This window comes from Lycorma delicatula, chromosome 6 (genome assembly GCF_047948215.1).
Source record: "Lycorma delicatula isolate Av1 chromosome 6, ASM4794821v1, whole genome shotgun sequence".
In the NCBI taxonomy this organism is placed as follows: domain Eukaryota; kingdom Metazoa; phylum Arthropoda; class Insecta; order Hemiptera; family Fulgoridae; genus Lycorma; species Lycorma delicatula.
In genome coordinates, this window is record NC_134460.1 from 99247672 (window position 1) to 99391850 (window position 144179).

The following is a 144179-nucleotide window of genomic DNA, read 5'->3' on the forward strand; positions in this document are numbered from 1 at the left end:
AACCTTTAGATATCGGTGTAAACAAATATTTAAAGATAATTTTCGAAAATATGATTATCAGTGATAGTGTAATAATGATTGTCAGTTTAACATCTATCAGTAAAACAAACAGGGGATCGGCAGTAAGTTCAATAAAAAATAATTTTTAAAATGCTATTTATAATATACGGAAAATAGTTCAGAAGATAATACCCACCGGGTTGGTCTAGTGGTGAACGCGTCTTCCCAAATTGGCTGATTTGGAAGTTCCAGCATTCAAGTCCTAATAAAGTCAGTTATTTTTACACGGATTTGAATACTAGATCGTGGATACCGGTGTTCTTTGGTGGTAGGATTTCAATTAACCACACATCTCAGGAATGGTCGAACTGAGACTGTACAAGACTACACTTCATTTACACTCATACATATCATTCTCATGCATCCTCTTAATAATTATCTGAAAGGTAATTAACAGGAAAAAGAAAGGAAAAGTTCGGAAGATAATATCTTTGGAGTGATAATGATGGAATAAAACCAAATCGACATATGACCTCGGTTGCAATTTAATTCGGCAACCGAGAGTGAAAGTGAAAGTCAATGAGAAAATGATCTAATAAAAATTATTAAAATAAGTGATGGAAAAATCATTAATGTTTTGATTTCTTTTTCAACAAATACATTTACAAAAATAAACAGGTATAAATAAACTGTTTAAATTGAAATAATTATCTTTTCGCTACATTTATGGTCTTTTCTATATTTACCATTTTGTAGATAAAAATATCGTTTGGCCAAAAAGTACAGATGCGTCTTATATACGATGTAATACTATATCTAACAGCTTGTTATGTTCACAAGTACCTCTTCCATTTTTTATTAAAAAAATTCAAATTCTGTTACAAGATTTAATGAAATAAGATGTCAAAGTTGGTTCGTCAAAGAAAAATGATATAAGATGGATACGTAGATTAAAACATGGAATAGATTTTCTACTTGAGATCTAAACTAATCCGAAACAACACTTTGCTTGTTTTACTATATGAAAATTTCTACTGTATTCGATTTATACAAGTTCAACTAATGTCTACGTAATGTTTCATATGAAACATTAATTATACTGTTTTGTTTTGAAGCACATTATTAACAAGACGCTAGGCTTATTAAATATTTATTGGCCCTACGTATATTCCCATATAAAATATAATGTCACCTCTCTAGAGCTTCCACAAAAAGCCAGAACGAGATTTTAAGATACAAAAAATGGACTGTTAAATCATTATAAGTATGAATCGTGTAGACCTATATTTAGAAAATTAAATATGTTAAGGTTGACATCCATTGTTTTTATTTATGAATGTGCAATCTTTCTTAAAATAATAATAACCTATTCCTAAAAAATAACAATACCTACTTTTATCACCAATTAAACGAAATTGTTTTTTTTACAACTCAAAACAAAATTTCGGCTTATAAGAATCGGAATTCCATTGCCATTTTTAATAGATTTCTGAACCATTTGAAAATTCTTTCCACAAATTTATTTAAAGTATAATGAAAAGAATTTATTTTTCGAAAACAATATTACTCTATCAATGAATTTCTAAATAATGCTAATTTACAAAATCAAAAAATCTTGTTCAGTTCCGCGCAAGAAGACCGACTTTTCATTTCCGACATCCTCACTATTTCGCAGTGAGAAACGCGCTGATTTTCAGAGTAAAACGCACACTATATATGTTAACCATTAGACCATTATACAAGCATCAACTTTAAACTCATTCATTACTGTCACTCACTGCATAAGCGCGTATGAAAAATAATACATAACCTCAAATTTATTTCGATCTTAAATTGATCATAACTGAAGAACGACTACTCAACCAGTCTCCATGGTGATGATGCACGGGGACTCTGGATCCTCCGAGCTTCATGGCACCTCCCGGGGTTGTGCAATGCTTAATTGCGGATCCGTCCTTGAGAGAAGAGTTGGTGATAGGAGGTTTAGTCGGTCAGTTTTAATAACTATCAGTTTTAATAACATCTTGCGGAACCTGTTAGCGCGTCCGACACTTCGCCCGTAAATAGGGTTTCTCCGAATCACCAAAATAAAAAAAAAAAAAACAATCTCCATTAAATTTGAACATTCAAAACTTTAGATACACTACTACGGCATATTTAAATTTCGATTAAATTGAACTAGTAATTTTATAGATTATCGTGCTACAAATTTTATGTACTGGCATAAAATTTAAATTTAAATTTAGCATCCGCGTTTCGGCTTTGCTCGTACTATATGGTTATTTGCATTTATAATCGCGTCAATCTTTTTTATTTAATGTTTTTAAGAGAAGTAACCGGAGGTTGATACGGTCAATCGCGTCGCACATAAAGTAACAGTGGCAGTGGCTGAGTCAGTTGAGCTGTCGCGCCGTACCCCGTCGCACCCCATAAGATATTGAAATTCAGAAAAACCCGAAAGTGGTTATTAGATATTTATTTGTAGAGTATTTGCAAAATCTACTGAATACGAGTTTAAAAGAGGAGGACGATAAAAGAACTTGAATTATTGATTATTCTCGGATCTAAGGGTTGTTTCTTGCTAAAAGTTTAGCAGGTAAAAACGTAAGTTTTATATGCGGTAATTCTGAGTTAGATTTATGACATGTTACGTTATCCAAAAGCATAATGATCCTTCTGTATTTATGTTTCATTTTTTCGATGAATATATTTAGCCGATCTTGGAAAATTACGATCATCATCCGTGATTTTTTATTTGTGTACCTGTGCACATCTATTGTTTACATGTCTGTGTTTGAAAAATACAGGTGACTGTTTTTCGCCGACAGCGTTCACGCAAAACATTACTGTTATACGTTCTATACTTAGCTACCCAGCAATGAACCTTTAACGGGTAAAGTTTTATCAGGTGTGGCACGAAAAAAGAGACCGGTATCATCCGGTTTAAAAACGTTGTGTAAATCGTAATTTTTGATCGATTATGTCTGCTATTCTTAAAATCCAGTCATTAAAATCAGTTTCACATACCTAGGCACTTTCTCCACTCACCGCACGAAAAGCAATATTGTTTCGAGTACAAAATTCGAAATTTAAAAATTTTGCAAATAACAAAGCTTTTTATTTATCACCAGCCCGCTGATCGGTAATCCTCTACTGTATGCTTTATTAAACCGTGCAAAAGTAAGCTCATTACTTTACTCAAATATTTGTGAACACTATTTTTGAGTTCTTTTTTGTTTTTTTTTTAATTTCTTAAATCTGAGTTTTTCCTAATTTGTATTTACTGGCTGAATACCGTTGGAAAAGGCATTTTTCACTGTCCTTTATCACATTAATTTGCGCCTCCAACGTTAAAACAGACTGTTTAAAACTCTTTTGTGAGATTTTAAAATGGTTAAGTGTATTGTAACAAAATTCTTCGCGATAACACAGGGCAGCATCAGAATTTTACAAGTCGACCGAATACATACACTGAACTTAAAAATTGTTCAATAACAAACAGGATATAATAAAAAAAAAAAAATGATTACAGTGTAATTTTATCGACTGGAAAGGCATTTGTAGACAAGTTTCAATAAAGAGAAGCGAAGGAATGCATGTAACATTTTGTATACGTTATTCTCGACTTATCGCAGTAGGCGACAGTATGTCGCCTTAATTCCATAAATTTCGTGTATGTTTACGATAATTGCTACTGTGTAGTACGAATGTACATAATAATTCATTCTATGGCGGATATTAAAATTTCAAGAACGTGGTCGCTTTGTATGGAATCCTAACCCAAAGTATGTGGTCGCGGTCGGATTGGAAAGGTCGTTTTCGGGAAGATAAAATATTAACATGTATACAAAATTCCATCGTTCCTAATTTTTTTTGTTGTTTAAGGGGGATGCTCATGTTCGGGAGGTTGGAGAGGTTTCATTCTATCTCTCTCTCTCACTCTCTCTCTCTCTCTCTGTGTGCGCGCGCGCGTGTGTGTGTATAGAGAAAGCGAGAAATTTCATTCACCATTTTAGGAGAATGAAATTTTCGTACTCATATCTCAGAACGTAAAGAAAATTCATATTCAAGGCCCCCACCCCCACTCATATCAAGCGTCCGGAAGTAATACCGTATCTTTCTTTGAAAAGTCGGTATTAACCTGATTTATCTGCATGCAGTTCATGATTACATAAATATGTGCTAAAATAATTTTCAATAGCACCTTCTGAATTAGCAGTTATTTTGTAGAAATTTTTTATATTTAATTTATTTACCTTATCATATGTTTATTTTTAAATAATTAATGTGAATTTTAATCAATTCTACTCTTTATATTAATATTTTTTTTTATATTTATAATTATCTCTGAATGTCGTAATTTATATAACGTAATACCACGTACCGATCAAATGATGTCTCCGAAATGAATCTTAGAAAAAATTAAACAAAGAAAAAATCAATTTCTTAAAATAGTGTCTTTGTTTATACTTTTTTCACTTCCGTAATTATTACTCCTGCGCTAAAAATAAAGAAAATATTCTACTCAACTAGGCGCTTATGTCACAGCTGTTAATAATTTAATAATTTCCAACTGTAGAAGATTAAAATAAGTAGCCAATCAGGTTCAGATTTTGAATTCGAGTTAGAATAATCTGTTTAATACCCATACCATCATTATTAGCACTCTGAAATCATCATGTACAGTCATCTATTTACCACTATCATAGCTTAATTGTACAATTTGTTTTAAAACACCTTAAAAAAACTCTAAGCTTGTCTTTATTAATAAATATTTATTGTGCTTATATATTTCCTACCGTAGTGCACTGTCATCTCTCTTGAGACTCCCTAAAAAAATTTAGTTTCAAATACGGGCTATCAGATCATTATTTGGGGCCCATAAAATAGTGTTGACCGTTATTTAGAAAATTAAATATATTAACTTATGTTCGTGTTTATATTTATGAATAAGCAATCTTTGCTTAAAAGATTGGTAACTTAAACTTAAAAATATCCACCTTACTGAATAAGATACACAGGAAATGATACTTTTTTCAGACCGACCATTACTAAGGTTAATTTATGCAGAAGGTTAGTAAATAAAACTATTTAATGTTTGAGTCTGGCTTTAGTTGGAATCACTGTTCCAACTCTCTCGCCGATATTTACTGTAAGTATCGTCATCGCATATTTAAGTAAGGAGAAAAAGCATCAGCAGAAAAATATATCAGTGTGAGAATCTTTATAGCAGTTATGTTTAAGATTACGATATACAAGTATTTAAAAGGTAAAATATATATTAATTTACGTAATAAAAAGAAAAAAAATCCAAGTGAAATAATAAGCATTTATGGAGGTATATAAAAACAGTTTTGTGCTATTTTTTGTACGTTTATACCACGTATGATAAAGTTTACGCATCGTATTTATATTTAATACAAATCAGCGAATTTGGCTTCAAAGAATCTTATAATTATGATTTAAAAACAGGTGAAGATAATCATATGAAAAAGTATCACCATGATATTTTAACAGTTAGTTCAACTTTTGGCTAGATTCCTTTTTTTAAATTAAAACAGTTCAAGAAACACAATATACTTAAAGATAACATATGTAAAATTTAAAAATAGATATGCAAATTAATGTAAATCTTTAAATTTAAGCAATACAAATGCAGAATAAGAATTTAGTATAATGATAAAATAGTTACTGATGAAAATTTAAATTATTAATGGAGATATTTAAACACGAATAACTTGCTTCACCAGTAGGAGATATCCTTTTTTGCAAAATCTTATAATATTTTTTGATGGATAGCCCAATAAATTTATTATAATTTTAAAAGTTAAGTAGAAACCTGAAATTCCAAAACATCAGAACAACCCTAACTCGTTTATAATTTAAAAAATGCATTAAATATATTTAAATTTTGGTTCAATTAATCACAAGATTCCTTGTCCAGTCATTGTATACCTTATATAAAATACCCGCTTTTACAAAGTATCATTTTATTAAAAAGGAAAAAAATTATCGCTCGCTGTTCTCTTAATATTTATAAGTGAAGTTCATGAGAAAAATATGTAAATATTTCCATAAATGTTCTCAATATTTCCTGTAAAACTTAATGCCGAAATTTTCAGGAACATTTAGATGTAGTTCAAATATGAAAGAATCCTAGGATCCTTTTTCTAAACAGGATTCATTTCTTAAAAGAAAGTTTTACTAAAAATTCCACTAAAAATCAATTTAATGTTATTTTTTACGAAAAAAATCGTAATATCCAACACAACTTAAAAAAAATTTTTGGTGCAACATAAATACAAATAATACGAGTTCATGACTTCATTTTTTATTGTTTTATCTATCCATAGGATATAGTTGACATTTTTTTATAGGCAAGAGAGTTTAAAAAAAAATAAATTGATACTTTTATCCCTTTCACCTTAAACTAATTTCACTGAGTAAGCGACACATTTTAATGTTAAAAATTAACTTAAAATTTTAAAAATATTTCTGGTTTATCCGGCAAAGATTTTATAAATATATCTTAAAATTCATACATACATAACAAGCAAGTTGGTATTTAATTTATTGTAGAACACTTCTAAAAAATTTGTTCCTTTTCAGTTTTTTATTCTTTCGTTAAAATACTGAATATTTCAAACTGGTAATGGTTATTTTCAATACGTTCAGGAGGTAAAAAATATACCTTGTAATTTAAAAAATATATATAATGTAGAAAATGTAGTGTAATTTTAAATAAAATATTCCTTTAAAATAGAAATAAGCCCTAAATTTACAAAATATGTTTTCCAATGCTAAAAAATGAAATAGTAAACTGAAATTTTCAGAAGTACTAAGTAAAATTTTCAAAAGTTGTCTTTTTAAAGGTAGATTATGTCTCTTAGAGATAAGTTTTAATAATAGAAGGCTATGTAGAAAAAATCAGTTATAATTAGGAAGCGGAGTTTTAAGGGACAAAAACAGAAAAGGATTTATTTTTTATGTCTAAAAAATAAATATATTTTAAAAAGAAAATATTTCGTGTTAATTCGGTGAGTATTTTGCAAATAAGTTTGTGTTTGAAAGTAAATAAATATTGTTCACTCATTAGATAAGAACTCGTCAGTTTTTGGAAATTCTTTGATATTTTAGTGTATAATAATCACAATTTCTAAGTTCTCTGTAAAATATTTTTAATGATACATCTGAAATAAAGCTTTATATTATGAAAAAGACTGATCAACATCAGAACTTATCATAAATTGAAGTGTATACAATTAAAATTGTTGTATCAGTTACATTTACTCGTATGTATTCGATGAATAAAAACAAAAAATAGGGGTTTTCTACACTCGTCATTCTCGATTATGACGTTCAAATTTTTTTAAGTATTAAAAATAATATGCTCACTAAAAAATACATTTTTCGATTCAATCGAAAAATGTATTTAAAAAGCAGTACTACCATATAAAATAGTAATCTATATGCAGTAGTATGCATATAATAAAAGCAGTAGTATTGATTTTTTTATGCAGCAGTATCTATTGATTAAAAAAAATTATTTAACAGTAATAAATTTCTGTGAATTTAATTTCAGATATCTTTTTAAGAAAAACAAAGACATACCCGTATATTAGATGTACACAATCCACCGTGCTACCAGAAACACAAAAATTAAACAATGCCTCAATCTTTAGTGTACAGAAAAAGAATTCCGTACATACGTAAGACGTGAATGATTTTCTTTCTCACGTTACATTTACCTATACACTTGTGTACCACGAGCACCATTTTCTTCGGAATGGCAGGTTGCAAAAATAGTCTCCGCGTCGTACATGGATTTTAAGATTTCACATTGATGATGATGTAATCTATTAGAATTATGTACATTGGTCAATCCATACAGAATTGTAATGCAAATTTTGTTTGGACTATGAGCCTAAATCCGATGAAATCAAATGATTTACATAAAACAAAAACAACTTGGCTAAAAGTAATTACCGGTGTTAGAAAATTAAACTTTAATCTATTACTGAGTGGCGCCAGATTTATCGGAAGTAGTTTTTTTATTTATTTTTTTATTGTTTATTTATGACTGGCGAAGAAAAGAAAACGAATATCTTGTAGCCAATAAAAATAAGCGGGAATTTTGAAGGAAAAACTCGAAATATCCAGAATTAGAGGAAACCTCTGCTACATATTTATGGAATGTACGTCGGTTTGGATATGCGGTTTATACAGAAATATATCGATGAAAGCTCTAGAATTCGCCAATTAAAATATTGGTAGAGATGAATTTAAGGCTAATCTTAACCGGGTTCGATGATTTCTTTACCGACATTGATTTTCTATTCGAAGAAGGATGAAAATAGCGTAGCGGCTACGAGAATAGAGGTATAAACTGGTACCAGAACCTCGTATAAACTGCATACGAAGAAAACAGTGGCATATGAAGAAAAACTGGTGGTTTCAAAGATATTTATATAGCTGGTATAGCCAAACGGTTTAAGGTGCGTCATCAGTCTCAAAGATATGTCATAAATTTACGAAAAAGGAAAAAATTATTCCTTAGATCAAATTAAGAATGCGAACCAGACACCGGCGACTTTTGAAATTTCATCAACAACAATTGAAAGTGTAGGTGCAAAAAGTGTTCGGATGCAAACTGCCGGTTACAGTAAACAACCTTGCTCGTTAATGCTGATAATACTTTTGGACAGGAAAAGAATTCCTCCGTATATATTCTTTAAAGAAAACAACTACCGAAAGGTGAAAAATTTCCACTCGTTATTGTTTTAAGAGGACAAAAGAAGAATGGATGAATGATAAATTATTACTAAACTAGAATTAAATTTGTCTGGGAGCGTCAACCAGGCGCTTTATTACGAAAACTTTCCATACTTGTAATGGAAAGTTGTAAAGGGTCATGCGACTGATGAAATAAAGACCGATTGCTGGAAAGAGTGACCAGGTTATTATTCCTGGCGGAATGACATCTACTCTTCAACTTCTAAATATTTACGTAAACCGACTATTTATGACAAAACTCCGTAAATAATTCATAAACTGGATAACCAACACGACACATAAGACTAATCTGACTAAAATTGAAAGCGCCTTTGATACAGATTTATAACTAAATTATTGCGGCTTGATCAGAAATACCGGATGTTTTGATTAAAAAATCGTTCAAGAAATGTTGTATTCTGAACGCCGGTGGAAATAAGGTCGATTATTTGTGAAGTGTTTACGAAGATAACTGCAATTCTATGTATGACGGAAACTCGAGCATTGATGATAGTAATTAAGGTAAATACCTACTCTAATTTCCATGATTTTAATTAAATATTTACACCGGAGATAGCCTGGCCTGGTGATTTCGAGGGTAGGAGTCGCTTCCTTACCAAAAATGCCTCTTTGAGGAATTAGAGGTTAGGGCAAACTATTATCCTTGGGGTGAGAAATTTCCCCAAAAGGCGGAGAATCCAAAGGAGGTGGCCAGTGGCCACTGGGATGCAGAAGGCCACGGAAAATCTCTGGATTAAAGATCCAACGAATATTGCCAGAAAAATCATGGTGATGACGTTCAATATTACCGTCAACATGATGCCCAACGTTCGCTGAGCGGATAAAGCACAAGAAGTAGAATCTGATTTATTGGCATTATGCAAATAACATATATGTTATACGCCAAATCTTCTATGATGATTTTGTTAATAATTTATAAAAAAATAACAATATTATTTTTTACTTTTTCCAATTTTTTAAACCTGGATGTACGTCATATGTGGGTACGCGATTTACATGGATATATACGGTACATTAAAAGTAAACTACCTGTTACTGGATTTGAACCTAAATGATACACTATCACAGAAAAGCTGCACATAATTATATCTGATCGGTTTTGCTGTTTATCACTCCCATAACTAATCAGTCTATAAGATAAGTTATTATTATCAAAATATTAAAAATGGTATTTAGGAAGATAAATTATAATGAATTAATGATACGATAAGGGTCAGTTTTTATATGCTAATAATTTAAACGGAATAATTTATCTCATTGGCTACTACTGAATAAAAATGCCGGCATTCAGTATATGTATGTAAGAAAAATCTTTAGACCGCTGAATACGATTAAATCAAGGTATTACATAAAAAAAGTAAGAAATGAAAATTCGATGCCATCTTTAACTACTTGATCACTTTGTCGGTATTTTAGATTATAGTGAAAAAAAAAGATTTGCCAGAGGGTCAACCGGTGTTCTATTATAAAAATATTCGTTATAAAACTATTGTAAAAGTTATTAAATTAATTCAATTAGATAATTATATACCTACTGGTTATAATATTATATGCCGATTTAAAGTTGATCATTGTTAGTTAACCTTAGGTACATCTGTAACTTTTTTTTTCTCTCTTCACTTTTGATTTTATGTATATATTTTTTCTATAGCGTAAACGATTATGATATATTCTTATATCTTGAAGCAGTGAAACAAAAGAAGCAACTCCCTTTCATCTGAAAAACAAAAAAACAAAAAAAAAATTATAAATATAATCTAAACGTAATATTTTATTTATATATTCAAATTTTATTATATAATACTTTATATAATAACTACTTAAAAAGTAAAAGTAATATCTTTTAATAACAAAAACTGCATTAATTTGACATGATAATATAAATATAAAAACTTTATAAAAATATAAAATTAAGTAATAAATAATTTTAATTTTAACTAATTTTATGAAATAGATTGTAAAGGAAATTATTCTGTTATATACATATATGTCTGTTATGAATACAAATAACTTAATACATACAATTCGATAACTTTTAATAAAAAAATAATAGTAATTACTAAATTTTAAACGTAATATTAGGAATTACAAATTTATATAATATTAATAAAAATATTAGGGAAATAAGAATTAAAAGTTAAATATTAAAATTATACAGATATATATTAACATAATTTATTTAGAAAGATAAAGATGAAGCCGATGGGCTGGCTATACATTTTCGAATTCTACAAGTCGAAATGAACAAAAAATATCCTACAATAAATATCGACTTCCTCTTCGTTTTCCTTCTGACCGCCATTTTGTGTTTATTAATGGAAAATTAATATCTCAAGATAGGATTGAGGAATCAATAACATTTGGTACAGTTAACCACATATTCGACAAATTAGTTAATCTATTAGGATTATTTAATTAATATTATATAAAATATAATTATCAAAGAAACATTTAATTTAATTATATATAAATAAATAAGTAACCCACCGGGTTTGTATCTAATGGTAAGCTCGTCATCGTATGTTGATGATTTCAAAAATTGAGAGATCTCATGTTGAAATCCTAATAAACGTACTTGATTTTATTAGGATTTGAATATTAAAAGCTGGATGGATACTGCTGTTATTTAATGGTTGGGTTTCAATTAACCACACATCTCAGGAATGTCGGCCCTAATTTATTCAAGACAACACATTTACCGGTACAGTTACATTAAACTGATAAGTCGCTAATGACTTAAATTGTTAATGCGACTATAAATAAAAATATTAAAAAAAAAAATAAAATTAATAACTTGTAAGATTTTTTAGATCGTTAAATCATTTATTAAAACACAAAGTGAAATCAATATTATCCTTTATCTTAGCTAAAAGTATTGAATATCATGAAATGAAAAAACGTTTGTAATTTGATTTGGTAAAAGTAAAAATTGGTTACTTTTACTTTTCTGTCATCATAGTTGTATAGCTATACTGGAGAAGGAAAGTATGGTAATCAGTCACAAAATGGAATTATAAGATATTTTCATTTCTCGACATTTCATGACCCAGGGACTCCAAAAAACAACAAAAAAATTGCGAGGGGTATTGTTCGTACGTAAGTATGTATGTACGTGGTTGGCGTGTTAACGTGTAAAGGTTAATAACTTTTGACTGGATAAATCGATCGATTTTGATGAACTTTGACATGGAGACTTGGATTTATGGGCAATTTGTCTGTAAAGGTTTCGTGAGTTGTGGCGTGCTCCTGTAATTCAGCTACTTGAAAGTCAGATATTGTGGACGGCTTGTGACACGAGATTCTTGTGTAACGTGAACTTTAGTACGACTGATTTTCCGCGTTGTGGGCGGTCATACACGTATTTACTGAGGCCAAGTGATGTTTCGGAGAATTCCCGAGATCTCTGGAACATAACTAATCTAGCCGGTCCAGCGGCTCCCTTGGGTGGGAGACAAAGATCACTTAGAAACCCATTCACGTGACCTCGATCTGTAAAAGTTAGAACTCAGTATCTCCAAGCGGTGGGGTAGAAAATTTCTTTCGGGTCAATTTTTTCTTTCTTTTCTTTTTCCTGTTTAGCCTCAGGTAATTACCGTTCAGATATTACTTCAGAGGATGATATGTAAGAGTGTAAATGAAGTGTAGTCTTGTAGAGTCTCAGTTCGACCATTCCTTAGATGTGTGGTTAATTGAAACCCAACCAACAAAAATCACCAGTATCCACGATCTAGTTTTCATCAAATCCGTATAAAAATAACTGACTTTATTAGGACTTGACAAATCAGCTAATTTGGGAAGACGCGTTCACCACTAGACCAACCCGATGGGTAGGTTCAATTTTTTTATAAATTTTGCAAACTGAACCCCACTTTATATTAAGCTCAGTACATGCGTACGTGCTTAACTTAACTTTTTTTTTTAATTGCCTCCGAATTCTCCCCTTCCCCAAATATAAAAAAAATCTTTCTATTTATTGCATATTTTTTAAGCGATTTTTTTCATGTCTTCCTAGGCACAGTTAGAGTTCAAACGATCCAAAAATAACTTTGGCGGTAATGCTTAGGGTAGTAGAGTAGATCAAAGTTTAAAAATATCGACTTTCTAATATCTTTTTTTTATTTATTTAAACGTTTAATAATATATTACAATACTTTACATTTACATTACTTCACTTTTTTTTTTACATGAAATGAATTTTCTTACGTATGAAAAACGCCATCTGACTGATAATTTCATCCCGAAATTCTTCTGGATGAAATACAAAAAACGGATGAATGGCAAGAAATAATTTGATAGGAGAAATAAGGAAATATAAAATGAAAACATTAGCATTAAGAAAAGCAAACAATTTGATAGAACTGTACTTATGTGTTGGAGAGATGAGGCTAACTGACAACTGATAAAATTAAAAGTAATACAGATAATATGGACTGGACAAAATTATCAGTGACTTACGCCATTTGGTTTAAAGGGAAAACAGGATGAAAATTTTTCAGTATATTTTATTTATTTATTTTAGTTTATTTTGTACTCTTGTACGTTCAGTGCAGTTTCAAGTTAGTCTGATCGTAAAGCCAACAATTTTCTGCAATTTTTTTTCTAAGAAGTAAATACAACAGATGTCAAATATATCTTTTAATAAGAATTGTTATAATTATGTGTGTGTGTGTGTGTGTTTTAATTTAGTTAACCTTATTCTTTTTATAAGGTCAAAAAATTCACTGGTGGTCCAAAACTAATAGAACAATATGAAAGAAAAAATAAGGTTAAAATAAATTAAATAGATAAAAATAGAGGCTAGATAGACTAAAAGAAGAACAAAGATCGAATGAGTTAGGGCGAGTAATTGAGAGTGTAAAGGGGACAGAGAGAGAGAAAGAAAGAAAAAAAAACAGAAAGGATTAGTATTTAATATAGTAGCAATTTTAAAACTTACAAAACCGTCCATTAACAATAATAAGTTAGACATCAAAAATGCTTTTAACTTTCTTAATTACTAGTTCAAGTGATAAAGAAATAGTTAATTGTTCTTCAGTAACTTTTAGTATCTTAATTGACCTGATGAGAAAACTGGCTACTCTCTAGTTTATTCGGTTTGTATTAGGTTAAATTAGAAAAATTAGTACCGATCTACTCCATATTTCTTAAGAAATATTTTCACTCTATTTATTAATTAATTTTTGATTAATTAACCGAAATCTTATATTTTAAATTGTAAAATATTACCTTTCAAAATTATTACTTATTAATTATAATTTATTTTAACTATAAATTAAGAAATAGGACGAGTCATTAAATTGCTAAACATCTACCTACAAAAACCTTTTAAAAAAATGGTGTAAATAGTAATTTAAAAATTAAGCGATATAACTTAATTAGTAAACTGATCAACACTACAACGATAAGATCAATTTTTCTGAGTTTGTCAGTTCTTAACATAAATTATGGTTTAGACTGAGGCTCTGCAAAAATCAGATTATTACAGGAACCTGATTTTAAGTTCTAATAAAAAATTAGTTATATGCTAAGCAAAAATTAAATTACATACTCGTATACTGATCACGTAAAAAAAAATCGTTTCTTTAATTTTTCATTATAGAGGTCACGAATTTAATACAAATTTGAAAGAAAATTAAACAATTGGTTGTATTAAAACCAGAATAATGTTTCGAAATTAAAATTTCAAAATCTGAGAAATTATGTTGTTTAATAAGAAGCTTATTCGAGAACATTCTATTATAACATTCAGATATATGCTGAGGGTTTATATATTTTTTAACGCTCAGTATATTTGCAGTAATGGCGATTTAAAAAAAAAAATAATTAAACATTTAAATGAAAAATCCGATGAATTTATATTTTGTTAATATTAAATTTGTTAACATAGCTTTTCAACTATTATGAGCAAAAGCTCATTTTTTATCAATAAAATTTCTAATTCTTTCGATTAATTTGAATCAGAATTATCGGTAACATATTTATTCAGTAACAGTGGTAAATAAAAGTATGAAAATATAAAAATTTGTTAACAAAAAGTCTCGATAAAATAAGACCAGTTTGACGTTGTAATCGTTCGAACTTTGAATAATTGTGTATACTGTCTTCTTAAATGAAATAATTATTCCGACTATGTAGGAGTATTTTGGATACATTCGCACCAAACTCTAAGATCAAAGAATGTTTTAATTGAATACAAAATCGAATATTATCCATTCAACTATAGTCGAAGATTTTTCTTGAATTCTTGCTCCTGCACGACTCACGATTATTAACGTTTATTAATTCAAATAATTACACCCTGCTAACTTGAATCTTAAACGATTACATAATATAACGTTCCTTGTATACTACTTGCGATCTTCGAAAGTTTAATAGGAAAATTATTAGTTTAATTTGAATGGAAAGGTTGTACGCGATATTTGAAGGACAACTCCCTAAGATCACGTCGTATAAAAAGGAATAACATGAAAAATCTGGGAATACCGAATTTTCATCATTTTTCATGAATTTTAACAGCCAAATTTCAACATAAATTCTTAAATAAACTCTTAATTATCGTGTGTTATAATGAACACCGTTTATATCTTTACCGATAAGTTTGAAAACTTAATAAATTGCTTCGTAATAATAATAATAATAAGAAACCTAAAATATTCTTATTTATTTCCCGAAACTTTATGTTTCTCATTGCATTTTTATTACATTATAGAAATTATTCATTAAAGACCTCAAGAGAAACATAAAAAATCTTGTTTCACTACTTTTTAATCTAACAAGACTTTACACCTGATTTGAACGCGCAGATAAAATTTAAAATTCTTCCCTTTTAACTGTAACATAATTAATAATCTTTTCTTATTGTTTTTTCCCAATTTTTGAATACTTTGAACAGTAATTTCATTAGTAAGTTCTTTAGTAATTTTCCAAGTAATAATTACTTCACTTAAAACCTTATAAAATAATAATTTCACTTTGAAAAAAATACGAATTAAAAAATATGAATTAATACCAAGTGTGAATAGAAAGTTGGGATAATCTGACTTGGAAGTTTCAGTGAAATTATTTTAAGATGATAAACTTGTACTTTCGATTAGGTTTACCTAAAATGACAGCAGTTCATCTATTTTTCTCTTAATTTAAAATTATTATTAGAAATAGTTGTTTTAGTAGGTAGAGATACATCATTTAAATATTATTTCTTTGTCAATTACTGTTATTTCATTAATCTATGTAATTAATGTTTATTTTTTTTTTTTTTAAATTACAAATGGTATTTACGTGTTTTACAATATGTAACTGATGATGTTCGGTAAACAATCGACTATTTTAGATTTTATGTAAAGATTTTTGTAAACCGTTTTCGAACATTCCTTTTATACAGTGTATGTGTAATAACTAAACATAACCATTCTTAAAATCAGGAAAAAACTGTGAAGAGCAAAGTACCGGGTGATTCTAAAAGTACTTTACAACTTTAAAAGTTAACTTATGTTAGCTTTTAATAATTATTCTTAAAGCTAATCTTAGTTAGCTAATTTATGTAGCTTACTTAAAGATTCAGTTAGGTCTCATTTCATAGAAAAAAAATCAAGTTTGTCACCTAGCATTCACTTTGATTCGATATGACTTCCATTTGTGATGCGACATACATCCCACCTGAAGTCGATTTCATTCCACATTGCAGGCAACAAATTGGGCGTTACCTCTGAAGCTGCGACATTAATTCGAAATCTTAGCTCTGCAAGATCAGCAGGCAAAGGTAGTACCTGATCTTTAATGAAACCCCACAATAAAAAAGCTAGCGGGGTTAAATCTGGGAATCGATGTGGTCATGCACTTGGACCTTCATGACCAATCCACCGACCTGCGAATCGAATTTCAAGAAAATCACGAACTTCTAGGCAGTAGTGAGATGGTGCCCCATCTTGCTGATAGTAATGGCGTCCATTTTGGTCATCATCATCTAACTAAAAAAAATTAGAAAATTTTGAAGCATGTCAAAATAAACGATACCATTTACGGTTGCCTCCTAGAAGAAGAATGGACCGTTCTGGCTGGAAGAAGAATAACCTATTTCAAAGAAGGTTTGGTGCCAAGAGTAAATTGTATGCCTACTAGGAGACTCCCTACCGTTCTCTATGAAAATTACGTTAAATTGAAGTTGCTGACTGAAAATCGTGAAACCAAAACACACAGCGAGGACGTTCCGCATCAGTAAATTTATTCATTTTTAAAACACTATTTACCGCGCTGGTGGTTGAATTCTGTACTAATGAATTAGGAGTCAAAACTTGATGTGTTTTGCTGTGAATTGAGACCTCAAACGCATCTGTAAGTTATTTAAATAAATTTTTAAAGTTGTGAAGTCCTTTTTGAATCACCCGGTACTATTATAATCATTAATAACATAACCAAAGCTAAGTACTGTAAAATAAGGCAAAGCACGGTCGAAAATAAAACAATCAAACGAAAATAACTTTCCCGGACAACCTTGGAGATGTAAGTGATGAACACGGTGAACGTTTCCACCAAGACACTTCGGTGATGGAAAGCCGCTATAAAGGGAAATGGAATACTAACATGCTAGCCGATTACTACTGAATATTAATTCGAAATGTACCTCAGGCTATTTATTAAAGAAAAGCATCAGCGAAATCATTCTAAACAGGTATGGCCATGCAAAATTATAAATTTTACGGATTTTAACTATATTTTCCTTTAATTTTTTTTTTGAAGTGTAATTTAGTTAAAACTAAGGGTGATAGAAAATTGTATTTACAGATCTGTAATCTACGCAAAAAAGCAATTCAAGAAATGGTATCACACTTATAGAAAATTTAACATTTTTTTTTTGTCTATCAGTGTAATCTGCGTAACTTTTAACTAATAGTTAAGTGCACGATCAAGTAATTCATAGTCAGGTTTAAAAAATACCCGTATTGTCTTTCAGTATTTCTGGTGTAGATACTGTTGGTATTGAGGATGATGATGAGATCATTGATGTATTTTGTTACTCTCTATGGGAAGAGTTTAGGCGACTTCTTTATATTTTTGTTGGTTTGTAATTAGAACTGTGTGGATTGTACGATGTCCATTAACTATGTTAGATGGTATTGTCAATATGGCATAATTTAATATTAATATTTTTCTACGGTACTCAAGTGATATAAAAGATTTTCTTTGCATAATATGCTTTCGATTGGGTTACTACGCAACGCTCCAGTCGCCAGTCTTGCTGCTTGGTTTTGTTTGTATTTATTTTCTTTTTCATTCGATTATTTATAATGTAATATTAAAATTATTAATTTATTCTTCAAGTGTAACTGTTAGGAAATTTAACCATTCTCTGCATAAAATTCTTTAGAAGTATTACACATAATATATAATAAACTGGATTTAATTTACTGTAAGGAATGTCAGATAATGAAAATCAAAATAATAATGTGCGGAGTTTATAAATAAAACTTATATAAAATTACACTTTATTTTTCTCATGAAGGTTTTTTTTTTAAATTATATTTACATTGAATGTTAACTCATTTTTATTTGAATATTCTTTGTACAATAAAATAAAGCTGAATGTTATGTAAAAAATGATAATTTTAAATATTTTATATTGTAATAAGAAGTAAATTTCAATTAAGAAGTAATTTAAATTTTTTCTAGCGTCGTAAAATCAGAAAGCATTTTATTATATAACTCTCAATTTATCTCAGTACTGTTTACGCACACGTGTGTTGCTTGTCATATAAATAAATCACTTATTAAAATGTTTGTTTCAGAATGTGATTATGTGTGTGAGCGCGCGCGTCTACGGGGTGAATGCATTTACAAGCTTACCTAATAAGGTTTTTTTTAGGTTTTACTTTAACAGACAATTAAAATAGTTCAGTTTTCATTTTACAAACGTTTGTATATTCCTTACGAGCACACAGATACACATAGTTGTGTCTGTGTGCGCGTGCGCGAATTATTAGAAAACTGAGCACGGCGACACTTCAGAGAGCAAAATTTCTACGAATTGTAATTTTATCTTTCTTATTTTTTGCTTGATGATATCGTCACATAAACTTGATGCTTGTGCGCGAGATATGAAAATGGAATTTTGTAGCGTATGAAAAATGGCATCTGATCAGAATTCGAACCGAGACCTCAGAATGAAAGGCCGAGACACAATCACTCCGCCACGGAGATCGGCATTATTTTAACTTTTAACTCCTGTATTGATAAACTTCAGGTTTGGATAACAAGCCAAATTGATTAAGTCCGTTAAGTCGATAGATTTTTACTCTTTTCTCCTTTCTCAAGAAACGAAAAAAAGGCAAAATTTCATTTTCTAACTTTTAAGATATTCATAGCACTTTCTAAACAATAATTTAAAGATATTCCTGAGGGTTAAAGAGATAATATATCAAACAAATTCCCATTATTTAAATAATCGAACTTATTTCTATTTTTACTAGTTAAAAATAAATCAATATCAAACAGCTAAAACATTAATTTATCATTTACAATAAATTATCTTCTTCTTGCTTGTAACTAGCAGAAGTTACTATGTCCATACATCTTTTCTTGTTTTAAATGTTTAAATTTTAAAAAAAAGATAGAAGATTTTGTATTGTGTTTTGAATTGATAAATTATGGGTGTATTAAAATTGTATTTATCCATGTCGCAAACTCTAGCGTAGTCAAGATTTTTTGGTCAAAATAAATGTGTATTATGGTTGGTGGAAGCTTGCGGGTGAATTATTGACGAGCTTAAATCTTATTTATCTTTGTCGTAAACTATAATGCTGTCAAGATAATTCTATTGTAGTTGGTGGGAGTTTGCTGCATTCTGAATATGTGTAAGCCTTATAAATGATATATTGTGGTTTGTTGGGGTATGGTGTTATCACTATACCGTGCTTAAGATTTATCTCAATGAATACCGCGATCGGCCTGTTGCATTTCGTTGTCAATATTTGATGCATTCGTATTCACAAGAATTATTTATTCTTGTGAATGGTAACAATTTAAGACATTCTGATGGGTTGGAATTAAGTGCATTATAATTGGTCAGAATTTTTCAGTGATTAATGTAAATAATGTCTTTTAATTGGGCTAATGTTTTCATTTTCGTGATTGGTAAAGATGTAGTATTCTGATTGGCTGGAAATCTTTGTAATCGGATGTGTCGGAATCAATCAGTGTTGGGTTATTTGGAAGAGTTCCGCGTTGGAGGCGTTGAATGAATCTTTAAAAAAATAGGAGTAGAGTCTGTGATACGCTAAAATGAATTACGTATTCTCATTGGTTAACGTTTAACAGTAACAGTTTGAGAGGATTTGAATCATTTATCGTCCTTGAATCATATTTCACTGTATTTACCCACATTAATTGACTGTTATAAAGGAACAAAAATTTTTTTTGCAATTAGATTTCTGTGGTACTGAAAGTAATGATTTGCTGTATCTTAATTTTTTATTTATTCATAAATATTTATAATACATGGTCAAGTATATAAATTTTTGTGATTTTCTGTACATATAATTTACGTTGACGGTTGTACATTTGTATAGGTCTGAAAAATAAAATAGGATACATTAAGAAAAGGCCAATTAATTGAACATTTAACAAAGAATTTTTTTAGGCAATGAAATAATACGTAATAAGAACAATCTTTTCAAAATGATACCGCCTTATATTAAGCAGAAATTTTAAACTGCAGAAAAAACGCTTGAAGTAAAATAGTTTTTCTAGGGTTTCATAAGCCAGTTGAAACAGTACTTTGTTTTAAATTACTTTTAACAAATCATTTTTTTATGGTTATCAATATCACAAACAATTTGATACTGCGCATTTTTCCATCAAAAAACAGAATATTAATGTAATCTATAATTTTTAAATAAAATTTTTCTAAGTAATCTACTTTTATTAAAGTTATCCATTTGTATTAATTAAAAATGTCATATATTTAATCTGTTTTCATATTAATAAAATCCAGTCCTGAATGTTCGTGATATATATGTATTTAAATTCTGTACTTCCAAATTTTCCCATAAAAATCAAGATCTGAACTCAATATTTCTTTTAATAAACCTTCTGTGTATTTTAATGCAAGTAGTTGTTAAATTATCAGAAACTATGCCTCAATTAGTCGGCTGTAAAGCTCATACTGAAAGTGAATGTTATTTTACTGTATCATTTCTCGAGCAGTAATTCTTTGAGCCGCTAAATAAATCAAGAATCGATAAGAGACAAAAAATTAATTGTACGTGTCCCTTAAGAAGTTACTGTTTAACATAAAGTCTGATTTAATTCAGTATTTATTTTATTTAAATTGGTTTTCTATACTTCAGTTATTAGAAGCTAAACGGTCATTTTATTATACTACGTTTTCATACGTAAGCATGTAACTAGATATTTCGTAGCGAGAGATATCTGTACACTGAAATGTTTAGAAGATTACTTATGTAAATAACTGTTGCTTTATTTGCAATTATGCGTTGCTTCTGAACATAACTAATTGAAAATGCCTTTTGGTTTAAACGTTTTGTTTACTACAATTAGTGTCGGTCATCTTGATTTATTCGTTGTAATATTTATACGAGGTAACGCAAGAACGACATATCTGCAAGAAATCATTACGGATGAGTTTATTTAGACAATAATTTAAAAGGGTCATATTAATATCTACAATTTGTTACTTGAAATACTTAGCCATACGCTGGCTCCTATTGATGAAAAACGCATATTAATCAATGACTATAGCTCACAGTGGATTTTTAAAAAATCGCCAAAAAAAGAAACAAAATAAAACAGTCGTAATCTAAGATATTAACCCGTTCTTCTCCCTTATTATAAAACTGTTGAAACTTAGTTTTATACCTGTATAAAGAATATACTTGTATAATTTAAATTTTGCAATTTTTTTTTTAAAGATATTACGTAAATTAATCATATGTTTCTTCTAACATGTCTTTTTTCAATGTATGGTTTTTAAAGAAAAAAAAATTTTTAAGAAAACATTTTGTTATTTAATACCTTTCAAAGTACGTTAATCAGCGACATATTGTAACAGAAATTTAACTACTGTTTAATTTTGTATTCATATTTAAAATAATGACTCGTTTTTAGGTAGATTTCATAAGAAAGCTACCTATTATAATGATTCGACTTCCGGAAAATTTCGACATATCTTCGCGTTTCACATCCCCAGATCCCAAAACCACCGTCAGTTCAAAAGTTTATACATATATATTTAACTTTCTTGTGGACACGATAACTGCCGTAATTTTGCGCCAATCACTTCCAAATTGATAACGACCCAAAATCTCGACCGAGTTCGTTAATGAACATAATCGGACCATGGGGGTGGAAACGGGAGGGCTTTTTCGAAAAAATAAAATATCGCTATAACTTTCTTATTAAGTAATATATCAAATTCGTTTAAAGTTACTACTATTCTTTGGATAAGGGCCTAAAACTTATCTAAGTAAAGTTTTTTGATATTACCAATCACTGGCACAGGGGGAAAATGGGGTTTCGAAGACAAAAAAAACTACACCTACCTTAATAGGCACAATATCGAATCGGTTTAAAGTGGTTGTTAGTCTTCTAAACACTATCTAAAACTCTTGTCTGTAACAATTTTTAATATTACCAACACTTACGGCAAGGAATGAACAAAATATTGCTGGAATTGTAAGATGGGGCTTGTCGTATGCTAAATATGTGAAGCATTTTTCACATGCAACCATTGTCGTATTCAGTAAATTTGAAGTTTTTTTTTTAACTTAAAGGTGGAAATATTTTTTATCCCCTATTTAGCACCGGTGAAATCTATCTCCAAGTAATGTTTTACTTTCATTGACTTACATTCTTAAGACTTTAAGAATCAGAGTTGTAAGACTTTCAAGTCTTTAATTGTGAAAAATTAATACTTGGAAAAAGTAAAAAAATTCAAAATATTATAAAATTTTATAATAATATTATTATTAAAAGTTACAATAAACTAAAATAAGGTATTAAAAAATTCGAAAAATATATTTTTAAAGTTTGATCGGTTCTCCTACCCTTAATACGGCCCCATAATGTATATTTTTTCTTGGGCCACTTGAACTGCTTAGGAAGATAAAAAAGTATGTAATAAATAAAAAGATAACTTTTTCATTTTTAGGTGATGGGGGAGAACTTGGCGTCAAATTCTTCTTTTTTTCTTTTTAAATGGTAAGGTGCGTGTACTAAATTAATAGAAAGTGGTGTTATGTTTGCAAACTTTTGAGAAAATTACCCCCAAAGAAATTATCTATCCAACTCGAAAATATTGAACAAATTGCTCCTGAAAAAAAGCTGAAAAAAAAATTGCTCCGTATACACCAGTCTCGGTATCAAATTTTAATCAAAATCGGTTTAGCCAATCAAACGTTATTAAGCTTCAAACATGTCAACTCATGAACATACGTACTACGGATATTTCCCCCACGGTTATTTTTTTTTGGGGGGTCCCTAGATCATAAAACATCGAGAAATGCAAAAAGCCCATATCAAATTTTTTTACTAAATACCATACTTTCCTTCTTACCACATAGTGCTATGATACCAGCTCTATGATAACATAGAGCTTCTTGTATCTAGAGCTATGATACCAGGAAAATAAAAGGAAAGTGAAAGACGTAAATATAAAATTAATTATGCATTATTAATCCTACTACTGTTAATGCTGTTAAATTATTGGAATTTCTGCATTAATTAGTGTGCTATAAAATTTAAATTAGTAGTACAAACAAAAAAGAAGTGAAAGACATGTATAGATTTTGTTATTTTAATAAGGAAAATTACAACGAAGTTCAATTATTTTCGTCCAATGCATGGTAGTTTGAATTAATAGATCATTAAAATAAAAATACATGTAACACATGTACTTATTTCATTTTCAAAAGTTGATAAAATGATCTGAATCCCAAAGTTCAAGGGATATCTTTAAATTTTTTTTAAAAAATAGGTTCTTTGTAGGCTTTTCTTTTAGATACTACTAAAATTTCAGAGAATTTTAAGTTTTCAATTCGTAAATGCTGCAAATTTTATAGAACTTATTTAAGGGCCTTGGATTTTTTTTCTTTTTGTGTATGCGCGCTCGCACACATTAATATTTTACACTTAGATTATTCGTACGCGCACGAATTTTTTACGTTACTGAATTTATCCATTTGTTCTTCCTAAGTAAATTGGAGGTAGAATATCTAAGTACCACTTAGTACATATTGACAAAATGGATAATGCAAATCATATTATCACGTAACAAAAAAATTGGCTTACCAAAAATTTTTTAGAATATAATAACATAAACAGTATTTTGAAAAGTGCAATAGATGATAAACCTATTGAAATGGCTAACCTCATAGCATTTATTGGTAAAGAATATTCCTCTAAGTTTTCTAATTACAATACAAAAATCAAAATCAATAAAAGCAATTTTAAATATATCTAATTACCTCAAGGTTAGTTATATTTTGAACTAGTAATAAATCTAGGTAAATGCAACTTTTGTATTCTCTAAACTAATGAAAGATAATGCTTGCAAAACATGAAAGCTGGAGTTATATAGATTAACCTTGACTCAAATATGTGTAATAACAAAATAAATTCTTAGCGTTTCATAATTACGATAGAAAAAACTGCGTGGAGAATTTGAAAAACGTAGTTTTTTTAATCTAAGTTTATTCTGTTTCCTAACTGAAAAAAGTTTTGCAATCGGTTACATTTTTATTTTTTAAAATAAAACAATTTGAATTGTAACTGAAAATAATAAAGGGCTTTGAAAATTGGATAGTTGACTCGTTAATAGTCCAGGTGTTTAGCAGCCAAATGGACAATAAATTAGAAAAGAAGAAAACACTAAAAAAGGTTTTTACCCAAACATTTTTTTTTACTTCTAATATTAGAGAAATAAAACAGTAGATAGCAACTTAAATTATTCATTAAATAATGAGGAACAATGATAAAAATGTAAATAAATAAATTATACACTTCTTAATAAATATTAATAAAGCAAAAAAAAAAAATAAAAATACAAATTGTATGAAACGAGTACAGAAATGCTCTTTGTAATTCTTACAATGCTCCTTACCTGTCCTAGTATATCTGAGAGTAATTTTTATGTTATGTTATGTCACTGTACGTCACTGGAGGGGTATTGAAATACAGAAAGTTTTTATTATAGTATCTAACATACCTAAATTATTTTATGTAATTAGCTGTAATATGAAGAAAAACCTCATTTTCCCTCCATATTCTTTTCTCTATATTTAGAACAGTAAGTGATCCATATATAAGGAAACATAGAAACTGAATAATTGATTACGTGAAATTCTGTACAACCACAGTTTTAAGAAAAATTATAATTTTTATATAATATATGAGATTTAAAAAAAAATTAATATACCTTCATTGTGTTCAAACATTAATTCAGCAGGATTTACGGTTGAAGGACTATGTAGTCCTTCAATAGCAAAAGAAAAATTAGTCCTTAAATAGCAATAAAACAAAAGCAATCTAATTCACAAAAATTTCACATAATTATCAAGAAGAATAATAAATGATAATAATAATTATCAGATAATAATTAAAACCTAAGAAACAATATTCCACATAAGATTAGGATTTCGAGGAGGTCCACCGAGGAACGATGCTATCGGTTCTGGAGCACAGAAAACCGGATAGGGTCCTGCAGCGGGCCCGACAAAAGGGGACGTTGTTTTAATTCTGGAGCAGAAGGGCACATCTGGAAGGACTGCCAAACGGAGGCTAAATGTTCGCTAAGCAACACTCGCGGGCATTCACTTGGGGCTCGGGGCTGCAGGGCTAGCAGCAAGATGTGAGTCACGTCACCTTGCTTGTGGAGTGCCTAAGGTTGGGACAGCAACGTCCAGAAAGGGTGCCCCGCTTAGGTGTTCCACTCTCGTTGATTGATCGGGGACTCCCTTATGTCTTTAACGTGGAGGGGAGCAGAGTAAGATCGTAGTCCCGGTGTGGGATCCCTTTGGGGTTCCCCATTTGAGGCGTGTCGTCAAGACCGGAGTCCCGGTAGGGAATCCCTTAGAGTTCCCTTATTAAAGGCATGGCGTATAACTAAATGACCAGGTCCCAGCTACCTGGGGAGAAATTTAGTTCCCGACGAGGTAGTTAAGCTAAGGCACCCCCTAGAACTGAGTAAATGCTTAATTACGAATCCAGCTCGAGGTGGAGGGGTAATAAACCAATAATGTACTTAAAAAAAAGTAATCCACTATAATGAGGATAAACCCGGCGGGTTTATTAAAATCGTCATCGCAAAATCAGCCGATTTTCAAAGTAGAATTCTCTAAGGTTAGAATCCTTGTAAAAGCAGTTGCTTTTATATGATTTGGAATGCTAGGCTGTAGATACCATTGTTTTTTGGTGGTTGGGTTTCAGTTAACCACAGGTCTCACGATTGGTTGACCTGAGTCTGTTCAAGACTACATGTTTACCGGTACATTTATACTTACACTGCATTACGTCTGCAGCTACGTCAAGTCTAAGCCGATAATTGTAATTGCATATGCCTACACACATATACCCAGACCCGACAGTAGCGGGAAAACTGGTTGGAGAAATCAGCAAGATTAAGATAATGAGAAAAACATAAGTAATTAATAAAATTAAAACCTGAAATTGAGTGTTAATTTGCATGGTACTTATTGGAAAAGGAGGGTAAGGAAAACGGAAAAAACGACTAAGGATCGAGAATAGGTGAACTTCCTGATCCCTGAAACGGAAATAAGGATTGATATTTCCATTTTATGAACTGCATCAATTATACTACTCACATCGAATAACATCGAATAAACTTTTGAAAATTTAAATTATTGTTAAATTAACATAAATCTCTAGCTTTTTGTCTTGACTGACGATGATTAACGATTATCAAACGAAACGATAATTCATATGTTAACTCAAACGTTAATATTTTCTTTTAGGCATAAAATTTTACCTATATAAAGTTATATTAATTAGTCTTTTTAGAATGAAATAATATAATATAGTATAATATAATATAATAAAAACCAAGTTTCAACATATTTTTAAACTGGTGATTTAATTTAATACTTTTTAACACTAAATTTTTTTCTTATTAATTTAAACTAGCTGATCCCACTTAATCTATTATAGTGGGCTATTCCCACATAATCAGGGGGCTCCGCCCCCTTGATTTCAGCTGTGTTCATTATCTTCACGGTTGCAAAAATTACACTAATAAATAACAATTTAAGCTAATTACAATAATAATAAAGTAATAAAATAGTAATATTTTACAGATAAGGTTATATGATTAGTATATAGATTTCAATTCTGAATTCCTTTTCTTTTACCATGGTAACAGAAATATAATGAAATAAAAGGATACATTTTTTCTTTAACCCCCATTTGGAATATCGTGATTTTTTTAAATGGAGATAATGACCAAGTTTCTAAGGTATAAATCAACAGGGCTTACTCTAGTTAACTTTTTTTTATACGTATAGATATCTATATAATTGAACTGAAGATAATGTACTTAAAGATGAACAAATAATAGTAATGATATTGTTTTAATACCATTCTTAATATTCTGGCAGGCTAAATTTAGTAGTAGAACTAAAAATTACATGATTTAGATTAATATACAGAATATAGAAGCGTAGAACTTATATGTAGCAGATATAGAATTTCACCCTTGTTTTATAACTAATATTTCAAACACCTGTCAGAATTAAAAAAAATAATAAAAAAATAAATAAGGTAGGCTAAACGAGAATGGCGAAATAACTTTTTTATAATGTTTTCACACGTATAGGCGGTATAATAAAAAAAAAAAAAAAAACATCAAAAAACTAGGTTGTTCGTTGTTTTACAAAAATGGTAAAGCTTTCTAGATGCTGAAAGTATCAGTTTTATAATAATAGTGTAAACATTTAAAAATAACTATAATAACATAAAATAGATGTCTGCAGACGTTATGAATCTATTCTCCATCTTTTGAAGCCATTCCTTTCATTTTGTTCTTCTCTCTCCCACTTATTATTCTTATGTTCCCGAATAACCTAAATATCCCTCAAGGATAACACTCTGCACCTTCCCTCGACCATCTGCAACTTAATGTCCATTAAATTTTACAACAGATATCTAATTTTCATATCGTATTGAAAAATGTATAATAACTTAATCAAATCTAATAGGTTTACACTTGAGGCTATTTTGCAAACGTTAGACCTTTACGATCTGTTATCTGTTGTACTTAGAGCCGAGAAAATTACACGTAAATAAATGATAGGCTATTCAACATAAGTAAAATGTTGAAGGTTATTAAAAAGTGAAATGATATTTATAAAATATATTTATTAAAATTAACACATCCCATGCTGAAAGGCAAAAAAAAAAAATGAAGGAGAAAAAATTAATTGTCAACTCATTCGCTTTACAAAAATTAATCATCCGTTAAAATTAATCACCCGTAAAATTAATTACCCGTTGAATCCATATATATATAAATCACCGGTATATATATATATATATATATATATATATACCGGTGATTCAAAAAGAACTTCACAACTTTAAAAGCAAATAAACATGTATTGATAACTTACAGATTTGTCACGTTTACAGATAATTTTGACGTTTCAGATAATTTACACGTTTGTCACCCAACAATCAGCTTGGTTAGATATGGCTTCCATTTGTAATGCGACATACATCCAACCTGAAGTCGATTATCCCAGACTGAAGCCAGAAAGTCGGGCATTACCTCTGCAACTTTGGCGTTAATTCAAAGTCTTAGCTTAACAAGATGAGTAGACAAAGGTGGTACTTAAACCTGATCTTTAATGAAACCCAATAAGAAAAAATCTGCGGAGTCAAATCTAGGAAGCGAGGTAGCCATGGAATTGGACCTTTATGACCAATCCACCGACCTGGGAATCGAGTATCAAGAAAATCTCGGACTGTGAGGTGGTGTCCTGTCTTGCTGACAGTAATGGCGTCCATCTTGGTCATTTTCGTCTAACTGAGGAATTAGAAAATTTTGAAGCGTGTCCAGATAAATGGTACCATTTACGGTTGCCTCCTAGAAAAAGAACGGTCGTACAATCTTTGTTTGCTTAGGGAACAAAAAACATTTACCTTAGGGCTATCTCGAATCTGGTGGAAAGTTTCATGAGGGTTTTTGCTACTACATGTTCAGCAGTTGAGCAGTTCAGCAGTGGGTGTTCACTTTGCCATCGATATGATATGTTGACTCGTCACTAAAAATTACTATCTAAAAATGTATTGTTGCCCTCAATTCTATCCATTATTTCTTACAAAACTGTAGCCGATTGACTTTGACGTCATATGTAATGTGTTTTGGCTTTTATGGCTTCAAGTGCAATCGTTTGCCGGCCTCCGTGGCGCGAGTGGTAGCGTCTCGGCCTTTCATCCGGAGGTCCCGGGTTCGAATCTCGGTCAGGAATGGCATTTTCACACACGCTACAAATCTTTCATCTCATTCTCTGAAGCATACCTAACGGTGGACCCGGAGGTTGAACAAAAAAAAGAAAAAACAAAGTGCAATCGTTTAACTGTAATACGCGCCAAACAGTCATTTGTAGAATACCAGTCTCACGTGACGCACATCGACTGGTGGTTTTTTTTTTACGTTACTTTGGTATTTTGGTGGTATTCTTTAAGTTACTGTGGTAGTATCGAGTTGATTTCTTCGAAATACGTGCAAAGTTGTCTCTGAGATGTTTCACAGCAAATTCAGAGACGCGTGGGTGGTTGTATGTTTAACAGAACAACCTGTCTCAACGAAAATTTGGTGCCAAGAGTAATTTGTATGCCTACAAGAGGCTCCCTACCGTACTCTCTACAAAAATTACGTAAAAGTCACGAAATTCGTGAAACCAAAACATAGTGCCAGCACGTTCTTTACCAATATATATATATATATATATATATATATATATATATATATATATATATATATATATATATATATATATATATATATATATATATCCATTTTAAAACACTAGTGATAGAGTTGGTGGCCAAATTCGGTACTAATGAACTGGGTAAGTCAAAACTGGATGTAGTTTGCTATCAAATGAGACCTCAACCGAATCTGTAAGTTAACTAAATACATTTTTATAAGCTTTTAAAGTGATGCCCTTCTTGAATCACTCGGTACATTAAATGAAATTAGAAGACACGGTTTAACTATATACCTCAACCGTAGGTTGGGCTTTTTGTAAAACCATCGCATAGGAAATAGAGTCCAGGATAAATCCATAGTTAGAATTTATTCCGTAAGCGCCTGGAAAATACATAAGAAACTACAGTAGAAGGTATTTTTTTTTTTGTTTCAGTCACTTGACTGGTTTGATGCATCTCTCCAAGATTCCCTATCTAGTGCTAATCGTTTCATTTCGGTATACCCTCTACATCCTACATCCCTAACAATTTGTTTTACATACCCCAAACGTGGCCTGCCTACACAATTTTTTCCTTCTACCTGTCCTTCCAATATTAAAGCGACTATTCCAGAATGCCTTAGTATGTGGCCTATAAGTCTGTCTCTTCTTTTAACTATATTTTTCCAAATGGTTCTTTCTTTATCTATTTGCCGCAATACCTCTTCATTTTTTACTTTATCCACCCATCTGATTTTTAACATTCTTCTATAGCACGACATTTAAATAGCTTCTAATCCTTTCTTCTCTCAGGTACTCCGATCGTCCAAGTTTCACTTCCATATAAAGCTACACTCCAAACATATACTTCCAAAAATCTTTTCCTGAAGTTTAAATTAATTTTTGATGTAAACAAATTATATTTCTGACCGAAGGCTCGATTCGCCTGTGCTATTCGACATTTTATATCGCTCCTGCTTCGTCCAGGCTTTAGTAATTCTACTTCCCAAATAACAAAATTCTTCTACCTCCATAATCTTTTCCCTCCTATTTTCACCTCTCAGTGGTCCATTTTTGTTATTTCTACTACATTTCATTACTTTTGTTTTGTTCTTATTTATTTTCATGCGATAGTTTTTGCGTAGGACTTCATCTATGCCGTTCATTGTTTCTTCTAAATCCTTTTTACTCTCGGCTAGAATTACTATATCATCAGCAAATCTTAGCATCTTTATCTTTTCACCTTGTACTGTTACTCCGAATCTAAATTGTTCTTTAACATCATTAACTGCTAGTTCCATGTAAAGATTAAAAAGTAACGGAGATAGGGAACATCCTTGTCGGATTCCCTTTCTTATCACGGCTTCTTTCTTATATTCAAAATATCCTGTACATGTTAGCAATTGTTCTTCTATCTCTGTATTTGAACCCTAATTTTTTTAAAGTGCTGAACATTTTATTCCAGTCTACGTTATCGAATGCCTTTTCTAGGTCTATAAACGCCAAGTATGTTGGTTTGTTTTTCTTTAATCTTCCTTCTACTATTAATCTGAGGCCTAAAATTGCTTCCCTTGTCCCTATACTTTTCCTGAAACCAAATTGGTCTTCTCCTAACACTTCTTCCACTCTCCTCTCAATTCTTCTGTATAGAATTCTAGTTAAGATTTTTGATGCATGACTAGTTAAACTAATTGCTCTGTATTCTTCACATTTATCTGCTCCTGCTTTCTTTGATATCATGACTATAACACTTTTTTTGAAGTCTGACGGAACTTCCCCTTTTTAATAAATATTACACATCAGTAATACACATAAGTAATTACACATAAGTATTACACATCAGTTTTCGGACTTTGAAAAAAGATGGGATATATCATTTACCATTTTCATACAAAAAATAATGAGTAACTCACATAAACAAATGTTAGTGAGGGGCATTAATCACCTCACAACACTAATCTGTTAAACATAATCTAATATACCTACACATAAGCGTAATTTACTATAATTAATTCTTCTTCTCATTTTTAGATTATCCTATTATCAACTTAAATATACTTGTCTCAAACTTATTATCATAACGTTACTAAACTTTCTATGATTTAATCCATTTGATAAAATATGTTTTATATAGAATATAAATTTTTTAATATTTTTTTAACAGAAAATATATTTCCAATTTCCTATAAAAAGTTTTGGTAGAAGTTTAATTAACGAATTTAAGATAATTGGTAGCGAATAATAATTTAAAAATTCGGTACTTCCTTTAAGAATCCTTCTTATAAAATACATCAGATATAAATAAAATTAAAAAAAAGATAAGTTACTGTAGTAGTTACGATCAAGAAAAAATTATTTTTAAAAACATTATATGAAACATATTTCATAAATTATAAAAAAAATTCCTTTGTTAAATATTTACCAATTTATCGCTTGAGGGAGCAGTTTTTCATTATAGTATTTTGTCACGAGAAATAAACAGACTTAGACAACACAACTTATCTTGAATCTTAATAGTAATTTGCAACTGTTCATCATATTTTTCACGTATAAGGATTATTAATTTTTTTTCTCTTTTAATATCTGCGGCATTTTATGTATAAGACAAAGGTAACTGTTGGAGGCTAGTTATATTATTTATAAACAACAGTTACTGTCATCTCAACTGTTATTATATACCATATACTTAGATTTATCACTTCAGTTATACAACAAATAATATCTGCCTTACCTATATCTATTTTTTAAAATTATTTTACACCTGCCTGGTATGTCAATCTAATATCCAACTAACCTACCTTAATCATGATTGTAAATCTTCATTTAATATATTTCATGTCCCAGAGAATTAACATGAATTATTCTAATACTTTTTTTTTAGAATTTATAATCGCTACTTTGATTTTATTTTTCTTTATTAATATTTCTAACATAAATTTTGTTTAGTTCAAACTTATATTAATGCGATAAGTTTATCTGCCTTCATGTTAAACAATTATTTATAACCGTGTTTAGTTGTAAATTACTTTTTAAAAAAAAGCTTCTTGATTTAATTTTCAATAAATTATAGTTTAAGTTGATGTAAATAAAACAAACAGAGTGATAAAATATTGCCTACTATTAAATAATAAATAAATACGAAAAAGACTTACAATCCTGGTAAATTATTTATTTATATCACCATAATTTTGATAAATGAAGCTATTTATTTTATTTTTTTTGGATGGGTTTAACAGTTGTATAACTGGTTTGATGATATATTATTTTGTCTCACATAATTATTATTATTTTAAGTATTTGTCCTATATTACACATTCAGTTATATATTTTGTTTATCCTCCCCCCCGCAAAAAAAAACAAGTAAAACAAAGATTAGAGTATATAAAAATATATAATGAGAATTTAGAATATAATAAATGTGATAATATTAAAATATTAGAATAAAAGTAAAGGAGTATAGCATTAAACCAGTCAAATGACAAATGATTAGCCCCCCAACCAAAATAAACTAATTATTGTAACAACAAAATTCTTTTCATATTAAATGAAATAAAAAATTAAAGAAAACCATAAATATATCGATTTATTAATCGTTAAAGAAAATTTTGATTAAATATTATTACGAACGCTGTAAGATATTGCAGAACCCACGTTCAAATCTACGTAAAACTAGTTGTTGGTGTTGTAACATGCTAATGACTGTTAGCAACAACATCAAGTTATAGTGTTGGGTTTGATATTTTTTGGCAAAGAGGTTATATTTTTTCATCTTTCATTTCATCCACTGATCTTTCTTTTTAAAATACATCATTTTCCGAATTCGTAGTGAAGAAAGAAAAAAAATTAAATTTGAATTGCAGTAACAATAATATCTATCTACATTCATTACTGAGGTGGAAAAAAAAATCAAATAATATACTGCTGAGAAAATTCGTACTGAAACTACAATACTGGAGATGGAATAATTTTATAATTTAATTACCAAGGTCAAGTTAATTGATGTAGAAAACAATTTCGAAATACTTTAATTTATAGTAACGATCAACTGTAATAAATCACTTACTGCTACCACTACGTATAAATCTAATATCTATTGTACCAATAAAAAATTGACTACCGAGCATAATTTACTGTTGGCTATTTAAAAACTACGATGTTTTTAGTCCGCCCACTACTTTACCCATTAAATGCAGATAGGTAGTAGTTGACTCATTGTCATTTGCCAACTCATACAAATAATACGGTCATTATTTACCATGTTCACTTAACTGAGTAAAACATTAATATATTCTACTATTGCATGTAATTTTATTTTAGCAACTCATCTTTTGCCAAAATACTTCAAATTATAAACTGTATTAAAATAATAGAGGTTTACAAATACTATTACTTATTTATATTTAAATATACTATCTTCGGTTCAAAATTATGTCGTTAAATAAATAAATATTTTATTCTAATCAGTAAATACTAATAATATATTATTATTTTTATTATACTTCAGGAATGGGCAGGTATGCTATTCCACTAATAAAAAATCTGATGTGGACAATACATGACTTCCTTGTACGTCTATTAAATTAAATTTACACATTTTTTAAAATGAAAAATACATAAAATTTTATTTCATAAAAAACTTCTGATTTTTTTTTGTTATTATTGAATTATTATTCATAATCAATTTTTTTTACAATGACAGGTTAATAATTATTAACAAATCAATAAATTTAAATTTAAAAAAAAAAAAGTTAAAAAAGAGTTGAAGTCTGATTCTAACCGACACGTGTTTTCCCTAAGATCCAAATATTTCATTAATTAAAAGTTTATTTGGCTATAACTCTGGAACCAATGAAAATAAGTACTACTTATGATATATCGTTGGAAAGTTCTCAATAAGGGCTTATTACTGCAGTTAAGAAAGAGTTCAAAATCCATTTTTTTTAGATTTTTTTACTTTTCTGGACACTTTCGATTGCAATCAATGGGGGAAGTGCACAACTAGATGTTACAATAGTCCTAAATCCAAAATTTCAAAATCCTACGACTAATCGTTTTTTTAATTATGCGAGATACATACATACATATGTACGTACAGACTTCACGCCGAAACTAGTCAAAATGGATTCAGGGATAGTCAAAATGGATATTTCCGTTGAAATCTGGAAACTGAAATTTTTCGTGATCACAATACTTTCTTTACTTTGTATAAGGAAGTAAAAAAATAACTGTACCAACATTACCATGAATGTAGATTAAAGAAAACAGCGGTAAAATGCTTGAGCAACATCATAAAATAAAAGGTTAATTATAAAATAATAAAATAGATATCGTTAAAGACAATATCAATCATTAAAAACTTAAATTCATAATACACCATTAAAGTAAACATGTGAAAATATTAAATTTATAAAATACTAGCCGCGTACCCGACTTTACCCGGGTTGTCCCTCATTACTGTGTTTTATATTCAACATCAAATATAATGAGTGAAAGCGAATCAACCGGTTCAAATTTTCGAATTTTATTTTTTTGAATTTTAATCATTTCCATAGTAGACTTTATTTCATTGCTATATCTCAGTAAACTTAATCGCAAAATTTAAGGTTGGTTAGAGGCTACATTGAGTGAATGAAAAGAAGGAAGGGTAGTTTTTTAACATGAAATGTAGATAACACTTTTCCTCTAATTTGGAGCTGCTAGTGTAAAAAATTTCATCACGATCGGAATAAAAGTGTAAATCTGTATAAAAGAAAAAACTCACTAACATTCTTCTTTACATACTCGTATATAAATATACAGATTTAAATTATTTTTTTTCTTAATTTACTTTTATCTTTCATACCTATTTTATATGCCTACTTTACTATATAAATGGTTAATTGTTTGGGATTATTTCCTTTTACTATAGCTGACAGTCGCTGTAATTAATCTTTCACGCTCTCTCTCTCTCTCTCTCTCTCTCTATATATATATATATATATATATATATATAACTACAAGAGAATATATATTTATATATATACATGTATATAGAAGAAAATTACGGAAAAAATCACAATTCAGATTGCCTTAATGAAAATATAACTAATCTACATATCATTATAGCAACTGTTAGCTATAAAAACGGAAAAAATACGAAAGAATTAACCATTTATATAGTAAAGTAGGCGTACAAAAATAAAAGGTGTGAAAAAAGAAAAAGTAAGTTAAAAAGATTTTAAAAATATGTGTGATTTAAAGAATAGAAAGTATAGAACAAAGATATAAACTTTATAATTATATAAAAAAAGCTCTGTGTTAAAAATGACTGTATATTAAGAGAAAATAACTTAACTGAATGAAAGTAAAACTTAAGAGGAGATTTTAATCAGATCTGAAAAACTTATCAGTGATTTTAATTTACGATTACTGTGAAGAAATGTATTTAAAAGAGAAAATTTTAGAGACAAAAAATAAAACACCCTCCAAATGTCTTTTTTTTCTTTCAGGAAAACAAGAGATGGAATTATATATCCTTTTTAAGCAAGATATTAGACTAGCGGTTATGAATATTAGCCTGAAAAGATAAATTTTAGAACCGACTCGAAATATAGCATTTTAAACAGTCCTTCAAACGAGAAATATATGTTTAGTATAAGTAATAGGTTTATTAGATGCTTTAAATAATTCATTTGATTCTACGATAAAATTTTTGAAATATTTTAGATGATGTTTAATAGGAAAAGATTCACATGAAAAAAAAATCAAAACAGTAGCATTAGATTCTTCATGCATATTGCCATCAGGCAGTATATCAATTCGTAGAAATATGTAAATGGACAAGAGACCAGATGGCATGACCAGATGTCTGTTCTTGTTAATTTGCATTATATAGTTTAGCAATGGAATGTGAATTGGTTAAAACGTAGATTTAAATATTATATAAAGGGTAAGATTTCTATATCTATTTAGACTTTGATCCTCATTGTACGTAAAGTATCCATTCAAAGACATACTACCAAATAACAGGAGCCGTAGAAAGAGATAGAATCAGAAAGAGCGAACGAGTGAGTGAGAGAGACCAGTGTTCCAGTACCAGTTGAAAGACAAGCGAAAGGTGGCGGCTAATTGTATTGTGGCGCTGAACTCAACTGTGCGGCAGAACTCTCAGGTGTGGCATCTATCGTGGGAACTCACCTGCCGTCATGCCAACGCGTAACCAGTCCTCTATTGCTCTCTCTTCTCGATCTCACTCGCTCCTTCTATCTCTTTTCATCTGTCCTTAGTCCTAAACTTTTTTATGTATAAACAATACATTCCTTCCGTACCTCAAATTCTGGATCTTTCCACCCAAACAAAACAGAATATAAATCCCCTATGACCTTTCTTCAAAAAGAAAAAAATAAATAAACAAGACTTCTTTACTAGCGTTTTCAGATTTTTATGTTTTGTCTAACATAAATTTATAACTACTTTTATCAGTTTTTAAACATTTAGGTAGTATTCAAATCGACAACAATATTTATAAGCCTAATTTGTAGAAATCGATTTTACTATGATCTAATTCTTTTGAAATGCCATAAATGTCTTAATATAATAAAAGAATTTTAATCATTCGCACAATTATAGAAATTCCGTGGGTTGCACTGGAAATGAAACGCCGCATCGTTCCGAGAGAAATAAAAAATTATATTTTCACAAAAAATTTGTTTTAATTTAAAGTCTGGCCTACGTTTTATTTAAATATTAAGTATTTATTTTTGAAAGATATTATTACTTCCTTAAAATGATGTGTGGCGAAAAATCCTGTTGTTGTCTAAACATATTTAAGCGGCGACAAATAAGCGTCTAAACAAACGGCGACAAATAAGTCGCTAAATATATGATATGGAAAAAATTAAACAATTAACATGAAAAAGATAAGTTTTGCTTCTTACCAATATAAACACTAAAATAAATGTGTATTTTTCATAACATAGTAAGTAGCCAGCCGCCTATGGTTGTGCACCATATTCTTGCGGCCTGCTATAATGCAAAATCAAACGTTCCAATACTGGAAAATTACTTTTACTTATACGAGTGTTATACTTATCTGAGTATATTCCCGAGAAATGACCAATTATGATTCTATTAAAAAACTGGTTAGCTCGTAATAACAAAGTCATATTATATATGTTATTGTGGTTCGGTATACACTTCTGCCGTATATAAAGTATTGAAATTTTAACACTAAACTTAAAATCAACGAAAATATAATTTGAGATTTCTTTTTTTGTTATGCATTGGTTCAATCATGAAACAATATTTAATTACAGATTTATAGTTTCGTTTTTTCATCAATTTATAAATAAACTGGATCGGTGTTATCGAAAATACATTAGATATTTATAATTACTTAAAAGGTGCACGCTTATTATAATAGAAGGTTAAACAATACTGCTGATCATTGTTCAAAATTATAAAGATTAGAATCAGCTTGTCTTATCTATTAGAAAATAAAGTACCTTGTTAACAGCATATTTAATTGATTAATAATATATATCGTAAAAAATCAATAATATACATCAACAAGAATTCATTATAATTCGGGAGGCAATAAAATATACGTTTAATTATATTAATAAGAAAGATAGGAGAGAATCTAATTTTTCCTATATTTCTACAAATATTCAGATTTCTTTTTTATAAAATTTCACTAGGAAATTAAAGGATTTCTCTCGTAAATGCAAAATCGAATTCGATTAAAAGTCGAAAAAGTATTACAAAATTAAGACATAAAAGTAATGGACAAAAACAGATGAAGTTGGATATGATTCAAAGTAAACCTTCTTTCTTTTTCCTGTTTAGCCTCCGATAACTACCGTTTAGATAATTCTTCAAAGGATGAATGAGGATGAAAAGGATGATGAGGATGAGTGTAAATGAAGTGTAGTCTTGTACATTCTCAGTTCGACCATTCCTGAGATGTGTGGTTAATTGAAACCCAACCACCAAAGAACACCGGTATCCACAAAGTAAACCAAGAATTATTATCCTGTTGTCATTAATTTCTGCAGGCTGTAGTGTCTCCATATTTCATCCATACATTATATAAAAGCTACATACATATAAACGTTTAACATTTGTTATAATGGGGTTGAAGAATTGTAGTAGAATTGAAACAAAAAGAAATTTTACGTTTGTTTTATAAATCAAATATCATTGCTGGATATCAATCATTTTTTTTCTTGTTATAAAAGAGCGGGCACATTTTCTCATGAAACACCGGTGGAAATGGATAGCATATGAAAAGATGCCATGCCTGACCAGGGTTCGAACCCAGAACCTTCGCACGAAATGCCGAGACGCTACCTACTCAGCCACGGAGGTCGATTTTATTCTTCATTCTTATTATTTAGTTCTTCATTTTAAGTCGGCTTTCATCATTGTTATTTGGCTTAAAAAATGAACATACTAATTTTTTAAATTTAAAAAATAACCAATTTTGATTAAAACAACTTTTACTAAAATAATGGTGGATAACCAAAAAAAAAAAAAAAATGTTGATCCAAAAATATTATTATTAGGCAGTTAATAAGATTTTAGAATCGTTTGTTGTGTATTTTACATACAATTCCAGTTAAGTTAAAACGTGATCAAATTTTTCTTTTTTTTTTTTTTTAGTTTTTATTCATTTATTTTTAGTAAAATTTGAGTAATGAAACTAAATTGCTTAGGTTAACAGAAAATTTAACTAGAAAGTGAAATAACGACTCTTTGGTTTAATATCAATATGTTAAAGCGAGTTATTAAGCTTCAAATTTATCGAAAAAGATAATACATAGTAAACGTACAGATGGAATGTGTAAAAAAATAATCATATAATATAATCATTTTTCTTGGAAATATACATTAATTATACATAGAGTTAAGCGCGAATAAAATGCACGCTCTTACCAGATAGCACATAATAATTCGGATAATATCTTCGTCCTCCACATTGCGCGATACCTGATCGATAGTAATTGATATGATCAAGAATAAATTACTTTATTCCTACGTGTTTTATTCGACGGTTTCACTGATCTTTAATGATAAATATAAACACGTTTCTTTTGATTGTTTTTTTGATAAAAAATGTTATCAGAAGTTAAGCAATAACTTATTTCCTCTTACTATTTCTTTATATTTGTAACAAGAAACAGAAATAGATATTCTGATTTATTATAAAGAACATTTATGTATTATGTCTAATGATTGTTTTAAACATCTTGCCAGTAATGACAAAAAAAAGTTGGCAAAAAGAATGTTGAATTTCCATCACTTACTTAAGAATTTTATCTTAATTACGCGAAAATCTATTATAAAGAAAAAAGCTTAATCTATAATTTTACAAATTAAATTATATTTCACTTTAAAAACTATCTTTTCCCTCAGAATTAAAAATATTAACTAGAAAATAAAGTCAAAGGAGGGTGAAACTATCTACATTGGTATTTTCAGTATGATGAAAACTCCAAGAAGATCTTTTTCGCGCGACTTAAATTCCTCTAATTTTAATGAAGCCGGAAAATGTTTAGTAAAATCTGTTCAGCCATTCAAATACTATCGCAGGATAAATAAAATATTGAAATAATGTGACGAATTACTAATCTCTTCATGCTAGGATGAGCTAAAGAAAAATTAATTTTAAAATTATACAAAAAAAAAACTTAAGTAGAAAAATTATAATAAATTAGGAAATTTATTAGTTTTTTTCAATAAAAAAAAAACAAAGCCAATTACTACAATGTTGTTATAACACAATGAGAATACAGATGAGACAAAATATATATTACTAAAAGAAAAACCATCCTCCCAAAGGGTTTTTGTTAACAAATAATTATAAAAAATGTTTCTAAATCTATTATTTATTTCTGTTTTGATTAAAAATCCCTATTCTATATAATAGAATAAAAGTAAACAATCCATTTTTTAAATTTGACAATGTAAAAAAACCCTTTAATGCATATTTTTTGGTTCTGATAATTTTCATATCAAAGGAAACTGCAAATATTTATATAGTTTTCGTAATATAAAAACTAATATGTATCAAACCTAAAACAAAAAATATTATTTTATTTTTTATTATAAAGAATACGAATTATTATTTATTATTATTATTTTTTTTTTAAATTTAATAACCTTATAGTTTTGATGATACAAAATTTTTATTATTTTTTTTCGCAAAATTTGTAATATGTGATTGATCGGTTAAACCATAATTTCTATTGTAGGAACGGATATACAGATACAATAAAATTGAACAGCATATTTCAAGTTCTAAAATAACATTATTGATAATGAAATGATAAATTTATAACATTAAATGCTTTAATCTACCATTTTCCGATAGCTAGGGTGGCCAACACAAAAACTACAGAGAACATCCAAATATAGTAATCCTTTGATGCTATTAATACAGTATAGATATCCTTTAAGCTTTAAAATATATTTTTATTAATAACAGACTTTTCGAAGAAAAGTTGCAAGATGGGAGGGATATGAAAATTAATTTTCTTTAAGTTTTGAAGTATGAGAAGTACGAAAATATCATTTGCTTAAAATCGGATTTCCTTATACATACACATGCGCGCGCGCGCGCGCGCACACACACACACACACACACACACACAGAGAGAGAGAGACAGATTTATGTATAAAATTCTGTGGTTCGAAAATCTCCAAAACTAATAGAATAGTTTCATTGAAATTTACATATGATGTAGAATTGTATCTGAAGTTGTGCATGTAAAGATTTGAAGAAGACTGGTTGAGTCATTCTTGATTTATCCTCAATTTAAGGTCGAAAAAAGTTAAGTTCGAAGCGCGGTTCGTTAAGATGCTGCAAATTGGAACGTTGACGTTTTATCTGCGGTATCCATTATTAGAAATATTAAACCAAATTAAAAAATAAAAAATAAAATATTAAAACCAAATTAAATTAACGAAGTCGGTCTTCTTGCACAATTCTGAACAAGAGTTTTTTCTATTATTATTATTGGATATTAATTTTATTACAGCATATAAACTTTATAAATTGTTTAGGAATATCTTCAGATAATAATTAACAGCCAGTTTAACGAAATAGTCATCTTTGAGTGTGTGTGCCCGAGGTCAAAACAGATAAATAAAACTGACGTTGAAGTAGGGATGACATCACCTAAGAAATTACATATTATTCTAAAATTACGGAGTAGTGTTACGTTCTGTTCCTTGTCAGAAGTAAAAGTATACACTGACGAACAATGAATTTTTTTTATGAATAATCTGTAATTTGAAACTTATGTACCTTCAACGTATTCTTTTAACTTGTAATTAATTATTAATGAACTCAAATTAAGATTCAGACGATAAAAATGAAATATATAGGACTACAGAACGACAGATCAGAATATTTTTATTAATAGATTTTTAGGGACGACCATGAAGAATATATAAAAATCTTAAGATAAAAAAACGACACTTCTGTTTGGAACGGACCAAAAATCATAAACATATTTAAAAAAAAAATAGTTTTGGTTGACCAAACGTTATTATGTTATCCATTAATACAATTCGTATATGCACACCAATTAGAATAGCATCGAAAGTCAGATTTTCATGAAATTGTGGTCTTTATACCAAACAATTCAGAAATTTATGTTCTTTCCCAGAAAAACACTATCGTAACTCATATTTATCATACGAAATATTATTGAAATTGAATAATATGTATATTTTGTTTTGCAATTGTAACACTTAAACTGAATTTTTCTTAAAGCAGTCATTTTAGATTTACGACACTGTTTTACTGGGTGGGCGATATATTTTGTTATTGTTATCCAACAACATAGAATTAGCAATTGTTTGACCAATATCAATTTTTACTTCCTCGTACAAAGTACAAGGTAGTATTGCAATCCTGAAAAATTTTGGTTTTCAGATTTCAATAGAAATATCCATTTTTACTATTTTCGGCGTCTGTCTGTACGTACGTACGTACGTACGTATGTATCTCGAATAACTCAAAAACGATTAGCTAGCCGTAGGATGTTGAAATTTTTGATTTAGGACTGTTATAACACTTGTGCACCTCCCCTTTTGTCTGCAATCGATTGAACCAAAAGTGTCCAAAAAAGCCCAAAATAAAAAAAAATTGGATTTTGGACTTTTTCTTAACTGCAGTAATAAACCCTCATTGAAAGCTTTTCAGCGGTATATCAAAATGGTACTTGTTTTCATTGGTTCCAGAGTTTAACCCAATAAAATTTTAATTAATGAAATACTTGGATCATACAAGGCACATCGGCAAGAATCCGACTACATTTCCTTTTATTTCTAAGTTTTTTTTTTTTAATTTAAATATATTGATTTATTATTAATTATTAACCTCTGTATGAAAAAAATTACAATAAATAATAATTCAGTAATAATAAAAAAATATGAAAAAATGTAATAAAAAAATATATATTTAATTTAATAAGGAAGTCATGTGATGTTCACATCAATTTTTTTTGTCGTGATTTGAATACGAAAAAATGCTGTACTAAAAAGAAGCTTCTCAAATAATATTTTTTTTAATGTTTGCAAATATTGAGAACAATTTTATATTGAAAAGTTTTTTTATTTTTGGATAATTTAAAAAATCTAAGAATAAATATAAAAAAATAATATAAATCATAAAATAATGAATTGCTAAAATTAAATCAGAAATAGTAGCTGTTATTGTGAAATATTGCTTTAAAATATTTTGAGATAATATTATCCTGAAATACTAGCTTTTGAATTCGATTTATGCAGATTTGATTGGAAAACTGATTTTTTTTTTATAATAAAAATTCAAGTCGTTTCAATCAAATGCACGGCATACACACAATATATTTAAATTTTCAACGTAAACACAGATTGTAATTTAATAATTATTTTGCGAAGAAATAAATAAAAATTTTTATAAAAATGAAGGAGTTTGCTTACTCTTATTAGCCTATTTGAAGGGGTTAATAAACAAAAAACAAAAAAAAAGAAAATGTTACTAATAAAACCGTTGCTCGTAGTTGACACTGCAACACAATTATGTTGTTGAATGTTACAAAAAAACGCATTAAAAAAATCATCCCACAACTGACAAGAAGGCATTTATTTTTACAAACCCTATTCATCCTATTTATCCCAACAGGAAAAGGAGCGGAAGAAACCAATCCTTATTGAAGAAACATGTGTTTTATACAACAAACACATTGGGTGTGTTTAAAGTTCTTGTCTTTTCTCTCAATTCCGTTTCTTTATCTTTCTTGTCTTTTGCTTTAATTTTTCTGACGTGATTTACGATTTATAGCCATAACTACAGATTGTAATTTATGACAATGATTGTAGAGAAACAAGTCTGTGTTAAAAATATGTTTTCCAAATGTTTGTTTTGTATTATTATGTGTAACGAATTAAAAGATATATTATTTACAACTTAAAAACAAATAGATATTTTTTCATCAAAAGTACCGAAAACATTTTGGAAAATAAACATATGTTTCATTCAAAATATGCTTCAGCTGGTAGTAAATCATTATACTAATACTTAATTCTGATTTACGTTTAAAATAAATTTGTTATTTTCTCTACTTTTCTATGTTAAATCATACGAAAATTAAAAAAAAATGTGTACAAAAAAAATTCATTCCATCTTACATGAAGTAAAAATGATATATTTTTTTATAACTGTTTTTACTTCTTTGTACGAAGTATAGGAAGTACTGTGATCGTGAAAAATTTCGGTGTTCAGATTTGAACGGAACTATCCATTTTGACCATCCCTGAATCCATTTTGACTAGTTTCGGCGTGTCGTCTGTACGTATTTATCTCGCATAAATCAAAAATTTATGTTTTTCTCTATTAATTATTTTATTTTAATTTTTTTGTTGACATTTTAATCATAAAATATTAAAGAGACTTATTTACAGACTTTAAAAATATGCCAATATCTATAAAAGGATGTTAGTGTTAATGTACAACACAAATTTTAAACCTCAATGACGGCCAATGATTTATGAAAATCAGATAAACCTACACAATTTATGTAAGATTCCTGTTTAGGATTAATATACATCATCCATGCTACCTACGTTAGACATAATAACTGTTTACAGAATAAGACGTTAATAAGAGTTTAAATTAACATTTCACTCGATAAATGAATATTTTAATTTTTTACTAGTTAATGATTGATGTAGAATACATTAGACATAGAAAGACTGATTTAATTGGCTACCAGTTTAAGATGCATTATCTTTTTTCCTTCCTTGTAAAGGAAGTATTTTGATCGCGAAAAATTTTGGTTGTCAGATTTTAACGTAAATATCCAATTTGATCATCCCTGAAACCACTTTGATTAGTTTCGGCGGAACGTCTGTACGTACGTACGTATGTATCTCGCATAATTAAAAAAAAAAAAAAAAACATTAGAAGTAGGATGTTGAAATTTTGGATTTAAAACTGTTTTAACATTTATTTGTGCAACTCCCCTTTTGATTGCAATCAACTGAACCAAAAGTGTCCAAAAACGATCCAAAATCATCCAAAAACGCCCAAAATCCAATTTTTTGGGGGGATTTTGGACTTTTCCTTAACTGCAGTAATAAGCCTTTATTGAGAACTTCTCAACGATATATCATAAGTGGTTCTTATTTTCATTGGTACCAGAGTTATAGCTAAATGAAATTTTAATTAATGAAATATTTGGTTCTTACAAGGGTTCAGAGTTCATCTCCTTTTTTTAATTTAAATATATTGATTTATTAATAATTATTAACCTCTGGTTGTAAAAAAATTACGATAAATAACATTTCAGTAAGAAAACAATAAAAAAATTGTAATAGCAATCGGAAGTTATTAATAAAATAAAATGTTATGTACTTTTCAATTTAAAAAAATTTGTGTTTAATTTAATAGGCATATCAGGAAATCATGTGGTGTTGACATCATTTTTTTTCAAAAAAGCAAATGAATCTTTAGCTAAAAAAAAAACTAAAGAATAATTGTAAAAAAATTATTATGATGTAATAATTCCCTTTTGTTACTAGGCATAATTTCCTTTTATTTAATACCTACTGTGTATTTTTTGTTATTTAAAACAGGCCAGGTGTGTAGCATTTTTTAAGTAGTAATACAAGGTCAATTTTTGTAACATTTAGGAATATAAGATATTGAAGGCTAGTTGTACGTAGTGTAATGTACGTAGAAAAATACTACATAAAAATCTGAGGTAAACTATTCCTAACAAGCATTGAGGTCATTAGACCGTGTTATGAAAGGGGAAAAAAGAGACAGTGCGAAAAAGAAGGAGAGGTTGATCGGGAGAGACTGCACCTGCATTTATGACCTCAAGATTCAAGGAGCTTCCGTACAGATTTCTAACAAACATACTTTAAACCAACCAAACGAAACGGAAATACGGATACACCAATGAATTATAATTTTCCCACCCACAATTAATTTACCTTTTAGTACACCTGTTACACAAAAAGATGTAATCAAAAATGTAAATTGCTGTGTAATTTATTAAAATACTATTAATGGATTTTTATAAAACAATAGAAGTATAACTTTTATAATAAACTTACGAGCAGTTAAAAAATATTTGTAATTTTCAAAAGTTTCATTTAAAAGGATTTTCACTATTTTACTACCTTAAATTAAAGATTATTCATTTACTATGAAGTTCCCATCAATTTAAAATATATTAAAAATCTGTAGAAAAAATGTATAGTTATGCAACTTTAAGAAATAAAAAAGAAAAAGTGAAAATTCTTAATAGTCATTAACAAGAAATTTACTCAAAATATAGAACGAGGTAGCCATTTCGATAAAAAAATCATCTACAAAAGATACAGACGAAATAATATATAAAATAAAATTAGAAAAAATATGTATACATTTTTTCCCTAATCTGTACGTTTCAATCTGTTCAACAAGTGAACATCCCCCCCCCCCCCCGACCCACCGGAAAATAGTGATGAGGATGATATGTATCACATGTAACTGAGTGTGCAAACTCAGGTCGACCATTCTTTAGAAGTGCGGTTAATTGTACCCCAACTTCCAAAGTATGCCCTATTTGTATTCAAATCCGTATAAAAGCAACCAGGATTCGAACTTCAGAACCTTCAACTTCGAAAATCAGCTGTTAAATAAATGATTTGTGATGGTGAGTAAACTATTAGACCAGCCCGGGGGCTAAAAATATATATAAACGCAAAAAATTATAATGAAACAATAAATATTAATTAATAAATGAACAATACTTAGGAAACACCTCAAAACCAATATTTCAAACAGAATTTATATAAAAAGAATTAAACGATTAACTATTGACTCTAAAATAACTATTGTTTTAAGCAATTTCGAAAGTGTAAAGGTAGTTTAAGAAAAAAAAAATTAAACTAATGAAACCTCCAATTCAGATTGTCCCTTTGTAGTATTCAAAAGAGTGTTTTTTTCTTATGACAGGTTTTACGTTAATTTTTTTTATTAACTATTTTTGAACGTTTTCCTGTTTTCCAATATAATTCAATAAACATACATTATAACTCTTTATGTTTTTAAGAAAATAAAAATTTCATTTTTTGGTTATTTTTAATTACTATAATACTTAACTAATTCCTTACTTCTTATCTTCTTACTTTGTTTGGCAGATGGGATTAAAAAATAGAATGTTTAATTTCCCAAAATGTAATGTAAATCAAAAACACATCCTGAGTGAAATTATTTAAGGTAATAAAGCCAAGCGTATTTTTATTATAATTTATTCATTATTGTAGAAAAATATCGTTCTGATTAAGATATGAACCTAGAACTTTGATACAAAATCATTAAAATTTATTAATGATTCGCCACTAAAATGATATCTAAATTAGCCTGTTATATACAACAATCAGTAGGTTGTTAGCGTCATGAAATGAAACTAAATAAAAATTTAAGCCTAGCTTAGTCGAAAAAATATGCCTCGCTTAATAGGAAACCTGTAAAACGAAGCAAAATCTATCGTAAGATAAAGGTAATGTTTGAACAATATACAATGAAAAGTTTACTTTGCTAGTACAGATATTAACAGTAATGCTAAGATTATAACTATCAGAGAAAAGGGGATATTGACTGTTAAATGTTGTATATAAAGTGTCTCATGTAACATAAATTTAATGAAAAAAATTAATTTCAAATTGAACTTCTTCATTTATCTACTTAAAAAAGAACATGATTAGAAATAGGCTGGAATTTTTTCAATATTCCCAACGAAATAAAGATTTTTTGAATTCGAAATCTTGGAATTTGAAATTTAAAAAAAATGTTTGAATCTTTAAATTCTTGGAAATTGTATGTTTTGGAATTATACTGTATTAGACGGAGTGAGAAGGCCTTTCTTCTTCCTTTCTTTCTTTCTTTTTCCTGTTTAGTCTCCGGTAACTACCGCTCAGATAATACTTCAGTGGATGAGTGAGCATGATATGTATGAGTGTAAAGAAGTGTAGTCTTGTACATTCTCAGTTCGACCATTCCTGAGATGTGTGGTTAATTGAAACCCAACCACCAAAGAACACCGGTATCCACGATCTAGTATTCAAGTCCGTGTAGGAGTGAGGAGGCCTGAATCTATCAAACAGCACCTCGGCTTCAGGTTGAGCTTTTTATAGTAACATCGAATAGAGACATATTTAGTTCTATATTTAGAAATATAACGATGCACTAACTCAAAGAGACTCCCACATCCTAATAACAGATCCGGTTAGAACCAAGGAACTAAGGAAACGCCACCGGAGAGAAAAGGTAAGGTAAAAGAATGGATAGCAATAAAGGAACGATCCACCCACTCAGATGCTGGAAAAAAGAAAGCACATCTGCTCATAGTAGTTCCTGAGGTTCCTCTAAGATAACTGCTACCCATCATCCCACCAAAGGTTCCTCAGGAAGTTTTGGCAATTCCACTCAAGATTGATGAATCTCATCTGATCGATGATTTTGCGTAGACAAATTGAAATACATCCTGCAACAAATTAGTTTTTCACCATATAATAAAAAGCCATCTAAAGAAAATCTAGGGGTTTCTTAAGAGTAAAGCCTCCGCAGAATTTTTATGTGGAGTACGGAAGTGTTCAACTAGGCTGTTTTATATAACCCACCGGGTTGGTCTAGTGGTGAACGCGTCTTCCCAAATCAGCTGATTTGGAAGCCGAGAGTTCCAGCGTTCAAGTCCTAGTAAAGGCAGTTATTTTTACATGGATTTGAATGCTAGATCGTGGATACCGGTGTTCTTTGGTGGTTGGGTTTCAATTAACCACACATCTCAGGATTGGTCGAACTGAAAATGTACAAGACTACACTTCATTTACACTCATACATATCATCCTCTGAAGTATTATCTAAATGGTAGTTACCGGAGGCTAAACAGGAAAAAGAAAGGCTGTTTTATATAAACCGTTCATCTATATATATATATATATATATATGGAAAAAAACTCAGCTACAAAAATTTTTTGATATATTTACAAGTAATAATATATATTTTTCCTTTCATTAAAAAGTTTATTTTTTTAAGTTAAATTTTTCTGGCCTGTGTTCAATTTTTTATTCAGTAAATTATGTTACAAGTTTAGATGCAGGCCCACGTGCCTGTGAACTCACGCGCACACACACACACACACACACACAAGCGTATATATATATATATATATATATATTTATCAGTCGACCAAAGAGGCATTTGACTGAACAGTCTCAAGAATGCTTAGAATTATTTGAATGCGTTTCCGTTGAGTTTCTTTGAGATCTACTGTTGTAGCATTGAGTTTCATATACTAGGCATTACTCGCTAGAGACCAAACAACAGTTCTAACAATAACAGAGCAGATAAAAGTACGCAAAGAAAGTAAAAACGATTCCATTTGCAGTAAAAGTCGTGGCTATGATTATTTTTGGGGATTATTGAGGTACGATGCTAATTGAATACCTCAAAAAAGGGAGGAACATCACCAAGGAGTAATCAACTGAAGGGTGTTATTCAGGCTAAATGTCCAAACCGGACAAAAAGAAAGTACTCTTTACAATTATAATGAGCCTGCACATACATCTCGGGTTGTAAAATTACATGATCTATGCTTCGACGTTTTTCAAAATGCAACATATTTGCCGGACGTAATCGCTGGGAGAGAATACTTCCTCTTCCAAGCCTGAAGAAATGGCTCGCTGGACGAAAATTCAATTGAAATGGTGAGGTCAAAGTTTAGACAACCCCTCATTTTGCAGAAATAATTCAACATTTTTGTTGAAAAAATGCATTATAAGGCATTCGTTTAAATGTATCGAATTGGAAGGTAACTATGTAGGAAAAAATTATATTTAAAATATATATACATATATGGATTTGTGTCTTCTAATTTACTGTTGATCTTTTTCTACTTCAAACAAGGAATATACACCTTCACGTAAAGTTTTATCAGCACCTTTTAATGTTCAGTCTTTTATGTTTTACTTCTTTTAACAGGTTTGTATATATTTAACAGAATTTTTAATCCAGTGAATAATTTAAACAAAAAAATAAAATACATAACAATTAAAATTTTTGTACTAATACAATTCAAAAACATTCAAAAGAAAAAAAAATTATTTATTTGGTAGTTTGTGTAGTAATGATGCAAAACTGAAATGAATGAAAATAAAAATAGAAATGATAAAGTTTTCAGAGAAGAGAACCATACTTAGAATATAAAAAAAATTCTTGAGTACGTTACATATTACAGAAATAATTTTATAAAGCAGTGTGAAAAGAAAAAGATAAAAAGAAGTTTGGATTAATAAAAATAATCAAATTAAAAAATTTGTTATAAAGAAATGAAGAAAAATACTGGATGCAGAAAACTAAAATCATCTTCGTTCACTCGTCAGAAGACAAAATCAAAGGAGTAGAAGTACGAAAAAAGTGTTTCATGTTTAAACCAAATTTTCCTAATAAAATTGTTGTCTGTGATAGAATTCATTGAGCTTTATACTAAATAAATTGTAATTTCGTACGCTCTTTTCAACGTCTTCCGGATACGTTTATTACGTTAATCAATTAGCTTAAAACATTAAAAAAAAAGAAAAAAGAACTACAAACTAAAAATATTGTTCTTCATGTTTTTACTAATTAACCACTCACAAATAAAAGTTATAAAATTGAAAAAAAAAACAATGATAAATTAAATATAATTTACACAAAGTGGTTTATTTGAGGTTATCGCTACGTATTAATAGAAATAACGATGTGGTTACAACAGCAATACGCTAATAAGAAATGTAAGTCCACTCAACTAAGTCGAAACGAAAGTAGTAAGTTGTTGTAATTGATATTCATGGTATAGGCTGTATTACAACAAGACATTGCAACTTTTACTTATTTACTAAAAAAAATATCACTTTTCAAAGTTATATTGTCACACGTTATTTGTAATTTTTTAATACTAATAATTTTTTCATTTACGTTTTACTATATATTTAAGCTATAGTTTTTCCGAGACCGTCTTCTTGTTACTGAAAAATATCTTACTTATCAAAGTACATTATATAATACTTAACTTACGTTTGTTTTCAATAGACTTATTTTTTTAATGGTTTTCCCTTCTAACATCTTTATATGCTATTGCTGAAAAAAAATATGGGGATAGGATATATTTACTCGACAGTCATTAATTAATGTTGTCCAGCATCTCAGGATAAAGTGCTTTCAATATAGCTAATACAGAGCGGTTACTTTTAACATTGGCTTAACCTTCCACAATACAATCGAGAGTTTTATTTTGCCTATAATTTTAATTTTACTATTTCAATCTTGTTAGAGAACAATTTATTTAATTCAATGTAAATTGAGGTCTACTTCTCATAAAATTATTGTTTAGAAAATCCCATAGATTTGAGACAGAAAATATTAAAATGAAACAGAGAAAGAAAGATAATTTCCGTTTGATATATATATATATTTCAGTCTAATTGATAAATCACTCCTCATAGTGTTTTCTAACGAAAAATTTTTCAATTTTTTCAATTTCTAACGAATAATTCAATTTATATTCTTGGTAAAACTGATTTTATTTTCATATGATATCTTAGATGTCCAATTGGTTACACTGGAAGTTTTGAATATTTGATAAGTCTATTAATATAATTCTATAATCAATTACTTCATAAAAACTGAGATTGATTATGCTTAATTTGATCAAATTTGCACCATACTGCCGCAACTGTTAAGACAACTATTTCTTGTGTACTCATTAAATACTGAATCATCTATAAAGGCTTTTAGCCTGCCTGGTCACCGGATTTGAGATTACCGCATTACTTTCTATAGCGATCAATTAATGAAAGGATGTTGCAACTGAGCAAACAGGTTCGAAATAATTCTCAGTTACGAAGCATTCCAAAAGTGTAACGAAATTAAATGAATTGTATCCAGGATTGTAAATCCATACAAGGATCGACAAGAATGTACAGGATTAGAACCATTTTTTATAAATCTGATTTAGTTTCAAATCTGAAATAAATATAGTTAACCTTTATAAGTCTATTGATCTAAGAGCCAATATACAGTGAACTTTTCGAACGTTCTGTATATAAGTAAATATATTTATATATATATACGTGCTTCTTATCCTACTATGATTCCTGCCTTACATAGTCTTGTTTTTTAACTTATTTGAACATTTTCTAATGTTTTACTGTATAATTAACCATTCTATTTGGAAAAATATATATTTATTTATTTTGTAACATAATTTGCCATATATTTATTCTATACTACTGTTATATCGGCCAGGAAAAACTTGTTCAGCTGGATTGATTGATCGTAAAGTAAAAAAGATTGAATGAATATCCATATACAAAGATATACACAGGTCAGTGGCTTGTAAGATTACTGGAATAGGACAATCGAAAGAAGGCAAATAGGGAGAAGGGTAAGTTAACATCCCTTTCGGATATTAAGAAGTGGTATTAGGAGGAGAAGAGAGGGGATTTTATTTCGCAATCAGAATTAAGAGGGTTCTCACGGCCACCACGTATCACAACGAGGAAAGAGCACCTGCTTGCTTCTCTTGTTCTCTCATCCGACCACCCTACTAGTTGGTTGCTAGTTGGCTAGCTAGCTACCGACGAGTTGTATGTTCTTTGATACTCCCTCTTTAAACTTTTTTCTCATGCATGCAACCAGTGTTCTCTCTATAGATTAAAAGTGAGATATAATGATGGTCTTAAATTAAAAATAATTAACAACTGGAAATAGTTTTTATTTGTATTGATAAATTATATGTAAAAGAATACATTTGAGAGCTTGAAAGGTAACAACCAAATACGGTAATACACGTTCATTATTATTATTACTTTTTTTTAATTTCCTGACGTCGTAACACATAACTTAATTGACAGTTTTTTTAAAAAAAGTTAGACAGATCAATCATTAAATTTTCTTACCCTATTTATTAGTTTTATAAATAAATTTTAAAAGTGTCAAAAAATTATTGCGGATGTCATCTGTGCTATAATTATATTTATTTACTTTCTTCTGACGAGACTACACAATATGACAGTGCTTATTCTGTGTCTGTATAAAATAATACACTTAATACGATGGATTAATTAATTAATTAAATATTTTAATTGGTATTGAAATAATAAATAAATCAATTAAACTTAACAAAAAACAAGATTTTCATTAAAAATAAGAATTCAACCGGAAATAGATAAGTAAAGTAAAAAAATTTCATTTTGGGATCGTTTTTGAAGTAATTGAATCATCGTACTTTTTTTTATTACTAAATTAATATAATTTATCACAATTAATTCTACGTTATTTTTATATACCGGGTGATCAATTGAAAACTAACCACATTTATTATTCAACAGTAATCAGTCCCATCGTATTTCTGTTTGCAGGCATGTATACCATTTTCGGGGGAACCTTTTTAAGATTATTTTTAAAGGGGTGGAACCCCCCTCATCTCTACACCTACCGCAACTCAAAAATCTTAAATGGGAGTGGTAATATTTAATTACATTAGTTGACAATCCGAAAAAAATAATGTATTTTGGTGAAAAGAAAATTAAAATTCGCCCACCGCTTCGCTCGGTAGGTACAAAAAAACAATTTGAGGTAGTACTTTTAGGTAGATTTCATAAAAAAGCTACCTAATGGATACCATGATTCGATTTCCGAAAAATGTCGACATGTTACTTGCCAACAATCCACTTTGATACTGTTACCTATAATTTGTATTGATTTGAAGCCGTGCTTATAAAAAAGAAATGGTTCAAATTGGGCCAAAACGATTAAAACTTTAAAACTGATTTTTGGATACGAACCCCTTTCTTTCATAGAGATCACATTTTCGATTATTGCAAAATTAAAATACTATAGTGAAACTAGTTGGCAAAAATCTCATTTGGGCTACAAACTTGACGTTTTCGGACCACTGGTAAACCAGCTTGCACCTGGTAATATTGAAAAAAAATCTAATTTTGGCTTTCTAATATGTTACCCTTCACGTTACAACCTGAAAACCTCAAAAATTCTTGAAAACGTACCCAAAACCCACTTTTGAGCCTCTAACTCCTATTGCTTTCTACCGATTCGCTTAAGAATCGTTAATAATTTTTACTATTCCTTAGTTTGTTCCGGTTTGGATTATGTCGCCTACTATTCAGCGCGTAATACCGTGCTTAAAATACTAGATTCTGCACATCATATTTTCCTTAGGCTGCTGCTACATGTCCCTTTAGATCAAGCCCTGTCGTAAGCATCCTTGTTGACTGAGGTGAGCCGTCACTTTGGGATAGACGGAACCAGGTACTATCATCTTATTTTACCCGCCTTAAGGGACAGTCAAATCACCCGGCTTTTGACGCAGTTCTTGGAAATACTTATTTTCGAAGATATGAGGACCGTCCATCTTACACTGCACCTGTAGATATTCGTACCCGAAGTTTATTTTGCACCTATGAATGTTGACGCAACTTCTATTTTTCCTATTTATCCGTGTTCATATCCTCCTGGGCAATCAACCTTATAAATCTTATGTTTGACCTCACGAAATACAATAAAGAATCAATACCACCTATTTTCTTTCAGAAAATCTTTCACCATATTCTCTCCACGACAAACCCGGATGCAGTGGTGTACACAGATGGATCGAAACAGAACGATATCGTTCGATGCGCATTTATTGTTAATGACTGTACCTATATGTTTGGTCTACCTGGTATTACTAGTGTCTTTACTGCTGAACTATACGCTATAAATAAGGCTTTGAATATAGTTAACCCTAAATACCGTTATATCCTTATTTGTAGCGACTCGTGTAGTACTTTCCAAGCCGTAGAAAAGTTTTATTCCAGGCACCCTACCGTCACCAAAATCGACAATGCAATCGTCGAGTTGAACCATTGCAACACTCAAGTGAGTTTCTGCTGGATCCTTAGCCACGTGGGGATTCTGGATAATGAACGTGCAGATTCCGCTGCTAAAGACGCATGTAGTCAACCATCTTTCACTACCCGAGTTACTACATCCGACTTTATTAACTGTGTAAATCTCACACTTCGCGCAAAGTGGCAAGATAACTAGATGGCTACATTAGGTAACAAACTCCGGCACATTAAAGGTTCTGTGTTGCCATGGGACTCCTTATGCAGGAAAATTCGTCGTGAGGAAGTGGTCCTCTGCCGATTTTGGATACGACATATGAGAGCTACTCACGGGTATCTGATGTCAACAATAAAAGCACCAGTATGCATCCGATGCAACTGACGCTTGACTGTGCGACACATTCTTGTGGAATGCGGCCTTGCGTCGTAAATTTAAATTGCCCAGGAATTTTCGTCAAATTCTGGACAATAATAAAGAAGTTTTAGACCAGGTGTTTTTGTTTATCCGTACTTTATTTTTACATACTTTTTAATTGTGTTTTTAGATTTTAAACAGTAGTTTAACGTTTAGTGTCTTAATATTTTAGTTTAAGTTTTTTGGTTTGTCTTTGTTTTTAATATTTTGGTTTCTTTTTAAATTTTTATTTTGTTTTAATTTTTGTGATCCTATTAGGTTTGTATATTTCATGTTTTGTTTACCGGGCGTTTTTATTTCATTTTTAATTGTGAATTTTTAAGGTTTAGTTTTCTGAACACATACATCGTGTTCGGCCGATGATAACGCCGAAGCGTTTTTCGCCCAGAAAAAAGCCAAATAAAAAAAAGAAACAGTATATATAACGACCAATTCTTGACAGAGAGGTAATATTAAATGGCTATTTTAGATTATACATTCAAGTTTTCTTTACAGCTGCGATACATGAAAACAACCTAAAGTATAAGCAGTTCAAGGGTTCAGTCAGAGATCCTTTCTCTTAAATTCATTACGTTCACTTAATATGATGGACAGAGTGAAGGTATAACTAGTGAGGATGAATACTACCTATATTTTGATGGGCTCGGCATTCTAATTTAAGATAGTATATTCGGCTTAGTTTAGAAATCATTGGAAAAGTACTTTATTTTTCATTTTTCTCTAAGCCTGGCATGATGTGCTTGTTTTTCTTGAGAACGGCTGTAGAGTGGGTTTTCCGGTCGAGGCCTACAGCGAAGGTAATAAAAAGTTAGAGGGCGATAGACGACTCCCGTTAAAGCCCAACAGTGCAAGGAACGGACCCACCGGGTTGATCTAGTGGTGAACGCGTCTTCCCAAATCAGCTGATTTGGAAGTCGAGAGTTCCAGCGTTCAAGTCCTAGTAAAGCCAGTTATTTTTACACGGATTTGAATACTAGATCGTGGATATCGGTGTTCTTTGGTGGTTGGGTTTCAATTAACCACACATCTCAGGAATGGTCGAACTGAGAATGTAAAAGACTACACTTCATTTACACTGATACATATCATCCTCATTCATCCTCTGAAGTATTATCTGAACGGTAGTTACCGGAGGCTAAACAGGAAAAAGAAAGTGCAAGGAACGGTGGGAGGGTGTGGCGACCGGAACGTCACTAGGCAGATGTCTTCCCCTACGGGGTTGGGATGTAGAATGGGTTTAACGAATCAGCTCAATCGGTAAGGTCTTGTTTAAGACTTGTGTTAATAGTTGTATCTGTATAGTTGTCTTACACCGATGGGAATGTCGCGTGTGGCATCTTGCCTGACTGAGGCAAGATGAAATATGTCTTGAGGCCTTTGACGATGACCTCCGGTAAAGCTCCCCAGAGGTGGGTACGGAGGGGGTGGTGTGGCGTTTAGATCCATCCCATGGCGGGTGTCTTCCCCTTCGGGGTTAGGATGTTTAGCTTTAAAGAGTAAACTGAGTTTCACTTCTGTCACCAACAATTATTCAATTATGATATCTAAAATACATGTAATTTTGATGTTGTTAGTTTTTAACCTTTGCTGTAGAGCAATGGAAGTACAAACCAGTGCTAAAAATAAAAAAAAGCTTATTTAAAGCTGTTGAGTTTTTCAACTCAACATATCGTCTAAATATTTGTTTTTATTTTTTCAAGTCTACTTAACTATCAACATTGAAAACTATCATTATAACAAGGGTTGAATAATTACATTTTTTTTAAAAGTAATTTTTTATTAAAATAGCTCAAAATTTTGTTGTGTTCTTTTGATAAAACAGGGAAATAATGCTTTAATAGAGGGTTGAAAAACCTTTTTTCTTTATTAATACTAATTATTACATAGCATAATATTTGAGGCGTTATGAAAATCATAATTTCCAGTGTGGAACGGAAAATGTAATTTTAAGTATTTTTTTTTTTTAATATACAATAAAATTTCTGCAACAATGTAGCCAGTTTTTTTTTTTTTTTTTTTTTTTTTTGTAAGCGATTAGATTTTACAATCAATGTTACCTGAATATATGTAACTTATAGATTTATTACATATAATTTCGTAAAAGATGTTGATCTAAAGATTATGGACTAAAATCCGTGAACAGGTGAACATTTTGAATAACATGTAAAACTAATGTATAATAACTATTAATTTATTCTTAAATTATATTAATATTATCATAATTCCTAAAACCTCTTAATAGCTTTTGTTAGAATTTAAAATCTTTTGGAATAAATAATGAGCATTAAATATAATATTAACATAGTTTTACAAAAGATAGTTCTTTTCTGTAAAGTAAAAGAACCAAAGCATATTATACAGAACTAAAATATTAAAATACAGAATGCGATATTTATGAAAAAAAGAAATAAAATGATTGACATAGATTCAGTTAAAATGGCTCGGATTATTCTTTGCCTTCAGCAACTTATATTTAATATAAGTGTGTCCATGTCTGCTTATTATAATTGGTATCATTACATTAGTTTAAAAAAAAATATTTAGAAACGCTTGATGATTTTATATTATAGGCTTATTGCAAGAAAATTGTCGGTTAAAATGGCCTTAAGACAAACTAAAAATAACATTATATATTTCCTAATATCTACAAATATGGGTAATCATAGAATTTTATCCTACGGGAAGTAAACAATGAATTTTATAAAGTGTGTTGCGTAATACAAACTTTGTGAGTGGTGTTTCATTATTATTTAATTTTTTTTTTTTATTTTACAAAATTTCATAAATGGCATCATATAAAAAGTATCCAATAAAACAACAATTTTTAACAAAACACCAGGTGGAAGATATTTTTTGTCATAATATATATATATATATATATATATATATATATATATATATATATATATATATATATTATGTTACATATATTATGAATATTTTTATTATGAATTATTAAACACAATTATTTCAGCCTTAGGGGAGTTAGATTATTGGTTGTAAATAGAGAACCCCTTTTAAATCGAGATGAAACACAAGGACAGTGAAATTAGGCATCATAAAAGTTTTCAGTTTCTCCTTATAATTTTGTTCTTACAAAGTTGAGGAAGAAATTTAATAATCGAAAAGTGTTTATTATTTTTTTTCTAAATCCTTTTATTAAATCTCCTTTTAATTTTTCTCGATTGCTTAACTATTTATTTTTACGTACACAATATTTCTAAAGGTCGACTGATAGAATTTAATTCAAATTTAGCTCAAGCTTATTACTGAAGTGTTTTATCGAATATTCAGTTTACCGTGAACAACCACAAATAATTCAGTAATATTTATCATACTAATTACGAAATGATACAACTAAGATAAGATGCGAAACCAAGATCGAATGGAATACTTAATGTCACGCGTGATACAACATACTACGAGTTAACTAAAGACCAAGGGGAATGGTGACCGTACAATGTAATATAATGAACATTTCATGAAATAATAAACCTTCCTCATATCAAAACAATCAGCACGCTTCTGAGGTTTGCCTCACATTATTAAGTTACGTAAGATTAGAATAAATTAAGTCCAAATACAATCTCTATTAATCCAAAATAGAGATAAAATGAATTTTAGTTTCACTATTCGTAATACAAAAAGGAGTTATAAAACTAAAGACTTATTAAACATAAATATGATATACATATATATATTTTTTCTGAATTCCATTACTTACAATCAGATTCTATAGTGAAGCTATAATAAATAAGTCGTATGCAGACTATCACTTGAAATAGGATCATCTAATGATAATCCTCAACGAGTACAAAACTATGAATAAATACTTGCAACTATAACATTTGACAAGGTCTTAGAATGTGGTTAAATATCTCCACATTATTAATCAAGTCGGGTACGTAAAAAGAACAGAATAAATAAAATATTAACTCTAAGATAATCATAGATAAATAATAAACGTAAGCATCGATAAATTTTAATAACCAAAAATGATTACTATGAAAAAGAATGGTGAAAAGTAAAGAAACTGCTACCGAGCGTAAGTTAAGATCGTTTAAAAGGGGGTATAGAATTACATTTTTCATTTAATTTTCTTGAATTTTTACGCCTAAGTGCTATTAATGTCAGAATAACGTTACGTTAAAACCCTATTCTAAGCAATAATAATAAATAAAAAATTTTTTTCAAATCATTTACGTAGAATGACTAATCTAATTTTTTGTTACAATAATGTTTTATTAATGTTTTCTGGAAGAAACTTACTAGTGAATCACCAGAGGAAGTTTCTCTGAAAAAAATTGATCATCAAAATCAGAGTATTTGGTAAGAATTAAGGATTGAACATAAATAGATGTTCAATCTATTTACACTCATTCGTAATCAATAAATACGAATGGTTTTGAAAATTTTCTGGTAAATTGTTTATTTTTTCATCTGTAAAATCAATATTGAAAATTATTCTAAGCCTCTATTTTATGGAGAATATTTTTCAGTAGATTTTAAAACTAATTCTGTAATTTATTTTTAGTTATTAAATTAATAATTTTATTTCTACATTAATTTTACTATTTATTTTACTAATTTTCATATTTATTTACGGATCATCATATCATTTCAATCATCATATTGATTTCATTATTATTTTGTTAACTGATTTTACTAAATAAGATAACCGGAGTTCGAACCCGACACTTCCGCATGAAATACCGATGAGACACTAACTACTCATCCACGGATGTCGGCAGAAAAAAAAAGATTCTTTAAAATTTGTTATAATTAATTCTTTATTTTCTTACAGAACCATTTAATACATATGTATATATAATTTTTTTACTGAAAGATTCATATTATTCCTCTGTACTTAAAAATTAAGGTAAGATATGTCTTATCTCAATATTCTGTACTAGTTGGTTTATTTGCCGGCCACCGTGGCGCGAGTGGTAGCGTCTCGGCCTTTCATCCGGAAGACCCGGGGTCGAATCCCTGTCAGGCATGGCATTTTCACACGTTACAAATCATCATCTCATCCTCTAAAGCAATAGCTAACGGTGGTCCCGGAGATTAAAAAAAAGTTGGTTTATTTAATCAAATTAAAATATATATATATCCTCCAAACATATACTTTCAAAAATCTTTTCCTGACATTTAATAATATGTTTAATATGATAATACTTTAATATGATTAAAGTATATGTTTGGAGTGTCGCTTTATATGGAAGTGAAACTTAGACAATCGGAGTATCTGAGAAGAAAAGATTAGAGGCTTTTGAAATGTGGTGCTATAAGAGAATGTTAAAAATCAGATGGGTGGATAAAGTGACAAATGAAGAGGTGTTGCGGCAAATAGATGAAGAAAGAAGCATTTGGAAAAATATAGTTAAAAGAAGAGACAAACGTATAGGCCACATACTAATACATCCTGGAATAGCCGCTTTAATATTGGAAGGACAGGTTGAAGGAAAAAATTGTGTAGGCAGGCCACGTTTGGAATATGTAAAACAAATTGTTAGAGATGTAGGATGTAGGGGGTATACCGAAATGAAATGACTAGAACTAGATAGGGAATCTTGGAGAGCTGCATCAAACCAGTCAAATGACTGAAGACAAAAAAATATATATATATATATATATATATATATATATTTGATTTACAAATTAATTGGTTTCCAACAATTTTGTTTTTTTTTTTTTTTTTTTACAAGAAAAATAACATACACAATCCCTTTCCAGCGATGATGACAAACAAGAATTTTTTTCAAACCAGGAAAAAATTCATCTTTAAAATATTAAAAGTATATATAATAAAAATAAATCCTAATCAATTAAAAAATCGTAATGAATCACCAAAAACAAAATATTTGAATCAACCAGATTCAAATAATTACATTTTAAATCTCTATACCCAAAAATTCGATCAATAACAATTTTAGAAGAAAAATATTTTAACACCAGATTGAACCAAATTAAATAAAACTGAATTTACAAATAAATAAATATATACTACTTTCCAGGCGAATATAGCTAGAATAGCTCTATATGAAAGGGGAAAGTATGGTGATTGTCTAAAAAATGGGGTATATACTTTTTAGCAAATGGAAAAGTTTTACGTTTTACCGTCCGGCTAGTTCATCTATACCAAAATAAAACATGTACATACGTATTTTCGTAACTATGTACTTATTTATCTATACATGTTACATTGTTTTTGGCCTTATATCTCAGGATTGTCCGAACCAATTTTCTTCATATTTGGCTCAAATTTTTCAACAACTGGGGCTACTAATTTTGTCTTTAAAATTCGTTCAGGGGGTGGAGGGATATCGAAAAAAACTAATTTCAATTTTCTTCAGAGGCACTTTAGAAAACTTCACTTTGTCAAATTACCAGCACTCCGTGAATAAATAATTAAAAAAAGATTTAAAAAAACAACCCCCACCCCTTAAAATTGAAATATATGGTTTTTGGTGTAGCTTCCTTTGGTTTTAATATATTTAACTAATTTTTGGGTATTTTATACATAATATGTAGAACTATCATGAAATATCAACAATTTTTCAAAATTATAAACTCAGGACCTTAAACAGAGAAAAGTTTTTTTCTAACATTTTAAGGTTCTTGTTTTAGCCTTTACTGGAGGGAATGTTAGATTTAGAGAAAACATTGCTTAAGAAAATTTGTTAAGCTTAACCTACATTATGAATATCTTAAGAAAATTAAAAAAAAAATTTATTCTCCACCTTTAAAAAATATGATATTCTTTTTTTTGTTTTTTGACTCTAACTCTTTTAATTTTTATTATTAAATTTTATAAATGATTTTTTTCCGTCACTTCAAGGAAAATTAAGATTTAAGTTTTTTCACCTCTAATATACTCCCGACCCAAAATAAGAACTAATTTTTTTAATTACTAATCAGAAAATTTATATTTTAATTTTTCAATATTTTTAAACAATTCTTTTTTTTTAATTAATTATTTTTATTAAGGATCACTTCTTTATAAAAAGGTTTTTATTAAATTGTTCGAAGAAAGTAAGGTAACTCCTAAAATCAAACATTTTTATTTAAAATTTTGGTACTTAAATCTAATTTTGGTATATCCATTAAAAAAATTTCAAAATTTTAAAAAGTTTGGAATTTTTTTTTTTTTTTTTTTTTTGCTGCTTATATTTGAACGTTTATTATGAAAATGTAAAAAAAGACTTTTAATGAATGAATTGCAAAAATTCTGGGGAAGCCGGAAAATTTTTTGCAATGAAAAATTTGTGCAAGATGACTTAAATGGCATAGTCGGGAAAGTCTTCATACAGCACTTTTGTCAGCTTTTGTATATGTATATACAATATTATATATACATATATATATATATATTTTTTCTATATGTAAAAAATAAAATTACATAAAAAGTTAAAGGAATATTGTAAAATAAAAGCATAATCATCCTCAAATATTCAAAAAATATATAATCTACAAAAAAATAAAGAAAAATAAGGGAAAATCTATATATATATATTTATAAATAAATTTAATGAAAATTATAAATTATAGTTACATAAAATATAAAAAATCAGTGATATATTTTTTTCAAATCGTCGAATAAAGGTCACCTGTGACTGAAATGAATTTTTTCATACCTATTTCTCAAATATTGATATAAAAGAGTTATACGGTAGTAAAAAAACCGCTTAAATATACCTGTAGTTATTAGGAAAAAGATTACTCTGTCATACTGAGATGACTGGAGTCAAAATGTTTCTCTTAATAATTGTTGAGTAAATATTATAAATAAAGAATGATTATTTAGAGAAGTCGGAGAATGATCTAAATTAAGAGAAGTCGGATATTTTGTATAAGGCGCAATTATTTTCAAATCATTATTTGAATTACGAGAATAATTCGAATGTTTTCGATGTTTAATAAAAAACTGCCGTGTCATCATTATTAGACGTCTTTTTATATGGATTATTAACAACTTTTTCTCAAAAATACTTTAATAATTAATTAAACCGTAATTAAACTTTAAACAACTTTTTTATTTATTAGCAACAATTTTAAAATATTTAATTCATTATTATATTAATATAACGTATCATTGCAGCTGCCCTTTTTTCCCAAGAGCAGATGTATATTAAATGCAGGTGGGAGTGTACAATATGTGTATAGACTATAGTCAATGAGTACAGTATATTGACGCTATAGCCTGTACAGACGCTGCGTGAGCGCCGCGACGCGTTCCCACGTGGCTTGCACGTGGCTTAACATATGCCGTCATACCACCCGTTTTAGTATACCGTTATCCCACCCCATATTATATTCAAACCTACTCGTATAGTCTCATGTGAGTTTCTAATATAGTACAGAACTGCTATATGTTAACACTACCCTTAATCATGCATCCTCTTGACTCATAACGTCCTTCAATATACTCGCATTAAACATATGTTTATGTTCTTTAGTTAGTTCTCACAGTAATCAAAAATAACACCTAAACAATTCAGTAATATGAACTTCTCTTTCACACTAATTCGTAATTTTCCCATGCTGTCTACACGCAACCTGCTTAAAATTTGAAAAAATCTAAGTAATTGTAGAAAATTAAACGAAATTGGTTTAAAAAATTGAAAAATTAATAACACAACAGAAATAATATTAATAATAATATTGCAACAATATATTAATTAATAGAATCAAAATAATGGCTGAAATACTAACTGATAGGTTAACTGCATCGTTATTAGATTGAATACGATAACAATGATGAAAACAATTATAATTATTATACTAATAAATAATATATTAATGATAATTACTATAATGATGCAGATATTTCAGTAAACACAGAAAATAAATCCATATATATATATATGGATTGAAATTGAAAATGTATTGAAAAAAAAAGAAAATGTTGAGTTGAATAACAAACTATGACAACTTAAATATTTCTAAAATTTCAGTGCATTAAAAACAATTTTAATAAATTTATCAAAAATATACCTTGTATTTTTTTTTTTGTTCCACAATTAGTATATTTACGATCGGCTCCTCAAATGGAACCATAAGTAAATCGTTTGATAATAACCACATGATACGAGATACTTAATAAACTCCGATAATAAATCAAACCATAATAAAGGTTATCAGTAAGAAACGTTTTTAAAGTTCATTAGTAACAAAATATATCTGGCTTCACTTCAAAGTTCAGAAAAACAAACAATAACCAATTAAAAAATAAATAGCCACTTAAAAAAAACACAAATAATCAAGCGATAACGAGTCGATAAACACATAACAATGTAGAAGTTGATAAGAATAATACACCTTGTAGCTATAAACAAAAAAGTAAATAAGTAAACAAAAATAGCATCTCTAGCTTTGCGATAGTAATTGCAAACCGTTATTCAGTAGCCCCTATGTCAAACACATGGAGAGGTTTTAACCTCTGGATGTCCCCGAAGTTATCAATCAGATTGACCACTAGGTGGTTGACGTGATCTTCTAGACGTTGTTGGTATTCAACAACTGTGCTATCTCACAACCTTACGAACCGTCGGTACTAATTCCAGGTATCATGAATCTCATCGTTTCATGTCAACCACGGATCGATAAGATTGCGCCTACGCAATCGTTCTAGTTATCTTGTATTGGAAACATTGTATTATATCTACGTTACATTACTTGTTGTCCCCGTCAACTCCACATCGTATGTCCAGATTGGGTCATAGAATACATTTGTAGACAATCTGAGGTGTGAGTTTCTCCGCAGCAGGCAATGCAATTCCCTATACTTCGCATTCAGTTTTCTTTTTACTCTCACATGATACTTCCAGGAAAAATGCCGATCTAGGTGCATTCCTAGGTACCTCACACTCTCTGTTACTTAGACAATGTTGCTTTCTGTGACAGTAATGTTGTTCACTTTTTACAGCTAGTCCTTATTTTTAACAGAGTAATTAAAAATATATATATTAAAAAAAACTTTTTTGAAATCCATTCTTTTATTAAATAGTGCACCAACAAGCTTTGATGGTGATATGTAAGATTATGTGAAAGTCATAGCTTCAAATTAAAAATTTGATGTTTTTGCCAATTGTTTCATATGCGTGATGAATTGCGTAAACAGTGGAATGCTCGTAACCACACATCTCAGGAATGGTCGAACTGAGAATATACAAGACTATACACTTCATTTACACTCATACATATCATCCTCATTCATCCTCTGAAGAATTATCTAAACGGTAGTTACCGGAGGCTAAACAGGAAAAATAAAGTGGGTACTCATGATAAAATTGGCAAAAACATCAAAGTTTTTGTTTGAAGCTGTGACTTTCACATAATCTTACATAATACCATCAAAGTTTGTTGTCATATCCATTCTGAGATAACATCCTAAAATTATTTTTTACCTTTTAGTGCGTAATTTAAGAGTGGTGTTTAAATTTTTTTTTTACATATTTTTTATTTTCTACTTTTTAGTCTTCATAAGTTTATACTTTACAGCTGTGCTAGCGCACAGGTTTGAGCGGTTATTCGAAGTTTTTATGCCTCCAATTTTCAATACCGTAGACAAAAGTATAGGTAGCTTTAAAAGTTCATATATCTTAAATATTACTGTATATACTCATATACACTTGACTGGAGCTAGGTGGAGAAATCGTGTTTTTTGCATTTGATTCCTGCCATAATCAACCTGTGCAAGCAGCAATTTGTTTTTGGATTCAGCACATCCTGTTCACACACGGGCTATGCCTGATGAATCATCAGACATAAGTATTGAATGTAACGATTATATGAAATTTTAGTTTTTGCCTCAGGCGTAGAAAAAATATTTTCGTTTAATTTAATCAATTGAAACGACAATATCACAAACATGGATAATGCTTGAGGCTAGACGCCTGCACCTCCACTGGCTGCTCTGCCAGTTGCACTCTCTCCACCTTCTCCGAGGTACTTGAAAAAGGGGGTCAAATTTGGTTTGGTGGTGGGGATCGAAATTTTTTTTTTTTTAACACTGGGTTTGGGGACTGTAGGATGTTATTTTGGGGGTCAGATAAGCGTCAAACCCCAATTTTCCGAAAAATTGTGAAAAACAGGGGGTTCGGATTTTGGGGAGGGGGTTTGCGGTGAAGGCCGAGTTGGAGGGGGCCCAAAACAGATACAATACCAAACAGATCCGGGATTGGTCAAACCGTTCCTGAGATATAGCTCAAAATGTATCCCAAACATGGATAATTCTTTCATTAAGAAAATATGCATGTAAACGAGGTTGCATACGTTCAAGGGGCTTTGTTTTCACTTAGCAACTTAGGGGCATCTTAGCGACTTGAAAATTTTAAGTCGATTTTAAATTTTAATTTTGTGTTGTCATCAGGAGCAAACCTGTATACAAAATGTCAGAGTAAATGGATAAGCGGAAGTGCTGCAAAATTCGACTGAAAGGTTTTGTACCATAAATCTCACATACATAGTCCAAAAGTGAGTTAATATACGAGTAGTAAAAAAATAAATTAGGATTTAAATATAAAATAACTTAACTTAAAGGGATATTAGGATTTAACTAGAGTAATTAGGACTGAAAATCATCTGCATTTCAGTGGGGCATGCTACTATTATGAAAACGTATATTTGGCTTACTTAAGAAGAAAACCGGAAACACTTCACTCTTCATTTTCTTTGATATGACAGGGATTTTATGACTTTTCTTAAAAAAAAACTGGTTGATATTTCCAAAAATGACATAAAAAGACTCCTCATCGCACTTAACATATGTACTTTTCATATTTATTTATTCTATTGTTATATTTTTAATGATTAGAATCTTTTACTTTTGTGAAATGGTCGGAAGAGAGAAAGACCAAACAAGTAAAAAGAATTAAAGAATATTGAGAGAAAAGAAAAAGAAACCAGAAGAAATGATATTTGCTTGATCCGTAGATGGGCTAATCGCAAAAACAAGATTGATTTTACAAGATAAGATTCCCTGATTATTTGGTCATCCTGCAACCGGAAAATGTTAACAATCTATAGTCAAAATAATGAATTCTTTTCTTTATTATTATTAATTTTATTTTTATTTTCTGAAATATAATATTTTCATGCGCTGAAAATCCAGTAGTGAATTTTTATCCTACTCTTAGACGACACTATATTAAAGAAATATTACTGAAATGGATTAGAGAAGTCTACTAACGCAGATAAATAAATTTTTCATTGATGAATTGTTAAGATTTAAGTTTAATAAAGACCGAGTCCCGGCGGGGATGCCCCACTCGGGGTGTCCCCGTTAGAGGCATTGGCATAAAGACCAAGTACCGGCTTCCGGAGTTGGGACCCTGGGACGGCATAGCCGGCCAGGTGGATCCTATTCTGGGGGTTTGAGGAGGGCGCAAAGTGAGATCTGACCGGCGGGCCGAGACATGGAGGCCGGTTCGAATAAAGGACACTCCACTGGGCTGTGTAATACTTAACTGCAGGATCCGGCCCGGGGGAGAAGAAGAAGAAGAAGAAGAAGAAAAACGTTTAACAACGAATGAAATCGCTGCTCAGATAGAAGTCTTTATTAATTACGTAAATAGAATTCCCAAAAATGATAATAGTTGTAATTTATTACCCATATTGTAACATTTTTGGATTCTCATTGTATGATAAATCTTTGGGGGATTATCGATTGATTTCATTTTCAACAAAATCAAACTATTCCTTTCGGTTTAAATCATCTTTATCAGACGATAGCTTAGTATTAGTTTTTAAATGGATAACTCCATTCAATAAAACAATTCGGTATTTAATTTTTAAAAAAATAAATAAATAAATAAATAAAAATGTTATTCAACTAAATAATATAACTATTCTAAGAGATCATGCTTCGATTTCTATTTTTAAGTTAATTTAACGATTCTGAGAGATCATGCTACGTTTTCTATTTTTAAAAAGTTATTTCTGACGGTCTAAGTAAATTTTATTCGAAAATTTATTCAAACTTAAATCAAAAGATTTCTTTTTATAGGTATAATTACTAAGTTGATAAGCCTTAATGTAGTACTAATTAGATAAACCTACATTCTCTTTGTAGAAAATATAAGTTTAACTAACTGGTTTACTAGCACGTGTGTACCAGGTAAAAGAGTGTTTAAATACTTATCAATGTTTAGTAATTAACGTGTTAAAATATTGTTATTTTTATAATTTTATTTTTCTGTTATCTTCAAACAGTTGAAATACTAATATTTTATATAATTATTATTTTCATTTATTAATACAGACTAAAACCTTTTTTCTTTTTTATTCATTAATTTTGTGTTATTCAATACTAACTGATAAAGAATTTTACAGTATTTTCCGTATTTTCTTACAAAAAGCAAATACTGAAGTAATTCCTTACTTATTAACCATAAACAAACAGCACACATAAAATTTCTGATGTGATTTGTACAATGAGTAATTGTATTAAAATGTTAAAAAAAGAATAAAATCACGCTTTGTTCGTTAATAGACTAGAGTATATTTTTTATTTAAACATGACACAAAACATAATCCTCGGATTTACTTTAATTTTAAACTAATTCTCTAATTTTAATTTTTTTTTTTTAGTTACTACTTCGGAATTTTTAATATGTTCTTACATGGGAGTTCAAGTTTAATTTACTAAAAAAAAAACCCATTAAAGTTTCCCAAAAATATTGTGTTCTAGAACTCCTGCTCTGAAATATAGAATCAATAATCCGAAAACGTTTGCCAATTTTTTATTGTAAAACATCGGTTAACCAAAATATCAACAAAATTTTAACCTTTAATGTAACAAATGAGTTATTCGGTAAAAACAGAATTTTAGTATTTGATTTATGGATGTTAGCAAAATCAGGGTCGAATTAGGGAAGCATATACAACGCTATATAGACAGATAGACATATGGCAGTTACATAAACATCTGTATCATAGGTTAGATTAGGGGGGGAGGGGACTAGTAGAAAAGCAATGCATGCAGGGAGAACAACTCTGTGGGGGGTACCAAAAGCTGCAACCTACCCTTGGGAACGGTTTTTCTTTCCAGTTTTAGATCTACAGGAGAACGAACAAGTATCCCTAACATAACATGTTTATAAACCGAAAGCAAGGGTTCTTTACTTATAATTTTGGTCTACTTCCTGCCGCAGGAAACAGTTTTGTATTCCTGTTTCATCCACTTAACCTACAATTAATCAACGTCAACAAAAGTGGTCTTCATAGGCGGTAGAGACACCTTAAAAGACCTTTAAGGTATATCTCAGTCAGGTATCTACCGTACAATTCACACCTTTTCATCTTTAATTCAACTCTCCCCTCTCTTCTAATACGACTAAACAAATCATCTAATACAGATACAACCGTCTAAACAAAAGTTCGTCATTAAGAAATAATTTACATATTTTTTTCTAAAACATATTATGTACCAGTAAAATACAATAACGAATTAAAATACTGAATAAAAGTTAATTAAACCGTCAAAAACTGTCAAAATTATACAAGCTTTAAATAGAATTATTATTTTTTTATTTAAAAAGAAGAAAAAGACTACATGTAAATGAAAATATTACAAAATAGTAACTACGGACTATCTTCGACTGGATTTGTGCGTTAGTCCTGCAACATCAAGGAACAGTTAATAGGTGACGACGATTCTAAACACGTACCTAACACTAAGAACAAAAAATTTAGTTTATTTCTTTTAATCGGCTTTATAAAAAAGCGTGGGTTCTTAGTTTGATTTACATGTATACTAAAGTTAAAACAAAAAACAGTTCAGATTACATCCTTGAATATATGCTAAACATGTATTTTAAATACGATATACGATATAGATGAAATAATAAGTGAAAAAATTCTATATTTTTGCCGAGATTCGAACCCGAGATCACCTGATCTAGAAATCGACTATCATTAACTTGAGCTATAACCATACATCAATTGACCGGCTTCTAGATATTAACGTACGACATAAAAACTACGAAAAATAAATTATTTTTATAAGAAGTTTTAACTGTATAATTTAAAAAAAGTATCACTTATTTATACTATTATTTTACTATTGTAAAAAAATTTGATTTTTAGTTTAAAATAACTAAAATTAGAAATAATAAAAAACTACTATAAAAAACTACTGCAAAAAATTACTACAGTTTAGTTATGTTGTGTTATAAATATTGAAAGAAGAGAAAAATTTAAATAAGCCAACACAAGAGGTATAAAATTTGTATAGGATTCAAATTTGAAAAATGTAAGCAAAGACAACGGGTTTAGAGGGTCATTGAAAGACCCAAATTGCGGTAAAATTGAAAAGAGATTAGGTGAACGACGTTGGCCTCATCCAATACCCATAATCCTTTGTTTATGTTTATTAGATGAGGTGTAATTTTTTTATAAATTTAATAACAGAATATATTTTCTATTTATAAGAAAATTAAATTATTATTATAATTATTGTTATCGTAATTTGATGAAATAATTAAAAATATCTAGTAGATAACGCAAGCTCACCTACCACTGTGACTCGCAGAATTTCGTTTAAAAAATATACAAATACAAAGTCAATATAACCTCAAATTGAGATACGTTGTCTGTTTTACATCTTAAACTGAGCGTGTTTGAAGAACGCCTCAACTGATTTTCATCAAATTTTCGCATTCATAACTTCAGATACAATATTACAGCATATCTAAATTTTAATGAAATTGATCGTATAGTTTTGGAGATTTTCAAGCCACAAATTGTAACAAAGCTACATATATATATAGGTCTATATATAGTCAACCTGTATTATTACATAAAATATAATAAAATTATAAAATATAATTAAATTACATTTTAAGTGAATGGTATTTTCGAATTCCTAATACCTCAAAACGTAAAGAAAATTCAATTTCGACCCCAAACCCTTTGTGCGACCGAAAGTAGTACCTTACTTTTATTCTGATAAGTCTACAACAATAGTCTATAATATGTCACTTAAGTTGTCTTGTTCGACATTTGTTCCACTTGATCAGCATTACATTTTAATTTTGGTTTCACTAACATTACAAGATATCTATGGACTTCAATCGTATTAAAAAACGTTATTCAACAAATCTTTTCTGGAGTAACCAATTTAATACGTTTTAAATCAGTCGTCACACCTTAAAATAGAACTTAAAAACTATATGAACACTTATATTTGCTCTCTAACGAATTAATTAGCTATGCGAATGTCATCCAGAATCATTAAAATTAGCACACACATATACTAAAAAAGATATTTCGACGTTTCATATATATATATGAAAATATAAAAAAGGGCTTTAAATTTGTTATAAACTAAATTCAGTTTACTACATCTATAATCTGCATGCATATTATTTAATAACAATATCTAGATCTTTATTAACAGGAATATGGTTTTCAAAACTACAGAAACATTTTTATCTCAAGATTTAAACGGAGGATGTGTGTTCCTGAATACTACATTTATATCAGTATGCCTGTACCATGAAATTCCTGAAGATGTACAAAAACTATTTTGCCACTTTACGATTCAGGAAATGAAACCAGACGGGAAGCTGATTGACTAGGACTAAACCTTACATCAAAGTAGAATAAGTAGTATGTGTTGAAATAATAAATATGTATTATTTAATCAAATAGAGAGCAATGCTAAATGGTTATTAAAGTGGAAATCAGGCCTTAAACACCGATAAACGTTTGATGCATTATAACAAAATAAATAAATGAAAAAATAATATTGTTGTTAAGATAATTACTATTAACTTTTCTGCAAGTATCACTATAGTTTATATGTTCAATACTGCTTACTTACCTTTCATAGTTTCATTTTTTTATCACTTGTTGTCGCGTTTCGGAACCACTTCATTGTCAAAACTTATTGTACTAGTAATTTTACATTTTTTATAATCCTTATGTAGCATTCAGTCTTTATATTTGACGTCACGTCTTATCAAGACGAAGGCTAGATAAGGTACGACATCAAATAAAGGGAAGGGCGTTGACTAAACGCTCACTATATAAAGATTAACAGAAATTTAAAAGTAATAGTACAATAAGTTTTAACAATAGGGTGATTCCGAAACAAGTGATAAAAAATGAAGCTAAGAAAGGTAAGCAGTACTAAACATAGAAAAAATAATAATCTAAGCAAAGGAAATCTGAGTAGGAGGTTTAGGGATTTAGATGATTTTTTGGATAAATTTAAATTTTCAATTGGATTACTGAGAGTGACAAGAGTTTTTTTAATATTTTTTACTCACCCTAAAAAAATCTGAGAAATATCCTTTTTACAATGTTTAGTAATTATTATTTATTTGTCAATCGATTTTTTCCTTTTTTCACTTGTTTAATTAACTTATCTATTTTCTTATAAATATAATGTTCCTACAGTTCCTACTAATGATGATTTTTTAACAATCAAAAAAACCATCATTAAATTTGAAGCAAAATGTTTTGATACATTTTTGAGCGATTTCTTTTTTTAACAAGTTTTTTATTTAAAATAGTTGGCTAAAAGAACGAACTAAAAAATATAATTGAAGAAAACATAACAATAAATTTAAAAAAACCAATTAAATGCTATTAGTGTTCTCAGTAGTTCATCATCCAGTGAATTGATGAATGATTCATCTTACTTATGTTCCGGTCCCCTTAGATAATCATGTTAAATCATCATTGCCTCTACTGTTTATTATAAACTTAGCATTTTTTTTTTTTTTTGTTATATAATCTCACAAAAAAAACAATAATAAATAATATTAAAAAAAAATTAACGGAATCTGTGTACGTTCCATTTTTCCATTCATGTTATGATTATTATTACGAGGGTTTTTTTTTAAGGTCCGATCGGTCGCGAAATAAAACCCCGAGCAAATATAGGATGAACCTTTGCGCATATGTATTGCGCAGCGTCTCTAGTATGGCCTTCAATCACGCCGCGTCACTTCGTTTAGTTCTGAACACGCAGCTAGCACGCAAACATGTCTACAACAACAGCATCTCCCGCCAAGTGTGACGTGCGTGCGGTAATTCGATTTTTTTAGGCTGAGGGGTGTAATGCAGCTGAAATTCATCGACAAATAATTAATGTGTACGGTGAAACTTCAACGAGTGACAGCAAAGTGCGAAAATGGTGCAGGAACTTCAAAGCAGGACGTACAGATGTTCATGATGCAGGCGGTCAGGGAAGGAAGCGAGTGTCTACCGATTATCTCGTTGAGCGAGTGGATGAGGTAATTCGAGAAAATCATCGGTTCACAATTTCTGTATTGAGTGATTCGTTTCCTGAAATTTCAAGGTCAGCTCTCTACAGCACAGTGAGAGAGATTTCAGTACCACAAACTGTGTACGAGATGGGTTCCCAAGATGCTGTCCGACCATTGCAAAACAATGAGACTGGACGCCTCCCTAACGTTTCTCCAGCGCTACCACAATGAAGAAGATTTTTCGTCACAGGGGACGAGACATGGGTCCATTTCGAAACAATCCCAACAGTGGATGCATTCTCATTCTCCCAGTAAACCAAAGAAGTTCAAGCGAACCTTCTCCAACTTTCTGTTGGAGAAGGCTACTGTGTTCTGGGACCGGAATGGAGTTCTCTTGGTGGAATTCATGAAACGTGGCACGACCATCACTGCAGCCTCATACTGCGTGACTCTTCAACGTCTACGAAGGGTAATTCAGAATAAGCGGAGAGGAATGTTGTCATCAGGCATTGTCTTCCTCCATGACAATGTTCGGCCGCACACTGTAGCTGAAACAAAGAAGCTCCTGCAGCGTTTTCGTTGGGAAGTGTTTGATCACCCACCATACAGCCCGGACTTGGCTCTATCTGATTTTCACCTCTTTGCTCACATGAAACGCTGCAGGACAGCGTAGAAACATGGCTCAAAACACAGGCGGCTCCGTTCTATGACAAGGGTATTGGAAAGTTGGTACCACGCTACGACAAATGTCTAAATCGGAGTGGCGACTATGAAGAGAAATAGCGTAACTGTGTAAGTACTAGTTACAAATAATTTTTTATTTATTTTCACTGTGGTTTTAATTACGTGACCGATCGGATGATGAAAAAAAAACTCGTATATGGATCTTTTCAACTATAGGACTGCACGGCTTAAAAGTTTTGATGGAAGTCAAATATTAAAATAATTTGAATAGGGGAAGAAATTACGGAATTTATAGTCCTAAAATTATTAAATAATTTCTCAACAATAAAAAAAAAATCAAATAAAAATAGATTAATTTTGTTTCTAGGGAAACGTTGTTAATAAATTCTCATTTCTCTAAAAGTAGTTACAGATTATACACGTACAACTGCCTTTGTCACTGGAATGAATTTTAAGTTGATTTTAAAGAGGGTACCTCCGCTCCGATCCTGTTATTATACCAAAAACACAACACAAACCAGTTAGGCGAAGTTGAGGGAAAGCGCATGCATCCCCTCAACTTAAACGTACGTTAGGTACCCCAGGGGAGGGTCACCTAGGCTACAGAAGAAAAATTCGGCATAAGGTCCAGGGGGATTCCCGATGGGAGCCTCGGCCCCCATCGTGGGGAACCGCCCTATCAGATTAGGTAAGAATAGGTCAATGACACATGCCATTTTCATTCACATTTCCACAGTGTACACCAACACAGGGTCGCGAGACGGGCGAGTATCGAACAAAAGTTACACTTACGTGGTAGAATACACTAACACACAAGTAGGAATTCACACGTAGGGGCTTGCCTGTCAAATGACATAGATATCAAGTGTGTATTAGCAGGAAGGAGTGGACGTTTCCTCACAATAATATTAATTTATGTTTTGTTTCGAGAAACGAAAAACAAAAACAAAACATTTTTAAAGAAAATAATAAATTTGCACTAATGTATTAATTGCATTTACAACGATAACTTTTAGAATAAGTGCTTTTCATTACTATTATTAAAAAAAAATATGTGAAAATATATGAATGAAATAAATCTATAGTAAAATTACTTAGTAAATTATAGGTAAAAATATTTCTTAGTCGCTAGATACAATAAAAAGCTGAACATAAAAAATTATCTCCATTTATTCAAATAGTTCTATTTATTACTATAAACAATTACTCATGAAAAATACCTAGTTGATGTAGAATACATTCACGAATAGAGTAGTATAGTGTGTATTATATCATCTCCGTGGCTCTATTTTTTCCCTATTGCCTTCATCCAAGGGGGTCCGTGGCACAATCTGGGTCACCACGAATGGACGGACACGGCTGATGGACTCTCTGAATCCATTGGTACCGCTGGACAGACGGATTCATCGTGGCAGACGACGTAAAAACCATTCCTTGGCAGCAAAATCTTCTGGTATCTAACAGGGAGAAAGGCTCCAGGAGTCCCCACCTACCATCGGTATTAGCGACCCAAGGGTCCTAACTACCTTCATGTGCAGGCTGTCCCTTCGCCGTATTGTTCCGTATTCTCACTCATCCTTCCATGGCCTTTAGCTTACGTTAGATACGTAATTTTATTCTTTAGATTGAATAATCATTCAAACTACTTAATGTAATAAATTACAGCAAACGCATGCATAATGTCGAGCATAAGAATTTCGAAGTTTATTATAAACAAACGTTCTTTTAGATGAACGTATTTAGATTCTATGAACTTTATTCATACAATTATACTCAGAAGCATATTCTTACAAGTTTTATTGAGAACTTTTATGTGTTTATTACCCATTTAACAAAGTTATTTTACGAAAAACATAATTTTTTTTGTTTTTCCATCACAATTTTTTTTCTTTTACCCCAAATTTCATGAAAACTACTAAAAATATACAATTCTAGGATCTATTTGTCTCAAATTTTCAGGTCAAATTTTCATATAAAACCACTAACTTTTTATCTCAAGAATTAATTATAGTTTCGCTTGATCTTACCGGTGATGAAGAAATCAGGGCAAAATATTACGTCAGCCGACACTCGCTAACAAAGTGTTTTCCAACCAATGTTTATAAAGACTTTCTCCTTTATCTTTACCGGTAGAACATGTCCTGAAATTTATTACGTTCTTCGTGAATCACTCTGTAAACGAAAAAAATTATTAATTAGAATTTTATTATAAACTGCTTAAAAATTGATGTATTCTGTTTTACGTATGTTAGTACATTCTTTGTGAATCATTTGTATATTATGGTTACTTAATAATAATGTTTTCAATAGTTTTTCGTAGTTTTTTCCTATAAATTTCAATAAAGTTATTTACCATTACCGAACTAGAGCGATATTGGAAAGATCGCTGTCAAAAATTCATAATTTCTAAAATTCTAATTATAAAATGAATTCTTTTTTTTTTAATTTTCCCAAAACTGGTACAAAAGCGTACAACGTACATGGATTCCGTAACCTAATTTTTATTTTATTGTGTTTATAATGATATTATCTATAATTTTAAAATAATAATTTTCAATAAATATTTAATGATATTTACTGATGTTTACTAAATATTTAATGAATGTTACTCCATAACTTTTTTTTTGCTAAAGAATTGTTTGAAAATCTTGTACTCAAGGATGTTTGTGGTACCATAATATATTAAAATAGCTTTATCAATTTTTATAAATAGAATAATAAAATCTTCGCCTTAAGCCTGGAATTGATTTTGAGTACACATCTATTTGATAAAAACAGAACCGAATTAGGCACTGTAAACTCATCTAAAATTCATAATTGTTTTTAACAAATTGGTGTCACGCGATCTTTTCTTTTCATGTTTTAAGGTAGATGCTTAATTAAGCATCTACCTTAATATGATTTTAATAAATTTATTAAAATCATATGTGTTAATAAAATTTAGTAAAGATTGTCTGAAGATCAAAGTTTTTTATTACACTTTTGCTCCGTTGACTGTAAGACACTACTTATTTATTTTTCATCCCCTTCATAAAAAAAAAAAAACAACATAGTATTACATAATGTTCTATAACCTTTTCCCTGAATTACAAAATTATATAATAAATATACTATGATAGAAATCATGAAGTTTGCCATGTTTTACAGTTAAATTCACCATGGTTCACTGATAATATGAATAAAGGTCAATGTGGGCACTTTTTTAAATTTACAGAGTACTTAGATTATACGAGTATAATACATTCACTTTTTGTCATGTATGGACTATCACTTCCACAGAATTTTTGATTTGGTATATTTCCAACGAAAGCAGTAATCTTGTCTTTAATGTTCAAAATCTATCATTAGAATGTGTATACTATATCTCTGAAATAGAAAACGAAAGAAAAGTAATAAAATGAATTAACTATAAATGTTATTGAATCTAGAAATATCTCAATGAACTCTCTGGTATCACTAGACAAGATTATCAAAATAATTCAACGATCATTTTTAATTGATTACGAAAGAGCTTCGCTTTTAACTTCATAATATTAAAGCAAAGAAACAGCATATGTAAAACCTTTAACGTCGTAATGTTGAAGCAAAGAATAGTGGGTAATATCTAAGGAAACAGGATATGTTGTCCGTCGGAAGGATCGTTCTATCAATGTGAAAATGAATTTTCAGACAATCCTAGTCCCAATTTACTAATTTGGAATTGGAATTACAATGGATTGAAACCACATTCATATAAGAGGCAAAATTTACTATTAGTTACAGATGGAGTATTTTTGTAACTTGGTTCTGACGATTCTGTTTCAAACAATTATGGCAATGGTTACTTGACATGTATGCTTTTTGATTAAGAAATTTCACATTGTAGTGCGGTATATAAATAAATAAAGAAATCTGGTGGGATTCTGAAAGATGAACTTGGCACATGACATTGGAAAATTTCGTCTAAATCAGAGTCTTGAAAATTCTAGATCACGGAATGTTAGGATATCAGTTTCATTGTCCGGCACAACTCATCTCATTGTAAATTTACTTCTTAGTCTTCACAGTTATTCATTCTAGGTTCAATAAACAACTGCAACATATCTAGATATCCAGTACTTATTTTATACGTTCAACAAAAATGCTTGGCCTATCGTTAAATATTATGCATTACACACAAATAGTTTATCGCTTTGTCTTGTCTTAAATGTCACCTTGAGATACTTTGACAACGATATTAGAAATTTATGCCTATTTACACGACAGTATGAAATATCTCATTCAAAAAAATAAACCCAATTTAAGTAATCATTTTCATCATTGATTAGTATGAATCGTCAGAGAAAAGTCACAATACTAGAACTGATGTATTTATTAGTAGACTTTATGACTTGTATGTGTTTGCAATCCTTTGTCATTTCTATCTTTTTTTTGTCCCTCTCACCCGAATCGGATTCCACAGTGAAGCATACACAATCCGAGGGAGTGTCCTTTTATAAGCCGGCTGGATTTTAACTATTAATGCCAGCCCAGAGTAGGTTTACCAGGCCCGACTATGTCGTTCCTGTTCCCTCGCCCTAGGAGCCGGGACTCGTTCTTTGTGCCTTGTTTGACTCAAACGAGAACACCTAAAGAATTTCGAGAACCCCGGCGAGTCCCGGAGAGAACACCGTTCTCGCCGGGACTGCCGTCTTTTCTACAAGAGGACGAGAAAGTCCCCGTGCCTCATCAGTGTTATCCATTTGTGCATGCCCAAACAAATAGCAGCTCAGCAGGGAGTTGTTTCTCATTCCCGCGTTAACCTAGCAGCCCCATCCTTCTGTTGAAGAACCCGTGTGATAAAATCAGATATAGCACGGAATTGTTCCTCATTCGCCAAAATACGACCCACGATAATCTCCGCCGTAAGTGGTTAACCAACTCACACTGCAAGCCTCTGTCCCAGGTCCGACAAGCAAACAAGACATGCTCCGTAGTGTCGAGCTCCCCTGAGGATGAACAAAAGGGGTCATCAACCCGCTGTCGTGCATTCAAATGTACTCGGAACACGCGGTGGCCAGACAAGAACTGGGTCAACCAGTAGGAGATCTCGCTAAACCTACGACTGAACCATGGCTTCACCTGCGGAATCAGGCGGTGAGTCCACCGCCCGATGTAGGAACGATCCCAACGAGCCTGCAAAACTTGGAACATCCGATCTTGCATCTCAGCCTTACCAGCTCCTTGAAGAAGCCCAATCCGTATGGCGACAAGCTGCTGAAATGGGGGAACCCCCGCAATAAGCAGCACCACATCAGTGGAGGCAGAAGAATACGTAGATACTATGCGGAGAGCTATCCTCCTCTGCACGCTCTCAAGCATGCGTCTATTCCTTCGCTCTTCAGTGCCGGCGACCAGACCTCAACACCATATAATAGTACCGAGTTGATCACATTACTATAAAGCGCCCGCTTGGAGGCCCGAGAGCCTGTTATTTCTATCTTAATTGCGTGAAAATTCACGTAATCGATTGAACGATTTTTTTAACGAGTAAACCACCTATCACTTTAGATTTTTACGCATTAATCTTTCATTTAATATTATGATATTAAAAGTTTTGTGTATGCTGTTTCTTTGTTTAAAATTATGATGTTAAAGGTGATAATCAGGTGTAATCTATTATCGGTGAATTAGCTTGAAAATTGTGATACAGCAACGAATACCTTTTCTACATTTAATAAAATTATAGTAATATAGTAATTAGTCTCCCTTAATAAAATCAAAGTAAATCAAAGAACTTCATGAGTTACAATATCGCACGCACCGTATTTGTCTTCTGTATCTGTTTATGTATAATAAAATGCTTATTATATTACTTTTTGTAGAGGGAAAGAATAATGAAATACTCTGTAATTATAGTTATTTATCTGATTATATTAATGTAATAATAAAAGAAATTTTATAGATTTATTTATATCTGAACATTAATCTATTAGACATGTTTGGTTATAATGTCCGTCAACGAGATACGTCATGAAAAAGCTATGTGATAGCCTACAAGAGCGTATGTATAAAACGTGTTTGTTGAGTTAGTATTAACTTTCTCTGTTACTTGAATGATTTAAAATATTGATAGATTTATTGTAAATTACTAGGATCTTTATTTGTTTGAAAGTAGTAATTAGTTTTTAAATGAGAAATAAAAATTCCTGCCAATTTTTTAAACTCTACATTAAAAGATTATGGATTCGAATGTATTTATGTAACAAAAGGGATGATGATTATGTTAAAAGTATTATTTCAATATATTAAACTTTTACGAGAGTTTCTAAAATTGAAAAAAATAAAAAAATAATTATAAAGATGAGAAGTTTCCGACGTAAATATCAACAATAGTAATCTAATACTTTTAATTTCTTATTTATTGTTACAATCTTTTTTATACTTTTTTCTTTGAAAAAAAAAAGTTGTAAAACCTACATCGTCTGAAGAATATAACAATATTAATACTGAGACATTTAATACAGATAAGATCATTGTGGGTTGATTTTATTTAACCAAAAAAAGATTTCCTATCGAAAGGACGTTTGTGACAATAAACTTTTGTGTAGGTGGTTACAGACTGAAACGCCCAACCCTTTAAAACGTTGAGAAAGAGGGCGGACATTTGTTTTGGAGTTTTTTTTTTAGTTTAGAAAATTACGGAAGGGTGGAGTTAAAGACAGTTTCTGTGGAGTTGAAACTAGTTGTGTTGGTGGTATTAGTGTGTGGTCGATAAGAATTACTACAAAAGTTTTATTATATATAAATGTATATAGGTATAAAATATTCTATATTTAAATCAATTTTAATTTTCACCGCACCTGTTTTTTTAGACTGAACTAGATCAATAAATTCTACATATTTACGAGAGTAATCAAGAAAACTTTGTTTAATGTAGTAAAAAATGAACACCTATAAAAATAAGTACGTTCGTTATTAAATTAAATATTTTAATTATTATTGCATTTTTATTTTTATTTTGTATGCTCATGTTTTCCATGTTTTTCTAGGTTTTGACTGGGAGGTATTTGACTAGACTTTTACGATCAGATGCCCTTCCTAATCCCAACCTACAAAGAATACCATCAGGAAACAATTTAAATTGAAATTCATCGAAATATTCAAAAATATTATCTGATTCTTCTTTTATTTCATTGCTAATTTGAGAAAAACGTATTAAATCGTGTAATTCAATTGTTTATACTTGTATTTACATATAGATTATATTGAGGATACAGATTTAAATAACTCTTAAGAGTGTGCAGCACTGAATATGATACTTATGTGAAATCTGTTTGACTTATGTAACGAAATAGTACTCTCATAACCTATCATTGGAAATTTTAACTCCATTAATTTTCAAAACTAATTTACACAAATTTATCATTTTATATTTACACTATTCTACAATAAAGATGCTTTAATTATACGTGAAGAATTAATCACTAAAAAAATAAATCGTAGAAAAAAATAAAATCTTCCTTCATTAACATTGAACAAAAATTACTGGAAAAAAAAATCAGTTAAGTTTTAACTTTTATGCGTGGTTTAATATCTAAAGGAAAAGAAAAAATCAAAAGTACACTTTAAACATCTACAAAAATAGCATCTCCCGCCGCGGCTTCGCCTACGCTTTATATACAACTACTCTTACGTTACTTCCTACTCTTATTTTATTTCCTTACTTTTATTTTACTTCCAAACATTGGAAGTAGATTTTAGTTATTATGTATGGGCATTTAGTCTCAGAGTTTTTCACAATTTATAACATATTTCTCACTGGTTGAACTCAATTATGAGTCGAGTGCATACGTTGCGCTTCAAGTCTTTGAGAAAGCTCTGGCGTAGATTCACATTGTCTACGATCATAAATCCTATTAGCCCTAGAAGTTCTTCATCCTACTTATGACCTCACTGACCAAGGCATTATGAAAATATTAATACCAAATTAAAAGTTGAATTATACCGATTATATGTTTGGCTTACCCTAATGAAACGTCAGTGTATAAAAATCTACAAAGAGCTACTTTATTTGCGTGAGGATGAATTCTCGCGGGTAGCCACCAATAACGCCTACCGGGCTGGTATAATAGTTAAATTGTCATCGTAAATCAGCTGATTTCGAAGTTGGAGTTCTAAGGTTCAAATCCTAGTAAAGGCAAAAAAAAAGCAAAAACATTAAGCAACTTCTCCACGGCCCAATGAGATGTAGTCCTGTACATATTCAGACCGACCATCCCTGAGACGTGTCGTTAATTGAAACCCAACCGCCAAAGTACACTGGTATCCACTGCCCAGTATTCAAATCCGTATAAAAGCAATAACTTTTACTAGGTTTTGAACCTCAACCCATCGGGTTGGTCTAGTGGTGAACACGTCTTCGCAATCAGCTAATTTCGAAGTCCAGAGTTCCAACGTTCAAGTCCTAGTAAAAGCAGTTACTTTTATACGGATTTGAATACTAGATCGCGGATACTAGGTAGTTCTTTGGTGGTTAGGTTTCAATTAACTACACATCTCAGGAATGGTAGACCTGTGATTACACAAGACTACACTTCATTTACATTCATACATATCTTCCTCATTCATCATCTGAAGTAATTCATTGCGGTGGTTCCAGAGGCTAAACAGGAAAAAAGAGTGTAGCCACCAATAAGAAATTTTTTTTTGTTATACTGTTTTATTTACAGTTTCCCAAATAACGAAATTATAAGTAGATCGTACAAAGCAAAGAGAGGTACGCAGTGATAGACAATAGAAAAAAGTCAAGACAATACAAAAAAGTCAGAACAAAGCATAATGGAATTAAAAATAAAACATAACTAAAAATGCAAACAAAATCCGTAACAAAATACATATATATCAAGTAATAAATAAAGAAAAAAAGGATAAATGGTCAAAACAACAGTTAAATTGTCAATAAAACAAAGAAAGGACAGTATTTATCGCCAACAGTCTCAAGATCCAATACATGCAACCTTTTCAATCGTCTCACATCCTCACTGTTATCCATCAGGTTAACAGCCAGGTTTTCATGCGTGTTAAGAAGTATATACCTGGAGCTTAACCGGTGAATTTCTTCACGAATAAAGGGCATCCCTAGGTACTCGTGGATCTGCTTGTTCTTCACAAACCATGACGCTTCTGATATGTTCCTCATCATTTTGTTCCGGAACCTTTGGATGATATGGATATTGGTATTGCTTGCCGTATACCAAAGTTGTATCCGTAGGCCCATATTGGTTTTAAAACCGATAACAGTCTGTTACGTAATGACAACACGGATCTCCTTTCTAGTAACCAGTTCAACCACCTAAGCCTAATATTTAAATGCTTTCTCTACCCTCTCACGTGATTATTCCATGTTAGGCGGGGGTCCAAATATCCTAGGTATCGTACGTTGTCCGAATGAGGGACGTAAAATCCATCTAGACAGATTACCCTCCTCATAGAAAATGACATTAAATTTAGTTAAAGAAGTTTAATGTTTATAATTTTTGTTTTATTAATGATTTATGTAGTAGTAATATTGGTCAGGTTTGAATTGTGGTAAACATTTTGGATAACGAAGTTACAGTTAATATTTCGTAATGATTGGTTCAGTGGTTTTCGCGGTTAATAGGAACAATCGAAAAAAATGTTGTCTCTTTCTATAATAGAGAAATAAAAATGGAATTAGATAAAATGTTGAAATTTAACGCACTTATTTATTAAAGCATCATCTTTTATGATGTGGTAAAATTTCAACTCGATTAAATGATTTCATAATTACTCAAAATGTTTTCTTTACGGGTTTTGATTAAATCATAAAAAGATTGGCATCATTTTATGAATCCCTTAAAGCAAGATGCATCTGAATTGTATTTAAAAAAAGATTACTTATAATGATGCAAAAAAAATGAAAGTTAAATTTAGATAGATTATTCGTTCAGCTTCGAATTATAATCTCTTTTAGAAAATACTGATGATTGTGGTAGATTGTTTAGGAACTTATTTATTAAAAGTGGTTCGTAATGAATAAAAAATTAATGCATAAAAACAGTATAAAAAAATGTTTAATTTTTATGAGTGGTTTAAATGGAAAAGAAAAATTCCATAAGCTTATTATTAAAATATGGGAAAAGGTGGAGCTACTAAAAAAATGGAATGATTATCTTATTGTTCCAATATTTAGAAAAGGAGACAGACATTACATTACTGCACTAACTTCAGGCGAATTTGGTTACTTTCAACGAGCTATAAAGTATTATGCAACATAGTACTGAATAGATTGAAACCATACGTAAAAGATATTAGAAAAAAATATTGGTGATTATCAGTGTTTTTTTAGGAAGGATCGCTTCACCATACACCAGATATTTACATTACATAAAATCTTTAAGGAAAATTGGGAGCATACGAGAGAAGTTCACTATGAATTCATAGATTTTAAGAAGGCAAACAATTGTGTACACAAAGCAGCTTATGAATATAGTAAGTGATCTGGAAATACCTAAAAAAATGAAGGAGAATGGTTAGAATCTGGGAGGAACATGGTCTTGTATAAGACAATTAAACTTGGTGATCTTTCAGTTCGCAAAGGTTTTAAACAAGGAAACAATTTAACATGCTGTTCAACACTTCACTGGAAAAAGCGGTACAAAAATATCATGAGATTAATGTCCTTGACTATGCGGATGATCTGGTTGTGGTAGGAGATACTAAGGAAATGGCGGTTTCAGCGTTTCAAAACTTAAAAAGTGCAGCAAAGAAAACGAGGTTATTTATCAGCGAGAGAAAAACAGAATACACATGTAACAAGGAAGACAGAAAATAACACAAAGGATCCTCTACAGGTAGATATCTCCTTTCAGACTGAAGATTCCATTAAATAATTTTCATCCACAGAAATATGATTTCAGAGGAAGTAGAGGTAAGACTGCAGGCCGGAAATAGAATTTTCTATACTACAAAGAAGCTCATGGCTTCTAAGAAAATATCGCACGAAGCAAAAATTATTATATATAAAACAATAAGTCTACCAGTTGTATGGGTGTGAAATATGGAGTATCACAAAACAATAGAAAGTAGAATTCAATGTTTCGAAAATAAAATATTTCGCAGAATATTTGGGCCCGGAAAGATACCATATCGCAGAAAACGGAAAAAAAGACAGAAAAATAATGAAATTCACGAATTATACAAAGAATCCCTTCTTATCACAGTTATCAAAGCAAATAAATTGAGTAGGTTGAGTCATCTGGAGCGTACGAAGGAAGATAGAGTCTGCAGAAGAACTTTCAAGAGTGGTGTGAATAGGAAGAGACCTAGGGGGCGACCAAAGTGACGCTGAGTGGATAGTGTACAGGGGAATTTGTAGGAGATTGGTGCGGTTGACTGGGTGGAGCTGACAAGGAATCGCGAGAGGTGGAGGGCGGTTGTGTTTGCAGCTAAGAGCCACCAGGGATCCCCCTAGCATCCCCCGTCGCGGCTTCGCCCGCGCTGTTTGCATATAGAACTTCAAAAACTGGAAATTTTAATATTATAATTAATATTTAAGGTTTAACGTAAAAATGGTTTTACTGAATTTAAAAAAAAAAATTATATTTGACCTAAACTTTAATGAGAATTGAAAAAAAAGCTGACAACACAGACATAGGACTTTCCCGTCACGCGGCTAAAGCCACTCTCCGGGAAATTCCTAACCATGGGTTGTTCTGATGCACGGCTTACACACACATAAAACTAAATTTAAAAAATGTAACATTTTATTTAAATATAATAATTTTTTGTTTATTTAATTCAATGATTCTAACTAAAACGCGCGCACATGCAGTATTTATTCCAGGCAGATGTGGCGGTACTAGAGGCGACGGTCAGCGCTAACTAAACTAATGTAATTTCACAACTTACGTAGAACAAATTTCGCTTGTGAGGTCGACAACCGGTGTAGTCGCGAGGCTTAACGGCCCTGGTACCGGGTTATCGAATTCGAGACCCAATAAGACCGAGTTACTTTTTTTACACTTTAAATATTATTCATTTACTTCATTCTACCATTCACCTGTGACGTCACAATAAAGCAGATGACTACAACAGTATTTTTTGGGGTGGGGGTGCAATTTCGCAAAGGTTTTTTTGCAAATATTGTTATTTTTTAATTGTTAACAGATATGTCTAAGAAAAATATAGCTTTAATTAAACGAAATCTCGAAATACTAAGGGTGATCTTGCTTTACAGCCTTATCCCCTTGACCTTCAAAGTTGAAAATTTATAGCCTCTATGCACCATATAATTTCAAAATCGGTCTATTAGTTCTGGAGATATAAGGTGATTTAGAGGCTTACACCGAACATACGTATATATGAACATTAACATCCGGAAATTTTCCATCCGGTCGTTTGGTTTTTTGGGTTCTTAGGTGTCAAAACGTCAAGATCAGGTAAAAACCACATATGGCCAAATTGGACCGATTAAAATTCTTTCCCTCTTTCTAGAGCCATAGCTCTGCTATAGCGCTATCTAGACGGGAAACTAAAAGTCCGGATAAATATACAAATTTACAATTTTATCATGAGCAATTTTAAATAGATGTATATGACGGACATTCTAAAAAAACTGCTTCATTACCTTTACTTTTCTCTTCCTTACTTGTAATACTAAAACTGAGGATTATGAAAAAAAGTTATGTTTTAAGCAGGAATTCTTGTCGATTATAAAGATGTTTCATTTCATTATACGTATATTATTTTATATTTTTTTAGTCAGATTAAAGAGTTAAACAGTTTTAAATAAATAGGAAAAATGTTAAGAAGATATTACTTAAAAAACTCAAAAATCAATATTTAGTTTGACTTTAATTAAACTAAGGTTTTTTTTTTTTTTTGTCTTCAGTCATTTGACTGGTTTGATGCAGCTCTCCAAGATTCCCTATCTAGTGCTAGTCGTTTCATTTCAGTATACCCTCTACATCCTACATCCCCAACAATTTGTTTTACATACTCCAAACATGGCCTGCCTACACAATTTTTCCCTTCTACCTGTCCTTCCAATATTAAAGCGACTATTCCAGGATGCCTTAATATGTGGCCTATAAGGTAAGCCTATAAACTAAGGTAGATGATGATAATTCTAAGTTTAATGTTACGGCAAACCTCTTAAAGAAAATCAGATTTGAAAAGAAAAATGTTAATAAATTAAAAATAATCCTTAAAATTTTTTTAACGTTTAATTTATCTTGAAATTAAATCTGTTTAATTTTTACACTTAAATTTCACATTTGTCAAAAATTCGAATTAAATATTAATGTCGTATTAACATACATTTGATACATGCGGGTGAGTTAGTGTTTCTGAACGTTTATGTATGCGTTGTGTCTAAGTAATTGTAAAAATCAGGGCACAATTAAGTTGACCCTCATCTTAAAGAGTCATTTTAACTAAATACCAAGTGGAGGTGGAAGTTGGAAGGTCAAGACATTTCATTCATATGGTGGTCTGATAATATATGTTTCAGACTTTTACGTGTGTTCCTGTGTGAGTGTGTGTGTGTGTATATATATATATATATATATATATATACGAGTGTGTGTGGTGTGTGAGCGCGCGCGCGCGTATTTATAACTGTCAAGACTGTTTTGTTCTGTCAACAGACAGGAAACTGAGCTTCATGATGAGTTGTTGATGATGAAGACGATAATGATAACGACTAGGCTAATGTTACTCTCTACTCCTCTAGTATATTAGTCGGTTGATGAATGGCTAATGTTTTCACCCTTCCTACAAAACCCGTGACCCCTCTACTCTATGACTGTATAAAGGAAACTTCCAATTAGATCCTTTTAATTGAAGATAGTATCCAATTAATTATAACAAATTGCATGTCATAACTGATAAACACAACATTTAATCTTCCCTACCTTTTAAATCACAAACGAATAAAATAAAAATTTGTTTTATTTATTAATAATATTTAAAAATGTTTATGACTTTTAAATTTCATTCACAATAATTACGATTTATACTCAAAGTGAACAGAACTAAATAAACACACAGCCAAAATGTATCCCTCTTCCATGTTTTACAAAATGATCAAAATCGGTACGTCAGCTGAGTTTAGCTGTTATTTTTTTGTTAATATTTCAGTTATTTATAAAGCGAAACGTGATTTTATTTAAGAAAAAATATTCGAGCGGGCTTTTAGATGCTTTTCATTTTGATGACCCTTCAAGAGGCTAAGTAGTAAGTTTATAATTACTAATTTTCGTTTTATTTTTATTTAAATGATAAATGGTTTAAATCTATACATAAAAAATAAGTCAAAAGCTTTTACCCGTTTTCTGGATTTGGAAATCTGATGTGGACACTTCATGACATGTACACATTTTTTTTTAAAACGAAAAGTACATAAAATTTTATTTTACTAACAATTTCTGATCTTTTACATTTTAGTTATTGTTTTTATTGAATTATTATTTATTGTAGAAGTTTTTTTTACAATCAGAGGTTAATAATTAATTATTAATAAAACAATATATTAAAATTAAAAAAAAAAGGAAATGCTTATTTTCATTTATTATGGTACTTATTTTCATTGGTTCCAGGCTATAACTCTGGAACCAATGAAAATAAGCACCACTTATAATATATCATTGAAATTTCTCTATGAGGGCTTATTACTGTGGTTAACAAAAAGTCCGAAATCATTTTTTTTTTTTGGGGATTTTGTGCTTTTTTGGATACTTTTGGTACAGTCAATTGCAATCAAAAGGGAAGGTGCACAACTAGATGTTACAACTGTCCTAAATCAAAAATTTCAACATTCTATAGGAATATCGTTTTTAAGTTATGCGAGATACGGTACGTACATACAGACGTTACGCCGAAACTAGTCAAAATGGATTCAGGGATGGTCAAAATGGATATTTTCGTTGAAATCTGAAAACAGAAATTTTTCGTCATTACAGTACTTCCTTGTACGAACTCGTACACGGAAGTAAAAATGTTTGGGTAATTTTTTGCTAATAAAAATCATATGGTTATTTGTTAATTAGATTAATTTTAAACAATTTTAATAATTAATTATTCAAAATGGATTCCTTCTAAATTTTGCTTTACAATCATTGTTTTTATTCAGATGGAAAAATTCATGAAAACATTTAAATAATTGTTTCAGTTGGCGAGAAAATAATTATAAAATAAATCACAAATAAAAAATAAAAATGACAAATATGATAATAAAAATAATAGAAAAAAATTGATAGAATTATTAAGAAACTCGGAGCTAAACATTTGACAACTAATAATTTTCGGTTTATTATACATAATATCTTTTACTGAGCAAATATTAAATTATTTTTAAAGACATTAAACAAATTCAAATGCTTTTATAATGTAATACAGGTGTTAAAGTAATAATAATGAACCGTATTATAACGCATTAGTCTATCAGTTAGAATACAAGTGTTTAGGTTTACATAGTATACATTATGGAAATAGCCTATACCATGAACGCGGTGTGGGAGTGTTCGGCACGGAACAAAGTAATGCAGGTAAAGGTGACCTAGAAGTTGACGTAAGAAGATTCTTGGCGCCACAAGAGACTACTAAGGAATGTCTTCCCTATTCCACGTAACTTGTATTGTATATATGTAAGCTGCTATATTAAAGATGACGTAATTTTTCGTGATAAAATCATGCATTATTGAATACTATACTTCTTTCTAATAATAGATCAAAAAAAGTAAATTAATAAATAAAAGAGCTTTATACTCTTACAAATTCTAGGTTTAAAATTTTAATAAATGAAGAAGATTTCATTAAAATTGTGATAGATTCCTAAGATGATTTTAAATAATTTAAAACAGTTGTTATCATGTAATAAACTGATAAAAAAAATAAATAATCAGCCACTTTTTAGCAACCAATCTAGAGTTCTAAAGTTGTGACGTAGCGACTTACATTTAAACCTATATCACTTATCCAGATCATCTTGTTGTAAATAATTAATTATTGTTTCATGCGCCTCATAAATGAACAGGAAAGATACAGGTTAATGAAACAATATATATCTGTATTATGTATCAAGGTTAGTGACAGAATAAGTAACATGTAGATAAGTGATAATAAAAGCGTTGAAGGATATGATAGCTATGTATAAATTTTTTCCTTGATGAACAAGAAATCACTCTTTCATAAAATTATGATGTAATACCGTTTAAATCATTATATTAATTGATTAAATAATGTCCTAAATAAATAATTTTGTAAAACTGTTATCTGTGTTGGTCTGTAAAAATTACTGATAAGATGCGATCTGATATTGTCTACACGCAATATTTATCTCCTTGTTCTGTATAGAAAAATTAATGTTCGTGCATAATAATGTTCCGCTCTTCGAAGTATTGTTTTGGTTACTTTAAATTGGTCAAATGTGTAGACCGAGTTAAGTGTACGAGTTAAGCGTGTAGCACAGTTTTAAAAAAGTACTTTATAGGTTACTTTTCTTCGTAAGACGAGTCTGTTTTTTGGATGACCTAACTACAATGTGGTAAATGAAAGTTTTCATTTTATTACAATTCTATTATTGTATATGATTCTTTGTGAAGTTAAAGTGATGTTTCATTAGTTACCGTGTAACAGTACGCTGTAAAACCGTTGATATGGGTGACACGACTATTTGAGCTAAACGTTGTCTTGCTTTACTGTTAATTCGCGTGTCCAAATGATAAAATACTGGTCTTGTGTCCGCCTGATTGTGGGTTCCAAACTCAAAATAATGAATATGTGGAAAAAACAACTATTCATAAATAATGCGTAAAAAAACGTATGGAGCGCACGTCAGAAAAGACCCTATATTATGGCGTAAAGTGGTATACCTAGTATACTATAAATGAGATTGAACAGTTTTGTTTATAAAAAATTTTATTTTTATATACAGAGTATTTCACGAGGGATCTGGAATACTTTACAGGCGTATTCCGCTTATCAAAAAAATGAAAAAAATAAACATATGTTTGGTAACGCTTCGTTAGAGAGTTACGGCTAGCGAAAGATTTCGCCTGGAACTCAGCTCCCCCAGTGAAATGAGGCCGTATTAAAGTTTTTTGGACGTTAATCTAGAGGTAAAATTAATAGTTTTCTATGGTTTTTGACCTGGGAAATTCAATAAAATAGGTACCGCAACTGTATCTCTTTTAGTTTTTAAGATACCTGACTTAAAATCCAAAATTAGAGGTTCAAAAAACAACTTTTTAATGTTTAGCTTAAAATAACTTTCTTAAATAAGTAATAAATGCATAAACGTTTTCTACAAAATTTGTAGAAAATTTAATTCTTAAAAACATGATATAATTAACGTCTATGAAAACTGAACACAATGTTTTCAAATTCGTTTTTATTGAAAACCAAACATAGGTAAACATAACTTGCTGGTATAAAAAATTCAAGAAACAATCATATTTGGAATGACACCAATCTGCACGCCACCTCAGAATCAAACTATCACTTTCGGTTTTCGATAAATGTCTGATGCGATATAGTAGGAATATTCTGATCGGACCTTACGTCTTCAATCGTCGTCTGTGTGGGGAGGCCTATCTACATTTCCTTCAAAATTAACTTCCTATTCTTTTAGAGGATGTTCTACTGGTAACGCGAAGAGTTATGTAATTCCAACATGACGAACCCCCAGCACATTTTGATCGCTGTGTAACTCAGCATCTTAATGAAACAGTCCCAAATAGGTGGATTGGTCGAGGAGGACCGATAGCGTGGCGAGCTAGTCCCCTGATTTTATCCCGTTAGATTTGAAAACATTCAGTGTTCATCGACGTTGATTACATTACGTTTTTAAGAATTACATTCTCTACAAGTTTTGAAGAAAACGTTTATGCATTTATTACTTATTTAAGATAATTATTTTAAGATTAACAGTAAAAAGTTGTTTTTTGGACCCCTAATTTTGGCTTTTAAGTCAGATATCCTAAAAACTAAGAGATAAAGTTGTGGGACCTATATTATTGAATTTTTTAGGTCAATTCCATAGAAAACCATTAATTTTGCTTCTAGATTAACGTTCAAAAAAATTCAGTACGACCTCATTTCACTGGGAGAGCTCTCCCAATGAAATGAGATGAAAAAAAAGATCCAGGCGAAATATTTCGCTAGCCGTAACCCGCTAACTCAGCGTTTCCAGACCTATGTTTATATGAACCTTTTTCATTGTTTCGATAAGCGGAATACGCCTATAAAGTATTGCACATTCCTCGTGAAACAGTCTATAGAAACAATTATATGGTTTTACAAGGAATATTTTAAAACGTTTACAACTGTTGTCTTTTGACGACAATACTGATTATTTTTTCACGAAACTAGTCTAGGACAAGATGGCTACTAGTTATTCTGAGAAGAATGTTTACGTGCTGGAATTTGTAAAGATGAAGTCTGTTGTTTTGATACGGTAACATTTCAAAACCAACTACAATAAACTACCAACAATAAGGCAATCCAACTACGATTAAGGTAAACAATTTTTTAAATATAAGATATCTATGTAAAAGGAGGAGACCGAAAACGGTTGGTCGTGTTTGGCACCTGTTATCAACGCATACCATGTAAATTGCCCATAAGAGCGAATTTAAAACTTCGAAGAAATGTTTTTGCGGAAACAGCTGAATATAATACCATACAAATTAACTGCAGTTAGTGCAAAGTTTAAGCGATGACTCTAAAATCTTATGTAATACTTTTTGTGAGGATATGCAAAAATGTTTTATTAATTATCTAATTTTCAGTGATAAATGTACCATTTCGATGGAACATGATACAAATAATGAACAGCTATAATGTACGAATACAGGAAACAAAACACCTTAGATACGCGACACAAAATAAACACAATTCGCCTAAATTATGTGTAATTTGATCTATATTTCAAAAAGTTCCTCTTTACTGACACATAGAAGTTGAAATTTATGTTGTCGAATACCTTCCGAGACGTTGGATTGGCCATTCAACAAACGAAACATGTCTCTGAACCTTTGGCCTTCAAGAAATCCGGACATAATTCCTTGTACGGAATCTTACTTCACAAAAAGTAGTCACATTTTATCAAAGACAATGTTTCTGTCCCTCAATTTCTTGTAAACATAGATGATTTAAAATATAATATCACAGAGACTTACTAGCATAGAATCGGATGTGTTACAAAGTATTTGGGATGAACCAGATTACCACGTTGACATCTGTCGTCTCACACACACACACACACACACACACACATATATATATATATATATATAAGTACGTACTTAAAGAATTTCTGTCAAACCATTTGAGTTATTGTTTTTACATATAAATGTTTAATTCTTTGTAAATTAGCAAAAGAAAAATGTAATCAATTTATAATTTACCTTATACTTATGCTTCTAAATAAGATTGTTCTACGAGATTAGTGATACAGGTATGTATTCCATCATAGTATTAATTTCTAAATGTTTTTTAATAAATTCGCTGATCTAAGAATCAGATTTGGATTATACTGGTATGCGTTAAGCTTTTTTATTCTTCTTCTACCTCCTATTCCTTCAATGTCTTTTCTCTTTCTGCTAGCCAATTCTCTTTTCTTCATTTTTCCCCTCATTCTTTTTATTTTTTTTATTTTTATTCTACTTCTTTTTTCTTTCACTTTCTTTGATTCTCGATCACCTCATCATCTTCTGCTTCTTTCTACTTTTCCTTCCTGTTCTTATCCCCTATTTCTATTTCCTTCTCTTCTTCTTAGTTTCTCTCTATTTTTTTTTGTCTAGCTAGGGGATGCTTATAAATTTAGCATCTGTTTTAGCTAAATTTACATTTAAAGAAAATAAAACTAGAGATCTATGGAAACGTTGATTCTTTACTATAGACATTTTTACATACCAAATTATGTGTCGATAATTAAAAAAAAGATTTTTAATACAATAAAATTTAGATAAAAATTTTATTTATAATTTAATGATATCTATACACATATGTTCTATTAAAATTTTAGAGAAAAATTATAACTGTAGTTTATAACTGGTAGCTGTTAAAAAACGGGATGGAGTTATAGAGTTATGTAAATAAGTTGGCAGATGTCTCTTTAATGTATTTAGTATGTAAAAAAAGGAATTTCTAAGCAGAAAAAATGTATTTTTTAATCGTCATTATAATTAAATAAACTCGTTACTAATAATACTGAAATTTTAATATGAAACATTATCACAAAAGATTTGATATGTTTGGAGAAAATATAACAATAGACCAGAGATGGAATACAGAATACGATTTTAAATGCACCCTCAATTTTAACAATTACAGAATGAAATTGAAAGGAATTCCGTTAGTTTATAAACTTATAACTTATTTACAAAGGCGCACAAAGGCACTTATGAACTCAGCTACAAAGGCTTATCAGATTATTACATAACAACAGGCAGAAAAATTTAATAGATTCAACAAGGAAATCTGAGAGATAAATCAAAGAATAGCTGGAATGGAGTGAAGAATATTACTAAGTAGAATAAGATGGACTCCTCTTATAACCTTAACAACGCCAAACAGAATAGAACCCAATTTATGAAAGGAGTTTTATTTAAATAAAACTTGCATATACTCACTTTTAATGATACTTCATAAAAAATTAAAAGCAAAATAAATTATTACATGCTAACATATAAGCTACGGTTACAACAGATGACAGTACGATCAAGAATAATCGAGCACGCTCATGAAATCTCATCATATGAGCAAATATCACTTAAAAAAAACGTGTATATATGTACGAGTACAAAACGTGATAATAAAAGTAAATGCTATGATTAGAAAATGATTTTCAAGTATGAGAAAAGAATGACATATCACAAGTCGAACAAAAGATTATCATTATCATTATATTAAAGTAGACATAGACAGGTGTGAATTGATTGCGGCGCCGTACTACAACACAATACAATAGAATAGGTTGGCGGCAGCGATAGTACATGACCACGACCAAATGCTCGAATAGCACGACTAAAGACGAAGTTATTATAAAATGATAGTGAAGAAGTCACTGGCATCGTAGGACTAATCTACTGGTCTACCTACATGGTCGATGACAATAACGCAACAAAATGTATATATATATACACATACACACATAGATACGAAGCCACTACGCCCTCTGTCAATTAAAAAAGAAATTTAAGGATGACAGGCAGCAGTTGACACTATGCCAACGTCGTTTAATGATTGTCCTACGAGATTATAATAGTCAACGAGTAGACATAATATAGACTAAAAAGAAGATAAGAAACTGTGTACATCCAGCATCTATTTTTTATTCAGCTGAATTCAGGGTGTTCTACAGCTGTTGAAAATTTTTTAATATAGTTATAGTTATTAATTTGGAGGTTTTAATTTAATTTATTAATTTATCAAATAAAATTAGATGCTTTGCATTCTGTTGACGTAAATTCTAGTGGAAGAGAAGAATCTTTAATCGTGTTTCTTTGGTTATCATAATAATTAAATGACGTGTGACTATTTTTTTCTTCTTTTATTTAGTCCACAGACAGGGACATCTGACAATGTCCCTCCAATTAAAAATCAACAATAGCATTTTTGGCTAGCATATTCTTGTCATTATATTCTACTAAAATCATTTATTAAAAGTTAAATAAAAACTAAAATATTAAAATAAATTTATTCTTTTTTATTTTGTCTTCAGTCATTTGACTGGTTTGATGCAGCTCTCCAAGATTCCCTATCTAGTGCTAGTCGTTTCATTTCAGTATACCCTCTACATCCTACATCCCCAACAATTTGTTTTACATACTCCAAACGTGGCCTGCCTACACAATTTTTCCCTTCTACCTGTCCTTCCAATATTAAAGCGACTATTCCAGGATGCCTTAGTATGTGGCCTATAAGTCTGTCTCTTCTTTTAACTATATTTTTCCAAATGCTACTTTCTTCATCTATTTGCCGCAATACCTCTTCATTTGTCACTTTATCCACCCATCTGATTTTTAACATTCTCCTATAGCACCACATTTCAAAAGCTTTCTAATCTTTTCTTCTCAGATACTCCGATTGTCTAAGTTTCACTTCCATATAAAGCGACACTCCAAACATACACTTTCAAAAATCTTTTCCTGACATTTAAATTCATTTTTGATGTAAACAAATTATATTTCTTACTGAAGGCTCGTTTAGCTTGTGCTATTCGGCATTTTATATCGCTCCTGCTTCGTCCATCTTTAGTAATTTTACTTCCCAAATAACAAAATTCTTCTACCTCCATAATCTTTTCTCCTCCTATTTTCACATTCAGTGGTCCATCTTTGTTATTTCTACTACATTTCATTACTTTTGTTTTGTTCTTGTTTATTTTCATGCGATAGTTTTTGCGTAGGACTTCATCTATGCCGTTCATTGTTTCTTCTAAATCCTTTTTACTCTCGGCTAGAATTACTATATCATCAGCAAATCGTAGCATCTTTATCTTTTCACCTTGTTACTCCGAATCTAAATTGTTCTTTAACATCATTAACTGCTAGTTCCATGTAAAGATTAAAAAGTAACGGCGATAGGGAACATCCTTGTCGGACTCCCTTTCTTATTAGGGCTTCTTTCTTATGTTCTTCAATTGTTATTGTTCAATTGCTGTTTGGTTCCTGTACATGTTAGCAATTGTTCTTCTATCTCTGTATTTGAACCCTAATTTTTTTAAAATGCTGAACATTTTATTCCAGTCTACGTTATCGAAAGCCTTTTCTAGGTCTATAAACGCCAAGCATGTTGGTTTGTTTTTCTTTAATCTTCCTTCTACTATTAATCTGAGGCCTAAAATTGCTTCCCTTGTCCCTATACTTTTCCTGAAACCAAATTGGTCTTCTCCTAACACTTCTTCCACTCTCCTCTCAATTCTTCTGTATAAAATTCTAGTTAAGATTTTTGATGCATGACTAGTTAAACTAATTGTTCTGTATTCTTCACATTTATCTGCCCCTGCTTTCTTTGGTATCATAACTATAACACTTTTTTTGAAGTCTGATGGAAATTCCCCATTTTCATAAATATTACACACCAGTTTGTATAATCTATCAATCGCTTCCTCACCTGCACTGCGCAGTAATTCTACAGGTATTCCGTCTATTCCAGGAGCCTTTCTGCCATTTAAATCTTTTAATGCTCTCTTAAATTCAGATCTCAGTATTGTTTCTCCCATTTCATCCTCCTCAACTTCCTCTTCTTCCTCTATAACACCATTTTCTAATTCATTTCCTCCGTATAACTCTTCAATATATTCCACCCATCTATCGACTTTACCTTTCGTATTATATATTGGTGTACCATCTTTGTTTAACACATTATTACATTTTAATTTATGTACCCCAAAATTTTCCTTAACTTTCCTGTATGCTCCGTCTATTTTACCAATGTTCATTTCTCTTTCCACTTCTGAACACTTTTCTTTAATCCACTCTTCTTTCGCCAGTTTGCACTTCCTGTTTATAGCATTTCTTAATTGCCGATAGTTCCTTTTACTTTCTTCATCACTAGCATTCTTATATTTTCTACGTTCATCCATCAGCTGCAATATATCGTCTGAAACCCAAGGTTTTCTACCAGTTCTCTTTATTCCGCCTAAGTTTGCTTCTGCTGATTTAAGAATTTCCTTTTTAACATTCTCCCATTCTTCTTCTACATTTTCTACCTTATCATTTTTACTCAGACCTCTTGCGATGTCCTCCTCAAAAATCTTCTTTACCTCCTCTTCCTCAAGCTTCTCTAAATTCCACCGATTCATCTGACCTTTTCTTCAGGTTTTTAAACCCCAATCTACATTTCATTATCACCAAATTATGGTCGCTATCAATGTCTGCTCTAGGGTAAGTTTTGCAGTCAACGAGTTGATTTCTAAATCTTTGTTTAACCATGATATAATCTATCTGATACCTTGCAGTATCGCCTGGCTTTTTCCAAGTGTATATTCTTCTATTATGATTTTTATTCTCTGTCTTTATTATGAAATTTATTCTTAATTTCTTTAATATAATACACATTTCTACTAAGAAAATTTATAAATAAAAAACGTACGATTGAATTAACGGTTAGAATAGTCAAGGATTTTATGTTATCCTTTTATATATACTAATCCACGGTTAATCCGTAAGCTGAAAACGTAAAAAGATATTAAAATCGGTTTTATTTACTTTTTAATTAAGTTAATTTTGTTTCACATATTTCAATGTTATTTAAAATATCATTAAATTTATACAAAAAAAAGGTTGCTTAATAACCCGAAAGATGCGTCTTGATAAAAATAAGCAAAGAGGTAATGAAAAGCAACGTTAAAGAACTATACATCAAATAATAAACTGAAATTATACGGATGTGAATTTTCTTGAAGTTTCGAGTAAAAATACCTTATACGTTAAATATCAGAATAAATGCAGGAGGTGTATCTTTTTGCTACAATAATCTAATATTAAGTAATATGACGAAAAACAAAACCTATTCTTAAATCGTCTGATAAGCCTACGTGCCCTATCATTCATTGATACAATATGAAAAAAGCTTCCACTGATTTTATGTAAAAGAAACATAATAGAATCAGCAATGGAATCTCCTCTGTAAAATAAACAATATATTTTGTTATAATTAAACCTTCAGATCATATAAAACAAAGTACATACGTGTCAAATTTGAACCACCTTGATAAAAATTCAACTGAAAGTACTGCAGATGGCAAAGATTACCAGATAAGAGTATGCAGATATTTCATAATCATGGGGTCATGCGATGATCAGAAACTTATTTTCATAACTTTTTCATTTTTATTCCTTTTTGAGTTCTTCTTTTAAAATAACTGTAGTATTTAACAATGATTTTAACTTAATAACATTTAGTAAAACATAATATTAATTATATATAAGATTAAAAATACAGTGAGATCATTTTATTGTGGTCATCATGATAATTCCACTATGGACTTAATACAGAGATACTTACATTTCATTTGATTCGTGGAATGTAGTTATACATAACTGGTAATGTCTTAAAGAAGTTTTGGAAATGCCCGCAGTTTTCCTGAAGGTAGGTCCGAACTCTTCGCACCACATTTTTTTAGATGAATTCCATTAATCCTGATGCCCTACAAAGGATGTGAAAAAATATGGTTCGAAGAGTTCGGGCCTGCCTTCAGGAAGATGTTGGATATTTCCAACACTTGCTGTAAGACATTACCAATTATGCGTAACTAAATTCCATGAATCAAATCAAATGTGATATCACTGTATTATAGTCTATAATGGAATTGCAGTGTAAAGTATCATGATGTGTACGATGAAATGATCTCGCTGTATTTAATAGGTTATTCTTTATCGATGGGAATCTGGTAGAACGATTTCTAATCCAGATGGAAACTTCCTCACGTAGATAGTTGTGAGGATGAGTCAGGGTTATTCATAAATAAACCTAAGCCTGTTCTCAGGTAGCATCTAGGTATGTAGAGGAATAGTATTTTTTTTAGAGTATATTTAACTAAGTTATATGTTCTTTGCAATCTCGGTGAAAATAGTTTGATTTCCCGAGGGATTGTAGATAAGGTAATGTTACACCATTGCCTGTGGAATGATCGTGTTTTTCTGATTCCATAATTTTTCTTTCTTATTTTTTATACCTTTCTCTCCAACGATGATTTCATAGGTTTTAACAACACCTCCAAAATAATTCTTGATAAATTTGAGAAATTTTACTATTTACACTGTGCTTAATGTTTCTATATTTGGTGGGAGGGAATTTTACACATAGATCAATCTAGGGAAACATGTTTCTTCTCCGTTGGATGGACATAAACTTTGAACTGGGTCTGAGTTTCTTATTAGTTACAGCTGAGCCTTCTACAAATTCATACATATATCATATTTATACTATTATATTCTGATGAAAATGAAAAAAAAAATCAGAAACGTCAGTAAAAGAATAAGTACAAAATTAAAAAAAAAAAATTATTTTTTAAGTTTTTCAGAGACCCTTTTTAATTTTTTGATTGTCAGTGAGAAACAAAAACCAAAACTGATCTCAGTAAAATTGGTTCACCACATTTTCTAACATACTGAAGAGATATATATTTTAATTGATATAAATGCATCCTCAAAAGTAATAAATATCACAGAAATTTTTGCAGGTGTAGTAACCAACTTAAAAACTTTGATAAAATAATATTCTTATTAATTGTTTTATAAATTAAGTTTTACTTTTTTTGATAAAAATTGATGTTTTATTTTTACTTCCTTGTACGAAGTAAAAATAGTATTGAGATCGCGAAAAATTTCGGTTTTCAGATTTCAACGGAAATACCCATTCTGACCATCCCTGAATCAATTTCAACTAGTTTCGTCGTACGTACGTACGTATCTCACATAACTCAAAAACAAATAGCCGTAGGATGTTGAAACTTTGGATTTAGGACTGTTGTAACCTATAGTGTTGCATCTCTCCTTTTGATTGCAATCGACTGAACCAAAAGTCTCCAAAAAAGCCCAAAATCCAAAATAAATTGGATTTTGGTCTATTTCTTAACTGCAGTAATAAGCCCTAATTGAGAGCTTTTCAAAGAATATCATGTGGTACTTATTTTCATTGGTTCCAGAGTTATAACCAAATAAAATTTTAGTAATGAAATATTTGGATCTTACAAGGGGAAGGCAATCGGTTCAAATTCGACTTCACCTCCTTTTATTTGAATTTATACTTCTTTTAGCGCGTTAGGAGAAACTGATCAGAGTGTATTTTCAGCAAGTTACGGAAGATGCGCGCGCCGATGTAACACACCATGAAGTTTTAGTGAGAGTTTTTTTGAGTCGTAATAAATATATATTTATATACACGGATTTCTGAAGACGGATATTTTAAACTGTGAATATTGTTGTTCATATTCATAAAACTTTATTTATTTTGCAGCATATATTTATTTTTTTATGCAAATTGTGTATCAAGATTTGAGGTTATATTAATGTTGAGATTATATTAATAGTAACTTCAGCCTCGAAAGTTCTAGTCCATTAGTTAACTTTTTAAACGAGGATCTACATTTAACTACGAGTAATTACTCTACAGTTTCTACAGTACAACACAGCTCTACCATCGATGCCGTATTTACGCGATATTTAGAAAACGTTTCAACAAAACTATTTGTATCATATTTTTCATATCATAAGCCGCTGTTAACCCTCGTGCCTATTTAATTGTCATCCGAAGAATTAGTGGAACTAAACTAATCAAAATATATTCGAAGCACTTTGTTTTATACGATAAAGAATACTTCAATACTTTTTAAACTGTAAAAAATAAATATTATTTAATTTAATTTGTTATTTATTCGAACTTTTATTCATGGTATTTAATTTCATCTCTCGATCGTTTAACTAAGTTCAAATTTGTTTAAATGCATAACAAAATTATTTTTTTATTCACGCCAAAGAAGTATAACTCCTTACGTGCGTACATAAGTACAGACACGCTTTTTTTAATTTAAATATATTGATTTATTAATAATTATTAACCTTCATAGTAAAAACATTTTACAATAAGTAATAATTCAATAATAACAATTAAAAAAATGAAAAAATATCAAAAGTTATTAATGAAATAAAATTTTATGTACTTTACATTTAAAAAAAATGCGTATATGTAATTTAAAAGGCGTACTAGGAATTCATTTATTCTAAACTCTTCTTCACTCCAAAAAAAAAAAAATTGAATGAACGTATGGTCAGAATTCGTGTAATTTAAAATTACCATTTACATAACTAAATGACTAGAATTTCGTTTTACTGTATGTATTGTTTAGTCAATCACTTTTGTACATATACGATTTCATCTTATAATTTTGTGAAATTTATATTTTATATAGATTTATAACGTGAAAGTGTTACTGCTTACGTTTATTCCTTACTATTTTTTATCATAAATAAAAACTAATTTTTTTTAAAAATTCCATTTAACATTCAGCTCGAATTATTTTACATAGAAATCAAAGTGGAATCAAATTGGGTCACTTAAAATTTCTTGTTCTTGTTGTTGTATAACAATAATTGGGAAAAATTAAATTTTTTAGCTAAACCAGAATACAAGGATTTTTTCAATCTACCTTTACCATCAGATAGTATTTCTTTATCGAAATTATATGTTAAAAATGAAGGTTAAAAATGTTAAACCGTAATAAGTTAAGTAAATGTTAATAGATTTGTTTGGTTAATCATTAATTTATTTTAAATAGTTGTGTTAAATGTTTTTGGGAATTTTTTGTACACATAACAAACTAAAATGGGGATTGAGTTAAGATAAACTTGAAAATTCAAGTGTATCTTAATTTGAAAATTTAACTTAACTTTAGTCTACTTGAAAATGCTTATCTTCTATTGAAAAATAAGAGTTCAATAATTTATAATTATTACTACCTATACATTTCTGAATTATTTCTATTTTTCATAGAAGCTTTTTAATATTTACTTATTACCACCAAAATTTATGTACGTTACATTTATGCGTTTATATATATTGTCCTACGCTTATATAGAGCGTGGGATAGATGGCAGCTGTCGGTCTCGTCACTGATTAGGATAATCGACATTAGGAATGTCTGCCCCTCTTTGTGTTCCCTTCTGGACTCTAATGCAGCTGCTATCATCCCGATGACGGCTGCTGGGGGTAATATATGATTTTCCTGACCGTTATATCCTTATTCAAAAAAGTTACAATAAAAATTGTAATAAAAAAATTATCTACTTCACTTGTATGTCTTCATGATAAAAACGATTGTTGTAAATGTTATTATTTTATTTGATAAGATAAAAATTTTATCTTAATTTTAAATAAACCTAATATTAGGCAAGTTTTAATACTTCATTAGCTAATAGAAGAACTATAGTTATAAAGAATATTGAGATAAGACATCTTTTATTACTAACATTTTTACTTAAATTAAACATTTGTTGAAGTTTATATTCTGATTTTTAAGTTTTCTTCATAAAGGAAAAAAACCTTTTATTAAATAAAAGTGACAACTGTGTAATTTTTTGATGGATTTATTAATTATATTTTCTAAGTTTTATTCTTATAATTTCCAAACATCTTTTCAAAAACTGTAAAAGTCGTTACAATTATTTCTTGAACAGAATATTTGATATATTTAATTTATTCGTTTAGAACTAAAAGATTTTATCAATAAAACGATCTTATTTAAATCTCCTTGTTCGTTTTTATCCCTATGAAATTATTGATAGGATCACATATAAATATTTTTATCAAACCAGTTCGAAAGTAAATTAAATACGCTAAATATTGTTTTCAGATAAATAAACTGCTGGAGGAAGTTTCTAGCATACTTTATTGGCTGTATTTTTCTCATCAAAAATGATGAAAAAAAAATCATTTAAACATATCTGGGAATGCTTTTTTTCATATTACGATTATCGAAAAAGTTACCCAAATTTCTGCTCTAAACGCTAAATAAATGTTGTACTTAAACTCTACGGAAACATTTTTGAGCAAAACTAATAGTTTTATACATGATCTTACATGAAAAATTGAAAATAAATTGGCTTCCAGAACTCTATTTTCAGTAATTTTCTAGAAAATTGTTATAAATCATAATAAACAGAACATTTTTTTGGGGTTTGGCAGAAACCTTTTTTTTGTAAATTGCCTAATCAAATAAAAATTTAAGATAAAATTTGTACAGAATTTAATTCAGAGAAAATTTATATAAGAGTAGTCAATAAAAAATGTAAAATTCCATTTTTATTGAAAGCCAAACAGAGAAGAAATTTTGACAAAATATTTCGGTAGTTGTAACTAAAATACAAAGCATTTCCGGATCTATGTTTAGACGAACATTTTTTTCATTATTTTCATGAGGGGGAATACGTTTATAAAGTATAGCAAAAACTTCTTGAAACATTCGATATATTAATACATGGTAATGGTGAATGAAGTAGGCTCTATTTGAAATATTTATTACATAGAATTTACTACGAGGTTAGTGGTTATCTTACAAAAATAAATAAAAAACAAAATTAAAAAATAACAATAAGGAGATTTTACTTAGTAGTAGATATACTGTCCTTACTGTTCATCCTAAAATACAGTAAAGAAATTTGGCATCGTTTGAACGGATAAAAAATTATTCTTAAAATGAAATATATTTCAAAAACAGATCAAGTGTAAACATTTTTCTTTGTTTTTACATCTTAGGTCCACAGTTACCTCTTTCATATATTATAATTTATGTCTTCATTTTTTTTTCCTAGTAAGCTTCCTTCTAGAACTAAATTCACTAACTCTTTCTGCCTTAATCTATGGGTTACCAATCTTGTGTTTTTTTTTAAATTCTTCTTACGCTGTCTACCTATCTGTTGGCCAACATCTTTTTGTGACATTATATCTTAAAGGCTGTTGTATTTTATCTCTTCTATTTCTTTAATTTCTAAATAATCTACGTTTGAAATTATCAGAATTAAGTTCAAAATAAAGTTCCTTCTGATTTTTGAAAATTTGTTTTTTTATATCTCCTGAACTTAATCATTTTTTTCAATTAATATACTAAAAAGCTTTGTTTAAAATTAAAAAAAAACCCATGAGGTTCACATTTTTCATGTTGGTGTAATACAATTAAAATTCTTTAGATAATTTACATTAAATATTTTACAAAACCTTGGAATATTAGAGTAATTACAAAATAAAAAAAACTAAAAAAAAAATTTTTAAATATTCTTATTTATTTATAGTTCTGAATAATCACATTTTATTATTCGAGTATATTTATATAATATTTTTCATTCGACTCAGTTGAAAATCAAATATTGGATATTAGAAACCATAAAATCCCAAAAGGTCATAAATTATAAAAATTTCATAACGTATCAAGAAATAATATTTTGATTAGCGTCAAATTAATTGCATAGGAATATTAAACAATTATTAATTTTCTAATGAATTACATTGTATGACAGAAATTTTATCATTATAATTTTAATTCGAAAATCGTACTATATCTTTATTCAAGTATAATTACAAAACATTTCCTAATTTTACTTTCATTATTATTTCACCTGCATACATGTAAATATAAACAAACTTTTACTTACATTATTTACATTTTCACTTTATGATTTAAAAAAAAAATTATTTATCTAGGCTGTATAGAGATACAGTAATTTTATGTACAACGTCGAACAAATATTATTTCATTAGTGAAAGTGTACACGTGAAGAGCCCTCATAATACATAGCCTATTTACTTTGAATGTGTTCGTGTCAGAGTGTGTTTGTGTATGCATATACGCACACACGCATCTATAACTAGTATATTATATATTGTAATCCACGTGTCATAATAATATACCCGTATAAATCTCATGCGGTCAACAAAGTGAAGTAAATCCATTCAATAAAAATCATCTGATTTAGCAAATCATAAATTTATTTTCTCACGATGTCAATTCAGTATAATGTGAGAGTACAAAAAAATCAACCTCTTCAATTTGATGTACGTAGAATGCATATGAAGCAATTTATTTAGTTACGTGATGCAAGACATTCAAAACGTAATTTTTTAACTACATCAATATTGTACAAAGAATTAAACAGGCTTATTCAATAATGTTTAAATATGGCAGGAAAATAAAATTTACTTCACACACGCACGAAAACATTATTAAATAAATAATTATATAAAATGAAAATTTCGTATTAAGCAACAACGAAGTTTTTATTCTCATTTTTTATTTTATCCAGAATTTATTCATTCCATAAATATATATAAATCGCAATAAACAATCTAATTAATAACTCCTTGCAAAATAAACTAATAGTTCAATCATAACCAAAATTTCTTAAGTCCTCGCATCATCCAAATAAAGGATAATACCATATCAGATGTCTAAAAGTGATTAATTTTCTGCTTATTTATAAATACCTAATGAAGCTATACAAAAAAATACATTAGCTAATGTGTCTTTAAAAATAAAAACAGCGAATCGAACAGGACTAGCTTTTAAATCAGTTAGCCTCGGGTTAAAATCCACATCAATTTATTTTCATTGGTTATCAGCAGAAATGATTTAAAAATATAATGATGGTTTGGCATTTAAAAAGTGGTATTATTTTATTAAAATACTACGAAAAACTTTGATTTTCAACGGATAAAATAAAATAGTCATTAAGTCTACAAACTCACTGTCATGCTTAAGAAAGATAGAGCTAGCTTGTCAATAAGGTATTTGTAACGAAGAAAAAATAAATGTGGTTTACATTTTTTTTTTTTCATTTTATTTCGGCCTCATTAACGTAATTTTCGTTTTCATTATTAATTTTAATTGATTAAACACACTTTTTTTAATGCTAAAAGAGTTGGTTACGCAGCAGATAAATGCTGATAATGGATTAAAATTTATTCGTTTTTCTAACAGACTAAATTTTTATAAATAGAGAACTAAATTAAAAATTTCACACTATTTCCCGGTTCTCAGTTAAAGGTAAATATTCTGGAAAAATTTACATATTATACTTTAAAGAAGGTAATTTTATTTTCAATTACTTGCATGTGTTTCTCTTTACTGAAAGTTCTGCAATTATTAATTGAATAGTTGTTATCTTTTCCATTCTCATAGGAAAGGTTCTAATTCTCATTCTTATACGAATTCTAATAAAAAAAATTATTCGTTGCAAAAATATGCATGTACTGTACATTTGTTTATTTATATATATACATAAAGTTATTAACATGAAAATGAGCTAATCATCGAAATAAATTAATAACAATAGTGTCGGAATGGTTGAGCTGGTGTGACCTAGGTGGTTTGGTTAGTACTGAGCTCACCGGGTTGGTCTAGTGGTTAACACGTCATCGAAAATCAGCTGATTTCGAAGTCAAAAATTCTGAGGTTCAAATCCTAGTAAAGGCAGAAGATACTTTTATACAGTTTGAATCCTATATCGTAGATACCAGTGTTCTTTGCTGGTTGGGTTTCAATTAACCACAGGAATGGTCGATCTGAGACTGTACAAGACTACACTTCATTTATATTCATACATAACCTGCTCATTCATCTTCTGAAGTAATATCTTACGGTGATTCCGGAGGCTAAACAGAAAAAGAAAAAGGTCAGTTAGTAACTGACCTTCCCGGTGCAGGAAGTTATAATTTGAGGCCCGACTGAATCAGTTTTATTTTATTGCTAACATTCAATACTATATTCTGCTCCTACTATATTGTTGGGTACCAGTTAACAATATCTTCTGGCTGACCTTCATGGAAATAAAAGTTAAAGATGCTATCATTACACGAACAAGGAGGGATGCAGTTGCTTACAGACCCTGAATAAAGAAAGATGCGCTAAATATTTAGAGAATTTTTAAATATTACACAAATCAATGAATAAAAAAAAATGCATTATTTGTTCTTGATTAGTGTGAAAATTATAAGTTTAAAATTTATTTCAGTTTTTATTAAAAAAAAAAAAAAATAGTCTCGGCCTTTCATCTGAGGTTCCCGGGTTCAAATCCTGGTCAGGTATAGCAGTTTTAATATGATACAAAATTCCATTTCTACAATGTTTACAAAATTAACACTGTTCTCAAAAATCCCACGTACAATGGTGCATTAATTCACGAAGCAAAAATTAAATTCTACTGAATCGCAATATACATATTTCATTTTTGTTTATCAGAAACTTTTACACCGTAATAGTACCAGTTTACAATAATATACAGTATTATTATGTGCATTTCAATCGAGTTTATGTATCAGTTACAAGCTATATAGTCAGTATTATCATGGCAATAATACGCTGTGGTTATCCTAAGGCAGGTTGTGGGTAAGTCCGCGGTAAAACAGTAGGTCACGTCACGTACATGATGTAATTATGTGAATGGATGTGAGAACCGCGGAGGAAGTGACGTACATATGAACAAGCAGTAATAAGTGAGAGGAAGAAAGAGAATTAGAAATAGAATGAGAGAGGTAATATTATAAAAACTACAGTACGGGTACGGCTCGGACTATAGGCTACACAACTATACAAGCTAGCTAGCTAGCTAGCTACTACATATACAGTACATATAAACCATAGCAGCTGCCCTATACTTTGATGGCTATTTTATCCAGTCAAAACCTTTATTCTCTGGTTCCATTCATTTCATTTCATCCATTCATTCATTCATTTATTACTATACTCTTTACCACAGTCTTCCTGCTCCCACACTTCTTCCGCTGTTAAAACTTCTTGTTTCTTAATATCCTACATTATAAGTTTTACAACACTAGTCCACTTCCAAGTTAGGTACTGTTATATTGATTTATTATTTCCGTTAACCTACAAGATTTTACATATTTTATTAGAAAAACATTGCAAAGCAATATTATTAATTACAGTATAATTTATATAAATTATGCTGATGTGCAAGCAGAATACAAATGTGTGTGTATGAGTATGTGCGCGCGCGGAGGTTTGTATTTATTACTTGAGTGAATAGTTAATATAACATTACAGAAGTATATAGAGTTGTCTGTATGAAAAAGCAAATTTGAAAATCATAGCCTCTATCAATTTTTTTATGCGTTTCATTTGACTACTTTGCTTCCATTCCTTTTTATTCTAGGGCTAATTAAAATATTTTCTATATCCTAAATTTAAATTTATCATTTCCACCATGTGTTCGAAATCTTTAAACTTGTTTTTTTTCCTGTTCTACATTAAACTTCCTGTTATTATTAGAAGGAAGGTTATAACAGCTTGCGTTTACGTAATAGGGGATGTGGTAATTTACAACATAGCAATCTAGTTTCTCTTAAATAATTTTGTCATGAATTTTATTCCATCTTCAATTTGTTTATAAACTGCTTTATTGATCTTCAGCCTATCGACTTATTTAATCTGTAGTATTTTGCATAATAACATCATTGCATACCATGAATGTACTTCGGTTTTTTTTCTAAGAAGAATTACCCCTCACACAATTCAATTTCCTAAAAAAACGGTCTTACTATGAGGAATATATCGGAAATCATAATCATACTATAAACCATAACACAAAAGAGAAAGATAGATAGTGACAGAGGGAAATAGACAGATAGATTGCACGCGCGCACACACACACAGAAAGAGAGTGGGAGAGAGTGAGTGATGTATTTACGAACAAAAGATGAAAATATACCAATATTCTACATCAATTTCAATATTCACGTCTCGGGGTTCGAATCCCGGTTAGGCATGACATTTTTCACACGCTACAAAATTAAATTTCCATATACACATACAAGCTTCAAAGCTTCTGTGTAATTTCATCAACAAAAAAATAAAAATAAAATCATTAAGAAAGAAATGTGACTTGATAATATTTTATTTACTTGAATTCAACCCTATTTTCCAAAAGTGTGTTACTTCCAAGGGATTGAATTTTAGCCTTCCAAAGCAAACTTAGTTATTCAATTAGTTTTATATTTTTCCCGATAAGTTTTCAATTTAAAGCTTTATCATCCTTTCTAATAACGTAATTAATCGAAGTTGTCTTGTTTATTTCCCTATCATTTTTTCTGTTGGATTGCTATAATCAAATTTCATTATAGAAATTTAAAAAAAAAAAACAAACAATTTTTTCAATTAATCGTTTTATGCCCGTATAACATATGGAACAACAAAAAATTTGACTGCCTAATGCTGAATCTTTTCGGATTATTTGTACCCAATTTGAGCGTTTCTTTTATACATAATTCTAATTAATCGCTTTTTCAGTCAGGACTAGTTATTTTTTTAAATAAATAAAAAAATTATTTCTTTGTTTTGTTAATATAAATAAGAAAGTTTGTTTGAAAATAGAAAATAATCATTATAATGAAGTAAAAACAATTACTGTATGTATTATGCTCCAAATTAGCAGCAATATAATATATTGTTTCATCTTTTCTTTATTTTAAGCAGAAGTCAATTTAACATATATATATATATATATATTACTTCATTTCATCCCCGTAGTAATAAGGAGTCTAATTAATATATACATATTTTATTCATCTCAAACAAACCAGTTTTAATCTTTAAATAGCAATACCTAACTGATATAGTAATAACTTGAAAAAAGGCCGGTTTCCGGAAAACCGTTAGTTTAAAAACAACCAAACTGGGAGAGAACAATAGAAAAAACTGGTTATTAAGCAAAGCAGTTTGGACAGTTTTAGAACATTTTTTTTCATACGGATGTACTCGAGTTAAGTAGAAAATTAACCAAAGACATTTTTCTTAAACTGTAATTATTATTATTTTTTTAAACAACAATTTCAGATATAAATTATATTATACAATAGAAAAATAATATAAAAGTAAAACAAAAGATAAAGATTAAAAATTACAACTACCAAAAAAAAAGCATTGCTGACAAACATTGCTCTTTAATATAGGATAAATAGAGTTGGCGGGTGACAATTTTGTATACAGTATACTTTTTCAAATCTTTAAAAAATTTATTTAAACATATATATATTAAGATATAATAACAAAACATATTTTACTTAAAAATATTATCTTTATTAATCTCTTTGGCTAACCAATGAATTATACAAACTTATAAATTAAGTTTACTACGTTTCACTTAGAATTCTCTAAGCTCCCTCAGGTAACAATACACATTCATACACACATCATACAAAATTCTCTTGCATATTTTAAAAGAAGAGTATGCAAGAGAATTTTGTACGATGTGTGTATGAATGCGTATTGACATCTGAGAAAGCTTGGAGAATTCTAAGTGAAACGTAGTAAATTTAATTTAAGTTTATAAAGTTGATTGGTTAACCCGAGAGATTAAAACGATAATATTTTAAAGTAAAATCTGTCTTGTTATTATATATATATATATATGTGTACGTTTTTATATATCCAATGACACTCCCGGTAACGTAAGATTCTAAAGCGGGATCATACATCCAAATCAGTTCAGTCGTTGAGTTGCTACGATGGAACAAACATACATACATATATACATACACACTAAATATATTACACTCCTTTTGGGCTGCGTAGGATTTCCTGAGGTTAAGATGTGCTCCTTAAATTACTGACGGACATAATAGGTTTTACAAAATTTATGATCGTTTCATATTTATAATCTTTATATTAAGCACTCATAATTTTTTATATTCAAATATTCATAATAGAAAAAAAAAATGTTTAGTTTACATCTACTTCATTTTGGAGGGTATCACCGAAGAAAAACTGCAAGTTTGTGGGTATTAATGTTTAGATCGCAGTCGCAGTCTTATCCCCAATCTTCCTAGAGCGGCCTCCAAAATGGAACCACAGAAATTACTGTCTAAAGTCTAAACCTTCAGTTTAGAAAAAAAATACGTAGAACTTAAAAAAAAAATAAAGAGATATGATAAAATGTGTTAGAGAAATAATATCAACCAGGTTTATCAGTTACAGGTATGATGCTTTTTTTATATAGCCTATGGCAATCCCGGTAACGTAAGAATTCAAACGAGGGGTTCAGCCGTTGAGCTGCTACGGAGGAACAAACATACATACATACACCCTAAATACATTATACTTTTGGGGCAGTCGTGTAATAACACATCCTCGATTTTTTTAAATGATTACGAATCATTATTTACTTTAAATCATCGACAGATGGAGCAACTAGTATAGCCATAATTTTGCTTAAGCTGATTTAAATATATCTGAATTTTCTTCCAATTGATATGCTCTTGTTTTCAGAAAGAGGGACTTGAATGGTAATCATATCGTAGCTTAATGCAGTATAATGTAGTTTATGACAATCGATTGGAGGGTCAATTATGAATACTAATCCGCTCAGCTTTTAACCTGATTTGAGGGACCAAAGTATGTTTATATATATATATATATATATATGTATAAAATTATCGTGGCTGCAATTATAAATAAAGATTTCTACTATTCAATCTTCGTAATAAACAAAGTGAATAAATCACCTACATTGATGAAAGCCATCTTTATTTCGATGGTCTTAGGCTGGTGATAAATGTATATTGATTTCAAAGATTAAAGCAAAGATAAACTACTTTATTCATCACTTCCACGGTAAACATGATAGAAAATGCTTGTTATTGTTGAAGTTGCGCCAATTAAAATTTCGGGAGTTATAGTGTCTCGTATTAAGACAATACTTGATTGTAAAACCTAATAAATAAATACCATACATGCTGCGAAATTCTTATCCAGTGTTCTTTTGAATTGTGAAGGACGTATATAAAACAAAATCTGAATTTAAAAGAGAATATTGAAATAATTTCTTGAAATAATAATATTTATCTCTTGAAAGAAGTAGTTGTTTACTTTTTTCCATGTTGTAGGGTTCACAAAATAAAAATATCTGGCATACATGTTTCGCGTTCTGTGATCTAGGACTGAGTGTTATTTAAATTGTTTTTTTTTTCATGGATCATTAAAGATTTTTAACAAACGCAGCAATTATTGTATAAATTTAATAATTTAATTATTGCTAAAAGTAAGAAATTTTTGTTTTTTTTTAATTTTTTAACGATTAAACCTAGAAAAACCGCTGTTAAATAATTTTAATAAAATAATAAAGAAGATAAATGAATGAAAAAACAAGCAGATTTATCTTTTATTATTGTGAGAGGGTAACATTTTAAATTTTATGAAAATGCATCCCTAAGTTGAGCACTATCGTTGCCAGTTATTTTATTAATTAATCGATGATACATGTATTAAATAAATTAAAGAATATTAGTTTTCTTCTATTACAATTACCATTTTTCTCTCCATGTTATTAATTAATAATTTTATATTGTGGACAGAAAATTTTATTAGCCTACTTTTTTCTTATTGTCATTACTGAGCGATTTTTTTTTAACGGGAAGTGAATAACTATTTGAGGTTAAAGAAAAGAAAAGTATTATAAAAGATTACGTGCAAAGTATTCAATTTCCAACACACATCTGTCAATACCCTTTACTTCCGCTTAAGTAATTTTACGTTTAAGTGTCAAACTTTAGGTCACAATTCAACGTTTATTTACGTTTCCTGGTAAGTAAGGGGATTGTTTCGCGCACTGCAGCTGTGTTAGACAAAAGCCGATAGTAAAACTAAAACGTTAAAAGGGAGGGGGTGGTGGTAATTTCAGCTGTAGAGTTCTGGAAGACGTAGAAGGAAGTCTGTTCCCTTCAGACGACGAGAACCAGTAAAGGACATTTCCCAGGCATCTGCGAACGAGCTGCTGAAGGGGTGACGGGCCAAAATAGTTCCCAACCCTCAAAAAAGTGACGCTGGTCTGGTCCTTGCCATGTGAGGGGCATATGCACCTAGCGAACACAGGCCTGCGTACTACACACAGTAAAGCAGCTGTACAACCGCTACTGCTTCTCTACCGTCGCGTGGGAAATCCCCTTCTTGCATCTGTTTGGTTCAATCGAATCCTATAGTCGCTCTATCAACCTATCAAAACCCGGCGTATTCATTCATTCATGTATATTCAGAGGTATTTCTTTACTATTTTATATACTGCCTTTTTATTAATCAAAACTAAATACCGCTATCTTAATAGACCATCACGATAAGAAATACATCCTTGAGCGTGAAATACACAGGTACCTTATATTTACAGAGGCATATAAAATAAAGTATACAAATTTCAGTAAAGAATAAATAAGATTGATTTTATTTCACTCAATAAATGAATTATTTCACTCATTAAAAAAATTTGTACGTAATAAATAAATAATATTTTTAATTTTCTTTGTGGATTATAACTTCATACACTTTGAAAATAGATTTTTGGATCTGCTAATATTGAAAGAAAAAATCTAACTAAATAAAATAAAGATCTATCATAGATTGATTATTTATGTAATCAATTTATAATTATTTAAATAAAATCAGTATTAAATATGAGGTAATGAAATAAACCTAACAGCAAGTGAAATCATTAGTAATATTATGTAGATAATACAGAAAACCGGTTTGAAATCCATGAAAAACCGAGAAATAAAAATAAAATAAACGTCCGTATAAAAAGGACCTCTATCTACAAATGCAATTTAAATTGGATTATACCCAAGAACATCAAAATGAATTTTGAGAAAAATTCAGTTATCCAATGCAAGATACCATCTCAAACATCGCGCGCGTGTGCGCGCGCACAGAGAGAGAGAGAGTGAGTGACTGAGAGTGATATGGGGGGAGCGAGAGAGATACTGTGATAGAGATACATATACTGGTGTATGTGTGTGTTTATATATATATATATATATGATAACTACTAGGTTGCTACTAAGTAAGAACACAAAATATTCTAATCCAAATAAGTCACTACGAAAATAATAGAAATAGATATAAATACGCAGATAAAATATTTAGATCTCAAATATTCCATATTATAACTTTTCAGGTAAAAACAACCATTTTATAATATTATGATATTATTACTGAAAATAAAACAAAATACAAAACAATAACACAACGTTTCGCTTTCAATGCGAAGCTTTATCTAGTGATATATTATATACATATATATATATTTTTTTTTTTAATCACCGTCTCTACATGTTCCTAAATAATCAACTATTCTGCTTCTGCTTGGTCATCCACAATCACTTTTTCCTTCTAGCGTGTACTTGAACATATTATTCTATGTCTGAGTAATTTGTTCCGTATTAGCTAACTGTTGAAAGATAGGTCAGCTTGTTTATCTTCTTGTTATTCTGATTTTTTTTAATTAGTTGTTATTTAATAAAATCGTTTCCTTAAACTTCCTTAAACCGATATTATAATGTTCATTTTTATGCCTTGTATTCCTCCTTATTTCTCTTCAATAGTGCAAATTCTTTTGTGACTAAAAATCGTCAGTGTTACCATTGTGTAGTAAAATTAAATTCATTGTTTCCTTGTTTGATTATTATTAATGATCTATCTACACAATTACATCTAATATGTACTGATGTATACAAGTATACCGTTAATTGAACAAATCCTTTCCCCTGACGTATGTGTACGTAAATTTATTTCTTCAGATATTTATTTGACTATAAGCAACTCGAGTATTTACTTAGCTCGTAAACAAAATCCTTTCATTTTTCAGATTCCTTAAGGTTTTAGCAAGTGTTTCATTATTGATCTATTAAGTACGATCAAACTTTGAGGATTTTAGGAGAAGCAGGAAACTTCATTGCAAGTTTTCTCTTTTGGAAGTTAGTAATTTTTTTCTTTAAAGTTTTATAGTTTAAGAAAAAAAATTTCTTAAACTTCCTTGTACACAAGGAAGTATTGTAATCGCGAAAAATTTCGGTTTTCAGATTTCAACGGAAATATTCATTTTGACCATCCTTGAATCCATTTTGATTAGTTTCGGCGTGATGTTTGTGCGTACGTATGTATGTATCTAGCACAACTCAAAAACGATTAGCCATAGAATGTTAAAATTTTCGATTTAGGACTGTTGAAACATATAGTTGTGCACCTCTCCTTTTGATTGCAATCGACTGGACCAAAAGTGCCCAAAAAACCCAAATTCCAAATTCTTTAGATTTTGAACTTTTTCTTCACTGCAGTAATAAGCCCTCATTGAGATCTTTTCGACGATCATAAATGGTACATATTTTCATTGATTCGAGAGGTATAGCTAAATAAAATTTTAATTAATGAAATATTTGTATCTTACAAGGGGAAGGCACATCGGTGCGAATCAAACTTCATCTCCTTTTCATTTTTTTAACTTTTTTTTAAATTTAAATATATTTTTGTATTAATAATTATTAACCTCCGATTGCAAAAAAGTTTTACGAAAAATAATTCAATAACAAAAAAAAAAATAGAAAAAAATGTAATAAAAAAATATGTAATTTAACAGGTGTACATGGAAGTCATGTGGTATCCACATCAGATTTTTTTTTATTTCTGCAGTATTTAGATTAAGAAAACAATCTTTAGTGTAATTTAAACTTTCTAAGTAATCAGAAGACAAATGTTTTACGTGAATATGAAGGCAGATCAACTTAAAAAAATCAGTAACTCTTCAAAGTTTTTGAAAACTGTTTTTTTTTTTTTACAGCTCAATTAGCATTTATATCTTACAATTATACTCGTCACAGGTAGACTCGGAAGTATCTGTCATAAACAAAACAATTCTACATAATATAACCACAAAGTATTAAACAACTAACTTAAATCCGATATTAAAACCTTAATTGTTATACTACGATTTGGCATCAACAATATCTTAACTAATGAAAACACTGTTACTTAACTGAGAAGGCAGAAAATGACATAAATGGAAAATTTTAATTGTTTCATGATTTTTATTGTTCACGTCACAAATATTATTATTAATAAAAATTAAAGCCTTTCATGGAAATTGGATATTGTATATTGACATGAATCAGTGATGTTAATAAGAGGCTTTTAATTTTTTATTACTGAATTAAATAACGCTTTAAAAACTTCATTCAGTTAAATAAATTCTTATCTTTAATTCAATAAAGTTTAAATTTAACTAGTGGTCAAAATTACTAAAAAATAATTCCTGCAAAAGTTGTTCTAAATCTAATTGTCTTTGATTTTTGTCGATTACAAAATCCATAATTAGTAAGTAAAAAAAAAAAAAAATTATGAGGAAAATGAAAAGGTTTCTCCAATTAGAGTGAGTGACATTTGATTTAAAAAAATATATTTCCAAGAACATCTTTCTACTTTTTCTGTCAAAATATTTTGTTAAACTACAAACTGAGAACGTAGTTAAAAAAAAAACAGATTGCCAAGAGGTATGAAGCTTCCATTTGAAATTAAAAAGAAATATTTCTAACGAGTAATTAGTTTTTGAGCAGATACAATTTGAGAACGTTTAATGAGGATGAAATAATTCAGTCTAGGGCAAGACTGACTTCCTTCTTGCATTAAAGTCCTTGAATATCTTTAACATTTAATAATTCCAGTTTTTTTTAATGGCCTAATGGGGAAGTTATTATAATTAAAATATAAAATAACACGATTACGTCCTATAAATATCCTATAATTATAATTACTATATCCTAAGGAAAAAATCAACTGGTGATATAACCAAAGGATCGATTTGTTTTTAATCTATAATTATTTAATTTGTAACTGAGACTCAAAAATTTAACTAATTTTTCTTGAGTTGATGTGAGATCTCCCGCACTCACTGTTTTATCTTTAAATGGAGCAGAATCACAGAAAATATTGTTAATTTAAAAAAATACTTATACTCCAGATAACTATCAGATAAATCAAACACAAATTTGTTGTGTAACATAAGATACGCTTCAATCAAATTATCAGATAAATTGAACCTAACAAACTTAAATCTTTCTCGATAGATTAAAAGAGTTTATAATTGAACTCAATACTGTTTCAAAAAAGCTGACAACAAAGTTGTAATACACGTTCCTGGCATTAATGTTAATAAAGTTAAAAAAATCTGTTAGTTTTTTCTGCTCTCCACCCCCAAAATCATTTTCCAAAAAAAGTTTTTGGCTTGCCTACGTTGATTATGTTAAATGGCAGAATCTAAAAAAAAATCCACTGAAAAACGTACAAGCATTAAAATGTTTCCTAAGATTTAATTTTTTTTCGGGGGGGGGGGGGGTGGATTATGATAAAATTTTCTTGTAATATTGTTATTAAAGGTTTAAATATTCCAAAAAATATATAAAAAATCCAAAAATCGATATTTTTAAACTTTGATCGGCCCTCCCACCTCCTAAGAATTTTTTTAGGTCGTTTACACTATTACGATGACTACGAAAACATAAAAAAATCGTTTAAATAAATATACAGTAAATAAAATTTTAGCCTTTTTGGTTTTTGGAGAAGGGGAGAATCTGGGGAGCAAAATTAAAAAAAAAAATGGTAATGAACACAAGTACTGAGCTTAATATAAAGTGGTGTTATGTTTGCACAAAAGTTTGAGAAAATTGATCTCAAAAAACTATCTACCCCACCCCCTGGAAATATTGAACCCCAAACCTTTACCTACAATTTGCCTCATACATACGAGTCTCTCTACAAAATTTCATCACAATTGGTTTATCCAGTCAAAAGTTATTAAGCTTCAAACATGCCAACACACGTACATTATGTACATACGTAAGTACGAAAATTACTCCTAACTTTTTTGTTATTTGGGGTCCCAGGGTCACGAAACGTTGAGACATAGGGTACCCATACCCCATTTTTTGACTGATTACCATTCTTTCCTTCTTGCAGCATAGCTATAAAGATGTGATGCTAGCAAAGTAAAATGCACCTTCTAATAACGTAGCTTGATTTAATATTTTGTTAAATTCCTTATGAAAATTCAGATTCTTCTGTCTAAAAATACTGCGTAATATTAAAATTTCCTATTGAATCTTTCATATCTCGAAATCAGTTTATTCGGTTTTGATAAAAGCAAACGTAGAATAAAATTCTGCTTATTAGTTAAAAATTCTACTTGCTGAAATTTGTACATCTCTCTGTTATATAATTAATACTCAAAATATTACTACTTGAGAAATAATTTACGCCACGTTCTTATTTTTAACTTTACTGCTCATCTAATCTGGATAAAATATAAAATTCCTCATAAATCTCTTAATTAAAGTATTTTTAAAATAACTAAAGTCGTTCCAAATTTTAAATACATTAATACGAGCAGGAACCAGGGGATTCCACCGGGTTGATCTAGTGGTGACTAGTCATCGCAAATCAGCTGATTTCAAATTCGAGAGTTCTAAGGTTCAAAACCTAGTAAAGACTAAACTTTTATCCGGATTTGAATCCTGGGTACCGGTGTTCTTTGGTGGTTGGGTTTCACTTAACCACACATCTCAGGAACGGTCGACCTAAGACTGTACAAGACTGCACTTCATTTATATTTATACATATCGACCTCATTCATTCACTGAAGTAATTCCTTAAGGTGGTTCCGAAGGCTAAACAGAGAAAGAAAGTACGGAGGTCGAAAGCTTTTAAGTTTAACACAATTTACTCATTTTTTATTTTTTATTTTTTGCCGCAATGTTTAATTTTCAATCGGTTCCAGAACCATAAGTAAATTTGAATACAAAAAAATAACATACAGAGAGGGATTTCCATTGAAATCCCTCAAAGAAATGTATATGTACAGCATAAAATATAGAGAAAGTGTCTCCAACATAATACACGAATAGAAAGGAATTTTTAATGGAAGTCTATAGAATAATCCTAAAGTAATTTTTATTTTTTCTAAAAAAAAAAAAAAGAAATAAATTGTTGCTATATTTTATTCAGTCTTTATTGCATAACTGTATGATTACAGCCATCAACACAGACTTGTTTTTCTCAGACCACATAAACATTGTTCTGTAAAAGATGTTTAAACAAAATTACATTTACATTTATATCAATTATTCTGTTTATACAAAGTTTCAGAAACTTATGTTTAAGAAATACGAAAAAAGTTCTTAACTTTAGTGTGGCCTAAGGCTCAATGAAATTTTGAAAAAAATTACTAAGATCAAAAACTTAAGGAAAACTTTTGAAACTTTTTTTGTTAAACTTTACATTAAGCCAGAAGATACCTTTCATGATGATGTATGAAAGAAAACGTTTAAAGATTAAATTCATAAAATTTAGGATTATATAACATATAATCGATTCATTCAGGAACCACTGAATAAATACATAGAAGGGAAGCAAGGCAGTCGAAATTAAGGATAGTTAAAACTATTATTGAGGTTGGTCCACAGGGTTGGTCTAGTAGTGAACTAGTCATCGCAAATCAGGTGATTTCGACGTTCAGAGTTCTAAAGCTCAAATCCTAGTAAAGCTAGTTACTTTTATACGGATTTGAATACTAGATCGTAGATACCAGTGTTCTTTAGTGGTTAGGTTAACCACACACCTTCAGGAATGGTTGACTTGAGACTGTACAGGAGTACACTTCATTTACATTCATACATATCATCCTCACTCATCCTCTGAAGTAATACCTTATGATGATTCCGGAGGATAAACAGAAAAATAAAGAAGAAAATCAGTGCTAATGATATTGCTAATGCAGTACTATTATTTTACTTTTGATTCTGATAAAACCTTACACATTCAATTACGATCAATAGTTCAATTTTGTACTTTATTATATTTTTAATTTTGTCAATTCACTTTCTTGTAGAACAATACTTTTTTAATGCAAAATGAGAAAGATCTTTAAGTTTCCGAGTAAACGAGAAGAGAGAGAATTCCTCGTATATAAAGGTAGTAAAAGGCATTGCTGTAAAATAATCTATTAAAGAGATAAGAATACAAATCTATAATTATTGGATTAATCTTTTTTTAACATAATAATTTAATTTTTAAAGTTTATATAAAATCTCTTTGTTTATATCAATCATTCAATTGTTTTTTTTTGGTGCTTAAGAAGGATATTTTAACATCTATATAAATAAAAGACAATCTTCGTTTTGTGTGAGCTCTAATAACTCAAAAACGACTAAACTGATTTCGCTAAAATTTCACAATTTATTATTATTTGTCACGGGAGTGTTTACATGTTATTACTATGTCATCAAGTTAATAAAATTTAAAAGGTTTAAAAAAAATTGAAAAAAATTTTCGCTGAGATAGATTAAAATAAATATTGAGTCATGAAAATTAATATTAGTAGGTCAACGGTATCTTAAAATGAAATAAGAAGAAAATTAGACATAATAATAAACCTAACAAAAAGAATAAATCTGGAATGGAACCAATTTTGTGGATGGACAACATCGGAGAAACACTCGAAAATATGACATGTTGGGATGTTTGTAGTAGGATAACAGGATTGGCGCTAATTGCTGCCCTAATACTACTCAACAGTACGATGGGACATGTGTGCAATGCAGATGTCGTCAAAAACCCAACAGTATGTGGCTGCGAGGTATTGAGTAGGCCATATTAATGTTATATAGTCGGTATTGGAAGCAGCAGCTGATAGAAAACTGTGCACTGTATGTCACACCCCTCTTATAAAACTACAGTACGTATGTATGTATGTAGCTTATGTACCGTACATCGTCTATGACTGTCCTATCCAGATGTACAACACGCGTACACGTTTTATATACACATATCGTATAGAATATACGAAAACTGAAACATCAGCTGTAAAACTGTGCGGGTCAGGAATGACCCTAGAGTATTATTTAAAAACAAAACACGTGTACTTGAAGCAGATGTAGTAATAACAGCTGTAAATTTTATCAATCCATAAATCAATATAGTTTTCCTTATTTCCTCTAAAAACTATTTTATAAAAAGTAAAAATATAATTTACAGCCCTCTTCCATTACTTGTAATCAAACGATAGTATATAACTCAATGAGGGTATGTAGCCTACAGAAAGCACATTTCACAAAAACAAATTCACGTGAAAATTCTTCGTATTTTTTTTAAATATAGAGAACAATTTTTAATTATAAAAATACAATCGTAATACTTAACCAAAATACTTTATTTTTGCATTATATTTATACGAGATTAATAAATTAATTTTTATTTTATTTTATTTTCATTATCTAGCTTTATTCTTTTATCTAACTTATCGATCTCATTACAGTTCAGTAGTAAAACACTGAAATTTTAATTCAACGATTACTTATTCAAATCCAGGTAAAAAGGAATACAATTTCTTAATTTAATGGAAATCCTCCCTCTAAGATAACCATATTAGAAAGAATAACCTCATCATCGTCACTGATTACAAAAATAAAGTTTTACTTTACGATTAAAATTATTTGATTCATCTTGAACTAAATAAAATTTAAAAAAAAATGTTTGTTACCGGTGGGCGTCTTAATAATATTATATATATATATATATATGAAAGCTTTTTTTTTAATGTGAAAGCTGTGTGAGCTTTTATATTGTTATATTTGCTGATTAGTTGCAAGGACTACAACCTCTGATGAACAAGACACCACAGTAAGTAATTATACTTCACAGTTGATGTATTAATTTTAAAAATCCAAATTTTATGGTCGCTAGCAAACAGAGTAATATGGTAAGGTTGTATTTTAATTGTGTAAAAATTGAGAGGATAGAGAAATTTATGTACCGAGGAAGCTGAGTGAACTCACATCACTCGTCGAAGTAAACGTCTTATAACTTACAACAGGCACAAGCAAGGTTTATAAAAATTAGTCTGTATTGAAAAGCCGAATACGAGTATGGAATAAGTTACAATTTGGGAGGCGTTACGCTACGGTTTCTCTTTATAATGCGCAAGCATTAATGTTGATGTATAGGCGTATACTGAAGATTTTCTACATCGACCATGGAACGAATGATGAAGTGCTAAGGAGATTAAGAGTGCTGTAAAAGTTTTTAAGAAATTAAGTAAAGTTTAGTATAATATCTGCGACATACAATACAGGTCCCTGAGAGGTTTGGATTCTTTACTTTAATTCTTCACAGAAATTGGCTTGTAGCCATGAAAAACTACGACGAAAGAATTCCTAGTTGAAAGATCTAATTTAATTTTGTAACTGTGGCACTATTCGAACTGGAGTTCGAATATAGTTTTATTGACCATAGAAATAAACGAAAATCTTAAGTTTATTAAATTATCATTAGAAAATGGAAACACGAAATATTAAATAATATTACAAACAAAAAAACTGTACGTAATGGTGATCAAAGAAGTTCTTTCTAGACTTCTGCTTTTCCCAACCTGGTTTGCATTCTTTTTTCGAAAAAAATAAGTATCTGCAGGTTACCGTATCCATATTCAATTAACTAAGCTTGGCATTAAGAAAAATTATAAATGAGTTTAGTCCTATTGTCATAAAAAAAAACTTCCAACTTCAGATTTTGAAAATTTAATTCGATGGATTGTCGTATTATTATTTGTGAGTGTAGATATCTTTGGCTCCTATATTATGTTTTATGTATTATGTATGTTGTGGAGGTTTATGTATGGCTTCGCTTTCCACAACGTATTAATGCTCTTGTAAAATCCATTGTCTCTCCGTATTTCCTCAGTGAAATATAAGTTAAGAGAATTAATGCAACTTCATATGGTAGTCTGATCGAATGCCATTGCAAATAATAAGACTGCACTGACAAACTTGTAAAACCTTTGGTATATATCAATAAATTTTTTGGAGGGAAACCAGAGTAGTTCCTACGTTAAAATCACGTTCTAAAAATTTAAATAAAAAACTTATTTCTACCTTAAATAGTTGTACAAAACCCATTTTCATTTATCGATTTTTTCACGTCCTTCATAGACACACCTTGAATTTATACCAGACCAGTCAACTTCCAAAAAATTTGGAAATTATCTAATATTTTGGATGTCATCTTCTAAAAACGGTTTTTTTTGAATAATTAATTCACCATATAAGCTTGAAAATTCTGCGTTAGAATATGAAATGGAAATTTTTTAGCTTATGAAAAATGCCTTAATTAACCGGGATTCGAACCCAGGATCTCCGGATTAAAGGCCGAGATGCTACCACTCCTCTACTATTATTCATCGGGCAGTATGTTGTATCCATAGTGGCAGAGGATATTTTCAGCTGTTTATTTAAATGTTGGTTTTATTTTTTGTGTTTTTACCTATTTTCTAAAATATTGTTTCTTTTATCAAGTACTATTGAAAATTTTGTTTCGTTTAACACCTATTTAAAATCTGCCAAATTTTAATATATTCTATTTTCACAAACTTGGAAATTCTTAGGTTTGTTACTTATGTTTATGTAGACTTTATTCATATAATTTTAATCAGAAACAAATTCTCTACAAGTTTTGTTTAAAACCTTTGTGTACTTATTACCACTTTAACAAAGTTATTTTATGTTAAACAAAATCGTAAGTTTTTTATTACAAATTTTTGTCTTTTACATCAGATTTCTCAAAAACTACTAAAAATACAGTTTTATTTTTTTCCCAATTTTTCAGAAAAATTTTATTATAAAACACTAAGTTTATCCTTAATTTGACCCAAGAATTACAGTCTGGCTTAATTTTATCGGAGACACTGAAATCAGGGAGACACTCGCTAACGAAGCGTTTCGAAACCTTTATTTATAAGAACTTTCTTCTGTATTTTCACCAGTAAAACATGTCACTCTATACAATGGGTTTGTACAGTAGACAGAGCTCCTTGACAAGAGAGATCAGCTTGAAGTTATCTATATCAGTATAAACCTTCGGTAATGTGTCTCGTAGCATTCTAATTAAGAAGTTTAGTAGATATGGTTTCTGATCGAACAGCCTTAAATTTATCCAAAAGATAAATTGTAGCACTTGTACATAAACGATATGTATCTTTAGGTTTTTTCTCCCGAATAATTAAGTCTCACTTTTACTTTAGGTCTGAGTATTATTCAAACAGATCGGTTATTCTAAAGGATCCAACCTTGAACCACTTTTCTGTTATTTATTAATGGTTTTACTACTGGTTGATCAGAAATTCCAACTGTCTGATTTTGCAGGAAATATTAAAATATTTACGTGGGTCGAAATGAAGGAGAAATTTGAATTTCTTCAAAATGATACTGATATGTTGTCCTCTCGGTCCCAGTTCAGTTATATATGAATGAATATACAAAAGGTTAGTGCCATGTTGTTTTCCCCGTAAAGGAATCACATTAGGTGTAGTTCTGAAACGTGCCAGTATGGTCAAGGACTTTAGACTTTAATGCTCTACTACGATTAATGACAGGTTCACACACCTGCCGTTCACGTTAGCTACATAACTAAGAAATATAACAGATGATGGAATTTGTCTTCACTTCATGCTTTCGATTTCAAGATATGAATTCCTTGATGCTGCTATGTAATTAACTTCATTTAGTTCGAAATGTGGTTCGATGTGGAAAAAATTTTGAAATTCATATACCATTATTGGTATACTTGATTTGGAACATACTCGGGATACATTCGTTCCGACTGATGTTTTTAAACGAGTAGAGACAGTCTTTTAAACTAAGTGTAGTGAAATTAATATTTTTGATAGATTTTTTATTATGAATTCAACATTTCAAAATACGTATTCTGATCTCTGGTTTTAGACTCCTTACAACCAATTTTTCAACAATGACAGCTGGTAATATGAAATACATTGAATTTTGTTTTGTTCCTAAAAATAGACTGCTGGTTTAATTATATTTCCAAAAATAGTCCCAAATATAACTGAGTATATCAAAATCATACTATCCATTTTGTGGTTACTTTGTATACATATATAATATTTTTATCTGGTATCTAATTCTTGTGCTTGCGCGCGCGTGCCTGTGAGTGCATGCGTGTGTGTGTGTGTGCCTACTGCATAGTATTATGAAATTTTCACGACACTGTTGTTGAAAACTATGCTTTCAGTTAGTATTATAAAATATATTTAGACAAAAATTTTAAGTTATGATTGGGTCCAGTGAAAAAAATAGGGTTATTTCGCTTAAAACGATATAGTTTTAATTTTAATTGCATATCTATCATCTTTATGGCTATAATGTTTGTACTTGTATAAAAAAAAATCTTAACTTTTATTTTATATGTTAAGGTAAGCAATAATAGAAATATACGTCAAATTGAACTTGTTTATCAAATCTTTTTACTAATTATGTCAATTTAATTGTTGAATAGTTAAAAATGCATTTCTTTAAGATATTAAAAAAAAAAATATTACAAGGGAAAAAATATATATAATTTTCTGAAGGATAACAATTATGGTTTGATTTTTTAAAGAAATAATGTATATAAATAGAATATACCAATTGTCTGCAAGAATAATTACTGTATAAAAAATACGGAACATGAACAATTGTAAGTGGCATGCTGCAGGTGTGTTTAAAAGGTTTTATTTTAAGAGCTATAAAGATAAGTTTATTTGAATAACTAAAGTTAACCATGACAATAGGCAACAGACTTCCTTTTCTTTTTTTTTATTGCATTATTCTTCGAAGATGAAGAGTCTTAGCTCATGTGCGTTTGCGGATGCATGATTGTCTGTATGTGTATGTGTGTGTGTGTGTGTGTGTGTGTGTGTGTGTGTGTGTGTGTGTATGTATATGTATATATATATATATATATATATATATATAAACATTTATAATTCGATTATTGTATTTTTTTTATTGAACAACTGTCGGCAATAGTAAAGAGAAACCATTTGACCTCATCCAGCTGAAGGGGGTGCGTCAACGTCAACGCCATACGGGGCCACGGCCATTTGTGCCGTTGTATCTCTAATTGAATTGGGCTGCCTGCTTAATTTACATTGTGCGGGACTGCAGATGTGACAACAGCTGATATGGTGTCTATGAATTGTACCACAAATGCATATTATAATATAAATATAATATCAAAAACAGACAAATCATAAATTCAGTAATGAGAACACAACAATTTTTTTTTTTTTGGTTGAAAAAAAGAAAAATTATTCAAAGTAGTTACAGAGAAATTTTGGTTAGTTTCACTATTATAAAATAATTTCAAAAGAAAAGAAAACAATTTTTTATTCTTTATCCATCTTGTAAATTCTTTGTCAATTAAAAAAATGGAAAAAAAATCTTATTGTTTATCAAAATATTTCAGTTTTGTTTCGGCGGAATACAACTGTAAGTACTGAATTAAACGATTACAGAATCAGAACTCTCAGTTGAGAGTTGAATCTCTTCCTTTTTGATTTTTATTAAAATTAAAATAATACAAAAAATAAATTACGAAAATAAAGAAGAGCAACGATTAATTTTCTTATAAGAATATTTATACTTTACACGTTAAGGATTGTTTTAACAGCATGCTATTTTAATGATAAAGCAACATTCTTGAAAATATGTTGTAAAACATAAATACAAAAAAAATAAGAAAGTTTTTCTTTCTTCATCATAAGTGCCATGTTTCCGTAAGATCTGATTTTTCGCATCCAAGACATTTTTTTTTTGTTTTTAAATATTATTCACCAATCAGTTTGACATGAACTAATTAAAAAATCAAGAGAGTACAATGGTGAAGGCTGCAGGAGGTTTCGGTTTGCAGTGGTTGTACAGACTGTTCAGAAGTATATGGAAAATGAAGGTGATTCCAAAAAACTGGAAAAAGAAAATAATAATTCCAATATTTAAAAAGGGGTCAAGATGTTACGTAGTAATTACAGACGTATTACACTACTTACATACAAAGGCTGTTTGAAAGAGTTTTGGGAAACCGCAGCAGAAGGATGACTGAGGGGTGATGGAAGAGAAACAGATGGGATTCAGGTATGGTAGATCCAATAGAGATGCAATATTTACGCTGAGAAAAAAAGTAGAGAAGTGATAGTATAATAAGAAATTAGTAATGGCTTTTCTGGATATAGGACATAGTAAAGGTATATGATAGCGTGGATAGAGAAGTTGTGCGGGAGGTGCTAGAAGAAAGAAATTTTGATAAAACGGACATCCATTTGGTTAAAGTTCCGCTCGTACCTGAAGAGGTACAGATGCACGGACGGACGCAGTCAGACCTGTGTGTCTACTGTGGTCAGGTTGCCTCCGTTGAACATACCGTCCTCAACTGCCACCATTGGGAGCAATTGCGGGCAGAATGTTAAAAGACTCTGAGACATCTAAATCCTGATAAGGTTACGGCTGCATGCTCGGGTCCAAGAGGAGCTGGGCGTGGTAGTATGCATGATCACAGACATCATCAAGGGTAAAATGGTAGATGGGTAATGGGTGACGGCCAGTCTCCGTGAGTGGGCAGCGGGGGCCCACCCGGGTCGTCGCCTGCCGATGAACGTCAGATCCTGCTGTTCAGAAGCCAGCAGTACGTGTATCCTGCATCCGTTACATAGGAACCGTGTTCATGCCTCGCGGCCAGGTCCAGTTCCTATGGGAAGAAGGGGGAGGTTTGTTAATCGGTGAGAGCCCGACACTACCATCTGTTGCGGGCGGACAGTGGCTGGCAGGGCTTTTTCCTCCTGCGAGAAATGAAAAAAATAGATGGTTTAAGGTATGTGTAATAAGAGCCAGAGTTCTGCCAGGACAAGGCTAAGAAAGTTTCTGATTTGTTTGAGAATGGGTTGAAACAAGGAAGTGTGATATCTCCACTTTTGTTTATAACTATAGATGGAATTTTCAATAAAGTTAGAAGGAATAGCATAAGGAACAAGCAACTTATTAGAAGACGATCTGGTTAAATGGGGAAAGTCTGAAAGGGATTTAGATAGGGATTTTCGGAGTGAAGAAATTCAGAAATGTGGAACGTAGTTTAGAGTTGTGGGACTAGAGTGATTGTTCAAAACAGAATAAAAAGAAATTCAACGGACATAATTATGAACAGAAGAAAAATAGAAAGCGTAAAAAGGTATTTTTTAACTGGAAACAGTTTTTTTAAAGGTAGGAAAATGGTTAAAGGAATGAGTACAAGAGTACTGAAGGTAACTTCAGAGTACCTTCATAGTACTGAAGGTTATTTTATCAGAGTGTAAAAATTCTGGTCTGGAACAAGGAGGTATCTTTGCATTGTAAAAGAGTTATGTATAAAGCCTACTTTGTGCTAATTCTTATCTTCGCGATAGAAACCTGGACAGGTGGTAGAATGATGGAGGGTCGGTGCACGCAATAGAAAAAACTTCTAGAGAAGCAAGCTAGGGAAGACAAGTAGTAGAATAATAGAAGAGAAATGGATCGAGGCAAATGGAGAAATCTTGTAGAAGGCCCAACCCGAGGAAACTTGGATTAAAGAGAACTGAAAAGAATGATGAATTAATTAAAAACCTAAAAAATAAAAATAATTTTAAAAAGTAAACAATAATATGTTAAAGTTGTTCTAAATTTATAAAAAAATAATAATAGAAACAGGCAAAAGTTAATAATAAAATTATAAAAACAAAAAAATAGGTAAAAACGATACAAATTATAACAGTGATAAAAAATACATCAATTAAATCTAAACAATAATAAAAAATTATTTTTTATTTCTTCATCTCAGCTTTCATTCTGCCGGATTTTAACTGATCATATCTCATCTTTTTATCCCTTGTCTTATCAATCCCTCTATTTCTTAATTTATTCCCTTTTTTCTCATTTCTCAAATCTGACGAATAGTTTTAAATAAAAGGCATTTGAATAAAAAGTAAAGAAATGAATTAAAATTTTTAGTACCTCAAAATTCGGAATGCCGTTTGGAGGGTTAGCAATATCTCATTCTAAGACTCAGTCTGCACAAATTATGAGTTTTCAAAATTTTACTTCTCGATTGAATTTTATTGTAGCGTATGATTTTCTGTATAAATATTTTCTGTTTATCAAACTGTCTAATGAGCAAAAATAAAATATTATACGTAAAAAAAAATATAAATTTATTAAAATCGTCGAAAATCGAACGGTTTTGAGAAAATTTATTTCAAAATTTTGCAAACTGGTGATAGTACCCCTAATTTACCAAAGTAAACCACTAATCTGGTGGTAGTACCTATCGTTTTTACACTCTGGGACTGCAAAATTGAAATCTTGATAACTTTTTTTATGGATAAACGATTTATATAAACAATTTTAGTAACATATTTAAACACGACACATAATTTTGAAAAATGAGCGAAGGTTTTCCAGAGGGAAGGCTGAGTGAGTTTCATCTAAAGTGGTTCTTTAGAAAATGAAGGTAACCCCATTTGTTATAACGTATATTTAAAAGTAGGCGGGAATTAACTCCCTATTGAAAATTGTTTATAACTTTTAATACTTAAGTAATTTTCATGAAACAAAAAACATTTTGTTCCTTACAGCGGTAGAATTGTTATGCTTGTAAAATTCCATATAAGCACCATCATTATCCACCAGTCTCCGTAAACGGATGGGGATGTTTGCGACAGACCTCTGCAGATAATCCAACGGTACGTTTCCAAGAACTTGACGAATTCGCTCCTCCAATTCATCAAGAGTTTTTGGTTTTGTGCGTTCGATAAACTTCCTCTTTCGCCCACCCCTCAGAGGAAGAAATCGCAGAGCGTTAGGTCAGGACTCCTTGGTGGCCATTCAAGGGGGCCACGACGTCCAAACCAGCGCCCTGGAAAATGAGTGTCGAGCCGCGCACGGACAGGACTTGCGAAGTATAGAGGTGGGGCCCCATCTTACATAAAGATTAGGTCGCTGTAATTTCCTATGTAGATACAATACCGTAAACATAATCTTCAAGCATATCAAGGTACCGTTCTGCATTCATTGTGTCCCGAATAAAATGTGGACCCACAACTTTCGCGGATGTCATGCCGCACCACACTTTTACCTTTGAGCGATGTTGGCTTTTTCAACAACCACCTTCGGATCCTCTGTTGCACAGTAATAACAATTTTGCTGGTTAACAAACTCCCCATCATGAAACACGGCTTCGTTGGACCACAGAATATTACCGAAAATATCGGACCAGTCTTCATACCAAGCAAGCATCATCTCTTCACATTCCAACCGATGATCACATCTTCCGGTGATAATTCCTGGTAGTAATGTGGACAAAAATTCAACTCTTTCTTCAAAACAGTTAGGATTGTGTGTCAGGTTAAACCACTTTCGCGAGATGCCTGTCTTTGTGATTTCTGAAGACTTCGAGTGAACATTTCCTGAACCAGTTGTACATTTTCCTCCGTCCTGGATGTTGAGAGGCGACCGCGTCTGCTAACATCTGATACAGAACCTGTGTCATTAGTTTCGAGTAGCAATACCTAATGGTCTTTGTACCTACCGAGGCGAGATCATCCTTTCACACTTCACCACCATCTCCAAACCTGTACCAAGGACCTCCATACTTCGTACTGGGATGTCAACTGAGCCCGCTCATGCAAGGTTAGACATTGAGCCATGGTCCGCCACTGATATCTGCAATGACATAAATGAGATATTATGTAATAAATTCTACCACTGTAAAACACAATGCTTTTTGTTTCACGAGAACTGGTTAAGTATTAAAAAAGTTATAAACAATTTTCAAAAGGAGTTAATTTCCGCCCACTCGGTAAATTAACATACTAAAAATCATAAATCAATGATGTGCTTCTCTTATCTGTAGTAAAGATAACCTAGAGATTATGGAATATTAAGCAATGTTTAGAAGGCTTGAGATATTTTTTGTTCTATCTATCTATTTTGTTTCAGGGTCTATCTGCAAACCGATCATCCCTTTATCATCATTTACGCCTTTGGTTCAACCTTGATTCTTTCTTTCCTTTAGTTTGCTGAACACAATCGGATTTGTGTCTAGGATATGAGATCCTTTTTCATGGAAGTCTATTTCCTATTCGATGGCTGTAGAAGAGAACCTCCTAACCTTGTCAAGTCAATTAGAAGATCAAAGTTCAGGTGATTTGGATGTATTGAAAGGATGGATAAGGATAAATTACACAACAGGATGCTGCATGCAAAGGAAAGAGGTGGAAGACCAAGGGGTAAACCAAGAATTAAATAGATAAATACAGCGAAGTACCTTGGACTGAAGAACTTATCAGATTGATAAAGCCGAGTCACCTAATATAATAAGCAGGTAAGGTGATTATGGTTATGGGAAATACTTTTATTATTTTAGTTTGAAAATGAATATGATAACACTGTTAGGCTTAAAATTTGTATAATTTCACTATTCAACAAGTGTAGAAAATAAAGAAAAAAAATTTAACTAACAAATTCAATTTTTTTTTTAATTTATTTTTTCATAACAAACCATTAAAAAAAATTATCATAGTCCGCTTGATTATAGAAATAAAGGAAAGGCGTATAATTTATATGCTAATTAAAAATTAAATTAACGTTAAGTGTTAAAAAATGTTAAGCGTTTTAAAAAACTGCTTATTTTTCGCATCTGTTCCATTGAATTTTGACGAGTTTTGCTGCATTACAAACGTTTCGTTCTGTATATTTCTCATTACGATCTAAATAAATTTATTGCTTTTTCACGGAGTGAATAAACTTATTTTGCGTTTAAAACAGTTGTGATTTAGAATGTGAATGTGTGTTATTCTTAACTCTCAATTCAAATAAAGATTTTTTTTTTTGAAAATACTATACCAGTTACAAGACTTCCATTAAAATTTTGGCAGAACCAAAATAAAGAAAGAATGTAATTAATTTTCATTGAAGTAAAGTAGTTAACTGAAGTTACCCGGAATGATGGTAACACAAAAAAGCTTTCTTACAACCAAATAAAACATACAAATTATTACCGATAAAATATCTTCATGCAGAAAAGAAAACAATTGCATTTAATTAAACGAAGACCTTGCGAATTGGAGCTGATTTAGGAGACATTTTACACTCTTTTTTGTTCATGAATTTAAACTTTAAAAGAAACCAATAAAACCATTATACTCACGTAAGAAGTAAATTTAAAAAAAGAAGAAAACGTTTGTCGTAATCTTCCTTTTCTATCACCGAGGTAATAATGACAGCAAAGAAAAGTAATAAAAAATTGTTAAACAGGTCAATGACTTTTAGTGAATAGCAGAAAAGACAACATTACGCTAACACCTGACAGTCATTTGTTAAAAGAAATAAGCACTGATTCTAAGTGAGACTTTCTTATTATTATATGCGGTCTAACTAGTACCGAGTTGAAATCAGGATATTTATAAGTTAATTAGTAAAACATGATTTTTTTCTCGTATTTTGCGCTCATATTTTAAGACTGACTTGGCTTAGGCCGATTTTTACGGCCGGATGCTCTTCCTGTTTATCAGTAAAACGTGACACCGTTCATAATTAGGTGCAATAATAAGTACACTATTTGAAAAGTATAATAAAATACAAGCACATGACGAGGACTAATATAAAGCTTATTTTACTTTGAATAGATATGAATATTCAAAAGGTTTTTCTAAAACATTTCCTAAGTTAATTTTCTATTAAGAAAAAAATTAAAATGATACGATTACATAATGTACGTTTTTATTTTTCTGTATTTTAAGTTTGAATTACGTGACTGAAAACTTTATCATAATGAGGGTCAATGTTAAACAGATTTCATTGAGATACACGTTTACAACCAATCAAAAGCCTATTCTTCTCAACCACTGACCAATCAGAAGCGGGTATTGTTTAATGTATCAGGTGGTTTTTTTTTTTTTTTTTGTTTAACCTCCGGGTCCGCAGTCAAGCAATTCTTTCCGCAGAGGATGAGATGAATGTTTTGTAGCATGTGTGAAAAATTACATGGTTCACCTGGATTCGAACCCAGTACCTCCGGATGAAAGGCCGAGACGCTATCACTCGCGCCTGGGAGGCCGGCAGCTGGTTTTTTACTTTTATTTTAATCCGATTTAGTAGTTAGCAAGCAGAGGTTAATTTGAAAGACACCAATACTAGTTAACTAGGTTTCTATATTCCACTGTTTATGCTTTTATTAATTATGTCGGATTCTAAGGAGGAAATAAATAATAATTTTTCAAATAATTTCTGTAATCAATAAAAAAATTATTATCCAAGTAATTTTTATTTTATAATTGTTGTGGAATTTTTTATTTTTTTTTAAATTTCTTATCAGTAAATTTTGTTTTTACAAACAAATTTTTTATATTACTAAAAATGAATTTATTTTTTGTTTACATTATAAGGACTTTTCTGACAAATGTACTGTTACTAAATAAAATTCGAGTTTTTCTATATTTTCTTTGTTTTATTCAATTTATCTTACTCCATTTTGTTCCGAATTAAATTCTCTAGAAGTTTTGTTTAAATGTTTTATGTGTTTATTAACCATTTAACAAGTTGCTGTACGGCAAAAATAAAAAATAAAATAACAGGGGTTTTTACCACAGTTTATTGGTTTTCACACCAGATTTTAAAAACTACTGCAGATATGGTTCTGCACCCTTTTTTATTCAATTTTTCAAGTCGAAAACTAATTTTTCAGGTAAATCACTAATTCTGTTTGCTAATTAACATCCTAAAAATTTCAGTACGATTTCATTTCACCGGGGTAGCTGAAAATCGAGCAAAATCTTTCACTAGCCGAAACTCTCAAACGAAGCATTTTAAGACATATGTTTATGAAAACGTTTTTCATTATTTTAACGAATAGAATAGGCTACGAAAATCTCAGGAGAACTTCGTGATAAACTCTGTGTGTTTTAATAAAGTTATATAACTTGATTAAAATAAGTAATGTTAATAAACGTTGTGCACCTCTTTTTATAATGTAAATTTATTAGCAGTTTTAAAATATGTTCCAATTTATAGCCTACAGTTTCTGTCATTAAGAGGTACATTAATTTGTATCATTATTCGTACCAGTTTTACCCATGATTATAAAACATGTAAATCACATAAATTACAAGAGATCCTTATAGCTGTTTCTTTCTATGAAAATAATGATGTTTACTATTCAATAGTTCCTTTTAGTGAACAAAATGATGGTATTATTTGCAGAGCCGAATATGACTTGAATTCGATTGGGCTCGGTGTGTTGAGACACAATAATAAATTTGGTTCAAGTAAGAAAGCAACTAGAAGCTCATTTTTAAGCTCATTTTAGAAGCTACATTTCTCACTTTTCCTAACAAGTTTGGAATGGGATCTTACTATTATTAATAGTGACTAAGATACCAATGCGATTCTCAGAATAACTAGTATCTTATTTAAGGACGCTAAAATTGTAATATAACCATAAAGTACATAAGAACTGGAATAATAAACGAGTATAATTCTAGAATTCAAATAATAATAGAATTAATTTTTTTTCTGCCCTGTCTCCCGGAACCAGACCCCCAATTAAGCATGAACACGATTCCGGTAGGTGCCTTTGCCTCTAGTCGCCAGACGAGGGATATTCCAGGCCCGGCTATGCCGTTCCCGGCCTCCATCACCCAGCAACCGGGACTCGGTCCTTTGTACTTCGCCTCTAACGGGGACACCCCCGGAGGGACGGCCCCGCCGGGAATCAGTCACTTAGCTCAGGGGCTCGAGAGTCCCCGCACTTCACCACCACCGTTCACCCATGTAAGCACGGGTGAACGGCAGCTCCGTACGGAGCTGTCCCTCACCCCCTGGCTTCCCGATATTTCAGTTGCAGTATTCCGACACATACCTCGTTACAGTGTCGAAGTCCACCGAACTTCGTAACATCGTTTCAACGATGGTCCCCATCACGTGATAACCAGTTACGGCAGTACTGTCGCGGGGTTCCTCGCCCCACCGCTGACACTGGAATATCACGTGTTCCGGCGTGTCTAACTCCCGACAGTAGTGGCAGAAGGGGTCTTCAGTTCTTCTTCGTCCGCACAGGTATGAACGAAAGACCCCATGATCGGTCAGGAATTGTGTCAGCCAGAATCCCAGTTCTTGAGATTTATCGCAAGACAGATGGAGTCACACCCCGGCCATCCACTCACTGACCATCGCGGCACGTGTCACCTCCCCTTCGGTCTTTTCCACCACCTCCAGGACTAAATTATCAGCGTAGGGAATGGGGGTGACCACGCGGGTATTTCAACCGAAGGACTTCATCGTACACGATATTCCATAGGTGGGGACTCAAAACGGAGCCTGGGGCACCCACACGTGGACCGGAACCAGAGATTAACGTCACCAAGCTTGTATACCAGCTTCCTATCGTTAAGATAGTCTTCCAACATCCTCCTAAGATAGCCACTCACAACCCACCCCCTCAGCACCCGGAATATGGAGTCCCAGCTGAGGGAGTTAAAATTAAAATTAATATTAGTTAAATATCAGCTAACATGTAAGATTAGTGATAACAGACAAAGATAAAACAATTAAGAATGATGAAAAACAGAAAATAATTCGAATTCACGCAAGATAATTTGAATTCAGTTTAAATGATTGAGAATCCGGTAATGAATAACTCCGTACATATTACCTTTCCAAAATTGTCTATCGGTTTACCACCATCAATAGAACACTACCTAAAAATATTATTACAAAATATTTAATTAAATTTAATTCATTAAAGAAAATGTAGGATATACAGCGTTCAAGACATTGTAAGAATTGTACGATTTTAGAAGAATTAGACAGTACAAAAATAAGAAAGAAATGATATACTTGAAAATATTTTAATGAAAGTTAATTCTGATTTAATGAAAATGTGCCTCTACATTTCAAGAAATACAATACTGTACGATAATAAATAGAATAATAATACGAAATGACTTCTCAAGTTTACTTCGTGTAAGTTATCTGTGTGAACTTCCAGAGAAATCTGGTCGAATTGTTTATAATAAGAAGGAAGGATAATTCTATATGACACGCACTTTCGGGAATGGATAAAGTTGGGACCTTTAGGTGATGTAATGTATCTATTCTCGCGTGATTTTTTCATTAATGGAGGAATAGGAATTTTTTAAATAGTTTTCAAAATTCTAGTTATCGCAAAACTGTTTATTAATAATGAGTTGATCCCATTCATAGTAAAAATATCTCGAGGGGTTGTAAGTGGTATGAATGCCCACTGCTCGGAGAAAGGATTAAGTTTATTTTTGAATAAACATCCTTTTACTTTGAATATATTTCACTTTACACCTGTATAACATGTGGTTAATTATAAATGAATAGAAGTCCATCTATCAACACTATTTTAAAAATCTAAGTGTTATTTATTATTATAATTATAGTTACAGTTTCATTTCTAGTAAAGATTCATTCTATAAATTACATTATGGCTTTCATATAATTATTAACTTCAGTATTAAATCCATTGTTAATTATAATAATTTAACAGTAAATATATGAATTCCTAAATAAAAGGTTACAGGTCCGTGAATTCCATTTAGGACATCTAACACTTATAAGAAGAGAAGATTTATAGGAAGATGAGTCAATCAGCACGTGTTTCTCTCTTCTTCTCAAAGTACTTCGTCCTTTTACTCAACCCTTTTTCTTGTCCTTTATTCGTTTTCTTTCATTATTGGATCTGTGTGTGAAGGAATTACCCTCTTTTTTCCTGCTATACCCTTCTTAATGAGGTACTAAGGATGCCAGTACCTGTAAAGCCATTCTTGGTATTATCTGGAAGAAAAGATTGCCTGTAAAATGATTAGGTGATTCCTCTTCCTTTCCTGTTAATAGGCTATATAGTAAGCCTAATGGTTGGTTAAAATGCCTATCGACTAAAGTCAGACCTCCTGTTCCTTTAACGTATTAAAAAAAATCACGAAATGAATTTTTTTTAATCAGATTAATAAATATTAAAAGAAATCTATTTTGATTTTTGTAAATAACAAAAAGTAAATAAATACCTGCCACTAATACCTGGAACGTAAGACTTTTTTTTACGCAAAAAAATTTTTTTGAAGAAAAAAATGTCTCTTTCGGGACGCCGGAAGGCGGAGATAGATTTTACCGGTGCTAAGTGGGGGATAAAAAAGATTTCCACCTTAAAGTTAAGAAAAACTTCAAATTTACACAATACGACAATGGTTGGATGTGAAAAAAGTTTCACGTGTTTAGCATACTACAAGCCCCATCGTCTTACAATTCCAGCAATAATTTCATCATCCCTTGTAGTAAGGGTTGGTCATATCAAAAATTGCTTCAGACAAAAGTATTAGGTAATGTTTAGAGCACTAACGAACAGTTTAAACCGATCCGATACTATGGCTATTAAGGGAGGTATGACTCTTTTTTGTCTTTGAAATCCAATTTTTTCCACCCCCTGGGCCAATGGTTGGTGATATTAAAATATTTACTTAGATACGTTTTAAGTCCTTATCCAAAGAATAGTAGACACTTTAAACCAATTCGATATTTTACTTAATAAGAAAGTTACAACGATATATATTTTTTTTCGTAAAAGCCATCCTATTTCCACCCCCATCCACCGATTTTAGTCGAACTCGACCGAGATTTTGGGTCGACTTATTTTTAGGGAACAATTTCAAAGTGATTGGCGCAAAATTACGGTAGTTATCATGTCCACAGGAAAGTGAAAGAAAGAAAGAATATATATATATATTACTATATATATATATATATATATATATATATATATATTACTATAGGTAGCTTTCTTATGAAATCTTGAAATCTAGTTAAAATTATCATTCATGCTTCTTAAACCAAAATATAAAAATGTATAATCCTGCTTTTTTTTATTTTTTTATTTTTAAACAATTGTAAAACATTTTCATAATACAACAAAAACCTAGTGAGATAATACTGAAGTTCATGGATCCAGTAAATATTAAAAGAAAATAAAGACTATGATAGTGTTCCAGGAAGTTTGCCGTATTTTTTAGTTCTAATTAATTAGCTTTACAATTAATTATGGTTACAAACTAACGGAATTGTAGTCAAATGAAAATGTTAAATGTCCTAAATGAAATTCACGGATCTGTAACCTTTTATTTAAGAAGTCATTTATTTACTGTTAAATTATTGTATTTAACAATGGGTTTAATACTGAAGTTAATTTAATTGAATGAAAGCCATAATATGTTATAGAATGAATCATTACTAGAAATGAAAGTGTACAATAATTATAATAATAAATAATACTTAGATTTTTAAAATAGCATTGATAGATGAACTTCTATTCATTTATGATTTACCACATGTTATGCAGGTGTAAAGTGAAATATATTCAAAGTAAAAGGTTATTTTATAATAAATGATTTTTAAGAGTTCTTTTGTGAATGATTGAGCGACTAAAGTAAGTAAATGAATTGGAAAAAGAAAGTTTCGTTTGTATGTATGATATATATTATTTGTTTACAATAAGCGTGTGTGCGTGTGTGCCCACGAATGTGTGTATGTATAGACTAAATATGTCTATATTTAGTGAAAGGAAGTTAATCTTTTATAAAGGTGACCCAGAGTTCTGAAGATGGCACACAATTTCAAATGTAGAAAAAAAAATAAGGAAAAAATGAAAGAAGTGACTCTTACTGTCAGGATTGGCCGTTCATCCGGCAGGTGTGTTAACAGTTAAGTATAGTACACTAATACTAGACAATACTACATGTTAGTGTGGATAGTACGAATAGATGAACGAACACCTGACCACTACTAACAAACCACCAATATAGTGCTTACCTTCCCGCTCTTGTATACCATATTCTTTGTCCTCTTTAAAGGAGCTGGTCCGAAGTGAGTTGTGATTCTTGTTTATGAACGTGCGGGACAAATTCTTCAATGACTCTAAGAAGGAATTTCAAGCCGCTTCATTATCCCCGGACAGTCTATTCCGAAAATTGAATCTTTAAAAATTGTTAAATATAGTAATACAACTATCTTAAAAATATGAAGAAATTCCTTTTAATAGGAAATTTTCTTCTTCAAACTTTCCTATTAATTTAAAAAAATATTATGATTAAAGAGATACTAGATAACTTGGTACACGTTGCCTAAAAATATAGTCGATCCATAATATTTTAATTTTAAAATCATAAGACACTCAAAATATATCACTCCCAAAAATGACATAAAAGTTTTTAAAGAAAACAAGCATCCTACGCAAGCTTACCCGGAGGTGAAGTAGTTTTCGGTAGCCTTTTTTACGCAGCCAATATGCTGTTGTAAACCAAGTTAAGTCCATTGAAATGAAGAAATTTTCAGCTTCTCACCACAGGGACTTGCTGTGCATTGAACATCACTGTACTTAGAGAAGGCAGCTCCAGTTAATATCTTTTGTAATCAAGATCCATACGTACCTTACAGTCTCATTAGAGAAACTGAAAATATAGTGTAAGCAACAAATTAATGTATCGCATTCTGCTGATAAATAGTACATTATATTAAACTATTTGATATTAATTCTGTTAAAAAGGTATTAATTTATAAATTGTTACTTGAAGTTATAAAGTCTTAAAGTTGAATCTTTTAGCCGATCTCCGTGGGGGAGTGGTAGCATCTCAGCCTTTTCTCAGGAGGTCTCGGTTTCGAATCCCGGACAGGCACGACATTTTTCATACACTACAAATTTCCATTCTCATAAGGCAAAATGACAAAAAAGTCGATGCCCGTTATCTCAAAAAAAAAGGTGAACTTCTCTGCAAAACCGTTCACATGGTTGATAAAATTTCATTTGTACAGCAATATATATTTCTGTAAATAGTGTTAAACTTTTTCACATATTTTTATATTTTTACCATTTTAACCCAATTTTCATAGTTATTACATTTTTTTTTCTTTTTATTATTATTTTCAGCGCTTCCAAATAGAGAATATCATTTAAGAATTATTTAGTCAGAGAAGCCATATTGAATCTTCAGTAGGGAGAATTGATCTAGTTAACCTTTTTACAGTTGTTTGAGAAAATTACATTTGTTCCACATGTTTCAAATGGTCAATCTAAAATCGTAGATCAATAGTGCACTAATCTACTCTGGGTAAATACGCTCCAGAGAAATTATTACAGAAAAGATGCCAACCTAGTCGACTGGTAGTATTGAGAAAATTCATTGCGTGAGTTTGTGTCTTGTTTCGCGGCTCCTAATTGGTAGATCATTCCTTTCGAATTATCCATCCTTTTTCTTAATCCGTCATACCCACTCAAGGACTTTGTGATTAAACGCTATTAAAACTACGAGGATATTTAGCATATATGCATCCTTGAAAATTACAAGCGCTTTCAGACTGAGTAGCTTAAAAACTAAAACTGAGTAATCTAATACATATTAACGCTTATGTGTATGTACATATTTTTTATTAATTATTTTAAATTCTTACAATAACATATTGAAAAATAGATTATCAAAAAAATGTCCCTAAAAATTGATACCCGGTGGATAAAAAAATTAAATTCGCATAAGGACATGTACCAAACTTTCACATAGCGTCCAATTTAGTTCTAGATAACCTGAAAACATATTTTTTTTAAAAAAACCTAAATGAAAAAAATTTATAAGAAAAGGAAAAAACAGCCGTTAACAAAATAAAATTATAAAATTCGTTACCATAAAACAAGAAATAAATTTCCTAGAATTAATTATATAAAGTTATTAAATTAAAAATGTATTTACAATTTTTGAAATAAAATAATTTTTAACACATAAAATCTAAATTTGTAAAAATAATAATATATAAGTTTCTTTTAGAAAAAAATATATAGCAACAAGCTTGAAAACCCTGTTTTTATTCGTATATAAGATTGGGCAAAAAAGAATTAAAAAAAGAAATAAATTAAATTTTCTCGCCAAGCAACATACAGGATATTTCAAATTAATTACATCGTAATAAAAAATAAATAAAAATAGTTTCGTATATAGAAATACGTGAATATGCAAAAAAAAAAATGGTTGACTAGAGCGCGTGAAGAACATCTAATTACAGATGTAGAGAAGGGAAAAAGGCAACAACGAATGATAATTATTAAGTGGTAAAACAAGCATAACTACAATTGCAAACAAACACATACACATGTGAAATAATGTATGTAATAAAAGTAAATGTAGATTTGTACATAGTATATAATATATTCTATTACATTGTAAAGACGAAATAACAATTATTAAAGACGAAAACTGGAACAAGTCTATTCTGTTAGTTCTATATAACAAATACGTGGAATGTGTTTATCAGTGTTAGCAGAACTAATTATTTTTCTTCAGTCTTAATTGTTTTCGTACAATGAAAAAAAAGGGCAAGAAAGATTTCATAAAAAAAGTAATAAAATGAGTTTCAGTTCATAAAACTTTATATAATTTAAAAAAAAACTTCTGTGGCATTAATTCACCATATAAGCACCAAGAAGCTTGAGTATAAGAATATGAAATGTTTATCTTATAGCGTATGAAAAATGCCATGCTTGACCAGGATTGTAAGAAAAAATTCAAAAAAAAAAAAAATAATCTACGACTGCTCATCTTCGATGGGTGATAGTATAATTAATACCGTTGTCTTCTAATCTGAAGGTATTAATTGTATGTGTTTCTAGTATTTACTTTCGTTTTTGTATCTTTCCTTTTTTGAATGATGAATCACAATCAAATCAGTAGCAAGTATTACACTGCCCGGTTGAGCGATCAGACAAAACGCTTTATAGTTCATTTGGCTACTTCCATTTCGGTGAAGAAATGAGGCAATCCAATCGCCCAATATTCTTTGAATACTTTAATCAGCCTCAGATCGCATAGAACTACTTGGGACGCTTTTACCAAGTGTTCCAGCTAGTAATACATTGGTATCAATAATCGAATAATCGGTGAGGACGTAATATTAACCACAAAATACAAAAAGGAAAAAAAATTGTTCCGTACACTTGTCAATGGTAGTATACATCAGTGGCTAGCTGTTTCAAGGCGTAGGATGCTATCGTTAGGTAATTTAGTTGTAAGGAAATCGTTATCTTACACTCATTAATTGAGAACTGATAACTATAACCGTTCAATTGAGAGATTAGTCGAAAACTGTGCCTGAAGTTTAATCCCTATTCGAATTAGCTCAACCATTGCTTACCGAGAACTTAAATTGATGTTTGTAGTTACAAACGATGGTATATTTTAAGAATATAATTTTAGATACCTTTAAGTCACATTATTCCAACGATAGTATCCTACGCCAGGTGACAGCAGGCCACTAATGACTAATTTATGATATTATTGAAATGGATGATATATTGAAACAGCTGTTTTTTACTTGTACTTCATATTTAGCAATAATTAGTTTACCTAAATGGTTCCCGATTATTTATAACGCGCTACTACCAAGAATACTAGATGATGAATTCGGATAAATTTAATCTGGTTAAGTAGTATGGTCTGGTTGAGGAGATTTACATTTCATAATCAGTTCTCAACTAATCCGTTTGGTTATAAAGTAATTTAAAGGAAAAGGAGAGCTTGGAATAAAGAACGAATAACGGACAAACAAAAATTTTAATAAATTCTGGTTATTTTTTCTAAACGTTTGGAAAGTAAACTTAAAAGCGAAGGTTAGGACAGGTAACAGAGGGAAAACTTACATGAAATGAGATCATCTTGGAATCAAATATGCCTTAGAGAGGTATGGAGAAAGTGGACCAACCCCCTGAACCAGTCGATGACTGAGAGGTAGGTCTGATAAAGAAGAAGGAAAGAATACTTCCATACGTCATGCAATCCTTCAGAAATCCGTAATGTAATCAAGGATAAGTATTTTGTTTCTGAAGGAAAAGTGATTTATGTTTCAACAACTTTGTAACGTCAGCATCTACTGCTCAACGTAAAATATTTATCAGTGATACACTGGTTAGCGGGGCAGAATGGACGCTGGCTGCCTAGAATAGACTCTGAAGTATTTATTTACAGATTTTGTTGGTCAAGTTTTGCAGTACTACTGCGAATAATCGTTTCTATTCTTCACATGAAACCTTTGCTCTTCTCTCTCTGTTTTCAAGATAATATCCCGTGATTTTCTTTTTAGAGCCCTACTTGATTCGTGTGGATAAGTCTAGAAAAATTACACTATCTACTCCAGATTATAAAGAGCCAGATTTATAAAGAGGAATTTGTGGAATTAAATGGATTCTCGTTGCGTTTTAATCAGCTGAACTGTTTCAATCACCATGATATGAGCATCAAAATGGGATTAATCTACCCTATCTGGGGTTACATGGTGTCAGCTCTACAAATGCTCTTCATGTTAGCTCTTCATTTTATTCACTACTGGAACTGAATGTGTAATGAAAATCAAAGTGCGAGTAGTTTTGATGAGTACTGCTTTTATCTCAGTTATCTTAAACAAGATTACAGCCTTAAAAACTACTCTGTAATAAATTGCGTTAAGCACAGTGATATTAAGCTAAGTTAGTGTAA